This window comes from Colias croceus, chromosome Z (genome assembly GCF_905220415.1).
Source record: "Colias croceus chromosome Z, ilColCroc2.1".
Classification (NCBI taxonomy): domain Eukaryota; kingdom Metazoa; phylum Arthropoda; class Insecta; order Lepidoptera; family Pieridae; genus Colias; species Colias croceus.
Genome location: NC_059568.1, coordinates 12957052 through 13101230, shown reverse-complemented (window position 1 = coordinate 13101230; position 144179 = coordinate 12957052). Strand labels below are relative to the sequence as shown.

The 144179-nt window shown below is 33.5% G+C and overlaps 8 protein-coding genes across 10 annotated transcripts in view; 4 read left to right on the top strand and 4 right to left on the bottom strand.

Moving 5' to 3' along the window:
- LOC123704952 (dendritic arbor reduction protein 1-like) overlaps positions 1-48106 on the bottom strand; it is a 54429-nt gene extending 6323 nt beyond the window's left edge. Inside the window, exons 1-2 of the mRNA XM_045653458.1 lie at positions 47998-48106; positions 43737-43808 (exon numbers count right to left, since the gene is read on the bottom strand). Coding sequence (XP_045509414.1) covers positions 43737-43808; positions 47998-48045 — 120 coding nt within the window. The 5' untranslated portion in view covers positions 48046-48106. The remainder of the gene's footprint in view (positions 1-43736; positions 43809-47997) is intronic.
- Positions 48107-63767: 15661 nt separating this feature from the next.
- On the top strand, positions 63768-76730 carry LOC123704938 (multidrug resistance protein homolog 49-like). The gene is made up of 25 exons (XM_045653440.1): positions 63768-63931; positions 66030-66081; positions 66528-66724; positions 67051-67195; positions 68290-68390; positions 68955-69126; positions 69315-69439; positions 69900-70095; positions 70167-70578; positions 70651-70793; positions 70930-71138; positions 71217-71311; positions 71392-71568; positions 71644-71765; positions 71837-71977; positions 72084-72266; positions 72378-72581; positions 72798-72927; positions 73018-73213; positions 73435-73597; positions 73718-73912; positions 74840-75049; positions 75584-75730; positions 76110-76218; positions 76401-76730. Exons 1-25 carry the CDS (start codon positions 63909-63911, stop codon positions 76487-76489), a joined length of 3936 nt encoding a protein of 1311 aa, XP_045509396.1. The 5' UTR covers positions 63768-63908; the 3' UTR covers positions 76490-76730.
- LOC123704939 (NADH dehydrogenase [ubiquinone] 1 beta subcomplex subunit 7-like) lies at positions 73958-74829 on the top strand. Its single transcript, XM_045653442.1, has one exon. It carries the CDS (start codon positions 74117-74119, stop codon positions 74477-74479), a length of 363 nt encoding a protein of 120 aa, XP_045509398.1. The 5' UTR covers positions 73958-74116; the 3' UTR covers positions 74480-74829.
- Positions 76731-80710: 3980 nt separating the features above from the next.
- On the bottom strand, positions 80711-102555 carry LOC123704927 (circadian locomoter output cycles protein kaput). Of its 3 annotated transcripts, none has more exons than XM_045653428.1 (13): positions 102096-102555; positions 99722-99870; positions 98857-99038; positions 97830-97947; positions 95376-95471; positions 94933-94990; positions 94532-94770; positions 94199-94346; positions 93802-93982; positions 89832-90008; positions 88722-88943; positions 83194-83328; positions 80711-81636 (listed from the first exon to the last, which is right to left on the bottom strand). In XM_045653428.1, exons 2-13 carry the CDS (start codon positions 99822-99824, stop codon positions 81478-81480), a joined length of 1818 nt encoding a protein of 605 aa, XP_045509384.1. In that variant the 5' UTR covers positions 99825-99870; positions 102096-102555; the 3' UTR covers positions 80711-81477. The 3 variants fall into 3 exon arrangements, with proteins under 3 accessions (XP_045509384.1, XP_045509383.1, XP_045509385.1); XM_045653427.1 differs by having other exon boundaries at positions 102108-102555; XM_045653429.1 differs by having other exon boundaries at positions 83194-83310; positions 102108-102555.
- Positions 102556-104450: 1895 nt separating this feature from the next.
- LOC123704930 (LON peptidase N-terminal domain and RING finger protein 2) lies at positions 104451-128133 on the top strand. The gene is made up of 11 exons (XM_045653435.1): positions 104451-104507; positions 117865-117954; positions 119027-119137; positions 119294-119346; positions 122293-122354; positions 122744-122968; positions 123263-123378; positions 123497-123617; positions 123913-124016; positions 124280-124544; positions 124937-128133. The coding sequence occupies exons 1-11, from the start codon at positions 104470-104472 to the stop codon at positions 125063-125065; spliced, it is 1314 nt and encodes a 437-aa protein (XP_045509391.1). The 5' UTR covers positions 104451-104469; the 3' UTR covers positions 125066-128133.
- On the bottom strand, positions 108735-111051 carry LOC123704928 (piggyBac transposable element-derived protein 2-like). Its single transcript, XM_045653431.1, has 2 exons — positions 110793-111051; positions 108735-110625 (listed from the first exon to the last, which is right to left on the bottom strand). Exons 1-2 carry the CDS (start codon positions 110798-110800, stop codon positions 108753-108755), a joined length of 1881 nt encoding a protein of 626 aa, XP_045509387.1. The 5' UTR covers positions 110801-111051; the 3' UTR covers positions 108735-108752.
- Positions 128134-132979: 4846 nt separating the features above from the next.
- On the top strand, positions 132980-135928 carry LOC123704931 (palmitoyltransferase ZDHHC16B). Its single transcript, XM_045653436.1, has 5 exons — positions 132980-133206; positions 133412-133559; positions 133638-133829; positions 134435-134690; positions 134904-135928. The coding sequence occupies exons 1-5, from the start codon at positions 133154-133156 to the stop codon at positions 135398-135400; spliced, it is 1146 nt and encodes a 381-aa protein (XP_045509392.1). The 5' UTR covers positions 132980-133153; the 3' UTR covers positions 135401-135928.
- Positions 135929-136824: 896 nt separating this feature from the next.
- LOC123704932 (helix-loop-helix protein 13) lies at positions 136825-142897 on the bottom strand. The gene is made up of 6 exons (XM_045653437.1): positions 142845-142897; positions 142594-142769; positions 141819-141939; positions 139414-139534; positions 138864-138954; positions 136825-138715 (listed from the first exon to the last, which is right to left on the bottom strand). Exons 1-6 carry the CDS (start codon positions 142895-142897, stop codon positions 138597-138599), a joined length of 681 nt encoding a protein of 226 aa, XP_045509393.1. The 3' UTR covers positions 136825-138596.
- Positions 142898-144179: the final 1282 nt, after the last annotated feature.

Here is a 144179-nt window from a genome sequence, read left to right as displayed (position 1 = left end):
TTTGGGAGAGGTCACGGGGCTTTCCAAAAATGTTTGAAAGAAAAATGTTTATGACAAAATATTTATGAGGGTCCAATTTGTATTCTAGCTTGTTTCAGCATTATGTTTTTTTCGAAGTTTTGATATTACAATTTATCAAAAAACTCATTTCAAAATGAAAAATAGCTTATAATTTTATTTAGTAAAATTATATACCTAGGGAATTAATAATGTATTTTCAAAATAAAATAAAGATTACAAAAATTAAAAGCCTTTACTGGGCGTTAATCATTAATAGTTTTAAGATTCCACAAAAGCTCGCACTTGTGTTTCGACTCAATTGTGGTTATTAAAGTTAAATATATGTAACTGGTTTCTCAAAGGTAGAGTTAAACGAGGTCCAATGTTTATGCCAGCAATAATTAGGATAGATAATAATGAGACAGGGTGTAACTGCAGTGCCCGTAATTTTATGTTTAACAAGAAACTGAAGTAACTCTCACCAGAAAGCTTTTGAATAAATGTAGCAACAAATAGTATCGCGTAAACTTTCATTATTTTCGTTCTTTAACTGGCACTATAGCGCCTTGATATTGTGCCGGATAAGTTAATAAGTTATACGTTTTATTAGTGGATTTTGAAGATGTATCTATACCGAAACATAATTATAGATAAACATGTCTATTAAATCTTTGTTTATCAAGCAAATAATTCAAAAATAGACATATTTGGTAACAATTAAGTCGTGTATTCTTTGGCTCAATGGTTGTTCAGTTCGTTTCACTATACCCTGTTTACGAAGTCATTGAATTGGTTCACGTACACAGCAGAAAGTTATGAAATGACAAGACCTCCCGCGGCACCGACAATTGTTGAAGATACTTTCAGAGATATGTCGGCAACTTAAACAAAATTTTAATTAAATACATGTTGTGTTTACCGCATAATCTTTTATCCTCTTGTTAAGTTGTTATCTTTATTGAGAAAATGTTTGTTGTAAATTAGAATAATATTATCTACGTATACGTTATGTTTAGTAAGTATTAAATATAAAGTGGCAATGTTTATCGATAAGCATTTTTAATCCATAGAGACAAATATTAAAACAAAATTGGTCAATTAATGTATTCTCATGAAAATTATTTAGAATATATTTCATGATGTAAGGCGATGTAAATAGCGATGATGTAAATAGTAATATATAGAATAGAGACGATGTTAATAGCGAAGCCATTGTTTAGAATTCCAATAATATCAATCTAAGTAAAGGCTGCTTCCATTTAAACAGACAGCTACCGTAATTTTACAAGCTGTATTCTGATAGCGGTTTATGAAGATGTTATATTATCTCGCCAAGGCGAAGCCAGCGCGCGTATTAATTGTCGCAAGTTGTGCATTATTTTGCGCTGTAGGCTGAGAAGAGGTCAAACGGTAGCTTTATACCTGTCCGTGTCTATGTAATCTGAAACCTAGACTTAATCACTGTAAGCTCCAACCATATTGTCAAATAGCATCATATTTCAACGTCAACAAAAGCCTATAAACAGTTAAATAAACAGTAATTATAATAAATATTGTCTTGAATCTATACGATGTCAATTAAATATTAATACGAGATATGGATGTTATTCTACCGATGTTGTATTTATAAACGTGTTTGAGTGTTTGGCATTTGCATAAACCACATGAATGATAAGAGAGAAAGGGTTTCCAAATATTTTCCTTTAGGTAATATAGTCGTTAGCAAACAACATGTTAAAACTTCCTACCTGCAATATTAAAACACTTGGAGTTTAGGTAGAAAATAATGAATGACCTAAAAATGATTAAATATGCAAAATATACCTACTGAAATATTTCCTGTGATTGGTAGTTTTATAGATAGCGAGTATGACGTGGCCATTAATCCATCACAGTGCGTAACCTTTCAGACCAATAGCATTCTGCTTCGTCATCTGACTCGTGATGCAAAATTAAATCTAGTTTATCTTCATATCACTGGCATATATTACAATTCATAGATAATAGAGAAAATAATCGAAGTTGTTTTGTGAAACGCATATTATGATAACGTTTTCTTTGTTTACAAATTCATATAATGCCGCATAGCAACGCGCGTATTTTTCAAGCAACCATAGGTTTATATAAACTTTTATAACGAATGAAAAGCTTTCCACGTTTCCGATTCTATTTCCACATTTTTCTACCAATCACAGCGGGCTCGCGTGACAGCTCGCAATACATGAAAGCAATTTTCTCTTGCTTTTATGACTGCCAACTATAGCGATCCAACATCGAAATAGAGCCTAAGTAAAACGGAACAATAAACATTGTTTATACACATTTTAAGACTGCTTTTCGTTTGAAATAGCTATAAGTACCTAGAAGGTCTTATCTATGACTGAGAATTCATTTTTAAAATTGAACAGTTTTATGTCCTATGAATATTCAGTACTCATGATTAAATAAAATAATAATGGTATTTTACATTGATATATTTAGTTATGTATTTTCCAATAAGTACGTATATACCTATTGATTTGTGATTGTGTATGATATTGTTCTCATGGAATAAAATTGGTGTAGCATCCCGTTAAGGCATTGTTTGAACACTGCATTGGCCCGTGCCGACGCTCCATTTCCATAATTCAACTAAGCGCCCACGCAGGCTCATTCTTCAGAGCTAACATTATGCACAATTGTAAACATTCATTTGTCGCTTATTACCGAGTCGTACAGTTGATTTTGCAAACGTCGCTCGCTGCACAAACATCAGTTTCCTTTGATGTAGGTAAGGCCATAATTCACCACATTAAATTTATAATTTTATAATCGCTGTGTACGTATGACGTCGAAACGTACTCGCTTAAACCTATGTGAAAGCTTCATTTTGTGGAGAAAATCTGATTGTAATCGGCACGATTAATGATTGGGGCTTTTACCATGCTTCCCTTGCTTAGTATATCTTCGATTGTGAACACACGAAATGATATTTATTGTATCCACTATCTATTCACAATTCCTATGATTTAATGATTATAACGTTGATGCAAATGTTTTAACACATAAAATAGTGGTAGGGCCTATATAACTCAGCTTTCTTCTATCTGCATTCATGTAGGCATTCTCGAACCTACGACTTGTAATTTCTCACATTCCAAAAGACAACTTCTAGTCAATAAAATTAAAACACTCCAGTTTTTTCATAGTAAAGTCTGTTAATTCATTTTGTTGTATAATTACGTTGAATATTTATAAATATATATTAAACGTAAATGTACATACAATATAATATCACTACATAGTAAAGAAAAGTCGATTTTTGTGTCCCTATGTCCCTTTTTATGCTTAAATATTTAAAACTACGCAATGGATTTTGATCCAGTTTTTTTTAATAGAAGGAGTGATTCAAGAGGAAGGTTTTAGTATATAATTTATTAGGTGTTAGACAAAGCGAAGCTATTAAAAAAAACGCATAAAAATCCGTTACGTAGTTTTAAAGATAAAGCATACAAATAGGGACAGAGAAAGCGAATTTTGCAGTTCAATAAAATATTTAAAACATCGTATAACGTACTACTGTTTTAAGACTCGTGATAACCTTGATAAAATATATAAAGAGTGAAAGAGAGAGAATGAAAGAAGGTAAAAAGGTTTAAATTTAAACAAAAACTGTAATAGGTATATAATGTGTGCCCGTGCCTATGTTCTACTATTGCCGTTCCAAATAACACAACAATACTCATAATTAAAATAAACAGCCGTCCAATATAATAACGTTGGCGTAATGTCCCATGGCTGTAGCTTACAGCAATAATATTTTACAAGGCAAAGGCACACATAGCGGCGAGTCATGGAAGCCATGGGTCTTGGGCGGTAGGGCGGGAGATCGATACAGGGAGCCGCCCACCGACCGCCGTGGTACAGGCATTTGAATTTATTGTAATTGACGCAATCTTTATACATTTTTGTTACTAGTGGCCTTTCGTGATTCTTGAATTTTTGTTGTTATGTAATATACCTATTATATTGTATCTAACTATACCACGATGACCAATTTTGAGCTTTTATTATTAAAACCAGCTTACCGCCCGCGGCTACGCCCGCTTTGTCTAAAACCTAATAAATTATATATTAAAACCTTCCTCTTGAATCACTCTATCTATTAAAAAAAACGGAATCAAAATCCGTTGCGTAGTTTTAAAGATTTAAGCATACAAAGGGACATAGGGACAGAGAAAGCGACTTTGTTTTATACTATGTAGTGATCTAGTGATGTCATTTGCTGAATATTTCTACGTTGATAATTTATTAGAATTTAATATTTTCGTATTTTCTATCTATTTGTTATATATATTTACTTAAGATACAACATATATGTTATAAACTTATAAAACAGATATCTAAAAACGCAAAATATATTATTTCTTGTCCTTTTAATGCACGGTTACTACGCACTGCGTCTGACAGTCATTAAATTGTATTATGTAGTTTATTACATAAATACACTTTAACAGCATCTAAGTACTTCCGCACTTCATTCTAAAGTAATCTTAATTTTAGTGAGCTTATATAAAGCTTTATAACTCTGACTCTATACCTATAGATTTTTACGAGTACATAGTTATATCTATCTTTAGTTTAATATTTAATAATCTATAACTATAGGTAGACACGAATATTACTTGAACGTTGTTACAAAATAAAACGTCAAGAGCTTAATGAATCGAAACGCAAACAAACACGTCACATTAATAACATTAAATTAACATGGCGTCCCTCGGCGTTGGTCAGAAATAGGAGACGCAACAGTGCTAGTTTACTTTTCCCATAATTTTCGGTAAATATTCACAGGGGTTGCGAGCGTCGTTTGACACACAAAAAATAAATCTACAAACATCCCAGTCTTCTATTTCATTGGGTAAACGCACTGTAAAAACAATGGTTTTGATAAAATGGAGGTGTAATCAATAATTTCAATATAATTTATATATCATCATAATACTTGCATATTTTTTAACATTTTATGTTTATATTAAATATGGCAATGTAATAAAGCGGTATGTTTTCTGTGGTGGGGGCTCGTATTTCTTGTTTAAGAAAGTAGTAGATAGGTAATAGTGTAGTTTTTAAACGATGAAGCATTTCAAATCAAACGTATCTAAGTAGTTGTTGAACATAACCCGACTTTATGCGTGTGCGTATTGTATAAAAACTCAACGTAATCATAAAAATAATGTTTACGGGCGAATGTAATCTTTCCCTTCAGTAAGCTTAGAATGTGCAGAGGCAAAGTAATATCCACTATTACAAGTTTGAGAAGTATATGCACTGACTCAGGGTTTTATTGGAACCGTGGAATGTTTCGTTGTTTTGCCGTCAGTTAGCGTTACAGTGTAATGCATGCTGACAATTATTTTGCAATATAATTTATATTAGTTTATCCACTTTATAATTTAAACTGCATTATCCGCGTAAATGTCGTTATGTAAATGGTTTAAAATTGCGAGTTAGAGTTAAATCTCTTTTGATATTAGCGTGGAAGAGCGCTACGAGCTTTGAATGCGAATACTCATATCGAGATATATAATTATATAATTCTCATTGCAATTGACGTTAAATTCTTATATTCGGGAATATTTTAATTATATGATTTCTTATGTCTTTCTTTTGTTTCATTTTATACTTCTATTCTATACTTTAGATAATACAGGTAAAGAGTTGTATTTCAATAATATTAGAACCTGATAGTATTAGGTATGTATGTACATTGTACATCCATACTGTAAATTAACACAAGCCTTAGATAACATAAAGATTTTCCAACATTTGGGACCCAGTGTGGCTGATGCACATCCTCGATTAGTCACTTGTGCTTTCAACGATTTCACAGAGAAAACACTTGACTCATGTGATGAAAATATGTAGCACGATTTTGTGAAAGGCTTGCATGATTTATAATTTTTTTTAGTAATGTAATGAAAAAAAAAAAATTTTTTACGCATGTTAAAGGAAAAGGAGGAAAATAAGTGTTGTCATTACACAGTCTAAAGATTTATTATAAGAATAAAAACTTTTTTAAGAAATAAAGCACATCAGTTTATCATTAGTTTTACTTGATAAAATAAAAAAGGTATATCATTTAGTATCTTGATTTAGGCTGCGCCAAGAATATCATCTAAGACTAGAATGATATTATAAATTTCAAAACAATGTTACAAAAAGCGCTCAAGAAACAAGATAATGTATTCTAAAAAGCTTTTTCCTCTAGTGTTATTCGAACGATTAACGATTCATTAAAAGGAATCTTAATAAAGGCGATAGCGTTACATCATAACTCTTGTTAAAACGCTGTGAAAACAACTTTTTCTATATTTAATAGCTTTTATGAACGTATTAGATACGAGCATTTGTGCGGAACAAGGGTAAAAAACGATATTTACGATAAGAACTGTACAAACAGTAACCGCACACAGCTAAACACCATAAATAAATCAAAGCATGAATATTCATGGCTCATCCCCACGTAGGATGCGATGGACTTTAATAATAAAAACATATTAGCCGCATTGCATGTCTGTCTTTCCGTGACCGGGCAGTTTTACACCTGGTCTGGGGTGGCAGGGGATGGGGCTCAGGACAGAGGTAGTGACCGGCCGCGGGCTATTAATGAAGGTGGCTATAATGTTTATTGAGACCGCTGAGCTGTTTTAGGTAATGCACGGAGCTCGTTTTATAAATTAACTGTTATGACGCGGCTATAACTTACAATTGCGTCTATCATTTGGAAACAGTCATGTTTTATGAACAGTCCAAATGATCGTAGTTAATGATGGATTAGATTTGGATATATTTACTTCATAGCCTGGCCAGTTGAACAACAGTACAGGTTATCATAATCAGTAACACGCTTGGACGTAAATTATGATAGTAGTGAGAGATTGAGGAAAGACGCACACATAAGAACGCGCCACCAAATCTTCTTCAAGAAAGTTGTCGATGGAGTTTACTACACTTTTTAAAGAGATCACAAATATAAGGAAACTTCGGTATGATGAATTTATTCCCTCAATATTGTGTTGGATCTGATTCGATGACATAATATTGTTATCGAAGCCAAAAAGTCGAAGTTAACGTGATGATGTTTAATTAAAACATACATGGCAAGTACACATTAACCTAGCTCTGTCACGGGGATCAACCGGCACGCGCCGTAATTTACACATTTGACTCCATTTTATTATAATAATAAAATAATTTGAACGGGGTCGCGTGCCTTGCACCCCACCGCATTACTTCATTAGACAACGATGATACAACGGGGGTTAGCTGGACTTTTTAATTTGGTGGCATCGCTTTGCGGTCCGATATTTTTGAGGGTGTGATTTGGAACTGATTTGTATTTAAACACCTTTTTATGAAAATCACTCGATAATCTTTAATATAATTATTATATACTAGCGGTCCGCCCCGGCTTCGCCCGTGGTACATATTCACGTTTTCTCTACATAAGAACCATCCTCGAACTTCAAGGAATATTATAAAAAAAAGAATTAACGAAATCGGTTAAGCCGTTCTCAAGTTATGCGCTTACCAACACATTTTGGGTTTATTTATATTATAAGATTATTGAGTGATTGTGAAAATGGGTTCAGAACTTTGAGTCACAATTTTTTAAATAATATTTTTGTAATTTTTTTTTATAGGTTCGTATGCATAAGTTCTATATTTAGCGAGCCATAATATTTAAAGAGTAAAAAATTCAGTTTAATTTTACATAACTTATAGAAAAAAAATCATACATTTGGGGGAGGTTTTCACTGAAACTTAATTAAATTTATTTAAAAAAATTATTATCACAAATACCAAAACAACTTACTTAGACAAAACTGCATTACTGTATTTAGGACTTATTCAAAAACATTATGATAAAACGATCAATTAGCAAGCAAAGACGTGGCGCGTAACAATCTGAAGAAGGGGGTTGTTACTAATTAGTTAATGGATGGTCTCCCCATTTCACTCGCTGGAGTAATGGATTGAGGCACGCTTCGACCGTCTCCGATTTCAGTCTACCAATTGCTAACCTTTGCTATCGAATACGTATTGATAGCTTATGCTATCGCGTAATATTGGTAATACTATTCATTCAATTTTATTGTTCTTAAATGCGAAAGTTAGGTACTCTGTCTGTCTGTCTGTTACTCAATCACGCCTCTAAACTACTGAACCAATTTTCATGAAATTGGTTCATTGGTTTTGGTATGGAGATATTTTTATACCCGAGAAAGGACATAGGATAGGTTTTATCCCGGAAATCCCACGGGAACTGGAACTATGCGGGTTTTTCTTTGACTGCTCGGGCGATGCCGCGGGTGGAAAGCTAGTAGTATATAAAACAGAGGTTCTCTGTTCATATCCTTTTGTACACTACGCTAGAGATTTTGATGCGTTTTTTTAGAGGATTGATAGAAGAGGAATCTAGTTATGAATAAAACGTGTATTTCTGTGTGTTTGTAGCGTCGTAACTCCTAAAACGATGGTTCGAATTCGATGCCGTTGAATCAAAGGTTTTGTTTGACGAAATGGCTCTTGGCTACAGTTCGTACGTAACTGTTAGTAGGTAGCTACTAAGATCTCAACATAGAGCTTATAGCAGAAGCTTTTATTATTTATAAAATTTATAGAAACCGTAACTAGTATTTCTTTTTAATGTTCACGTTTTTTACTGTTTGAGAAATAGCAAGATCGAATGAATTCGAACTCTACATTTTTCTCAATTTATGCAGCATAATTTTCTTCTTGTGTTTATTACGAATGAGTTTTTATTCAAGTATCGGTGATTTAAGTGGGTGCCTAGAAGGCATTGAATAACATTTTAATTGAGATTTAAATAGAATATAGCATTGAGTAAATAAATTGCATTCTAGGGATTTTTTTATATATGGAATGTGATTTAATATAAAACTACTATTGCCTTACTTACTTGCTACTAATGCTTAGCTCTGTAAACTCTCTGATGCAAAAGTTGATTTTCAATTCTATTTTATCTGAAACTTTTAACAAAAACACACGCTAAAAACAAACTGTCAGTCAGATAGAGTTCTTTCGCATTTAATAATATTGGTATGGATGGTTGCTTGATGGTTGTATTAAAAACAAAATATATCGTGTCTAGAATAATAAAACATTTGCATAATATTACTTAGCGTGTTGAACATTCAATGCAAGATGCCTGCGTTATTAAATTATGATATAATAATTCTGCGAGATACATTTATTTCTGTCAATCATGGTAGTAGAAAGTCGACGACCTCGTGTACTTGTCACGCTGTTTATCAGATATCTTAGACTAAGCTGGCATAGGTTTACTGCTTTGGGGATGGAAATACTTACATAAATGCTTCGAAATTATTTGAAACTACAAATGTATATTTAGCGCAGCATATCATACATATTCTTGTCCCTGATTTCTAAGCACATACAAGACCATATATTATATATTTATAGTAATAAATTGGCATTTCAAATTTGCATGTAAGAGCCTTCACAACAATAACGCGCGCGTTATACTTACTTATGATACCGTTTCGAAATAATTTTATAAAACATTTTGGATATAAAGGACGTCGGTTTCACACTTTAACCATATTGTTCGTAATGATACTTCATAATAATCGAGGCGTCAGTTTTATAGCAGACTGCAATAAAAAACGCATAACTTGTCCGGCGTAAATTGAATGGACTCGATCGGAGGGTAGTGTTCATAATAAGAAAAGGAAATTATCTTTATGGTCCCGGAAATAAAGAACAAAATCCAGTGAGAGCGGTCGGAGATCGTAAAGCAGTATGGGGTTGAGTGTTCGACATTGGGGAAAATATATGATAGATCCACGTCATATGATCTAGATTAGATATTAACACTAGTCACTGTGCGTCCGGCTAAATTGGAGATGGTATGTAGTTCTATGTTGTTGTTTTCTTTCGAGAGCTTACCGTTCTTAATTTTTTCTCTAGTATGACATAAATAAAACATCATTGTAATAAATAACGTTACATAAATATAGATTTTTGTTAATTTTGTTGTTCCTCTGAGTTTATACTTATTAAAGTGTTTTTAAAAATGGTGGGATTGTGCGTTACTCGCATCATATTTAATTTTAACTTTTAAATATAGGAATAGGACAATTAGCACGTGCTTCATAGTCTTTATAATATTATAATATAGCATAGGTCCTTTATGTTCCATAATTTAACCAAATGGAAACTAAGTCATTATTCACAACATTCAGAGAGCTGTCCGCAGTAAACTCAAATACAGAAATGATGATAAATATTAATACGATTTGAATTAATAAGATGAGTCACGAACACACCGAGACCTATAAATTATTAGGTATATTTTTTTTATGAAAGCTTTTTTTTAACGTATATATTATTTATAAGAACTTAATAATACAATTACCTTAAAGACTGAGTAATTTTCCGAGAGTGGGAAAAAGTCATTAAGAAGAAAAGTTAATAAATCTTAATGTTCAATTAATTAATGTTTATGTTTAGATATAGATATGTAACGTAGAGCCAGATTAACGATACACTTGGTGAGACAACTTTGTTTATTCTTACTAAAATAAAGTTATATGAATAGGTATATTACTCTAAAATCTACCATTTTACCATCAGGAATGTATGAAATTTTGTAGGTATATTTCAATATTTATTATGCATCTGATAATATGTTTTAAGAATGATCAACAAAATGTGCCTTTTTAAAATACGGTATCGTTTAAGCTTATATACCTATATAACCTAGATAACTTTGCAATTTTTTATATAAAGCTTTTGTAAGATAAAGCCTTCATGCAAAGTACTTCGTACGAAGCTACAGAGTATTTTTCGTTAGATTATTTAATTCAAAGTAAAACTTAATAAATTTCGTACTACGTCAATAGTGTAAGTTTAAGATCCCCACTATTTCGAAACATATAAACCAATAATTTGTGAAAACTCATTCGAATTTATAATTTAGCAGCGCAGTTTTGAAAGTAGTTTCATGACCTAATGTAAATGTGATGTGAAAAGCGGGCACAATTCAGTTCAAGCTAGTTATATATTACGTATACACTGCTTATTACCCCTGCTTTGTCCAATCACAGCACTGGGCGGTTGAAGGCGGGGGTGGAATGACATCGACGTCTGCGCGCGCACTTTCCAAATAATTTTTATCAACTTGGTAGCATGATAATGTATCATTTGGGTTCCGAAAGGTTAAGTATATATAGCACGTATTGAGTGACCTTTTCAAAATGTTACATAGTGGAATACATTTGATCGTATTGCAGCTCATTGCTTTGTATTGGTATTTTGTCAAAATAATGTTCTTATGTAAAGGACGGGTGGAATATTTTCACCTATTTGGTTGACCATAGAATAAGGGAACCTAATCTATACTAAATATGCTATAGATTCATTGTGGTCTACTGTCTAAACTAGCGGTATTTCGATTAGGTTCTTTAATTTTTTAGGTTCAATAAGATGAGGTATACACGTTACTTATTTTCCATAGATGCTATCAGTAATTTCCTCATTATTTTTGTTTATTATTCTTATATTATATAAATATCTTCTATTAGCTACATATAATAAAAGTCCTCCTTTCAAAGATTAGGAGACACGTCTACTTTCGTAAAACGATCTCTTATGGTGGCCCACATTTTGTTAATTAATAATTTGGTTTGGTTTGGAAAAGTTAGAGCGCTATGCGACTTACTAAAGAAAAAAACACGTGCGGTTGTATTATGTATATTTATAATATTGGTAAATTAATCATATTGATAAATTAATGTACTCATCATTTCTTCTCATAGCTTAGTTAGACTTGAAATTTTTTGAGTATAAATATGAATGACTACGCAAAGGAATGCGGCGCACGCGACTCTCACGCACACATGTATACAATGTCGTTAACACGGCCAAATACATTGGCACGTGAAACTAGTTATTTGGTACACACATACAAATTTGAGCGTCTGCTTACACACACTCATTTGCATGAACATATTTGGTATATTCGTACACAAAAGCTTTAAAATTAATTACTTAAATAGTTGTGTGCTGCAATTACTTTTTTTTAGATTTCATTGATAGAAAATAAGCGAAGATTATGGAGAAAAAAGTATCCAAATTAAAAGAAATAATTAACTTCACATTTCAGTAGCTTACTTTTCAAAAAGTGAATATATGAATGAAATCATTGTGCATTAATAATTAAATTCTAATGTATTAATTAAGATACAAATGAATAAATGCACATCTCTATCCGACTGTACCCACTCTTTTGAATGGCGTCGCGCGTCGAGATTACTATTTGCCCGTTATTTGTCTCAATGAATGGTGTCTGGAACGTTTACCGTCACACGATATCTTAGAAAAATATATACAAGATGAAGATTATAGAGTTCAAAATCATGTGCGCATCGGCCGCGTAAAGTTTAATTTGAAAGCCTCAGAGCCTTCGCGCATGAGCCGTGGTATCGTGCGCAAAACGTAAGTTGATTGATGTTGTGTGTCTCGCGAGTCGCGAGGTTATTGTTCAAATTCACACAAGAAAAGTGTTTTGGTACTTGGTAATTAATAGCTTTAATAAGTACAAAATATACACTACAAAAATATCGCAATCCAACAAAAATATATCTAACTTGAAAAATCTTTCTTCAGTAAAATCGACATATCCGAAGTCGGTCGAAGGTTTAAAATAAAACAATTTCTTTGTCACCATCACAACATTTAGTACCTATTATAATAATTTTTGTTTACCTACTTAAGAATTATCATTAATCTTCTCTCATTTCCCTGTAGTTTTCAAATAAAATTCCCAGTGTAGCTGAAAATCCACAACTCTAGATAGATCTGCCTTATCGCAAATCGCAAGGTGCTCTTGACCCCGCGAGAGGAAGCTCTGCGCGTGCGAAGCGTTTTCCATTTTTCGGGTTAGGAAACTGAGCCGCCCACGCAGCGCCGGAAACAATCTCAAGATCATATCACCCGCAGTAAGTACGAATGCCACTCACGACTTCGTCATTAGAAGGAATTGTGCATTTTTTACTCCACTAAAAAGGAAGTTGGAACACGATAAGGTCTCTCAAAATATGTTATCTAATAATTAGTATAATGAATTGAATGTAACGTTGTAGAGCTACTGGCTCAGTGTTCCACGAAAATGTTACTGTTCCATATTTTTACACTTGACAGTTATTTATGACTCTGTGGAGTTTCTGTGAATTTAAACTCGTAGGTGCTGGAATAAAAAGTTTCAAGAAAATTACCTTTGATTTTCCTGGCTATGATGAACCGACTCAAACTAGAGCCATAGCAGGATATTTAAATTATATAAATAGGACTATAATGTTATTCATATTTAAAAGCCTATAATCTGCAGCTATTACAATAATTTATAAATTTCGTCTTATCTAGGAACGACCTGTAATTTTCAAACATCGCGGGATGACAAACTACTACTGAAGAAAATTTCTTAACAATTTTTGCGCAACGAGAACAAAGCCATTCGCTACCAGATGCCAGAAGCTCAGTATAGAACCTATTTCGAGTGTAACATACGAGAATTAAAAGGGCCGGACGAGATCCAGCCTCGGTTAAGCTAACAATGAAACACTGGTCACGACTTCTGTTCAATTTGTATTATACATATCGTGTGACCTATGACGATTCCGATTCTAATGTACCTGACATAATTCTAATACAGGTACAGTGCAATGTCTGACCGAAGCATGAATAAATGCCCATTTAATATATGGTTGTATTCAATAGAGAAAATAGATAAAATAACTCTACATTCTGTATAGCGGTCAACAAAAGTTACATATTGTAATAAATAAAGAAATAAAATGAAACTTATCTAGAAAAAATATTTTAATTTAAACGTAATCTAGAATAGAAAATAATAGTAATAATTAATTCAATCATAACATAGTTCAAACTTTCCATTACTCAAGATCGAATAGCAATGCTAAAATGAAAGTCAACAAGTACCAAACAAAGCGTGTGCAGGCGTAGATGCACAAAATCATAATTAGCGTAATTTTAATTTATCTCATTTATATGGCTCATAACTTAATGTATCTCCGACTTTTATGAATGAGCGCTAACGGGCCAGCTATTGATACCTAATTAGCATGCCTCGTAAATTACAGCGGACCCAGGATGACGGCAGGCTTCGCGGCTCATCTGTAGGGTAGGTATACTTCAATCTTTAAAACCAGACAACGGATTTTGATGCGGTTTTTTTTAATAGATAGAGTTATTCGAGGAAGGTTTTACTATATCATTTATTGCGTTTAGACAAAGCAGGCGAGCCAAGGGCGGTTTACTAATTATTTATAAACTGTACTAAACAATGTACTACGAAATATTAAATTTGGCGTAGACGGTTCATTAGAATATTACCGTATTTGAGTAAACGGAGCGCTTGTGCAAGCTAAGGTTGAAATGTCTATGATTAGGTGAGTTTATGATAAATTGGTTAAATGGCTAATTGTTTGAACGTAATATCTCGTTTATCACGTTTCATTCTTGGTGACAGTACTAAATACGTCGTCTTTAAATTTTTAATTGGCACTGGAAATCGCAAAAAGCTTTGAAATTAAGTAACATCAGTACTTTAGATGGTGTAACACTACCTATCTAAGGTAGTTGGTAAGGAATATAATTTTAAAATTGTTAACGATAAGCGTTAGCCGAAAAAACTTCCATTGATATCTCAAAATCAAAAATCTAGAAGTTGTTTATAGAAAAATAAATGTAAACGCATAAACTCAGTCAGAATTTAGTATTAACGTGTTTGTGTGATGATGTCATCACTTGAAGTAACGGACAGTGTCTCCGCTCTGAGACTATTATGTAAATTACAACGAATACAACAAAATACTTTAATTTAATCAAACGGTTACACCGTTCTAATATTGTAATTAATTATTGGAAATGTTAGTACGTTCCACTTTAAGTTTTAAATCGGATTGTTCGTAGCTGCCAGATGGTCTGGTGGGGACTTGAGTCTTTTTTGCGGCCAAATTTCATTCACTAATTTATTTGTCACATACATAAAAAGTACTCATGATAAGGCAGGCATACTGTGAAGAATTAAGTAAACAAATAACATAAAACAAATACAAATAACATAAAAATTGTTACTGACATGTTACATAATATAAGTAAGCTTATTGTAACTTCAAATGGCTATCTTTAAGAATAACGACGAATACGAGCGGTAGAAAATAATTAGATACCTACTAACGTATGTAAATTATGTTTGAAATTTATTGAACATCCAAAAACAATAAGCAAATGTTAATAAAAATTAAAGACCGAGAACACAGTATGTCGCTATGTGACGGTGCTTTGCCAACAACACATAAAATTTAATTGCTCGTAATATTCTACTGTCAGGGGACCACCGAGACTTCGCCTACTATGGGACCTCATACCAACACGACTGTTTACATCTTAAAATTATGGTTTTTCGTACGTAATTTACGTAGTAAGCTTTCCACATTTCTATGTGTATGCATACTTCGTTATTGTTTGTTTTACACGTAAAATTATAAGATTATGGATTATTGAACAATAAATATAAAGAAGACCTTATTAAATATGTTCTAGAGTATATATAGAGTTTTATTAATTTAAAAAAAGGACACCGAACGTTATATATACTGTTTGAATGCTTCTTACCATGTGTTCGAAAGTAGGATTAAATAGTAAGTATAATTAATAAATTAATATCTTTTATATGATTTGTAAAGTCTGTAATTTATTGAGACTTTCTAATTTTGCCTTGCATATTATTATTTTCATATAGGTCCACCGAAAAACATGGTAACATTGTTACAAAATATAAATGTCTATTGTATATGTTGTATAACAAAATGTAAGCCTTCATATAGAAATTACCGTATTATTATAGCCGTAATATGTAGATAAACGAGTATAACATTAATTCTAGAGTCGTCAGTCTTCATATATTGGTATAACTGTCGGAGTGGCGGGAAAACTCAACGCCCACGCGTGCGCATGAGGTATAATCGCGCGCTAATGTCACCACATTTATAAACATACTTATTAGGTTTTTTTATAATTCATTTTGTGGATAGACATTAGATAAATTGGATTGCTTAGATGAACGTTTTTTTGGCGCTTACGTGAATGAATATGGAATTATGATTAATAAATGGGGTGACTATAAATACATTTTTGTTGCCCTATTTATATATACGCAACTACAAATAGTTACATAAAATTACGTTCTTTTTATTACAATGATACAATGATAAATTATATTTTATACATTAATAAAAAATACCGCTGATAATTTGACATCAGAGAAACTTTTTCTTATTGAGGACCGTATTTTTATATTTTTTCTTGATTGTATCTGAATGACATCATCCGGGCTAGAACGAAAATTAATATTCTAATTTCTCGTTTCGTTATTTTTTATGTGTGTTTGTTTATTTATAGATACATATCAAGTATACACACACGTAACACTATCTATGATTATATTAATTATTACATTTTATTGAGTTGTTTTACATAAAATTTACTATTTTTATATTAAAGAAAATATTTGCGAATTTAAATCGTTCTATTTTGTGAAATTAATCGTTATAAACTGACATTAAATATTTATCACATTAAGTTAGCGTTAAGTTACAGTTGCATGAATCGATTTATTGTATTCATTAATTACTTAAGTTACGCATCGCGATTACACGTTGGCCACTGATTAGAAACGGGAATATATTATCAGGGCTGAGTTAATTACGCAACTGAAAATCATGTGTTTCTTATATTCGTGTAGCACGCACGTCACAAAGCCATGTACCATCTAGTTACACTTTTACCAGAGTTAAAACATTCCATATTGGGACAGAACTAAATCCTTTTCGGTCACATTTAATGACGTTTATAGTCTACCTTGCAACCAGTTTGATGGATAGCAACTAGATCGTATCGGTAGACGATATCTAGAGAGCACACTCGAAGGAGAAAATACGAAATAAACGTATTTAATTAAACGTATTTTCAATTTACTCAATTGTATTCGATTAAGATCTTTATAGGTTTTTATTACAGTCCATATCTCGTATTAGCAATTAATAGAAACTTATAATTAGATTTACGGCCGCCGGCTACAGAAAACTGTGTTAGGACGAGTCTATATTAATTTTTATTGCCGCTGATGACGTGTTGTATTGGGGAACATTTTTGATATATTTTTTTATGGAATAGGATTATACGGAAATACCAAATTCTATATTTGTTTCAGGAAATAAATTTATAACGTTTGTATATGAAACGTAATGCCGAATATAAATTTAGAGTACAAAAGAACCTATAGCATACAATAAAAATGTAAAATATTAACATTTTAAAAGTATATTTGAGATCAGGCATTAATTCAATGAAAATACATATGTATGTATTATAAGTGTGGAAGGTATAAATATTTTCGAGAGACCGTATTTTCTATTTAACAAAAAATGTTTTTGTATAACAACGGATATCCTACTATGAAGTATAGGTACCAATCTGTATCCCTATAGACACAATCTATACATATAATAAATCTGTAGAAGGGTCAATTCTGTACATTGAAAATATTGAAAAAATAAATAGCAGGGGGTGTTACTGGATCCATACCAAACCCAAATATGTGATTAAAATTTTTTTTGTCTGTCTGTCTGTCTGTCTGTCTGTATGTGAAGGCATCACGTGAAAACTAACGGTTCGATTTCGATGAAACTTGGTATAATTATACCTTATTATCCTGGGCATAAAATAGGATACTTTTTAGCCCGTAAAAATATGCAGAAAAAAATAAATAATTTTTCTTAATTTTTCCGCGCGGACGGAGTCGCGGGCGGAAGCTAGTAATTAATATTTTGACAAATTAGTAAGTAGGTACCTAATAAAGAACAACTCTTACCACAACATGTAATATCATTGTAGAATGTAGACAAACGATGATTCACAATTTAAGATTTGATAAAGCGCTTATTGTGAATATAATATTATGCATACAATAAAAATATCATAAAATATATTCATTCGATTGTTTATGACATTTCGATACCCATTAACAATCAGAGGCGACAGAGTTGAGGCCGTGAATGACCGCCTAACAGTAAATTGGAAAAAAACGGTAATAATGAAGATTTACTGCCGAATGTGCAGGTGGGGAGATTGATTGGGAGATAATGTGCTTCTATTTATCGCTACTCACGCCGATTTTTAGGCACAGAATAAACTCAAGTGTAGACTCATCATTTGCATGAATAAATACGTTTACATATCCGAAACGACAAAACTGTAACGATATTAAACCAATAGATTAATTGTACAAACGTTTTGTTAAAAAGATAATTTATGAACTAAAACTGGATCATGATAAAAAATAAACCATTACAAACATAACTTTATTCGCATCGTATTTATTTGTCAATCTTTTAAATTGAAATCATGTTTAATGATTAAGTATAAAGATTTTTTATCGTCAAACCAGATTCCGGCATTAAACAAACCGAATTAAAGGATGCCAAAAAAGATGCGATCTTAAGAGAATGGTGAGGTTAAAACAGTAAGATAATAAACACCGTTGACCGCGATTACCCTAGGCCAGTCCCGAGCGAGTGCGCCTCAGGCGAGGTTGCTTCCACTTTCTATACGACCACCACAATCGGTCTGGTATAATTTCACTCATTACACGTGCAAAATGTATACGTCTTTGCTTTTTGACTCTAATTGTAACATTGGAAACCGTATTCTTGTAAGAGTTTGTCAAAATAGAGGATTTGTAACAAAATGTTTGAGTACTATTTTTTGCAAAATGTACCTTCGTTGTTAGGATTTTGCAATAAATTTTGTCAAAATATGACTTCGTAACTTTGTTTTAGAAAACAGAGTAATTACTTACAGAACATATTTTTTTATTTGTTGGCTAACTCGGAAATTGCAAGTTGATAATAAAGGAAAGTTGATTGTATACAAGGTTTGTGAAGAACAGGTGAATCTGAGTTAGGCGTGATTCTGCGAGCGAAAAGTCACTTTTTTCATAGATGTCTTTCTTCCAACTGAATACATTTAGAGATAAAGCTCGATATTAAACAATACACGAAAAAGCTCTAGTCTCTCCATCCCTTACGGGGGGCCCGTGCCTACGCATTGGGAACAGAATGGGCTGATGATGAAGATGAACAATAAAATATATAAATTTCAGAAGAACTGAAATACCTATATAATAAATTAAGAAATCAATACACGAAAAAGCTCTACCTTATGGTAAAATTATGACATATAAAAAAGACGTAAGAATTTTAATTGCTTAAATTGATCCTATCATTTCCAATAGGATTTTATTTTAGGTGACATTTACGCAAATCTCAAGATTTGAGGCTATTCTGAAAGCACATGTAGAAGTTTTGAGCATTGCTTATTTTTTTAACGCAAAAGGTACCCGAATGAAAAACAATGAAATGGAAGTTTTCCTAATGAATTAAAAGCTAAATAATAAATCTATGTTGACTGTGTATCGTGCATTACTATTAATTCATACAACATTTACTGCATCGAGTTTACTTCTTATTATCTGGCACAAGTTTTTATACCATAAGCTAGTTTAAAGTTTCCCTATTAGTCATACATCAATCCGACGTTTCAGATTTGAATTTATTTCTTTGTATACGTGAACACATAACTTTATTTGAATTTGCATCACGCGCGTTCCTCTTTCTATCGGCTCGATCTAAATCGGCTTAACCCTGCATTTAAAGATGTTACCATCTTCGAGTAGCGCGAATCGCTATGACACAATACAATGCTGTGATACATCGAGAGCTACTGCTTCAGATCGTAATAAATGTAGCGATGGATACCTTGTCACGGCAAGTTTGCGAGTGAAGACCCGGTACTAAACGTCATTCAAGCCGCTCAGAGATTTAAGTCCATTTGTCATCAGAAAGATAACAGTCAATGTTCGTTGAATCGACAATGGGTCATATACACTTATTGTTTTGTTGTTTGGTTAAATTTTGTATGATATTTATTTTTGAGTTAGTGATGGAAGGACGATAGGTGAATTTATCATTAAAATGATTTTTACCTTCAAAATTTTTGATTTTATAATCCATTAGGTTTTCATAGTTTGCGAATGCAAGAATTTGAATAAGTACGTGATGATGTGATCAGATACATATCTGTGCATTAGTTTGAAGAAAATATAGGTTTTTAACAAAATTTGGCTGTTGATTTTTTAAACACGGCCTTTAATTAATCCCTCAACTAATCTTGTAGCTAGCATAATTTAGGTCTAGTGGAATGACTTAGCTTCCAGATTATTCGCTAGAAAATTTTCTCTTCATCAAATAATAATTGGACATTTCCAATAGTAAATCCAAACGTTTATGTTATTTAATTTTCATGAATTAAATCATAAAACACCTGAACGTAGAGCTGAATTATGTCGTCCAATTTGCACTAAACTCGAGAAATATGTGTAATTTGCTTTTTATAGGCTGTTTAAACTTGCAATATAATTGCTTCCACATAAATTTATGGAAGGCAATCGATTTAAACCGCTCAGTTTCAACGATACGCAATAACCGTATGTCATTGTTATGGTGCGTAAAAAGTTCACTACCGGTGTTTATCCAGGCTATAAAATAAAACTTCAGAATTTGAATGTATTACATTTAAAACGAGATAACATTTTATTTGAATTGAAAGAACTACGTCTACGTACCTACGTCAGCTAAAATTATTGTGGTAGAAGAAAGCAAACTTTTAACCTCACCGTGTAGGTCCACATAGAGCCAACTGCCAAATAATCAAAATTCGATCCCCGGATCGTTCGAAGTTGTAATAAAGATAAGTACAAACAATTTATTGATAGCTATATGGCAAAGGTTTTCAATATAATATTCAACGCGTCTGATGTAAGTAAACGATAGAACATTCCAAACCATTTAGTCATTTTCAGATATAATACAATAAAATTTGCACATTACAATAAAAATAAAATTTACATCATCGGAAAATCATAAGTAGCACAAGTTGGTCAGCAACGACTCGTGCCATTATTGGCCATTAAGATCTCGCTACTCCACATAATTAATAGATTCACGAAACAAGCTGGTCACATTCACTAAAATCGATCCATTAGGTCAAGGGTCGCTAAAATGATAGACCGAGACGGCTATACTTTACGCTGTTACGCTGCGCAATTCTGTTTGAAATGGCGAATCACGCCTCCAGCGCTAGAGAAGGACAGCGAAATGTTAGCCATTCCTGAAGGTTTAATATAAATTAAACTATAATGACAAGACTCAAAGCTTATTCTCCGCGAGCCACATTATGGTCACGATTTCGATATTCTATTTGGACTATAGTTATTTCAGTTCACAGTTGCTATTCATTAATATTAGCTACTTAATACTACCATCTAATAGATAAATAAAATATTAGCGTATGCGATTATCATTCTTATCTAAATAACTAATTAAGGCATCAACTAAGACGTCATAAGTATCCGTAGCGGTCACGAGAGACTCTACGACGCCGTATTTAGTAGTCATTATGTTTTTAGATATGAAAAAAATATTACAATTTGCATACAATTGCTTAATATTTAGTTTATAAATATTTTTATCAAAGAATCCCAGTCACAAATTCAACAATGATAAAAATACCTGTTCACTCGGAGTTTATGATAATCGTGATATTGGCTGACGTTTTAAAGCTTTGGACTTTAGGTCAAGCATTGTATCAGATTGTCTCAAATAGATTGTGTTAATGATTGTAATATACAAATATAGCGAATTATTGTACTGAAATTACTATCAATTGCTTTGAAATACTTTGCATAACAACCAGTTAGTTGATACGGTCTAATGTTTGTTTCTATACCTATGCGAAATAATGGACAGAACACAAAAAATGTTGTGTGGTTTTATGAAACCACGGTAAAATGAAACTTTTTTCACACTATAGACATTTAACTAAAAATTATCGATTTTGTACGATAATTATCGTACGTATCGTGCGTCACGCGACATGCGCTACACAGACCAAAAAGTAGTATCTAATAACAGGCATAAAAGTTTCACTTTAAAAGTAGATATTAGTGATAGAAGAGGCATCATTTCGCTATTTGAACAATGAACATTTTATTCTACGTATTTCTTTGTAAGTTTTCAATTATTTATGACAAAGTATACACAAGGAAGTACTTACCTACTTTGATAAAATTTCATACTTAGAACACAATGAAGTCGCTGCTTTAATTTACAGTTTAAGGGCTGATTTTTCAATCCTTGGATAAAACTTATTCGTCGAATAATGTATAAAACTACCATTTTAAAAACGTATTCTAATTGTCTGTATTTGACAGTTTACGTGACATTTTAATATTATCGTGTAATACTTTATTGGACAGATCTAGACACGCGGCAGCGTGTCAAGCCGAGTTCAAGCGAAGAGAACTGGCGAGCAGCAGCCGTGTGTATATTTACACGAACCATTTCGAGCCACTTTTCACCCCCGTATAACTCGAAAACTATTTAAGTTATATAAACCAAATTTGGTACATATCAAGAGGACCTCAAGATAAACAAGAACCTTAAATTTCATAAATACAGATTAAACAGTTGCGTAGATATTAATATCCAAATATCGCAATTTTTAAGACTGACTGACTTATAGACATATACAAAACCTAACCCACTTCCAGATGACCTAGAAAGTTCAAATTTTGTAATCAACTAGGTAATAGTGAGTGTACAAAGGAAAAAATCAGAAAATACTGAATTTATTTGTATTTAATTTTTTTTTCAATGACATAAATTTTGTTTGTATGGAAAAATGGAAAAGTTTAAAAAAAAAGAAAAATGTATATTCACCTTACTAGTCTTAAAAAATAGATCAAAACTAATCAGTGGCCGAAAAAAATTTTGAAATCCATCAATAAATGACTGAGATATAGATTATTGAAGTTTACATATTTTAGGACGAAACATCTGTAGATTCGAAGCGCCTCACTCGCGCTAGTATCGCTAGGGCGGATTACTTCGATTGCATGATTTCTTTATTCAAAACTGTTATTAAACGTAAAATAAAAGAAAATTGTAATAAAAATATTGCCTTTATTGCTCATACAGTTAAAAATAATATATAATTTTACATATTCACATTTATTTATTCTTTATTTATGAGTGTTTAGTTTAGTTTTAATTTCAGTGTAAATAAATAAATAAAATCTTTATTTTGCTTTAAACATGGTATTCAATGGTGATACAATTATATTAATAAAGCACAAACATGTTTAGCCAATACAAGCATGCAAAAATAATTACCATAAATGGTGTAATGGAAGAAGGCTTCGTCGAAGGTCGAAATGATTTAATTTGCGTAATATTAATATGAGTGAAACATCTTTAGGCGCGTTTAGAGTAAAATTTCAAGATCGCGTCATGGCAATACCGTAACGTCATGGAGTAAGGCGACGATTCTTCTACAACGATCTTTGCATCTTGGTAATAGTGTGTGTACAAATTCACGCTGGATGTTTAGAAAATCATGTAATCTTATAAACAGAAAACGAGTTTAAGAAATTGCAGATAATGACGGGGCAATGTGCGCTGACATTCATAACATACAAGAAAATATAGAAAATAATACTAAACAAACCATACAGAGAAACCGCAAGAAAAAAAAATCGTATATAAAAAGTATTATATTTATAAAGTAAATCAAATTTGCAGAGTAATTTTCTGTACAAAAAGTAATGATATCCCACCAAAAACATAAATGTAAAAATTGGAGCCGAGTTCAATCGTTGACTTAATTTGCCAAAAAAAGAAATGAGATCTAAATGTGTGCCAAGTTCTGCAGACAGTCCAGAAATTTATTTACAAAGATGTATTAAGTTCTTAGGTTGACAGAAAACTCAATTGTTTTATTTTCCCTTAGAGAACAATGTTTATTCCAAAATATAACTTTTTTAATTTGAATAATATAATTATTTTCACAAAGCAAACAACTAATGACCTATTGAACCCCATAATTTGATGAGGCTAGTTTTACATACTGTTTATATTTTGTGAGGTTCTAAAAACTAGCCTCATCAAATTATGGGGTTCAATAGGTCATTAGTTGTTTGCTTTGTGAAAATAATTATATTATTCAACTTAAAAAAGTTATATTTTGGAATAAACATTGTTCTCTAAGGGAAAATAAAACAATTGAGTTTTCAGTCAACCTAAGAACTTAATACATCTTTGTAAATAAATTTCTGGACTGTCTGCAGAACTTGGCACACATTTAGATCTCAACGATTGAACTCGGCTCCAATTTTTACATTTATGTTTTTGGTGGGATAAGTTTTATCCAAGCATTGAAAAATCGACCCTAAGATATACTAAGGGCCGATTTTTCAATGCTTGGATAAAATTTATTCGTCGAATAACATAATAATAAATAAATATATTAATAAATAACATAAAACTACCATTTTGAAAACGTATTCTAATTGCCCGTATTTGACAGTTTACGTGACATTTTAATATTATCGTGTAGTACTTTATTCGATGGATAAGTTTTATCCAAGCATTGAAAAATCGGCCCTTAAATAACTATTACTTCAGATAAGACAGGTATTTCCGTAGATGAGTACAATATACTTTTAGAAGATAACATAATTTATTCCCTAAATTCTTCGCAATGAATGAATAGGTATATAATATGATGATAATGATTATATTATGGTGATGCATTTATGAACCAACACGACGCAATAATAATTTATTTATTTATTTTCCTCAAAAAACTTACAACTACCAGTTACAAAGTATTACATAGTATAAATTGGAGAGGACTGGTGTCTGCGATAGGCAAAAGCCTGTAATGCAGATCGCCAGGCACTCACCCAGTCGAACCGCTTAATATTTGCTAAGTAACATAATATTAACAACATAAAATAAACCGTTTAGAGGTACAAAACATCTAGAACAAAAGAGAAACAAAAGGGGAAATAAAATATCTTAAATGTTACATAATATTTAACATTTTACAAAAGATAAAAAAAAAGAACAACTTATACAAGAATAGATTTAGTATTTAATATTGTAGAGTATATAAGTGTGTGTGTGTGAAAGTATGTGCGTGTATATGTGTGTGTGTGTGTATGCAATGCCTCTACTGTCTACATGTCAATTGTAAATCAATACTAGACTATTCTAGAACACAGTCAAAAGCGGTTCGATATCCAATGGTACCAAATTTCACTCACGGCTCGTCTGCCCTTGAATGGTCAAGAAAAATGGACTGATTAAATAACGGGCACTCGTGTAATCAGTCAAAATCAATAGCTCGGTTAAGTCTGCGTTGTGTTTGTTCGAGATACTCTGATAACGAAGCGACTCAACTCACATATAAGGAGACTACGACAAATATTGGCTCACCATGGAAATTATTTGAGACTGTTTCATACGATACATTCGTTTTTGTATCTGCAAAATGCAAATATGTAACAATGAACTAAACATTCTAAAGAATATTTGTACTTTTTATTTAGAAAAGTGTTGGAAATGAAGCTTATATTGTTAATAATTAGTATATATTCTACGGTTAAGGTGGTCTGATAAAGAAGATGGTGGTTATAACGCGTTATCAGTTACACGCAGAGGTAGAAATTTTAATACCGTTAAATAACGAAGCGGCCATAAATTAAAGTATAATGGCTTTTATAAAAGTAGATTACAGACAATGTAGTGCTAGTTGAGACTTGAGTGCCTTAATTTGAGATTAGTTTTGTTATTAGTACTAACATTATGATTACAAGGTAGTTTGACAAAAGAATTTCTAAAAAATTCAAATGTTCTCTGTGAATTCAAAGTATAAAACATCGATTCTTAAGATTTTGTAGAAACTTTTATTTTCCAACAATTTTATTGTACTAAAATATAAGCGGAACGACCACCTGGTTAATTAATAATTACTTTAAAATTTTATTCTTATTTTATACTTTTCTCCCAGACTTTACTAATTTGTACACTTTCACCCAAAATGTCTCCAACTACAATTACACCCAAATACATACAAATTCGCACACTCACAAATACACATTAAATACATACACATTACACACTTGCAACATTACACACACACACATTATATACATTCACACTTCATACATACACATTACATACATACACTTAAGGATCAAATCGTGATCAAATCACATGAGTTGATTTGCTTTCATTGTATTTTTATTTTATTTTATAAGGTATAACTTTTCTTACTTCTGTTAATTAACTTTAGTATAGCAGTAGGCTATACAATACATAGTGTAATTTTAGTTATTTAGTCTTTTATCACTAAGATACATCATTTATGATCGTTTGCACCGTCACCTAATAATTGTTCTTGTAGTTTGTTATTGGTACGCGGGGGGGGCTGGTGACTTGTACTCCAGGTTCTTCGAAACCTATTTCAGGCACCAGTCTCTCACAACACTAGTTGATAAGCTCTCTAACTATGTATTTGCAAGCAATGTATCTATTTACTAATGTTGTGATGAGACAAATAAAGTTATATTTTATTTATTTATTTATTTATTTATTCTCCCACTGCCCACACACAATAAATCTAAATTATAGGTACTCCACTGAGAGCTTTTACGATATTTTTTCGTGTCCAAAGCTTTAGGTAATTGGAACGTTCATATAATTTATAATTCATTAGATTTCTGTTGTTATTATATAACATCATTGGTTAGATTAAAGCCCAAAGACTCCGATAGCTCGGCCATGTGGAAAGAATGGGGGAAGATCGAGCAGCGAAACGAGCGTACCTGGGACAGCCATCTGGACGCCGTCTGGTTGGACGTCCCAGGGTACCGTTGGAAAGACGAAATCACCAAAGACCTGCGCACCCTCCAGATTAAAAACTGGCAAGAGATGGCGCAGGATAGAGTCAAATGGAGGCTCTTATTGTCGGAGGCCAAGACTCACTTTGGGTCCCTGCGCCACTCTAGTAAGTAAGTAAGATTTCTGTTGTTAAACGAGGATGAAGTGACCTTGATAAAATGTTAGTAAATTACTAATCATTAGTACAAGAGGAGATCTCTCACCAACGTTTCCTATCTTCCATATAATTTCTGTCTTCTTCATGTTTCAAACCATGCAGATTAACAAAAGTTAAACCATGCATGTCAATGACGTTTGAAATCTACACAATACTGATATAAAAGCGCAAATTCGCAATAACGAATACCTCTTTAAAGATACAGCAGAATACGGAATAAATGTCATGTATGTAGAACACGCAATATCGGTTGTAAACGTATCGTTTCACACAGCAAAGATAAACTGATAAGCACTGCATTCACAAAAAGGCGATGACATCACAGTTACGCTTCTAGCCATTTATACTAAATTCCTTACATAGTACTTGTATTGAAACACTTTCCACGGGTTGCGGTTTCATAATTGAAGTAATGGAAATCAGTTGTTTGTGTCATTTTCTTAATTTGTAAGTCGTTCAATGGCCACATACTATCTCAATAAAATGCTCAATTTACATCGGTTGCCTCACATTACAAATGTCTTAGGAATCACCCTTACATTTTTCCTAAGATCAGTTACATATGCCACTGCTTCATTATCTCATAAAATATACCATATTTTTAACACCCGATATCTATCATTTACATACATTACAATTGATACCGTCATATTACTCATATTTATGAGTGATATAATTTTGATATCTTAATCACGTTTTTAGACTAAATGAAAAATTGTTATTTGATTCTCTCGTAATAAATAGATCAGGTTAAACAAACCTAGTTGGAGTACTTAAAAATAATTACAAAATGTAAAATGGGTTAGCAAATAAAGGCGAGGTTTGCAAAATACCTAGTATATTTTTCAGACTTATCTATAGGTACGTTGCAGAAACATTGATTAGATAATACGTACAGATAAAAAATATTAAAGTAAATAAGAAATGCATATTTTCGTCGATATCGTTACCGTGTACCTTATGGAGCACTTTTTACTGTCTTTACTGGTTATTGGGTTAATCCCTTTTTCTATAATATGGATAGAACTGTCGCATTAAAACTACATTATCTGTGAATTAATATACCTATTTTAAATCTTTTGTATACAAAAAATCCCAAATCGGGATGGCTTCTAGTGTCCAAAACAGTGTTACATCAAAATTATATACGTGCGATTGACTCATCAATTATGATGAACAAAAACACCAGTAACAAGAAACCTGGGCTATTTAATGTAATAATTTTGCTTTGCCAATGCATTGGCATCACAAACATAAGCACTATTCCTAATGTGGCATTTTCAGAGGGTGTAACGGGTTGTATGATATTCTTCTCATTAATCTATATTTTCCTTGGCATTCCCCTTCTCTATATGGAAACTGTAGTCAGTCAATTCACGAGTCGCAATTGCATCGACGTCTGGAAAATCAGACCCTGCTTCTCTCATATCGGATACATGCTCATCTTATGGCAAATTCTGCTTCTTATATATAACCATACTGTGACATCGTTCCTCATGCACTATTTATTAATCAGTTTTGAAAGTCCTTTACCATATTATACCTGTGGACCTTGGAGTAACCGACAATGCAACATTATAAATTTCAATTTTACCGTAAATAAAAATTGTGCAAAGCGAGAAAAGGTATCTTCGTATTGTGAAGGGCTTTACACTTCTTTCCCTGAATATCAATACTGGCGGCAACACCTACTGAAATTGGACAAGAAGGTTTACATAACTTGGAAAGTTTGCCTAGCGTCAGCCGCTCTGTGTACAATTATATATCTGAGTTGTTTCAGAAGAGAAAGATCCATCAAATGGGCTGGATATTTTCTAGTAACATATCCCATAGCTGCATACGTGGTGTTGTTAACTGGATCTTTGGTACAAAAAGGCGTATTATCTAAATACACAGATGCCCTAGACTTTAATTTCAAGGATTTTTTAAAGAAATTCAGAATAACTAACATTATACAACGAGTCGTATTTAACTTAGGAGTGGGATCGGGAGTAACGTTTAATTTGTCCGCAAATTCTTCATTCCGAACGCCTTGCCTCTCTAATACAGTCATTTGTGTATTAGTTTGTATGCTTTATACGATATTAACAATAAGCACCACAGCATTGATGACTTGTCCGTATGCTTATCATTTTCAAATTTATCCAGATATACTAATGAAAGCACGAATCACATTCCTCTATGAAAAAGTACCAAGAATGTTGTACCACTACGAAAATAAATCGTTTTACTTAATTTTGACATATAGTTGTTACACTGTCTTGGGTTTATGCACCAATGTGGTGATATTTTATAATTTATTAGACCTGGCGATATCGAAGAGCAAAAAGATTGAAAAATATCCGGGCCTAACAAGCTTTTGTGCAGCTTTAGTACTCTTTTTCGTCACTATTCCATTTTTAAGTTATTTTGGAGTAAATATTCTAACGGTGAGCTTCAGGCGACATGTCATAATATTCATGACATTTATCAGTATGCTCGAGTGCATTGCATTTTTGACTTGTTATGGGGTCCACCGTTTTTCCGAAGACGTACACTTTATGTTGGGTGTGCAGCCAAAGATTTACATTAAAGTTGCTTGGTTTTTATCAAGTATTGCGTTGGCGTATGCTTTCAACGTTGAGTTGATGCATGATTTGAAGACTACCACTCAGTTTATATACGGCTCATACGGCATGTTAGCTATGGTAGGAATATTGATACTGATCTTCGTGATAAAGGTTATCGTGGCGTTGTGTAACAACCAAGTATCAGATGTGTTCAGACTGGATCCCACTTGGGGTCCTAAGAGTGAGCTCCTGCAAAGGAGCAGAGCGATGTTTTCAGCACAGGCCATGACTAAAGAGTATATGTATCGGCAGTATCATTTGCAAGCTGGGATATTGGCCCGACAGAGGCAATCAAATGTGAGAAATAGTGTCAATATGATTTAATGCTCTACAAGGTTTTAGGACAAATAAGAGTATTCTACGCGTTAGTGATTTTTTATTTATGTCATTATCCAGTATGAGAAAATGAGTTTTAACTAAATTAAACTACAAATTAAGAGTTATTGTTATGTTATATAAATGGTAAAAAAATCTTGAGTGAAGTTTATTATTTACGACACCAGTGTTTACATCGCATAAGTACCTAGTTATAATTCTTGGCTTTATGTTATACTTATGACTCATTCACAATGTATCTAATAGCTTATGTTATTAAATTAAACATGTATTAGTTATTACGTAATTGACAAAACCATATATGAGTCATCACCAAAAATATTAAGTCTGCTTTTGTCCTTTTTAAATATGCAAAGTTATGTTATAGGTATGTTTCTCAATATATATACTTATTTTACTTTTGTACCATTACATTTATTATATTAGTCGTAAATTAACGTAAAATATTTTTATATTATGAGCGTTAATATTTTTTTTTTTTTTTTGTATGGTGTTTCTCAATGTTAGCCAGAAGGGCTACTACATTTTAACGCGGACGCGGGGGTGAACTGAAGGTTCACCCTGGTAGCGACATGCACAAGGGCGTTCCCCCTTGACGGGGACCACGAACCTCGGCTTGAGCTGTCGCTTGAGTGGAGGAGGCCAGAAGGGCCCTAATCGGACGGGCGCTCACCCGGGTGGGCGCGGGAACGCGGAACAAGGGACCTCGTCTTCGCCGGCGAAGACGGTGTACGCTTTCTGCTGTGGTGTGTGCGGTGTCGCGGTTTGTTCGACGTTGGGCTTCAATCGCCGAGTCTAGCCGTGCGTTAGCTTTGGTAATATCATCGTCGGAGTCGTCCAAGACATGTCTCGGCCGCCTACGACGATGAGTGGGATCGGGTTTCGCGACGTATGCGATGGCCTTTGTCACCAATGGGTTAGGGTGGTTTTTAGCCTTGTCGAAGTAGCGCTTAGACGCTTGCTTCATCCATTGGGCTATGGTGGGGAGTTCTAAGTCCCTATGTAGGTCCACGTTACGCACGAACCAGGGCGCTCCAGTCGCTGTTCTCATGAACCGCGACTGAATCGTCTGGAGCTTGTGTATGGAGCTGGGAGCGCAATGCGCGAAAACTACACTACTATAAGTGAGGATTGGACGGACCACCGTTTTGTAAAGTGTCACCTTATTTCTAAGGGACATTTTACTGCGTCTGTTAATAAGGTAATAGAGCCGGCTCAGAACATAGCTGGCTTTCTTACGGACTGCCTTAATGTGGGCGCTAAATGACATGTGTGCGTCTAGAGTGACGCCTAAGAATTTAGTGTGCTTTTGCCATGGAATGGCTTGGCCATAGAGTTTGACACTATCTATGGCCTCGGGGCCGCCGCGCCTGAAGAGCACGGCGCGGCGGCGCTCTTGTCGGGGTTCACAGTGATGCCCCATTTGCGAAACCATTTGCCTAATGCATCGGTCGCGGATTGTAGGAGTGGAGCTATTCTTTTGCGGTATGGACTCGACACGTAGAGTGCCGTGTCGTCCGCGAAGAGGGATATGAGCGTTAATAATTGATCATGTTATATAAAGACAATTTTCAAATCCGCTGCTTATAACGCTGCTTATGCTTATAACGAAATATTAAATTATATTAGTAGGTAATTAATCACATTCAGAGAAAATAATTCATTATAGATGTAAAAAATAAAACAAAAATAATTCTCTTGCCTTTTAGCGAAATAACACTTAAAAATTTTGAAACATAATATCAGCAACGGGCTTAAACATAAATTCTTAACTTTTAGAAGTCTGACACGTACTCTCATCAAATTTATTACATTTTGAGAGGCCATAAAAAAGAAAGTCAACAGTTTCCGCCTTAGCATGCGCCCACGCATTCATTCGCGTTTTGTGAACAAAAAAATAGGTTTAGGTGAAAAAGTGACGCGCCAAGCAGTCTGCCAACCTTGATGTCGCAACGTAGCCGTTAACACGTTGATATACGAGCGCTTTTCGCGTAGCATCTTTGTAATAAGGATGCAAGATGTGTAGCGCTGCGAAACGTTTTCAATAACGAACTTTGAAGCGATCGTTTATATAATATTAATAACACACTTATAAAGAAAAATGTAAAGTCTATAAAGTCTGTTTTTATTATGGGTCATCATGTAATGTAAATTAGTAAACTCAATCTATCCTGACTCTACATTATAATATATGTCACTGTTTCCATTAATCATTCTATTATACTTACTTTAATTTTTAATCATCTTCAGACACTAATTAATTTCAAAATCAAATATATACGCTATCACTTAGCATGAATATTAATAAATGCAGACGAATGTATATTTTGTCCGTCTGTTTTTTTAAGCTTTCACGCCTGCGTAGAGTAATTTTAGAATTCGTACATAGATTATATTATAATTAAGTATGTGCTTGATTTTAATGTTTTTGAATGCGCTAATATTTTAAACAAACTCTATCTTGCAGGTAACACAAAAGCATATGAAATTTTTTCTTCCATCGGGAATTATTTTAAAGAATTGTTCATGCGATATACCAAGAACTTTTCGCAAAAGGTACAACGAAGCTTTTGAACCTGTAGTTATTCAACGCAAATAACTATACGACTGCTCGTTTATATTAACTAGGTCAGGCTAGCATTGAACTTTAGTATTTATAAACTTTCTGAACATATCTCCTGTAATTATTTTGAGAAACAATATTTAAATATAACGCCACTTGATAACAAACGTAACAATCACAAAAATAGGTACTCTACGAATAAAAAAGTAGCACAGACATTATGAATAGAAATCTTGATAAAAAATGAGTAATGCACTCAACAATATGTAACATGTCCATTCATATTTTTATGGCTGAAAGGCAGCCAAAGAGTGAATTGTCAAAAGTCGATTAACATAAGTCAGTAAGACGAGTGCAAATCCAGCTGGTTGGGCATTGCGTCATACATTAGAATGTTTGACCCGGCACGGCGCAGTCCGCTCTGCCACCGAACTCTGCGTGAATTCCTACTATTGTCACGACTGTCGCCCCACTAATTCCTATGAGACTCAGTAGCGGTGTAATGGGAGGTCGCTTTAACGTGGGTCCCCAGAACAGAGCCTCTGCTTGCCTCTGCTCTACAACACAACGCCTATTGAAATGTATGTTAGGATTTTTTACGGTTGTATTAGAAAAATGAATTTAAATTTATTAACAAGCCATTATGGAAATTTTGATGACATATAGTTAAACTTCTCATTGAAGACCTTTGATAACAGAATCCTTTAGAATGCTTTAGACGCACAAATTATAAATTAAACCTATCAAAAATTAAAGTAGTTTCCATGTGTACAACTGAGCGTTCAAACGACAAAGGCCGGGCCTCCGTTAGTGTCAGTCCGTCACTGAATAACTTCAGAAGTAAAAGCAAAGCACTTGTTTGACACTATCTAGATATTACGAAGCGTTGCAACAGAACGACTTCGTTTTACGCAGAGCACTTCGATTTCATATTTCGGACCCTTAATGACCCCGGTTATACAATGCGCTATCACCACGTATACGGTATCATTATACACAGCGTAACTGGTAATTTACTTGTATTTTATGCTAATATTATCTTGACTCGATTGCTTAAATAACTTTGTTAAATTGATCCAATACAGAAACTTCTCCGTAAATTAGTACTTAGATTGGCCAACAAAATGTTGCCGATCGAAGGAATGCGTAAAGCATCGGTGTACATTTACTGCGCTATTTGAAACTCGCATGTTAACTGAGTGTGAGTCTTTTTTAATTTATTGTGAAAAGTATTAGGTGTAAAGTGATTACGCGCGAAGGGACTGCGGCTGGGGCTTTTAAATTCCATCAACGTGCATTTGCTGTTATCTCGTCCGATACTTAGTGGAAACAATTGCACAATGTTTAGGCTTTTGGAAAAAGTGTCCATATCGGTCGGTGGTTTAAGTTATTGGGCAGCGGTGTCTAATAAGGCTTTAAGGCTTGAATGGCATTACGATCGAGTGTTTATCGAGCGCGTTAAGTTGTTCTTTGCGGTCTGCGGTCCGCTTGACCAACATCTGATCGCTCTATAGATGTAGGTACGCGCAGATGTGATACTGGGTTTATTTATACAATTTGTAATTCTGTACTCCGTTCTAAATTAAATTAATATCTCATTAATTAAAACAGATATGAATCAATTAAATTTGACTTTTCCCATATTTGCTTCATTAATTTTATTTCAATTACATCAAAAACGATAATCCCTATCCCTATTAGACTCTATAAAATGTGATGATGAATGAATACTTAACAGTATTCAAGATAATAACTTAATTTTCTATTATTTATTTAACTTGATAAGACCTTTCTAGCGTCTTTTCCTCTAATTCACACATAAACAGCTTATATCCTTACATAACAGACACAAAAGAGAGTAATGTCATTTCTGTGAATTGCACAGTCTACACAAATCACTTTCGTCGAGGCGCGCGCAGGTGACCGCCTCCCGCGCCGTCCTACGCCGCTACCTAACGGTGTGTTTTGTTATACAGAACTGCCTATAGGCTAAAGGTAACTGTGTTAAACGTGTTAAAATCAACCAATTTATATCTGTAAGACATGCATACTTAATAGCGCTCGATCGAATGTCTTGTTATACGACGTAGTCTAAGCTTTCTTAAAACACAAAATAAGTATATCATATTTATGCATGCTGCCTGCATGATTATCATGCTATTAATACCGTAATCACATTTTAAAGGTAATTTATATAGGATTTATAAGTAAGGTGTGAGGACCATACGTAATTGAAATTATATACAATTATTATGAAGTCATTATAGTTTCGAAAAATTGCTAGTGGAAACTGAAAATCCAAAATTTCTAGTGTGTTTTTTTAATTATAGATTTTATACCTATTATAATTTTCTACAATAATAATTCTTTGTTGCGAATAAGTAAGAATTTATGACACAATGACGAGGGTTTCTAGAAATTTCATAATAATAATCATTATTGGGTTGAAGTTATGGCAATAGCCCATGGTGTTCAAGTCTTGTGACCGATAAGTCGTTTGAATGTGTCAATAAGATAAGAAACGCAAATAATAGGAAAAGTATTTGTAGAACGTTTAAGTGGGATAAGGAAGATTTGGTATACAAGTTTTTAAAGTCATTTTAAATGTTGGTAACTCAATAAATTATACCTACGTTGATTTAAAACTTCTTCCATTTAACAAAAAAAATTATACACGAGATAATCATAATTACTAACTTAAAGAGTTTGTATATTATTTCTGTTTATAAAGTTGTAAGTTTTGGATCATCAAAACCATATCATACGGTTTAAAATTGAAATACATGATAACCATATGCGAATAGTAACACAAAAGTTTCTTAATAAATATATCCGTAATTTACCTAACTGAAAAGTACACACTGTTACGCATTAACCAAATTTTCAAGGAAATAAACGGCAAAGCCATAAATCGATCACACACGACGGATGCCCGTCTACCCTCACGTTTTGATGTGTTCCCGTCGACTGTCAGCGACTGAATGTCACTGTTGTTCAATCAGCAAGCGTGGCTTTCAAAATTATTGTTCTCGCAACATGTCGTGTTCAACATATTCTGACAGTTCTACACGTAGTATATACACAGTGGTTCTACAGACAAGCAAACATGAAAGTATATAGGAAAATAAGACATGATAATATAGCGAATAACAAATTATATGAGCAGTAAATAACCATTGAAACAAGCCAATTTGGATGCACTAAGTATATACTAATTATATAATTAAGTATATGACATGAATGATGAATCCTTGTTAATGCGTACTCAGGTAAAAAATTATTAGTTCATTATTAAATAAAAAGGAATTTCTTCTATTTTTATCGAAGTAGACAAACAAGAATATGTCAATTGATGGTGAACATAACAGACGCACTTTGCCACCCACATTAGCAAGGCTTGCCGAAGGCTAACGTCGCATATTAATTATTGTAAGTTAGAGTATTAATAAATACACTGTTAGTTAAACGTAACTAAACATATTTCTGCCTATATAAACATCAGTATTAATTGCTATAATATTAACTGAAAACAGGGACTCAGGTAAAAAATTATTAGTTCATTATTAAATAAAAAGGAATTTCTTCTATTTTTATCGAAGTAGACAAACAAGAATATGTCAATTGATGGTGAACATAACAGACGCACTTTGCCACCCACATTAGCAAGGCTTGCCGAAGGCTAACGTCGCATATTAATTATTGTAAGTTAGAGTATTAATAAATACACTGTTAGTTAAACGTAACTAAACATATTTCTGCCTATATAAACATCAGTATTAATTGCTATAATATTAACTGAAAACAGGGACTTACAATACGAGTACCTAAATTATTTTAAAATGCGGAATGCATATATGCGATTTACAAGTACATATAGCTGAATAAAAATAACATCGTTTACCTACATAAGCGAAAAGTAAGAATAAATGAATTCAATAAAAGGAACATCGGTTGTCGAACCAAATATATTGGACACAGTTTTTTAGCAGATGTATTTATGACTCCATTTTCCTCTCATTTCAGCGGATAGTGCTTTATATGGCGAATAATTTGATGGGCCGCGACTTCGAGATGTCAGTAGCTGGCGAAGGAATGCACTGCGTGGACAGCGCCGCGGGGTAGAAAGCAGCTTGAGTTAATGCGCCTCACATTGCGTAAATGGGAGAGCCCTTTGATTTGAACATAATTGAATTGAGACGCATCCACGGAAGAATAATGGTTTGTAAGTGAGAAGTGACGCGGGTTTTTTTTATGCGAAATTATCTGCTATTTGCCGATTGGATAGGTTAGCTTATTAAAGAAATGATTAGGTATGGCCTAAGTTTTAGGGTGTGTTAGGAATAATTGAGTCGTCACGGATAAAATATATTGGAAATTTATAATTTATATTTATTCCATATTATTTTCATTGTTACAAACACTACTTTTGGAATATATACATCTCTATATATGTACAATTTTATTTGATTTTAAATATCTCTTTTTTACATTTGTTCTCAATCCCTACATTGGTGATGGTCTGACACCACGAAAAAAGTGAACACGTGTGACATGGGACGAATACGAACGAAAAATCAGCGGTTCCCAAAAAAATCTCGGCGAACGGTTCGCAATGTAAAGGCAGAGCTTTCCATTGAATGGAAAAATGCAGCGTGGAGCCGGTTTGCTTGTACCTTCCGGATTCCCAACCTGTTACTCTAGGTCATTCGCGCCGTCTCACTCGCACCGGCGTTCTGCGAGATTTGGGGTCGCGTCGCCCTAACCTACATTCTGAGCTTGAACATTTTATGGTGAACGAATTAATTACAACTACATAGGCATATTATATTGCATGCTCGTTGTATCATAGACTTATATGCGGAGGCGCGGTTGTCGACTTTTGAACGTGTGTTTAGGGAATATTTAGTACAGTACTAAATATTGTATTGCAATGTGCTAGTGGAAAAAATGTATCAAAGGTGCTCCTATATTATTTTGAAAATATATTGCCATATTATTTTGAAAAGCCAATTCAAATGAAAATCCGAAAGCGCCTCAATTGGATATCTGAATTTTCTCAAAATTGTCTTTAAATGATTCTCAAATACTTTCATGAAACATTTTTAATAAATGGAAAGTGTAAAAAATGTTGATTGAAATATTTCATTTAGGTTCTCAGATAATTGAATAAATTAATTAGTTACGCAGCGATTAAATATAATGAGCGATTTTCAATGTTTAAATACTGAATTTCTAGGAAGAGCATAAAAAGTAAGAATAAAATTAATTTAAAAAGGTAATTTTAGATTTTGTACTCTTTATTAAAGATTCGATCATGCTTGCGTACCCGGCCCTTATAAAATTCATAAACAGTCGTAAAAATGAAATATCGCACGTGTAGCTTGTCTTTAGGAAACATTAGTAGTTTTTTAAATGCAACTTGGGTCAATGATGTTTAAAACACTAATAAAGAAACAAAATGAGCCCTCGTTAGTAGGCCATTAAGCGTATGTCTACAAACTATTTTTTACTTCTATTAGAAATGTTTTTTTTCGACTTTATTGGAATTATAAATTAATGGTGAATGCCGGAATTCATATGTACGATTTAATAATTACATGTACCGCTTCGAATAGGCTAGATCATTAGATGTCTAATATTGTCCCATATTTGGATCAAAACTTGCACACAGAAGGGTTAAGAGGTGAAAGGGTAATAGGTGAATGGTAATAGGCCATACTCTGTTAAAGCTGATGTCAGTCTTAAAGCTGTAACCAGACCTTTTTAGTTTGCGTGTTCTGAAGCACGTATCATATAAATTACATGGAGACAAATGTCACTTTCGCCGTGCAAGTTTCGTGCCTAACGATAAAAGATAATCTGACTAACTGAAAAGAAATAAAATGCACCATAGAAATACCCATAACTCAGATATTTGTCCGCTCAGTCAGATTTATTTAAAAAGGAATTACGGTAATCAGAATTAATTATGAATTCGAATTGATAACGATTATGGCATAATCGGTCACAATTAAATCAATCTACTTCTATTAAATTTCATTATGAATATACCTAATTCCAATAACATTGTAACACTAGTTGTAAGTTAGATAAAACTGTACTAGTTATTCATAGAGTAACAATTTTTTCTATGAATTCTTACTCATGTTTCTAAAAACATTTACGTAATTGGTTTATCGTTGCTTAAAATCACACACATTTCAGTTTACACAACGATATAATATTACCTATATATTCTAAATAACGAGGTTATATTTACTTATGATAAATGCGTCGATATTGGCAAGTGCTTACAACTCGTAAATCCTTTAAACACGCCAACTGATGTCTGATATTGTATGTTCGCGGTTTTTATTTATTATTATCAACTGACACTAATGTATTATTACTTTTTAAACTACTTACTGCAATGTACCAATTGATTCATAGAACTAGATTTTATAGACGCTATGAGCTATATACTATGTTTCCTAATATATAACGAAATGCGAGTGCCGAGATGATCCGATAAGTGATCGATTTTTTAGTGACATTAGTTTTATATCCTGTTCAAATGTGAGAATTATACTTATTGCGCTTCAACTTATAATCATATAATTAAATAAAGGGGACAATAAATAATACAGAACTAAAGTTTACTCAGACAAATTACTGGTTGGATAATGTAATAAACATTATATAGTTATTTCAATGTATATCTTGTTTTTATTTTGATCTAGTTTTCGAGATGGAGGCATTTTCTACGCCTTAATAATTGTTGAAATACTTGCATTTTTCTTGTTCTTCATCTGATGACTTACATTTTTAACAAAAAGCACATAATATGTAATTCATTAGATAATATTATATGTATAAGAATAAACGTATTTTATCATTTTAGTATTTCGAAACCCTATGATTTATAAGTATGCGTATCTAGTTACTATTAATGTTTGAGGAAAGCAGCTTGAGTAAACGAACAAATTAAACACAAATAATTTTTAGTAACTGCGGCTGGTCCATCTTTTTTTTTTAAATTTATTTATCAATAAAAGAAAAATACATTATAATTGAACATGCCAAAAACCACGAAGATTTGTCCATTTGTCTAATTGTACGCATCATTTCATGACAGTTTCTGTAATAGATACGGCTATTAAAAATAATGTATATGTACAGTAATCCAATATAATTATATCCGTTACGGTTATCGAGAATACAAAGCGGAATTTTTACGATTTTGTTCCATCGTTTGCCGGTACATTATACCACATGACCGTATACATTGCTATAAAGGAATAATCGATCAAGTATTGAGCGCGATCATTGTATTCACCAGGTGAACCGTGAATCCTGTCACTATTGCCATCCCCCCCCTCCCCCTTCCCCATTTATATGAATCCCATTTACGTCGGCGCTTACGCAACTTAGTAAATCCATTCGAGTGTGAAAAGTTAATTGATACGAACAGTAGTTTTAGCTTTTCAACTGCGATTACTGATTAGGTAAATGATAGGGTAATCATGTTTTTCTGATAAGCGAATAATAGCGCTTGATTTACTAAAACTGTTTCATCCGAGGTTAATGATCTTCAATAAAAAGTTAATACAGTTAATAAAGAGACACTGCATGTAGTATTAATGAGAAAAATGAAGCAATAATAATTATTCCTTCATTTTTCTCATTAATACTTAATACTTATATATTTGACCACCTATTGTAATTATTACAATAGGTGGTTACCTTTATTACCTTTAGAGATAATGAATCAATTAGTGCTTTTTAATTGGTACAAGTGGTTGTTAACAAGTGATTACTGCTTCATAGTCTATAGGTAGGCACTAGGCATATCGTATACTTGTTTTTTAAAAATAAAAATAGCTTTTGGCGCAGTCCTACGAAAAACCGTACCTACGATAGGTACAATTTTTTTTTCTCTATATGTCATATCAAAATAGTTTTATCAATTTAACATATTATAACACTTTTTTAAGCTTCTTCTTCTTCTTTTTTGTTTATGGCCTTCCCGATTTTTTTAAGCTTAAACTTACCGAAATGATACCAAATAAACTGATAATCTATATTTTTTTTAAATAAAATAAAATAAAGAACGTATCTAGAAATAAGAACAATGGCCGATGTTACAGTGCGCGAAGCTCTAATGGGGCGTTTAATGTCATTTTAAACGAGGCCTTCTAATATTACGGCACAATTACGTGATCTAGTATGTTTACTAGACGTTGACTATTAGGTTTAAGAGCTTTAAAGGATATTAGCTTAAAAATAAATATTTTTTCAAATGAAAGGGCAGTAAACATTCTCAAAACAGATAGTATTTTACAAACGAATAAACTTTTCGAAAAACCATAATATTATGTTTTTTCGAGTAAGCGTCCTTTGTTACTTTATTCTGATAAACTTTCTAATTAATTTATTATATAAGTACCTATTTAAGTATTTCGAATAAAATTCTTACATTTACACAATATACCTACTAGAGTGTGAATATCAAATTATTCTAATACGTGTAAAGTGTAGTATACATACTAAGTATTCCAATTACTCATTTATGGAGAATATGAAATATTCATTCATATTTTGCATAAATTGAAATATTACACCTTTCAATCAACTATACTTTTTTCCTTACAAAAAAACGCTCGAAGCTTTTCAATGCAATATTTTCTTGCGTATAAAAACGTAGGTACAGCCCACACAGGCGCATTAATTAACAACCGTTCGAATAATGTTATACTTTTACATAGTATAATGTTTTACATAGTATTATATTGTGATATTCTGCCGCGTGTATTGTACGGGGGCCGCACATGAATGAACACTGCCCATAATAAATACAGAACTTGTGACTTCCTTTACGTGCTTCAATGGTTATGCGCATTAACTGTTCGACTGATCAACGTATCGGTATTTCAAATCTTGTGAAATCATTTTTGGTGCTTTTATGTGTGAATCACGTGGGAGCTTTAAATTTTTATGATTAGGGGTTAAATTTTTTGGCGTATGGTGTCTATAGATATGTCATGATTGTAAATTCAAATGGTACCTATAATAATAGATGGTACCTAATAATGTCATTAATTTATTTTCTTGTTTTTAGTGAAAATAATTATCTTATAAAATCCAGACAATGATTTACTGTAGGTATGTCGTAGATGTAGCATCTTTATTATACACTTGCCTTCAGGATTGATATTTTGTTACATTTTCCCGATCCAGAAGTGTTGATAACAGCTCGTTATACAATTATAATTATTTAAATTAATGAATCATTACACGGGTTAGACGGAGAGCAGCGATGCGTGTACGCACCCCTCGCGTGTCTGCTGATAGCAAAAAGCATTTTTTCAACTCACACAAGGTCTTCTTGCTTTATCAAATTATTCCTCGGAAATTATGCATTTTGTTACGAAAATGATTCATTTATCAATATTCATGTTGAAATAGCATTTAATTTTCGGAAATCAAAAATTAAACGCGTACTGTGTAAACGTTTTGTTGACGTGTGTTATAATTAAATGAATTATACCATCATTGTGCGCGAAACTTGATTAACACTACATTTTAATGAGGCAAAATTAGTTTTAGAGGCTAGACGTTGATATAAAAACTATTAGATAAGGTAATAAGGCGATAATTTGAGATGAAACAACACGTATAAAACGTAGGCGGAAAATTATTTCGTGTGAATTTTTTCGGACCACTCATCAATATTTGATGGAAAGGATATAAAAGAAAGTTTGGGTTTTACATTTAGGATGTTCTGGGTGATTATAGGCAATTCCCATGCGCGACACGGTGCATGGTCACCGTCAGTCGCACTTACCAACCGTGTAAATTGTGCCCACACAATTTGTTCCATATTTATCTACTAATGCCCTCATGGATAGCATTCCAACTGGAAAATTAATCAATTAGCAATGATTACTTAATATCCTTTGTAAAATAAAAGGGTTTTATCTATATTTACACAATAGTGAAGTTTTGGACTCACTAATGAAATGTTTAAGAATGTTTAACAATAAAAATTATTATGTTTATTCGTATAGAATTTATATTCTGAGATCTAAAGTGTACGTGTTAAAATTTAAATTTTAACCCATCTTAAATAATGAGATCAATTGCTTGTGGATATTCAATTTGTACCTACGTAAACTTCCTCGCGCTACGTTGTTTATTAAATCGGTATTTAATTAACATACCAACCGCCTTTTTGCCGTTTGCTGATTGTTAACATAAAACATTAATTGTAATATTAAAATATCACTTTTTGCCGCGATTTGCGAAGGCAGGACGTAACTATTCTTAGGTTGTATCCTGGTAATAGTTTAAAATCATTAATTATATTTTGTAACCGCTAAGTTATTCGAATTGTTGAGAAGTTCAGAATTATTCGCGTTAAATTAATTTCTAATTGTGTAAATAATTAATACTCGTCTATTTTTATAAATACAAGTATATAGCGATAGAATTAACTTATTTTTCTATTAATAATATCCGCCGCCCAGGTTGTTCACTATAAATAATTTAGCAATTAAATATATTTATCTAATAATATTGTATTTATATATTGATATGTGTGGTATTATAATACAAAAAGCTTTTTATTTATGGAAAGCACCTGAAACAAATCTGGTAAACTTATTAATTCTGGCATTTCTGGTAAACATGGCACTAGAATCAAATACCTATACACACATAGAAAATCGACTACCTAACAAAGGATATGTGAAATGCATTTAATTGATAATTATTATTTATAATATTTACTTATTAGGTAGTTTATAAGTCACTTAATAACATTAATAGATGTCATCTTATTGTGTAAACAAATAAGTTCCCAAACGAGTACAATATGGGGGTCATCAAATGCAGAGGGAAGCGCGTACCATTTAAGCTTTACATCAGGCGAGATTGTGGTCAAGCGCTTCCCTAATACAATAAAAAAATTAGCCCCTTCCTTCATTTACTGGAAGAAATTGCTATTTAGCGATAAGGCCGCCGTTTGTTACAATGTATCCTAGGTTTATTCTCAATTTGTCCTGAGCAATAAAGCATAAATAAATAAATACCCCAAAGAGACAAGGGAATCCACAAACCTGCATCTGAAACCAGGAGTCGAGTAGACCGGTGGCGTGAGGAGCGCCCCAGCGGCCGCCGCCAGGGACAATCTGTAATATTTAATATTTTTCATGATCCGCTGTTTATAGACTATATTAGTAGGACTAGTACTACTTACTGCACACTTCTTCGCCCGCGTTTTCAAAGAAAATCCCACACATAAAACCTATCCTATGTGTTAATCCAAGTTACCCTCTATATATTGTGTGCTTTTCATTGTAATCGGTTCAGTAGTATAATAAATAATTGCATGAAAGGTAATAAAGTTATATAGAAAGATATTTAGATGACAATTAAAATGTAGAGTTTTGTAAATGTTTATATTTCAGTTTAAAATAAAAGATAAATATCACCCATATAATAATTGTTTAAGTAATTTTGTACAATTGTTCAATATTTAATGACTTATAATTTATTTTTAAATTATGAAAATTTGTAGCACAAAATTGTAGAAATAAAATATTTTAAGATTATAAGACAACAATACAAGGATTAAATTCCAAAGCGGTCAATAATGTTATTTTGTCTAAAAAAGTAGGTACTTAGTACTAAATAATTTACATGAAATTCACATTATAATACATTCAAAATGAACAAGAAACATAAATGGTTGCTTATAATGTTTGGCTTAGAAATATTGAATATTATGGATTGGTTTCTTTAAGGCCGCGTTTTTAGATAGTATAAAAATATCAATAATTAAACAATTTACGTGTAACAAATACAAGAATACATTAAAAGTGTATAATGAAAATAAATATGCAACGCCATCGGTAATAAACTTATTTTCGATTTCTTCTGTAGTATTTATCTTCAATATCATAAAAAAACACTTATTTCAACTTAAACTTTAAGAGTTTATAAAGAAATAGTATATAACTAGCTTACCGCCCGCGGCTTCGCCCGCTTTGTCTAAAACCTAATAAATTATAGATATACTAAAACCTTCCTCTTGAATCACTCTATCTATTAAAAAAAACCGCATCAAAATGCGTTGCGTAGTAAAGATTTAAGCATACAAAGGGACACAGGGACAGAGAAAGCGACTTTGTTTATACTATGTAGTGATATATCAGTTGCAAGAAACTTTTTTATATCAATAACTCCTATTATATTAAAATTTATGATCATGTTAACAACTACACAGATGAAAATTGTTAAAATTATTGGAATAAACTTGGCGCATATAATTACAATGTTTTAATAGTGGATAAGGTCGCGTCTGTTTTAGAAAGACAGGAAAGTGGAGAAGGATAATGTTTATTTCTACAATATTTAACTAACAACAAAAGAAAGTCCACAGTTCATCTTTTCTCGAGGGTTTTCAGCTAATAAAATTTATTCAAATTCAAATTCAATTATATTTATTTGCAAGAATGTAGTTACAAATTATAGATGTTTTAATTACAATATTATGTGGCTAATACATTCTACCCATTTATTGGGTGTGTATTTTTATTATATTGCTACTACAGAGCTTTCCTTTGTACGCTTTGTTTTTCGCAGATATTTGTTGATGTTACAACTTAATATACGTAGGTATAGTTTCTTGTTTAACATATAGGTATTTTATGAAATGACATTTTAATTAAACATCAAGACAGATTTTCTTCTAATACATATATCACAGAATATATCACATTATGTGTCAAAACATTGAATTCCAAGTTAAAGTAAAAAAAAAGTAAAAAATATTTATTCAAACATCAAGCATACAATCTCGTTGAACTCATTACAATAAGGCTGTTAACACAGTAAATATGTAGTATACTCTATACATCATTTGAACCAAGATGCCCACACTAGACTCGTGGCCTGTATTGTGAGCATCAATACAAAATATAAAGAAACAAACAAAACTAGACATGGATGTAAATGAAATGTCGATTTATTAATGTTTTAGGAATAAATTGCAATTCATATTATATTATTCTTTATGCTTTATTATATTACCTACTTTGATAAAACTTAAATGAACAAAAAATAAATATCAAAATAAAAATATAAATAAAAAGATACTTTTATATGTGTGTGTGCTGAATAAGAAATGCTTGGGGGTAAAACTTGTGAGTAAGAGCGTTAGATTAAAGACCTAATCAAATTTTCCGTTTGTTGAAAAGACAAAGAGACTAGTTAATTCTTAAATATTTATAACTCACAACGACAATTATTTATGAATATAATATTTAAAAAATAAATGTTAAAAGAATAAAGCTTCCATTAATTATAAACGTTTACAGTTATTCCATTCTCAATTAATAACACAGCGATAAACCTAACATAATTATAAATCATCCCATAATGGCTTTATATTGTAAAACGAAACTGAATAACGTATGCTTATTAGGCTGTATTGCCAAAGCATCCTACAACAATACTCAAAGTCAATCAATATAGAAAATATGCCGACAACAATCGAATTTATAATCAACTAATTTACATCTCTCCGACATCAACAGTCACTCGCTGAGAGCGACATCCAACACATTCTCAAGTTGTATGCTAATTTGGGGAATTGGACATTATTGTAGACACGATTACCGAACTTTCTTGTACTCTTTATTTGTTATTGACGCTCATTATATTTGTGTAAAGCTTGTTGTTTGTTAAATACTTATTAGTTTTGCCTATGACGATATATCCACCATTACATGATTCTTAATTAATAATAATTATCATAAAAGCATTTAAATGTATAACATTATAATTTATTTATACTTTGTCGATATAAATATTTATTCCTCCATAATGCGCATTATAATCGCCAACAACATAAAAAAGTTTTTAACCAAAAAGCGCCAATGACAAAAGAATAAATTAAAACGGTGAACAGCAAATCTTACCAAACTATGATAACTATTAACAATAAATCAAATACTAATCGAATATTAAAATTATTTTATTGTCTCTGAAAAAAGCTTGATTTTGTAACGGAACGTGGTTTACAATTATTATTAATAACTTTTGTTTTGTAGAACCTATACTATTGTGTCTATTAAAGTTTTACGAATTACAGCCTTGTGTCACTACATCGAATATTATTTATAGCAAAGGTCAATGAATATTCATTAATATTTAATCATTTAGTTTCCTGGCTTAAACGAGTAAATATCTATTATTTGTCTTACTTAAAATATTTATAAAAATTGTCACGTGTGGTTTGTTGAATTTATTATTGGATACGCTTCACTTCGAGGAAGATGTTTAATTGATATCGATACAAAAATATTTTGCATATAATTGAAAGATAATATGATTAGTTTGAAAAGTGTTAAATATTAATTAATTGCAAACACGAAGGCACACCATTATAATATAGTTCCTGGGAAATGCGTGAGCTGCCGTCGGTCGGTGGGCGTTGATGTCTTTTTTACGCGCACACTTCATTCGCTTTAATTGATCTTAAATACACAATTTAATGTAAAGCATAAATTGTAATAGAAATGCGCAAGTATTCCTAGAAAATCCTACAAGAATTAGATTATACAGACGTGGCTGTAAACAAAAAGTTCGCGTTGATAAAATTACAGCGTTTTTATTCAGACCACGCTGTTAATATATTTTAATCAATAACAATATTTATCATGATACGGAGACATTTTCTCGCGCCGTTTTTTACTATTTTAATTGAATATTTATCAATCGGCCGTGAGGACGAAAATAATTAAGACGCGTTGAATTAATATTCAGAAAAAAGGTCTCTATGACTCTATCGATATAAGTAGTTTGTTTAAATTCTGTTTGCATTTGGACTATGAATGTTAGTTGCATATGATAACAAAGTAACTGCGTCTTTAAATTGTTTAAACGGCGTGTGTTTTCCCTATTTCATCTACAATCGAGCAGGAATGAGGCTCGGCGAAAACTGTGCCGGCGGAAAGCAGTTCCAATAATACTGTTATATTAAATGATAAAATTATCATTTTATATTTAACAATTTTGGAAAATTTAGAGGAAAATTTATTTCTTAAATTTTCTTTAAAGCGTACTCAACTCTTTCTTATCACGCTTCAGCAAAAGCAAAAATAACGACGCAACACTAAAGAAAGCAATACACATGTAAAGCAAAAAGTTCATGTGGAAATGGGTTTCCATCGAAAGTTTACCTTTAACTTTTACAAGTTTTGTTTACGATACCAATACATGCAGGCCGCCGCTTAAATTTCGTAGAGACGCACTGAGAGTGCGCGAACGGTCACGTCGTGCAAACTACAACACTGTCACGGGTGTCACTCATACCTGGTCGCCCACAAGGTCCTCGGCAGCTGTAATCGTGCAGGCCTCCATTCCCGGCTGCGGCCGGGACACGAACACGCTTCGAGCGCTCAACGTGCGCGGAGTCAGCGCACGCCTGCGCGCACCCACTGCGCGAGACGGACTGCGTGCGCCCGCCGCCGGCCGCAAGAGCGTGCGTGATAGCGAGCGACCTCCTTCGCGGGGTTGCAATGAAAGTGATTAGCCTCTTGCACGACTGATAACGACGCTGCCGCACTATCATATTGTCCCCGTGTACCTTAATTGAAAATTGTCCAGGAAACGCTCGCCCCGCCGCGGCCGACACCGCTCACGGTGTTTATTACGTACCCAGATTTATATGTAAACTGCTGAATTACGTCTTTATCGGTTACAATTTAATAAATCGCAATTAAATCCAGAATCAATATTTACTGAAATCGAGCTCAGAATCTATAATGCAGGAATAACTCGAAGCTCGACTTATCACTGTTCCTTAAAGGTTTTGAAAAAACTTACATTACTGGTCTACCGCCCGTCGGTCTATAAAACATAAGGAATGTATTTATTAACACATAATTGTCGTGTTTTGCATACATTTATCATTTTCATTCTTTGACATTTGAACACAATGATTTCGAACACAAGTGAGTTAATTGCAATATAAACAGTGTTCGGTTAGCGTAATTATTTTTAAATTCGCTGTAGAATTGAGATCCTGAATACAATCATTTGTGTTGGTCGAAACGTGCAAAGCGAAACTAGATGCATTTTCTCGTGCAATCTGTTAAGCGACGATAGTTTCTTATCAGAGGACCCGTTTGAGGTACCTACTGCGGTACCTACGTGCCTACGTACCTACACAGCACTCGTCCATAGTACAAGCAGTCAGCTTTCACTGATCGCCGATGTCTTGGCTAGTGCAGTTTTTCTGGGCCCATGTTTGCATCACTCGAATGTTGCGGATATTACTTATCAATATTTAAACATTTCGTGTTAAACTAGATCGTTGGCTATCTAGTTTACTTTTCAGTTTTATAGTGGTTTACTTCTATGAGAAAAATGTTGAGAAAATATTTTAACTATTCGCAGCAGGTGACTGATTAATTAGTGCTCTATTTTTCTATTTAATATAACTTGTACCTTCCGATAGCAATAATGCATACATATAACTTACCAGCCTCTTTATTCTCACTGTATGTTCTTATCGTCCTCGTTTCATTGCCCTTCCTAGAAAAAAAAGACACGACAAATTTTGATTAAGTGTTCATTATACTTTTGTGAATAAGAGTTCCTCAATTGTACATATTAAATTATAATGAATAGTTACTTCTTTTAAAATTTAAAGAAATCTATAATTTTATTTACATTGCTGAGTACATATGGCATGTCAAACAACACGCACTAGGACTTTCTAATTGATGGTACAATGTACGTGGCTCGTGTATTTGTATTTTAAATTAGATTTTAATGTACCTGAAAGCTACTGTAGGTGAAACTAATAATCTACAGATGCTTAACTATTCAACCTACTTATTTATATATAGCAAATTTCAGGTTTGCAGAGCCGGTGTTTTAGGCTGCGACTAGATAATTGAGAAGCCATTTTATAAGTATATATAAATACTCATAAACGATCAAATGAACTCAACCAAGACCAAGAGGGAGAAATCCCTTTTGGTTTTGTGCTTATTATAATCTGACGGTTTAATTCATGTTATTCTACGATACTTAAAGCGTTCAGATCATCATAACATAATAATATGATAACTGATATGATAACTGCACCAACTGCAGTATCTATTGGATAGAATTTTCTTTATAAGCGCATAGTTAAGCGATCCTGAAGAGTAATCTTTACATGCACAACAGAAATCTGGAACAAACTTCCTCATGTGGGGTTCCAGAATGGTTACGATGTAGGTCTCTCTGGAAAGAGCATATACTTATCTCATAGGTAGATGGACGGGCCACATACTGTGTGTAGGTATGTAAGTTGTGTTTAAAGAATCTATTTTTTTTTTCAAATACATATAATACTAGTGGAAAAATTAATGATAAATGAGATCAAATCATGTTTTTGAATTTTAAAAGCTCAGAAAGCTTCGTAAAAGTGTCGCGTGTTGAATTCATTATTTTTTTATCATACTTGTATGCAAAATTCAGTAGTTGTTGTACCTATATTTAAAATTAATTAACTGCATTGGATTCTATAAACCATTTTTAAATATATAATGTAAATGTAAAATTTTACTTATGTTATACCAATATTTTCGGTAACAATTGAATTGTGATAATTACGAAATAATATATTATGTACTAACAGCTTGCTTAAACTAGCCAATAATTTCATTACATTTCAATCATTAATAAAATACTCAGTGACTAGTCATGCTAATAAAATGGACTAAAATAATAAATATTGCAAATAAACCAATTATTATTTAATTAATAATAATTGAAAGTAATAAATAGTCATTTTGAAGTTCTAATATTTAGGTGATACTAAAGTATACATGTATAATGTAAACAAATAAACAAAAAACCTATTTTATATTAATAAATAATAAGTATATAATTGGCTGCCATCTTTACATCATTATACACATAGTATAAAGTCGCTTCCCGCGTGTGTCTGTATGAAAGTATGCTGATTTTTTAATTAGATAGAATGATTCAAGAGGTTTTAATATTATATATAATTTATTAAGTTTTAGACAAAGCGGGCGAAGCTTCGGGTGGAAATCTTTCTAATTTGAGGTAAGTACTCAGTACTCACCGATTATGCTGGCTGCAAGATGACCCTGGACTAGCTGTGCCACGCGGTTTGCCTTGTGGACGAACCCGCGGCAAAAACAAGTGGTAGGTGTGTATCTCTATAGTTTTGTTATGCTACATAGATACTTTCTAGTATCATCAAAATCTGTTCAGTGGTTTTCGCATGTGTTTCATGACAAAACTAAATCCACACATAGTTATAAACAACATTTATCATATTAGTGGGAATAGTAGGATGTTTCTCAGTTAACGGTGCATTTACATCAAACAAACATAGAGATAGAGATAGAGCAATCAGCATTTTCACGTGATATTTTAGTGTAAACGATAACTCGTAGGTATTCAGTGTTTTTCAGTAGGTATTAGATGCATAGAATCTTTTGGAACGCACTAAGAATAACGAAAGAATGCTCTACGCTTGTTTACACTAAAATAATTTGTTATAGTGGGTTTAGAATGAGCATTCGCTCGTTTGATGTAAATGCACCGTAAGTTATAGCTTTCTACTGGTGAATTTAACTAAATTTATATCGGTTTAGTAGATTTTAAGAAACATCAATAAAGTTAAAAAATTAATGTTTCATTTTTTTTAGATATATTCTAACGATTTCATCCGCTATCAAACCATGGTAAAAAGTAAAAATATTTATGCCATATTTCGTAAGAGTTTACGAAATTCAATTATTTGTATATTTTAAAGTATAACAGATAATTACAAATATTAATTATACGTAGTATGCTTGTAGTATTTATGCATTTAATAATATTATGTATAAATGTATTTTGATATCATTGAAGTTTTCAATAACAATCATAGCTTAAAACTTTATTGTGCACTGTACTAAGTATAGGTATATTAGTAAAAATTTGCCTTGAAAAGTAATTAGTAGTAGATATGTATGTCTTATTCTTCTTCTCTTTGTTAAAAGCAACAATGTCATCATTGATTTATCGTTACCAGCTAAACAGTCGGTTGTCCATTCAAATTCATTGGTATGATAAGGTACAAGTAGGTACATTTTAGAACATTTTAATAATTTACTTATGGCTTACTATGCTTACTATATTATAATATATATTCTAGTTTCTAAAACAGACCTTTCTTAGCGATTCGTATGTAGAAATGATACCTCTAAAGGAACTATGGAAATTTTACTAATCTGATTCTCTAAGTTACTTCGTTTGATTAGACTTTTAATATCGATTTTTCTGTTGATGTTATAATTGCGATGGTACCTAATTATGAACGTGTTTTAATTGTTATCCCATTTATATTTGTCATTTCGGTAATAATAATCCGAAAGCATTCATTTAAAAAATTATAGCGCCTGCCAATGTAAAGACGGCAGTTTGTACGTTATGTGAAATTAATAAAAACACTTATTGTAGGCGAAACAATATATATATATCTTAACACATTGTTTATTTCTCTGTATCATTAATGTAGTTAACTACTAACAAAAAATTACGCATTTATAGATATTACAATAAGATGACTTAGGTATGAAGAATTCTAACCAATACCCGCGGCCCCATCATTAAAGCAGCGGAACACAGTGGGGTTTTAGTCAGTAAGAATCCGACATATTATCACATACCTAACCCAGGGCTCCTTCCCCGGGGGCCGTGGGTATCTTTGGAAGATTTCCCCACTATAAAAAAAGGTATATTTTAGTAAAAATTTTATCCAACATATTGACTCATCGGCTAACTTGTCTGGGCAATTATCATTTTTATTCTTAGTACTCTTTCGTCTTACTTACATTTTGAATTCATTTTCATAAAAATAGTTGCTGAATATACCAATACCAATTTTGTACATATACTTAGTTACTTCCCATATAGAAATATAAATTTCTAAAATAAAATATGCAGAAGATATTTAGATATTTTAGTGGTAGGTAATAAGCCACCTATAAGTGTTATTTATAAGATGCATGAATTTTTCATCAGATGTATCTATAACTAGCTGCTCCGCGCGGTTTCACCCCCGTGGCCCCACTCCTGTTGGTCGTAGCGCGATGATATATAGCCTATAACCTTCCTCGATAAATGGGCTATCTAACACCGAAAGAATTTTTGAAATCGGACCAGTAGTTCCCGAGATTAGCGCGTTCAAACAAACAAACAAACAAACAAACAAACTCTTCAGCTTTATAATATTAGTATAGATTAAACAATGTGTATTATGTAATATGATATAATATGTAATATGATATTACCGTCAAATTGGCCATCATTGCCCACAAGGGTATCTTTGCCAGAAGATCAATGCATAAGAAAATTTTTAAATTCAAAAATACCTATTTACTTTGGCAACATTAATAGTATTTGGTGTAAAATAGGTTATATGTATGACAACACAGCCTATTGTGTGTGTCGCTAACTTAAATCAGCAACTTGTTGTAACTCGTCGAATATCATTTGTGATTTCACGGGCAAAAAATGGTGAAAATTCAAGTGATAGTTTGTGCGTGATGGCGAAAACACAGCGTATTTTTACTCATAATCCATACTAATATTATAAATGCGAAAGTACCGAAATAATAATAAAATAATAAAACCTTTATTTGTCTCTCTCACAAGGGTTAAAAATTTGACAATCAATGAAAAATACACATAATAAGGTAGAAGAGGTAATTAACGCCCGCCTAACAAAAATCTAATTTTTTATTTATTATAACTACTTTAAAGCACATCAACAGACGACGAGTAGGTTTGATATTTCTTTCTAAACCGAAAAATACCAATTAATACGTGAAACTATTTATGTTTCATGACATAAAGACATCTTTTTAAAAACCTTTTCTTGGGCGTTTATAGAAATACTGTGTTAAATAGCGCCCGTTGATGAAAGAAAATTGTGTATGCCTAAAATACGTTCTTATAGAATTTCTGCTAAGTAAAATATAAAAAGCACGTTATAAAATTTCTTAATTAAAAATAAAAGAAGCTCAAGAAAGAAAATTTAGTATTAAAACTATAAAATTCATAACTCACATAAAGTGACTTGTTTCTTCAAGTTGTAACGATTTTATACTTTTTTATTTTAGTTTAACTAATCAACGTTAATATTAGTAATCTTCTACCATACTTTAAACAAAAAAAAAACTAATTTAACGCCCCAAGGTCCGTTTACTGGGCGTTATTACGCGACTGGACGTTATTGACATTTTTTTTAAATTTTGAAGTAATTAAGTAAATCATTTTGAAAATATTTACAGAATAAGAAGTGTGGTTATGTATATTACTGCCAAAGTATAAAATAATCCAAGAAATAACTCAAAAACAACTGAAAACTTATAGTTTCGTTAGAAGAAATTTTTATAACAGCCAGTGCACGTCTAACGCTCTTGAAACGAAAGCTGCTACTGGCAAAGATGGCGACTCCAGACTTACGCAACCGCGCTAGGCGCGTTCCTATTGGTGCAATTCATTTGTGCGTGAGGTACGATGCGGGTCTATTGAATATAAGTGGGTTTTTTGAAGTTCGGGCGTTATTTAACAGAGGGCGTTAATTGACACACCTACCTTACATTAGGCAACTTTATGAGAGCTGGTGCCCGAAGTGGGTTCTGTAGAACCTGTGGTACGGGTCACCAGGCCTCACTTAGTATATCCAAAATACAATGCAGCAGTCGTATGGATCGAATTTGCAGCAAGCTTGTGAATAAGACAAAAGAAACAGTAAATAGTATAAAAATAAAATAACTAAAAACAAGAGAAAAAAAATAGATGGTTGTTGTGTGTGTGTATGTGCGTATGTGGGATGTGTATATGGGAGTGTGCGTGTATGAGTGAGTGTATAGTGAGGTCTGTAATGAGTGAGAAGTATGAATGATAAGATGTTAAAGGTAAATAAAGTCAAAGAAATGAAAAGTTGAACAATATCGAAGTCTTTGCTGAAGTCTAAAGAAACGGGGATTAATTAAAGCGGAAGCAAATAGGTTTTTTTTTTAATTTTTTTTTTTACAAAATCTAGGCTAGAGGTCATATTTACGTCAAAAATCGACGTGGGCAATGTTGGAAACAAGTGCAGATAACTTCCCGCCCTCAAAAACAGACAAAAAATGAATAAAATTTTGAAGAATAATGAAATTTTCTACGGCAATATATGCACACGATCTAAGAAAAACATATGCTAACAGAAAATACTAACGTAGCCATAGAATTTTTTTGCGGAAATTGAAATTATTCATAAAAAGTGGGCAATGTTGGCGAATTTGACGGTATCATCGTCCTTAATCATCATATAAATGATAAAGACGTGCAAATCTAAGATAAACTTATTTCATAATTATTCCATAAAGGGGTTGTAAAAGTTTTACCTCATATCTGGTCTAAACTAACAAGGAAATACCGATAATTACAATTTGTTAGATGGTAATGTGTATTTGTAATTTCGGCACGCGTTTTAGTTAATAATTCATATATTTATTAACATTATTACGTAAATTAAGAACATTAATTTACTTAAATAAACCATTTTATTTGCTCAATCAATTAGATATAAATTTTAAAACGATTCATAAAATATAAGTAGATACGTCGCATCGTTATAATATTGTTCAACGGAAAACCACAACCAATTGAAAATTTCATTACTTTTATAACCCTTGACTAAAAGGCTTGAATTACAGTTTTATCCTCTCATACTTTGAAAATTATTTCACATTTTGTTTATCATACCTTTTTATTTTACGCTGAAATCTTAAGACGATTACGTACCTATTAATAAGTCATACCTCATTTTGCCGTGGTATCATAATCACAGGTTTTCCATTTGCTCTCTGGGTATGTCGTAAGTATTACTAGCTGCTCAGCCCGTTACGTCCGGGTTGATCCGGGATAAAACCATCATAAAATATAGTCTTGCCTCAGCCCCCGGAATCACAGACACAATAGAAAATCTATTGTGTCTATTCCCGATCGGGCCGCTTCAAGGATAGTGCAGGATTCTAACAGTAGAAGATTTGTTGAAATAAGCTTCGAAAATACTGGTTATTTCAGAGCCCATTCTGCAGTTCAAACAAACAATCAAATCAACCTTGATAATCATACAACTATATATTTTGTCATATTATAATCACATGGCACGGCACAGCTTCATTTCGATTAGGAAATAAACAAGACCTCATTGGCGCTATTGCTTATAATAAAGTATTCAAGGTTCTTATCGTTTGTGTGACATTGATAATAATAATTTTATTCGAACAGCCGTAGCATATCCATTTCATCGTGTCATTTTGTGGACCATTTCTTTTCTTGACTAGTTTCCGACAATTATACCTATATTTTGTAGAAAAGATAATCTTACATTATAACGCATTTCAAAATCAGTGTTGTTCCCAGGTAGGTAATTGAATAATCCACCATATCTACAAAGATTTGATATGTCTTTAAATTGAGATTGTTTATGGAAAAATAAATAAAATAAACGTTTTCCAAAATATGTGTTAACTCGTCAAGTATCTTTGAGATATTAATCAATTAAATGACATTTGAAACTATTTTAAAAATTTATTCTAATTAGTGCCCATTATTAAACATTTTCAGATTCATGTGAAAAGCAAACTCTGAGATAACTATGAAGATATAACTTTTATTGACACTTGTTGATCTATGTACATTAATGATGTTACGTCATCCTGAAACCGTAAATCGATGCACAATTGTGTAGATCTAAGGGCGGCCGTACACGGACCACTTCAAGCAGTTGAGACCGACCGCTTGAAGCCGCGACCGCGCGGTGAACTATAGGCATTCATTCACCGCCGTACACGTGACGGCTCGAGCCGTCGCGACCGCTTCAAGCCGTCAACTGCATGACGAAATTCCACCGTGCCGTTGACGGCTCGCGAGCGGTCGTGAGGCATACACTGACTGCTCGAGCCGTTGACTGCGCTAGAGCCGATGACGGCTCCCTTCCCCCCTGAAAATCAATGATTTGACTAGTCAAAAAAATCAACCGCTCGAGCGGTTGGTAGCGACGGCTCGAGCGGTCAACAACCGACGGCTCGAGCAGTTGACGCCGACCGCTCGAGCCGTCCGTGTACGTCGCTCAGCCGTTAACTGCTCGAGCGGTCCGTGTACGGCCGCCCTAAGGCCTAAGCAAGTAAGCATAATCTACTAGGTATTTATTCTATTAACAATAATTATAACTAGGTACCTAGGTAATTGTTAGAAAACTAAGGATAGATACTTTGATTATATCATAATATTAACCATTGGCATTGCTGGTTATTGCGATCATAATTTGAATTTGCCAGTCAGTTCAATTCACGGCGTAAACTGTCTGGAAATAAGAGGTCATACCTAATACGGCCCCAGTTAGAGTATAGTAGTAAATATTTGCTAAAAGCATATTTTGATATACATAATAATGTGTTACTTCAAATTTGGAACAGAGATAGCTTGAGACATGAGGAAGGTTATAGGGTTCGTTGTAACCCGGAAATTCCATGGAAACGGGAACTATGCGTATGTTTCTTTGACTATGCGGGCGAAGCCGCTGGTAAAATCATATAATTCTGAATAAAAAGTAGTTAGTTACGTCAATAGATTTTTCTTTCCCCGTCTGAGTCAAGTCAATATACTGCAATAATTGTATGCCTACAAATTACCTAACATACATATAGGTACCATTCATAATACATCTTGTCATTGAAATGAGTGGCAAGTAAATATAAACTGTTTCTATATTTTTTATTATTGCTGAAGACTCAATCAATCGGTTTCAATCATCATCAATATCAATGAACACAATAATAAAAACATAATATATTCATATTCTAGCATTCCTAAAAGCTACACAAACGATATCGTAGAGATATTTTAAAGAATATTTGGTAAGTAAGTTGGTAAGTATTTCATGAAAATTAAATTTGAAATATAGCAAAATTGAATATGAGTTTTATAGATTACCAACATAACATATTAAAAATAACATAACACAGGAAAATATATATTCATTCATAAACATTTGTGTTAGTGTGTTAGGTATATATTTTATCCCTACTTAACCCAGATAAAGCAGACGCAAAAGCAAGCGATTATTTAATATTATGTACCTATATGTATAAATGTGTTTATATGTTTATGATATATCTACATAATTATCACTGTAAAATATTCTGCCAGATTTTTGTAATGAACTAAATCGAAATCTTCTCTTTAAAAATTGCGATTTATTAAAGTGTATCCGTTGCCCGTAGATTCTTCCTCGTGAACATTATAAAATCTATATACGTTTTGGGGGGTAAAATTTATCAAAATCATTCCAACAATGTAGACTGTACCATACTTATATTATTATGTTGCATATATAACATGAATAGCCTTCATATTGTTTCAAATAAGTACCTGCCTATTTTAAAAACAATTAGTTGGATGCTTGTTTTAACATCAAATAAGTATATTTGCTGATAAAATTGTATATAACTAACTAGATACAAAATAATAAAATTGTACAAAACTTTTTTAAATTCAACTCGATTTAACTTAATTTATTTATTGTGTTGTTTAATACTTATTATTGTAAGTGTTATGTAGGTACCAAAGTTTATTAAAACACTACACGTCCTATAACTACGCTTTACGTTGTAAATTATTTTGTGATCGATCCTCTCATGATATCAATATAAAGAACTGTACATTATAATATATGTACAAGTTCTACAAAAAATGTGACAGAACAAACTACCTAAGTATAAGTATATTAATCACAAACTGATTCGTCTACAATATATAGTATTGGAAAAAAAAGGTTTTAGCGCGATTCAGAATGCTCATAGCACATCATAGTGTCATCTGTTATTGCTTCATGTCAATTATTTCCAATCCTTCGTGATATCACACTCAAACATTTATTTATTCAATTTACTTCTTCAGTCTTCTAATAGCACTTTTGATTCGTTATAACATAGTTTGATAATTAACCACCGGTTCGTTAAGCAGTTTCGACTAAGAGAAGAAATATCTTAATCAGTAGTCAGTACCTAGTAGGTACCTGCCACCATTATCTGGAACCCGAACATATTATGTACATTGTACAAGTTTCCCAGAAATTGAGTCGATACATATCAAACTCCGGTAAGTCCACTCCCCGCCAAAATTGAGATAACAATGGCGCCAATTTTGAATTGTAAAACTAAACCAGTCAGTACTTTTCAAAGTTAGGTAAGTCAATCGTATCTTTATTAAAATAAGGTTTAAAGTTAATATTTTTTTTCAAACTCCGGTATGTCCATCGACAGTGGTTTATCAAACTCAGGTAAGTCCATTTCGACCAATCACAGCGCAGTATGGCACTAAAATGGCTGCCATTTCTCTCAATTTTGTTGAAGCTAACATGTGTGACCAATGCTTAGAAATCGTTTTAATTGATAAATGATGGAAGAAAACAGTTTTACTATAGAGGTGGTGGTTCTAGACAAATCAAGGAAAAAAACAATACCAAAAGCTAAAACAGACAAGGCTCAGAAAACAGCTAAAAGATAAATGAAACTGACGCACAGCACACGCACAGTAGTTATTTCCAGCCATGAAGCCCAGGGCCGTACTGAGATTTTTTCAACCGTTTTGATTTATTGACCCCTCTCTTTGCCCAGCAGTGGGATGATAAAGGTTAATAATAATAATAATTTGTATCTTTTAATTTACATATTTTATTTTAATGTCCTATACTTACAACGCGACAAACTATCTACCCATTTCCACCACCTCAGTACGTCCCAAAACTGAGTTCTATCAAATCCCTGTAAGTCCATTAGAGATTTTTCAAATTCCTGTAAGTCCAAGACGATGTTTTTCAAAACCCGGTAAGTTTTGCTGGTATTTATCAAACGCCTGTATGTCCAGATTTAAATCTAATTTTGTGGCATAATCATCAAGTAATACATTTCTTTTTCTTCGTAAAAATAATTCTAATGTATTATATTATATCCGTCATAAATTATAAAGCTCCAAACATATTGTTTTTTTAAGTTATTAAAAATACCTCGATTCCCACATTTCTGTTAGAATGGACTTACCGGAGTTTGATATGTATCGACTCAATTAAGAAAAGGATCCGTTCCTTTAATTAGGTATACTACTAGGTAATACCTACTGTAGAATTAATATGCTGTGTCAAGGACGGGGCTTTATTTATTTATTGCTTAGAATTAATAATTTCTATAGACTATAGGGTCAGAGCCCAGAGGTACAGTCGGCGCCATCTGTGTTTTCTAAGTGGAAATTTTAGTCTTCTGTCATACCAATGTCTGGAAACCAAGCTGGAAACGTGTAATTCTGTACATACAAGTCACAAGTGTTTCCCACGCGGTTTATTTGAGGAATGAGCGCCATCTATATTTGCCATACCTATGTAAACATTTTTAAGTTTCGAGGGCCTTAGACAAAGTAACAATTAAAAAACGATAACGAAGTTAGAAAAGGCAAAAATGTATGGGATTGACATACGCCCCGTTAGATCACGTGGTCTATCTAATGTCAATTCCATACATTTTTGCGATTTCTAACTTCGTTATCGTTTTGTAATTGTTACTTTGTCTAAGGCCCCTGCGGGGAAGGTAACACATTTTATGCATTCTTTTGATATGGATATTTTTTCTTTATTGTTTATAATAAGATTGGATATGTGTGTACTGCAGAGTATGTCATGCTAGCTGTTGCCCGTACTATACCCTAGGTCTACTATATGGTCAATAGGTATAAGTTTTCATGGGTAGGAAACGCTTACATAAAAAACAGCTTATTTAAAACATATTTATTAGAATTTTTCACACCAACATTTAACTAACTCATTGTCAAATTGCAAGTTTTAAAGCTCTTGACGTCCTAAATGCAGCCCTATTGCAAAATGCTTCCTTCGCGCGTGTCTGGTACTAGTAGAAACAAACTATCTTCCAAGTAAATGTTACCTTTAAATAAAATAAATTAAAACCTGACATATAATAAAAGTTAACTAACTATTTGTATCGAATTGTATAACGACTTGGTGATTAGAGAAATTGAGCCTGCTATGTCACACTTTTTTTGTATACACATTTTTATACGTTAGGGTAGGTATTTATTTTTGTTGCATTTTTTATTTATTTAAATTATAAGTGGTTTAAAAATCAGTATGGGCAGAACGATCCAAATTGTAATTAATTTTATAAATCTAATATTAGTAGTTAGTTAAATCAACTTAAAAATTACAAAATTTAGAAAACATGAATGGACAAATTACGTGATCGTTGCGTAGATTAAGGCTTAGTTAATTACAATACCTACTGTTTGCTCGGTAAAGAGAATGTGAATTTTACAACGTTGTTTTCATGCTACAAGTTTATTGAAGTATCTTTACTATTTATTAAACCAAATGTTTCTAGGTACCGTTCGATTAATACTATTTAGTAGTTTAGTACCTACTACCTAGTACCTATTCACTATAATAGTCCTTATAATATAGGAGAAATACAAGGCGTTACTGCGTCACAGAACTAATTTTACGTCATATAGAAGCAATTTTAATTTACCCATTTAAACAAGGGATTTTAATTTCATGCTTTTGGTTGAACTTATATTTAACATTGTTGTTGGATACTAGACAGTTACTATAATACTATACGTACGTACATACCTACCAATATGTACCTATGTATTTTAAAGCAGCCTGCCCGTGCGGCCGTGCCGTCATTCACTGTAAACTACTCACGTACCTGCAGCAGGGGCAATATTGGAATTGGACCCCCTTAATTCAAAATCAAAATTGTTTATTTGGAACACAACAACACATTACAAAAACTTTATGCACGATGGCACCCATAAAAGCTTAAATAAGCTGCGGCACAATTGTGATGTTTAAGCAAGCGGGGGCAATTTAGAGATCAAATTATGAAATTGCTCCGACTGCCCACCAAACGAGATTGTATCAATATTGCCTGCGGATGGGGTATAATTATACTAAAAATTTATATTGCCTATTTCAACTCCTTTAAAAAAGTCTTTATACTTTAAACTTATAGAGAGAAATTAGTAGTAACACAGATTAGATAATAGGTACTGTAGTAGACAAGTTAGTTTAGTACACAAGTTACCTAGTTACCATATACAAAATCAAATTGAGTTGGGATGTAGGAAAACCTGTTTATGTTTTAATCACAGTTTTAATTATTATTGTTGTCATTGTCAATCGTTAATCTTAAAGTATGTGAGATAATAATTCTGAGGAATACCCAATTTTTTTTTACAATGTTGACATAAGATTTCTACTTATGAATTACACAAAGATGGATTTTACTTAAACAAAATAAAATACGCAAATCCTTAATAAATACAAAAGGTTTTCAGTTATACCTAAATAATTAAATATGTACCATAAATTGTCCTAATTCGCTTAAAAATAAATATTTATATTTATTGCATAATTTGCGTCGTATCGATCTACATCTGCATGTATTCATTTCGCTATAACTTTAAAGTTTATCAGTAAAATCATAGATATAATAGATAGTATGTATTCAACTGAATAAATTGCACTAGATTGCGTAATCAATTAATTAGCTCACTAGAACAAAGATTTGACGTAAAACTATCTCTATAACATTTTGCAATATTGTTTCATAACTATCCTTTTTTAAGACTAACCACACTTTAATAGCTAAAAAATAATATTTTGTCTTGAATGTGTACGCATACCCAAAGCCCTTGAGGAAACCGTCTCACTGAAAACGGACATGCGCAGAAGCCTACAGAACCGATGGCCGTTGGGGCAGAAAGGTTCTCGAATGGAGATCACGTACTGGGCGACGAAGTGACGAACCGACAAGTGGCAGCGAGCCGCTGAATGCAGGCCGCCGGTGACCGGTCGTGGTGGAAAACCCTGAGGGAGGCTGCATCCAATGCTGGATAATGATCCGATGCATTGGATACAGCGTGGACGTCCCACGGCTGAAACGATGAAAACAAAAAGACTATCGACAAACTCCACTGTGTTCCGTCAACCCATTTTTAGTGACCGCGTCGAATTTTTTACAATTCATGCATGACAGACAATGGTAGGTATATGAATTGGTATATCTGTCAGTATTATAGATTGAGTTTACTGACCGCTTTTTTTTACAAAAGGAATTATACCTTAGATGTAGATTCGCAACCGTCGTGAAAATTCATCACTGCGAATTCATTCATCTAAGAAATTGATATCAAACTTCAAAGCTTAATAATAATAAGTTTTAATTTGACAAGGAAACGGATTATTTAAAGGTGCCATAATTTTAATAACAATTTTCTATCCTATTAAATATTGTAAACTATAAACAAGTTGTTTCGAGTTTCTTTAGTTATGACTTATGATATTTTTGGAAAACATATAAATAGTATGATCTTTATGTTAGAGAAAAATATTCAACACGCAAAAAAAATTGTATTGACAAACAATTTTGCAAGCAAATGATTACAATATTGCACCTGACACCACACAACGTGTAGGATCAATGAATCAAATATTCCTACTCTACATTTTTGTAGGTATATTATTGATATAAGCTTCAAATAACAGAAACAAACATGAATTCCAACTAATACAATGACGTTACGTGACGCTACCCACCGTCTCATTGTGCTAAATTTGTTTTTTGTTTCGATTATTTAAACTGATCATGTTATAATTAATTCTTATTGAATGTAAAACCTGTGGCAAAACTTTGAAAAAACAACTAATATTTCGCACACTTTCAACGACAGTTATTTGAGAAATAGATAGGTAGAAACTGAAATAAACTGAAAACTGAAACTGAATTTAAAATTACATTTCTCACATATTTAATTGTTGAATTAAGTCATTCGTATGTAAATGTAATCACCCTTAAAACAATCTAAACTCGGAAATATAAAATAGTGCAAACAAACCGAGTAAGGAATAATTACGCATGTGTGGGTACGAGATGATTATTTATTAGCGCATACATAGCGACACATGGCCTGGCTGTAGTATTATATAGAAAAGACGAATCGCAAAGGCAGATAGTGTATGCGTTCGCCGCCGAAGCGCAACACCGATGCCTTCAATTCAACCTCATTATAGAGCAGCCTCATTCATGAGAAGGACTTCGGAAATATTAGTTTCATCCCGGGAACGTTAATATACTAAAATGGTATATACGAAGAAGTCTGAGTGAGTGTTGAGTTTCAATTTCTTTTGTTTATGTTATTTTTCTCGTGAGCTATGCGATTTAATTGTGGCTTTGCAAATTTTAGATTTGTTTATTATAATCAATTCACATTAATACATTTTAACGAAATAATAGTATTTTGTTTATTAAATATTTGCTAATAAACCTAGATATCTGTAACTAATTGTGTAAACTGAATTAGATAAAATAATATTTTTATGCTTCGAATTTATTTACGCGAATAATATCTACCTGTATGATTGCATGTATTTTTAGAATGCAATTTCTTTTACAATTCAACTCGTTATGAAATAACTTCTATGGTTTAATCATTGTCCAATTGTCCATTGCTTATTATTTGTGCAATAAGGTACCTTATGAACTTGCTTCTCTGATAATGTAAACATTTTTAAAAAATATTTACTCTAAACTATTTTTAATAATTCAATGAAAGTAATACAAATTATCATAATTTATTAAAGTACCTAATAATGAAGAACCTAACTTTATGTAAGCTAATTAGCTTTTAAAGCATGTTTTGACATAATATTAACAATTCGAAGCACGTTGAAAGCACATTTTCAATCGCTTCCTCTACTGTTTTTCAAAAATGATTAACGGCCAGTTTTCGCCTTACAATTTGTAATCATAACATAGATTATACGATACATAATACAAATATCAACCTTACAGACTTTCACCCATTATTTTAAGATAATATTATATTTATTTCCATTGTGATTTCCATACTGAGATAGAATTGAAAAAATGCAAAATTAAAAAACCCTCCGAGAAAAAATTATTTTCTACAAAAACAATCAAAATGAAATACTTCTTCAGGGTAATTTTACCATACTCATGAATATGATACAATGAAAACAATTCATACAATGAGTCACTTCATAAAGCAAACAAATGTAACTTGTGTAATACTCGTATAATCATAGGCAATTAACTAGATAATTTCAACGAGTGCAATCTGGAATTAATACTTTATATATCCCATATAAATACTTGGCATTCTATGGCGCAAAACCTTTTCTAGAAATACTTTTATAAGAAGGAAACAATATTACTGAAAGGAGATATTCAGATGTATTATTATTTTATTTATTAATATCGCAAATATTCACTTGCATTAAAAAGTTTGTGAATTAAACATGCACCGTGTATGTTTAAATTCATATACATACCTATTTGTTTTCTATTGTTTGTAGGGATGCTTATAATGTATAAAAAATGCTGTGCCACGTATTGTGTAACGAAACTCTTAGTATAATAACAGTTTTGTATATTTCATCGATTTTTTGTAAAATTGCCCAGAAATCAAAACATATTACAAACGTTTTGCTTTTCAATTTGTCCGATTAATTATTATCTATACATATAATAAATCTGTAGAAGGGTCAATTCTGTACATTGAAAATATTGAAAAAATAAATAGCAGGGGGTGTTACTGGATCGATACCAAACCCAAATATGTGATTAAAAAAATTTTTGTCTGTCTGTCTGTCTGTCTGTCTGTCTGTCTGTCTGTCTGTCTGTCTGTATGTATGTGAAGGCATCACGTGAAAACTAGCGGTTCGATTTCGATGAAACTTGGTATAATTATACCTTATTATCCTGGGCGTAAAATAGGATACTTTTTATCCTGGAAAAATACGTAGAAAAAAAATAATCTTAATTTTTCAGTTTTATCCATAGACGTTGTTCCGTAGAACCGCGAACACACGTTGCGTATTATTATAGGCCTAGCCGTATTTGGGAATTGGGTCCAATAGATATTTATAAGATGTTATTGTCAGAGGTACTCAAAATGGAGAAATAAACCATCCACGCGAAGACCGACATCCGCGCGGACGGAGTCGCGGGCGGAAGCTAGTTAATACTATTTGCTTATAGATCATAAATATTATACATATTTATAGGTTAAGGTGTACGATATTATGTTCACACATCTAAGTATTTATTAATAGCTTTTATGTAAACCGTTTCCATTTATGTAAAAGATGAAGAAAGTATAAAAAGCAAAAATTATAATGTTCATTTCCGTACACAAACATACTATTATTCTATTATTTATTGAATATTTACTTTCAGCAAAAAGAAAAAGGCGGTTGAGAAGGAGCCTACGGTGTCATTTTTACAAATCGTAAGTAAAGTAATAATTAGTAATAATCTGAAACGTTTGCTATTGCTCGCTATCAAGTTTATCTCTATTTGCAATGTTTTCCTGATTATGTGATAAACGATCGTTGAGACTTGCATTGACGCCAACTTGTTGTCTGAAATAAAGCCAAACTAAGACAAAACTATAGATAAGAAAGTTAAAAAAATCAAGATTTTGCGCAGAATTATTTTTTGATATTTAATTGAATTAACTAAAACTGTGTTATCAAATAAGACATTGTTTCCGGTTGTATGAAATGATAGTAGTATAATAATCATAGTCATACATCCAAATATTAGTATTTTAATTTGAATGATTTGCGAATACGTAACTAGGTAGGTATGCATAAACATACAGTCTAAAGTGTCGACACTTTTTCTAATCCTCTGAGAATCCTAGCATGCCCATTAACGTCTAACATTTTTCAGTTCCGATATGCAAAATGGTACGAACTTATAGCCTCATTGTTTGGAGTGCTTGCTGGTCTGCTCAGTGGTGGTGGTGTATGCTACAGTCTTGCACACTTTGGGGAGCTCAGCACGTCGTTTGTGGAGAGGACATCTCAACAGGAACAGCTTTCGAGCTATCTACCCCTTATGAGGCTATTTGGCGGCGGCAGGAGATTGTAAGTATAAATGTATTAGACAATTATGTACATTAAATTATTTCAACCTGAAAATAAAATAGGTATTATTTAGATTTCTAGTACATATTATAATTTGCTTTTAAGATTTCTTTATATTGTTGTAAAGTTTGAGAACGAGAAAGAAGACAGTGCAAGAATAGCGTAAAATTTCACCTATAATTGTTTTAATAATTGTTTAATTTGTTTATTATAAAACAATATCCAAGCGCTAAGTACATACAACGTGCGCGGTACATCCATTATGGTTGTTTACTCAGCGCTCAATAAATTGAAGGCGTCACATTTATTAATGTTCATCAATTCAGACAAAACGCGTCCAATGAAGAGAACATGAAAGCTTTGATTGAGGACGGCAAGTCAATGGCAATCGGTGGGTTCACATTCGTGATATTGTCGATCATACTGTGTATGATATCAACGTCGCTTCTCAGTTGGAGCGCTTTGAGACAGGTACTTACTTGTATAATTATACAATGTTATTAGTTCAGTAGGTACTTGTGAAAATTATATGTATAAAACTAGAAATGTAGTAAAATCATTGGCTCAAAACGTTGTTGAGTTGAGTTGAACTGTTCACTGTACAATGTTAAATTATTTTTAGGACATGTAGTTTATCTTTAGTTACCTACTATATATTTCAAGGTAGATTTAAAGAAGGTATAATTATATTATGATCTTTCAAAATAAATACATAATTTTACTTATTCAAAACTGTTGAAGACTGTGGTAAAACCCTAGTATTTTCAATGCCTTAAATGTAAATACTGAATTAAAGAGTAAAGACTCAGTTAATCTCCCTGTGTAATCTCCGGATTTAGTACTTACTTGGTACCTACAGTTGAATGACAGTTATCTTGCGGTGATATAGTAGCACAATCACGCACAATGCTATATGCATGTAATCGAATTATACGTAATTTATATACAATACTTACACAATGAAATATTTTACTAATAAACGAGTCATTTTTACTTCTGAGACAAGACAAATTCATATTCCTCTATATCTATAATGTCAAAAATATTGCCATATGGCAATTTTTTACAGTAGTTGCCTCTTTATATTGATTTGCGTCTCGATTCCATTACATAACCAATTTTAATACGTTATATTGGTACTTAGAGACAGATTTTGCGCAACAGTCAACAAAAGCAATTGATTTAATTGACGACCTTGTCTCTTATTCGAGCTTTATGCTATAAACGAAAACAAATATATTTTATTGGAAGAATTGCATGATTGTAATAGTTTATTGTAAATATATACCGAGATTTTAATACCATGATGCTGTTTTGAAGTTTTGAGCGCTACAGTAGATATCTACTAGGAGATAATGTTTTATGTGCACGAATAGCAATTCGCTCAGTTACAGAAACTTTCGATTTTCAGTTTTTATACCATATTTGACTAGGTATATATTTAAAAATCTCTATTGTTTAAGCTTTAATTTCAGTATAGATTTTATATTTTAAAGAAAACGAAAGACAAGCACCATTATCCAGCCTCATTTCTACCCTTTCTATTGTTAAAAAAATGTTTTTAGATTACAAGAATTCGTCTTATGTTCCTCGAATGCGTCTTGCGGCAGGATATGACATGGTTCGACACAGATACTGAGTTCAATTTGGCTTCCAAGATGTCAGAGTGAGTTTAGAAATAGTCCATTTCACTATTTAAAAATATATTTATATATTACTAGGTTTCCGCCCGCGGCTTCGCCCCCGCAGTCAAAGAAAAACCCACATAGTTCCCATTCCCGTGGGATTTCCGGGATTGCGTCATTCTCCCGAAATAAAAAGTAGCCTACGTCCTTTCTCGGGTATCAAAATATCTCCATACAAAGTTTCATGGAAATTGGGTCAGTAGTTTAGGCGTGATTGAGTAACAGACAGACAGAGTTACTTTCGCATTTATAGTATTAGTATGGATATACATATAATGATTTTTCATATTTTTGTAGTCTTATGATATCGTTATTTTGACGAATTATGTGTGCTTTGTTATTTGAGCCGCAAGTCATCTGTACTACTGGTCCTCACTGAAAACCAGTGTTGCAGAAACACTCTGTAACTTTTGCTGTTTTATTTTAATTTTAATTTTATTTTGTATTTCTTCTTTTTTTTCGTTGTTTTTATTTATTTACATTATTTATGTCAAAATTGGTGCCAAATAAATGAGTATGAGTTTGAGCTTCAATTATATTTTCAGAAACATGATGAAGCTAAAAGAGGGTATGGGAGAGAAGATTGGAGTTGTAGCTAATCTTGTTGGTACGGCTATAATCTGTCTGTGCCAGGCTTTTCCGCAAGGCTGGGAGCTTACTCTGGCTTGTATCACTGTTGTGCCCTTTTCGTTGGCAGCGTCTATCTTATTATCAAACGTTAGTACCTAATTCTTAAAGATTAGTTAAGTGCTTCATTATTTTAATTTTAAATTGATCTTGAATAACTAGGTACGAATGTAAACTTGCTCACGTGCACTGAGATAGTAAAGTGGATCCAATATTTCTAGTAGCATATATATAAGTATATATATATAAGGAATTAAAACATGTATTTCATATTTTAGTATCAAACGAGGTCGTCAACGAGGGAAATGGGATGTTACAGCCAGGCTGGTAAACAAGCAGAAGAAGTTTTAAAGTCAATTAGAACAATAGTCGCTTTTGGTGGAGAAGATGCAGAAGTAGAAAGGTACCTAATTAATGAATAAATTAAATACCAAAGCGTTCCCTTAATTCTCTAACAAAAATTGCTTGTTCCATATATTTTCGTATTAAAAGGTTGTTGGTTTCTTCAAACTTTATCTTATAATTGGTAAATATTACCTATGTATATTGCAAATGTTAGCAGATTAATTCCACGCCTGTCTCATCTAAAGCCATAACTTCTTTTATCTTACTAAATACATAAAATACACATGGCTTTCCTTATCACTATTTACTGAGATCATGTTATACAACCTTTCTGTGAAACAATTACGATAAACGTAGTTAATTAAATATTGTTTCGTCATTTTATTAATAACATCACGTTTTTATTTTATTGTGTGTCAATTGTTTCCCCTTTTAATTTACGATAGATAATAATAGATATGTTTTAGGTTTATAATTGTCCAGCTACCTCTTTATAAGAATTTACTTCTGTATTGCAGATATCGTAAACTATTGGAGCCAGCTGAAAAATATGGACGTAAGCGTGGTTTTTACACGGGACTCGGGACCGGCTTTAACTGGGTCTTAACGTACTCTCTGAACGCTATCGGTCTGACTTACGGCACTAGGCTTATCCTCCGAGATATCAACAAACCCACTGATGAAAAGGAATATCTCGTTGGTGACGTTTTCAATGTGAGAATACATTTTAACATGTGATAAGTATTTCTTTGTCCCTACTATATCTACTTACCCGATATTTTTAGATCCTTTTCACGGTTTACATGGCCACTCAGTGCATTACTCTCTGCGTCCCTCACGTAGAGGTATTCGCAAACGCACGAGGAGCTGCTGCCAGTGTCTTCAAACTTTTAGACAGAGAACCACTTATTGACGGAATGGCAGAAGAAGGAATATCACCAAGAAGAGTTATAGGAGATATTTCTTTAGAAGATATCCACTTCAGCTATCCATCTCGACCTAACGTTAAAGTTCTGCAAGGATTCTCTCTCCGAATTAAGGCTGGAGAGTGTGTGGCGCTTGTTGGATCATCAGGATGTGGAAAATCTACAATCTTGCAGTTACTACAAAGGCTATATGATCCCCATCTTGGTGTCGTTAAAATTGATGGCAAAAACGTAAAAAATCTTAATCTGGGATGGCTAAGGTCTTCTTTAGGTAGGAAAATATAAAAATAAATTTTATTAAAGCCTTTAAGATGTAAATCACGACCGAGGTTTATATTTTTAGGTGTGGTGGGTCAAGAGCCAGTTTTGTTCCGTGGTTCAGTTTTCGATAACATTGCTATAGGCTGTCCAGGTGCGACCCGGGAAGAAGTTCAAAGAGTTGCAGAAATTGCATTTGCACACGATTTTATATCAAACCTATCTAACGTAAGTTATTACCTACACAACGTATGTACTTACATATTAAATAAATGTACTTACATATTAAATAAATGTATCGAGTAATCTATACTGTTTTATTTAAACAGCAATTTAATATTAAAATTTAAGGGTTAAATTTTAGGGTTATGACACAGTAATAGGCGAACGTGGAGCGTCTCTTTCTGGCGGTCAGAAACAACGTATAGCTATAGCTCGATCATTATTAAGAGAGCCAGCTATTTTACTTTTAGACGAGGCAACATCAGCTCTAGACCCTAATTCAGAAAGACAAGTGCAAGCTGCTCTTGATCGGGCAAGTGAAGGTCGCACCACCGTCACAGTATCTCACAGGTTCGTTTCAATATCCAAAAAACTTTGATACTGATAAATAGTCAAAAGTAGTTTTTTTTTACTTATTTTTGTTTTCAGGCTATCAACGATAGTCAATGCTGATAGAATCGTTTGCATGGACCAAGGAGTAATCGTAGAACAAGGAAAACACGATGAACTGATGAAGGCTAAAGGTTAACATTATAAAGGAAATATAAATAGTGTTATTGTCGTATTTTGTGAATTTTATTATAATACTTGGTTATATTTATAGGTTTCTACTATAAACTTGTTACTACCGGCAAGGAAAATAAGGAACCTGATGTAATTGAGACTTTAAGAGAAGAAGCAGATGGAGAAGGTGAAGACGGTGAAATTGCCCTTGCCCCACGCCTCGATGTTAAGAGGAAATCTAACAGAAGAATTATAAGACATCATTCCGTTAAAAGAGGTAAAATTTATTATAAAATCTGAAAGCACTTTCAAACAGGATAAGTAGTATGTTCTAATACGGTTGAATTTCCAGATTCTCACGAATGGATGACTCCACGTGGTTCTATATCGTCAGTAGTATCAGCCGGTCTACAAAACTTTGTTTACAATTCTGAATATCAAGCTGAAGAAGAAAAGTATGAGGATGATGATGAAGTAAGTTCTGTTACAAATGAAATGCTTGAAATAAAATGATTCAATAACTAATATTATTTTTAATATCTTAGGAAATCAAACCTATCAGTGATTGGGAGATTTTGAAACTGAATGCTCCAGAATGGTTATACTTGGTGATTGGTGCCATTGCTGCCTTTACACAAGGAACGTGTTTCCCAGTTTTTGCTCTATTATTCGGTTACACTGCAGGGGTATGTAAAAGTAGAAAATAATTGATTTAAGTGAAACAATTTTGATCTGTCTAACTATTTGTTTTCAATAAAAGGATTCATATTGTAAACGCTATTTTATTTGTAGATTTTCATATTACCGGATGCTGATGAAATTCTATACCTCGCGGATTTATATTCTGGAATGTTTATTGTCGTGGCGGCTGTCGCTGGTCTCTCTATGTGCCTGCAAAGTACTACCTTTACAAGTGCTGGACTCAAAATGACTACACGACTTAGATATCAATATTTCGGTGCTTTACTTAAACAAGTAAGTTCCTGGCAATATATACCTACATTGTGTTAATTAGCAATACAAGCATCATAAGAAAAATATCAATATTGAGACAAGAATAAAATCAATACATTTGCTATGTTCTAGGAAATAGGGTACTACGATAGAGAGAAGAACACAGTAGGTGCTCTTTGCGCGAGGCTCAGTGGAGATACAGCAGAAGTGCAGGGTGCGACAGGTCTCAGGATAGGTCTCATTATTCAGGGAACAAGTTCAGTCTTAGTAGGATTTATCATGGCTATGGCGTATGACTGGAAATTGACTTTAGTAGGAACTGCATTCTTACCTTTGGTAAGTTTCTTCACAAGCGATGACTTTTTTATAATATCCAAAATACTAGGTATGTGACTAATTTTAAACTTTAAATTCAATTGAGGATAATATCTTTATCTTACTTTATTTAGTTTGTTAGATCTGATGATAAAAGTGCAAGATACTAGTTGCTGAGAAAAAAAAATACTTTTTTTATTCAGTAAGTATCTAATATGGCTTCGTTTTCATTCACAGATGGTAGGAAGTATCTGGCTAGAAGGTATTGTGTCCCAGAAATCTCAATCAGACGAACGTGATGCAATGGAATCTGCAACAGCCATTGCCACTGAAGCTGTCGTCAGTATCAAAACTGTTCAAAGTTTAGGTAAGTACTTCGATCTGTGTAGCTACAAGCACATACATAATATAAAATTCGTTCGATTTCAAAATGGATATAACCTTTAATAAATTCCAGGTGTAGAGAAAGTGTTCCTGTCGAAATTCCAAGATGCGTTGATTGATTCCTGTGCTGCTGTAGCAACAAAGACAAGATGGAGGGGCTTGGTTCTTGGTTTGGGGGTTTACGTGCCCTTCATGTCATACACCGCGGCCACAGTATATGGTACCGTACTGGTAGCTACTGAGGGACTTCCCTATAATATAGTATTATTGTAAGTTGACTGCTTTATCATTCGTGAGGTATTCCTTGTATAGGTAAAATTAATAGTTTTAAAATACTTCTTACTATTGTATCGACTATTTAAATCAATTAGTAGTTATCAATCAGCATAGTTAACCCAATCCATATACTTTGAAGATGGACTACTACTTTTTAAAGTACCTATATACCTACCTACAAAAGTTATAAAGTAATTGAAAAAATCTCTTTTAGGGTGAATGAAGCAGTTATGTACGGCGCTTACATGTTAGGGCAGTCTCTAGTGTATGCACCGAGTTTCAACTCAGCCAGAGCATGTGGTGCAAGAATTCTATCAGTCATCAACAGAGAACCTAAAGTTCAAACCAAACCCGGCTTGAAAGATAGAAACGATTGGGTAATTGTCCACGTTTTTTTACTAGCTCCATAATGTGTTTAACCGATCTTATTTAAATTTTGTAAAGTTTTCTCCATAAATCTTTTTTAATCTAATATATCTATTTATCTATAATTTCAGTCAGCAACCGGTGCCTTCTCTATCAAAGAGGTGGAATTCAGTTATCCGACGCGTCCGCACCAACGTATATTGAAAGGAATCGATCTCAAAGTGGAGGCCGGCAAGACAGTCGCCTTGGTGGGCTCGTCTGGATGCGGCAAATCTACCATATTGCAGCTCTTGCAGAGATTTTACGATCCCGATACTGGAACTATTGTAAGTGATTACAATATTATTAGGTAATAGCATGTGGGTTATTGATAATAATGGGTAATAGAAACTTAAATCGATGCCATGTTAAAACTCCTTAAATCTTGAAACACTAATGACGTAAAAATGAAAATATTTGACTTACGTTACAAACTTCCCGTAACGTCATAATATAGGTCCTATTTTTATATTTCATCGAACTTATTAATAATGGGACAAATATTAGGCACCTGGTTCACAAGGAACATAGATCTGAAAATGAACGACAAACCAACCTTCAATGAAAAGGCTGGTTTTAAATATAGCAGAGCTAAACGTGAAGTTTGCGCCCAAGAAGATCATCTTATATCGGCTAAAATTCCGCCCAAGTTCAGGGATTATTGTGCCCATTGCCTTTTAGAATACCAAGTTTGCAGATATAAACACATGCCGCTGTTATATAAATGCCATCACGAGAGACATGCTTATCTAAATTGTGAAAAGGAAGACTATGTTCTTCGAATGAAAGAATTCGAAAGGGAGAGGAGGTTGAGGGAGCGTGAGATCAGAATAAAAGCGGCTAAAGAGAAATGATTGTTCGTATGCATCTCTTAAAGCCAGCGAGTGATAACGTATAGATTAAAATAAATTATTTTAATGTTAACAGTATGTATTTCATTTAACATACATAGGTAGGAGAGGTAGGTACTTAGTTCCAGGAACATCGTTTCATTAATCCTTAACTTGAGTATTTGGAGCGAACTTTGTTTAACGTGTTAAAAACGATTTTTTTATAATTTTACTCATTAGATTTTATCAAGATTTTAGGTGAATCTACTTGTGTGCATAATTTATGTACACTACAGCCTACAGGTGCCTATATTTAAAAATATTTTGTTTTTATATTAGTAGGATATTACCTACGAGCCATTTATATAAACTAAAACTTCATAGGATTTAGATGGCCGCGACATCCACTCTGGGTTAACCCTACCACGCCTGCGTCGCCAACTAGGCGTGGTGCAACAGGAGCCAGTACTATTCGACCGGACTATTGCCGAGAACATCGCGTATGGAGACAACAATAGGAAAGTCTCCATGCAGGAGATTATGGCGGCCGCTAAAGCAGCGAATATACACAACTTCATCATTTCTTTGCCGAAGGTAATCTAAGGCCAAAGATATATTTTGAGCATTAATGATGATCTGCCAAATTGTTTTGATATAAGCATCTTGCTCTAAAAACCTTTGAATTTTGAAAAAAGCATTGATTAAATTCTTCTGCACAAGGTATTTGTTACCGATCCAATAAAAATCTATATTTACAATTGGTTAAACCCAATAAATACAATAAAGTTGAAGGTTTAATATCGGTGCTTAATATTATAAAGCTGAAGAGTTTGATTGTTTTTTGTTTGGACGCGCTAATCTCGGGATCTTAGATAGCCCATTTATCGACGAAGGTTATAGGCTATATATCATCACGCTACGACCAACAGGAGTAGATCCACGGGGGTGAAACCGCGCGGAGCAGCTAGTTTCATTTAAATCGGTTTAACCATCGTGACGGACCGGAAAACAGACAAGACTTTCAAAATATTCACACTTCTTTACCATGTCTTAATTACCAGATTTAATTAATTAATATCCTTTACATAACGTACATAGGATAACTTCATTGGTTCTTTCAAACTCCAGGGTTACGACACAAATCTGGGTTCGAGCGGTGCCCAGTTGTCCGGCGGACAGAAGCAGAGGGTTTGTATCGCTAGAGCCCTTATTCGATCGCCACGACTGCTACTGCTGGACGAGGCTACTTCAGCCCTTGATGCTAATAGTGAACGGGTACGTTTTTTATTTTTTTGTATGCGATCCAACTGAGAATAGGAGTTTTGTATGTTTTTAAAGTATCCAAATGAGAATAGGATTGAGCGCCATTTTTTGACGTCATAAGATGTAATACAAATGAATTGAATGGAAGTTAAGCAATTTAAATGCAAACTAAAAGAGTCATTTATCTGAAAGGTATTTCGTCATTTATCATTATTTTGCTTGCATTTAATGAATTTATGTAACTGATAAAGCAAGAGATAGTATAGAGTATTGATCAAGTTTAAAGTTCTGGATAAAGACAACATTTTTCTTATAATTAAATTTTATTTGTCTATTCACTTATCAATTTAACAACTTTAACAATAGGTATTATGAATAAATGTGTTTCCAGGCGGTGTCTGAAGCTTTGGAAAAAGCAGCCAAGGGACGAACGTGTATCACTATTGCACATCGTCTCACAACTATTAAAGATGCTGACATGATTTGCGTTTTAGATAAAGGTATTATCTACTTTTCTATATTATGGTACATGGTGGTCCACATTCATTAGTAAATTTTGATGAAAATTAAACCTTCAAAAACATATTCAATTGACGAGTGTCTTTATAAATCGATCAAGTGACCCACATGCATGCTGTTTTATAATCATTGTCAAAATATAATAGATTTAATATATTTTCAGGAAAAATTATCGAGCGTGGCACCCATACAGAACTAATGAACCAGAAAGGCTTCTATTGGAGAATGAGCAAAGGCCAACACGTGGCGTAAGAGTACCCCGTGTAAACCAATCAAAATAAAACTGTAAACTACTAGTATTAATTACAATGAATTTCATATTAGATCTTTTATAGTATTATTATTATAATAAAGTTTATATGTAGTTTTATTTAGATTGGCTTGGCACAACATCCGATATGTAAGCCAAATAAATGTAACGTAACCAAAAATTATAATAAGTGCTCGTTAATATAGAATTTCGATTACTTTTAAATAAAACCAATCAAGTGATTTCGTTCGTTTACTTTTTCTTTCCCTTTTTCCATTCTACATCAAGATAAGAAGTTTATACGCTATATACATACTCCATTTCTGACTTTACCCTGTAACCTGGTTGAAAAGCCGTATACTGTGCACAACCAAGCCTTACTGAAATGAACTGAACTGAACTCATTGAGTGTACAGTGTATACCCAATTGTTTATGGAACGAAATCGTAACAGCAATATTTAAAATGTAATTTATTATATTACAAAAATATGAGATAGTCTTGGAAAGATAATCCCGTTTAAAATAAAACTTATTTTTACCTTTTAATTCTAATAACCATAGAATATGATAAGAAAAATGATTTTTGACAGGTGACAGACTTTTTTTTAAATAGGATTACCATAGTCAATAATTCAGATTTGATAGCTCCCGGTTTCTATATACTTTGCTCCAACTTTTCACCAAATTATTTTTCAAGGAGCTATATTTCAGGGATCTTATATATGAACCATATAGAAACCGGATCAGTAAGACTTGGCGTAGAATCAAAAATGGATGCCGTTTCCTTACATTAATGAACGATTACACTGAGAATGACATTCTAACAAATGTTGTAGACATTTAGGATCTATCTATATTAAAGAGATAAGACCACGCGTCGAGCGCATTTTATTACTAAATTCTTTAATACTAATAGACCCTAACCTGTCTCGATGATTCTATTTCTACATCTATTAAGAAACAAAAAAAATATCGCAACCTATATATACAACATAATCATAACACAAATATAATATCAATGGTCACCTATTTGGCATAACTTCACTTAACAAAATCGTAAGATTATGGCAAGTCAAACGATAGCTTATGTTATACAATTTAGTCATATAAAAGTAATTCTCATAAATCTGCACCATTATAATTAACAGTATTTAACATCAAAATAGTGATAGTATAAAAATAATCTAATTGTTTTCGAACATACTCACATATCACTAAACGAAACTATAACTAAATAATAGATACAACGGAGTCATGTTTAAAAAAACCTTTATGATAATAAAGATAATATTATCTTTATAATTGCCTTATAAAATGAACTGTACGTATGATCAAAATTATTCTCTTGGAGACCTATAAGATTGAATAAAGTCAAACAACCATCAATAATTTGTAAAAAAATAATAAAATAAATATAAATTGCAGCATTAACAAAACTCTGAACGCTTATGGCTTAAGTATCGATAGAAGTTAGTTAAACATCAAATATTTACTACAACACCGATTCCTTATTAAATAGCACGTGTATTGCACAGTGCCTTGTTTAAAAGAATACAATATCTTCTGAATTTTGTTTCATTTTTAAGTAATAATCACAAGGTTGTTGCTCTAACCTTTTTTTAGAGAAGTTACGTATTTTGAATTTAATGGCAAAAATGTAATCTATAAATCTTGTTTATCAAAATGCCGTTTTGTTGTTCGAATAAAATCAGTAAGGAGATTTCAAGAGTTCCAATGTAAAGAGAGATCCCAAGGCACTGCACAAAAACCATACAACACATTGATTACAATCGATACTGACATACACACTACAGCATTAATTAAAACTACATCTACCTTACACAAATGAAACCCTCACAACCTAGCATTCAGTCGTTTCAATTTATTCAATAAATGTTAAAATACGATGATGATCACTTCCAAAAGCCATCACCCTTAGTTTAAATAAATAGTTCATTTTATACTCGCAACCATTCAGACTTGACCGTAGTCTGAACGCGTACGCATACTTTAAATAAATCTAATTAAACATTAAATCAAGGGATAGTGACATTTCGAATTAATTTCATAATATATTCATCAAATGAGCGAATAAAGAAATATATTACATTAGTACCAAGAAGCTTATAACGAATACACTGGAGATTGTACTATGAACGTTGACTTGTCACGGGAAGGTATGACCTTGAATGACGCCTGGTTGTTCCTTCATCCCTTTCACACCAACTTGCCAAGTTAGGTGTGAAAGGGACAAAAAACAACCAGGCGTCATTCAAGGTCATACCTTCCCGTGACAAGTCAACATTCATAGTGCAATCTCCAGTGTATTAGATATAAGCTTCTTGATTAGTACCAAACAATATCGCATACATATTTTAGCATACACTTAAAAAATACGCGAACATACTTTAGTATAATTAAGTATACTCCGACAGAGATACGATATAAACATCAGGGTTTCACTTAAGTAAGAAATATATTATAATATGTTTATAACATCGACTTACATATATGGATTAATTCTACACGATCATAATATTTAATACAGACAAAAAAGACGTGCGTGATTATGAGAAAATGGTTATAATGTATACGAAGTCTTATATAGAATATAGACCTAATAGAATCTACAAATTATGCGAGATCTATTCGACGATAGATCATTCTATAGCGCCATCTCTTTCGGACACTCAAAAACCATGTCATGACCGAGTGAGACAGAATACAAGAAGACATCCATTTCGATCTTATTCATGAAAGTTTAGCTCAATATGGGGAGTCAACTACGAGCACAGTAGAATGAAGCCCCCATATTATCATGGGTATCAATAACAATTCAATTAGATCTATAATTATAAAAGAAATACGTAGTCGTGTCTTTCATTACAACGTATATCTGACTGTTACATTTCCAGAAAGAGTTATGGGCTATGGCACGTTACCATTTTCAACTCGATGCCTTTATCAAATAAAATTTAAACAAGATTTAATTAATTAATTTAATAAATAAATATAATAATTAATTTAATAAATATAAGAACATTCGTATCAATTGTGACAAAATAAATTGATAGCACTGCTTATGAATTACAAATAAATTATAATATGTAAAAAATATTAATTAAAACAAGAAGAAAAACACATCGTTAATTTTCGGGTAAAACTACACTTTGGTCTAATGTTAAAAAAATCATCTTAATGAAATTGTATAAAAATGTAACTTTAAATACGAAAACAAAATATAAAAAAATACAATCTGTATAACAATAACCAGAATAACAACATAATAAACATTAATATTATAAACAAATGCAAAATTTTGTAAAATAAACTTTATAAACATTCAACATAATTTTTTCATAAAAAAAAGATAGACGATACTGTAATCTGTTTGCACGCCATGTCATATAAGTATATATATATAAAAAAATAAGGATACATCTATATGATAACTTCAGTAAATCATTACCTACTTAATATTAAACAAAAATATTTATTTTCTGTACACAATATTAAGAAAATTATTTAAAAAATAAATCATTTATTAATTTACAATTAAAACAAACATGAACATAAGGAATATAATATAACTAATATAGTAACACATAAGTAACATTCATTTGAATGCAAAAAACAATTCGGGTTAGTTAATGTACTGTTTAATATAAATAAAATAAAACATTGCACAGCCGTAAGGGTAAGAAAAGTTAGTTGTTTTCAATATAGATCTTATAACAGAAAATATAATATAGCTCGTAACTTAACGATGATTTATTTGTCATTAATTTGTGAAAGACTACTGATGCAAAACACTCAATAATGAATATCATTAATATGTCAGTACATACTTGAATTATTCATGCATATATCTACGTACTTCGATTGTGCATTTAGAACATCGAAAATTGTTAACATAATATTATATAAATGTCATGCCCGGGAATATGTAATGGTTATGTACCATTTAATGAATTGATTAAGGTTTTGTGTTTTAAAATTCGTACCTATATATTTCTGATTCAATAAAAGTACTTGTCTAGTGTAACATAGTTGAATATTATAAGGTCAAAAATAACTACAAAAATCTAAGATCACCAATTTTTTGAGGTCATAATTAATTATATAAAATTTTTAAAACATATAAGAAAAACAACAACATATAAGAAATATTTATATGTAAAATATTTTCTCTAAAATAATATAGGTATTTTTTTATAGTTCATAAAGTTTTGCCATATTATTTTTATTTCATGAAGACGGGTAAGATATTCTCAATTATTAAATCTGGTGCAGTAAATGTGATTAAAATTATAAAAAGAAAAATATAAAATACAAAATGTATAGCGATTTTTAAGTAATTTGAACACAAAAAGTTTGTACTTATGTACCGTTTGTTTCATCCTTCTTTAGTCACCATATTACTCATAACTTTTTTCCAATATTATGCAGTAGTTATTGATTTCAATCATATTGAAAAAAATATTAAGAGACATTTCATTCTCTTAATAAATTTACCAAAACATAATCACAAAACTTAAAACATCTCACCCGTCCGACCAATGATAGTAAAAACCAATGTAAATCAATACATAACCCTCCCATGAACCTGCAGCCGCTATCGATCAACGAAAATGGGCTGAAAATGGTCGTAATAAAACTATAGTAAAAAACAATTTAAATCACATAATACACTACTTTGAAACTAAATCTGCCTAAAACGATGATGATTGTGAAGCAGCCCCTATTGACCAAAAAATGTGCTCATAATCATGATACAACCTGTATTTACCAAATAAAATAGGCTCAAAATGACGATACAACCACTATTGACAAACAAAAATGGGCTCTATATGTGATACAACCGCTATTGCCATCAAAAAATGGACTCAGATTGAAAATTGACGATACAGATTATATTAACCAATAATAATCTGCTAATAGCGATACAACCCCTATCGAAAGAAAAATGGGCTCACAATTTGATGATGATTACTCATTGTGATGCTGCTGCTGGTTGGAGTGCGTGTGTGGCAAGTGTCCCGGCGGCTGTGGGTACGTCACGCTGCGGCTCGGAGACCCCTCGTACATGATTTGTGCTGGCATGCGCTGGTTCTGTTGCCCGTCCTCTGGCCCGTACGGATTTTGGACCTGCAAGCGTTTGGTCGATCATATAGATTAGCTATTTGCAGGTGATTAGTTGCAGAAGATTCCGGAGATTATTTCTCCGAAGATCATCAACAACGCGCAAATACAAACGATCGTCGTAAATTTTCCGGAGGAAAACAAACAGCGGAGTGTTATCCTACAATCATATTTTATGGTATTTGGTAAACGAAATAAAGGATCTTTTACCGACAATATTTTTTCCTATACCTATGGTTTCCATAGACGACAACCTGCTAGTGACCGAGAGGCTCCCACACATAACTGCGCATCCGCATCGCATCGTGAATATCTACGCACTCGCAACAGCTCGCAAGAATGTTGCGAAAAAACTTTGCAATATTTGTGCGAGCACGTCACACTCGGTGACCATTGTTTCTGCTCTGAGACAGTATAGGCGAAAGTCGTCCATACATGAGACATTTTTATGGCTCAAAATATTATTTTTCTTCACTTTACATGCCACTGAAGGCTTGGTCACCTGACCGTTCCCTTGCCTCACGAAATTGTTCCTGCGATATCGCAAAGCATCGCATCGCGGTTTTGTGTGAGAGCCCAAACCTTCTCTCATATCCAGCGATTTATGAAGTGTTGCTATTTGTTTTCCCTTCATTTTGAAGGTCGTACCAATTATTCCATAATATACCTACCGCCATTAGTGTGATACTAAGGTACAGATTGTACTGTAGAACTATTAATGTTCTCAGAATAATATAAACTCTGGATAAAAGATATGCTTTTATTTTAGTCTATCGTTGTTGTTTTTCGTTTATATATAAATGCAGAATAAAAAAGAAATTGAAATTAAACCTAAAACAAAAAATCAAAATTAAATCTGAAATTAACCTAAGAAGAGAGAAGGTGAATAGTGTATCAGTAGTGTCTCCAGTTTGTAAATAAATCTTAAAGATTTTTTACCTAAAAATTGTCATCAGGATTTACAAGCAACACATTTAACTATTTGAAATGAAGTAGAGTGAAGTCAATTAGCGGGTGCTAGAACACCATCAAGGTTACTGGAGAAATATCCTAAGATTTCTAAGTGAGTAATAAGTCGGGAAATGAAACTTTGACTTAATTTTAGGACAATACTACTTATTTCAAAATACAAATAAGTAACGTATAAGTTTATCGTTGGATAACCTTATTAGTTATGAATACTTGAAGCGTGTTATAACAGCTAATAAATAACAAACGTTTGCTTCTTAACATTTAAATACAAATAAAATATAAATATCTTAAAATATTTTGTCTACACTACACTTTTTAAATCAAGTTTCATGACTTTTCTCATGATATTTAAAATATGATATCTATTCAGATATTTTATACACGACCTATCTACACAGAACTTCTTATCACAAAAAACCTCCACGTAAAACATTTCCCGACTTATTACCCAACGGGACGGCACAACACCAATCACCTGATCGCAATAGCAATGCCATCACGTCGGCTCTCGGCAATGAGCAAGACTCTCCTACGTCTCTGCTTCCTCGTCCCTACTGCGCCTGGGGTGAGGGGGGAAAAAATGTAACTTACATTGATAAGCGGTTGCAGCATCCCTAGGCGGGCGAGCAGCAGCTGCTCCTTCACTTGCCGCAGCTCCTCCTGCTGGCGCACGATCATCTGCTGCAACTCCTCGTGTTTGCGCTGCAACTGCTCCTGCCACGGCCACTAGCTCGCATCATCGTAACCAAACACTTTCACGTTACAATGGGCTTTATCGATCGCTGCACTTTGATGCCGATTTTGTGTGGCTCATATGGATGATGTTTGAATTATGTGACGCGAGGTGAGGACGCGGAGCGGAGATATAGCAAAATAATGTTAGTCCACTTCCTTGTGCGATCTATGCGTGGACTTTCTTACGAATGTCATGTGTGTTACAGTAGTCATTTGCCGCGACTTCAAGCATCTCTTTTATAAATTTATAAATTTATAAAGAATAGAAAAAATTCGATCACGAGGCGGGACTCGAACCCGCATCCTTCGCGCCATTCCGGGGCGGATGCCTAACCAACTCAGCCACTCGTGACCCGCCTGAGCAATCGAATTTATTCTATCCTTTCAGTTTTATGTGTCTTAAGGGACACACCGCGCGCCATCTATTGAGATGATTTAACAACCATCTCAACCAATATGAAGCACTTTTCAGTGAATACAATATTGTAACGATGGAACACGACCTTTTCTTGAATTTATATTTTTTGGTTTTTATGGCATTCAAATGCTTTACAAATATAAATTTATAAAGAATAGAAAAAATTCGATCACGAGGCGGGACTCGAACCCGCATCCTTCGCGCCATTCCGGGGCGGATGCCTAACCAACTCAGCCACTCGTGACCCGCCTGAGCAATCGAATTTATTCTATCCTTTCAGTTTTATGTGTCTTAAGGGACACACCGCGCGCCATCTATTGAGATGATTTAACAACCATCTCAACCAATATGAAGCACTTTTCAGTGAATACAATATTGTAACGATGGAACACGACCTTTTCTTGAATTTATATTTTTTGGTTTTTATGGCATTCAAATGCTTTACAAATATAAATTTATAAAGAATAGAAAAAATTCGATCACGAGGCGGGACTCGAACCCGCATCCTTCGCGCCATTCCGGGGCGGATGCCTAACCAACTCAGCCACTCGTGACCCGCCTGAGCAATCGAATTTATTCTATCCTTTCAGTTTTATGTGTCTTAAGGGACACACCGCGCGCCATCTATTGAGATGATTTAACAACCATCTCAACCAATATGAAGCACTTTTCAGTGAATACAATATTGTAACGATGGAACACGACCTTTTCTTGAATTTATATTTTTTGGTTTTTATGGCATTCAAATGCTTTACAAATATAAATTTATAAAGAATAGAAAAAATTCGATCACGAGGCGGGACTCGAACCCGCATCCTTCGCGCCATTCCGGGGCGGATGCCTAACCAACTCAGCCACTCGTGACCCGCCTGAGCAATCGAATTTATTCTATCCTTTCAGTTTTATGTGTCTTAAGGGACACACCGCGCGCCATCTATTGAGATGATTTAACAACCATCTCAACCAATATGAAGCACTTTTCAGTGAATACAATATTGTAACGATGGAACACGACCTTTTCTTGAATTTATATTTTTTGGTTTTTATGGCATTCAAATGCTTTACAAATATAAATTTATAAAGAATAGAAAAAATTCGATCACGAGGCGGGACTCGAACCCGCATCCTTCGCGCCATTCCGGGGCGGATGCCTAACCAACTCAGCCACTCGTGACCCGCCTGAGCAATCGAATTTATTCTATCCTTTCAGTTTTATGTGTCTTAAGGGACACACCGCGCGCCATCTATTGAGATGATTTAACAACCATCTCAACCAATATGAAGCACTTTTCAGTGAATACAATATTGTAACGATGGAACACGACCTTTTCTTGAATTTATATTTTTTGGTTTTTATGGCATTCAAATGCTTTACAAATATAAATTTATAAAGAATAGAAAAAATTCGATCACGAGGCGGGACTCGAACCCGCATCCTTCGCGCCATTCCGGGGCGGATGCCTAACCAACTCAGCCACTCGTGACCCGCCTGAGCAATCGAATTTATTCTATCCTTTCAGTTTTATGTGTCTTAAGGGACACACCGCGCGCCATCTATTGAGATGATTTAACAACCATCTCAACCAATATGAAGCACTTTTCAGTGAATACAATATTGTAACGATGGAACACGACCTTTTCTTGAATTTATATTTTTTGGTTTTTATGGCATTCAAATGCTTTACAAATATAAATTTATAAACGCGGTGTGTCCCTTAAGACACATAAAACTGAAAGGATAGAATAAATTCGATTGCTCAGGCGGGTCACGAGTGGCTGAGTTGGTTAGGCATCCGCCCCGGAATGGCGCGAAGGATGCGGGTTCGAGTCCCGCCTCGTGATCGAATTTTTTCTATTCTTTATAAATTTATATTTGTAAAGCATTTGAATGCCATAAAAACCAAAAAATATAAATTCAAGAAAAGGTCGTGTTCCATCGTTACAATATTGTATTCACTGAAAAGTGCTTCATATTGGTTGAGATGGTTGTTAAATCATCTCAATAGATGGCGCGCGGTGTGTCCCTTAAGACACATAAAACTGAAAGGATAGAATAAATTCGATTGCTCAGGCGGGTCACGAGTGGCTGAGTTGGTTAGGCATCCGCCCCGGAATGGCGCGAAGGATGCGGGTTCGAGTCCCGCCTCGTGATCGAATTTTTTCTATTCTTTATAAATTTATATTTGTAAAGCATTTGAATGCCATAAAAACCAAAAAATATAAATTCAAGAAAAGGTCGTGTTCCATCGTTACAATATTGTATTCACTGAAAAGTGCTTCATATTGGTTGAGATGGTTGTTAAATCATCTCAATAGATGGCGCGCGGTGTGTCCCTTAAGACACATAAAACTGAAAGGATAGAATAAATTCGATTGCTCAGGCGGGTCACGAGTGGCTGAGTTGGTTAGGCATCCGCCCCGGAATGGCGCGAAGGATGCGGGTTCGAGTCCCGCCTCGTGATCGAATTTTTTCTATTCTTTATAAATTTATATTTGTAAAGCATTTGAATGCCATAAAAACCAAAAAATATATTTTCAGCATCTCTTTTATCAACAAGTTTTGTCCCACAAAACAAGTGAAGAATGAAGTCGGTTATGCACTTATAACCACTTACACTTTTACAATGAAAGCATGCGATGATTGAAAAGCGTGCTATGAGAGTTGCAGCAGTTAGTATGCACAACTATCGAACAGCACATTGGATATAACCTGAATCTTAATAATCTTTTGATTGAGAATATTGAACTAAAAGGGTGCAAAGGTCTTTTATGTACTTTAAGTTTCAACCATATGTATGCAATTAAAAGTGTGCCTTCTACGATGTGTCAAATAAAAATGTCAATAAAACCCATTGTAATAAATTGAAACTAAAGAAAACAAAAATGACATAATAAATTAAATTAGATTGCCAATATGAAATGTAATTATATCGGTCATATTGCCAGTTTACATGCTGCTGTCACAACTTCTAAAGATTAGTTAGATTATTCTACTTATAAAAAATATGAAATAAAATTAGATATTAAAGAAGAAGAAAAAACTTAACTTAAATATTATGAAATGTTATTTAATTGCAGCTAATCATTTCTTATGTGATATTAGTAACTGTTCGAAATATTAAAAATTAAAATTAATATTCAAAACAATTATTTGGAATTTAATAACATCGCTGTGCTTATCCTAATACATTATATTTTATTTATTAATGAAACTTTAACAGAAATGGATGTTTGGGTCATATTATATATAAATAATGATTTAACGGTAGTTTTCCAGCCCGTCCAGTTATGTTAAAGGTGTCCCAATTACCAATATTTTGTAGGGTGAATAATATGAAAAAGTGACAATAGGAGAATAGCTCACCAAAGTGTTAAGTATGAGGTAAATTATGAAGATAATACCTCCAATCTTTATGTTATAACCAAACTGCTCATTTATGTGATTTGCATGAGCCTGTAATCTTAATGTGCATGGGTGTTTTGGGTGTTTTAAAACAGATGAACGATTGTGCTGGAATGATTGAGTATAAAATGTGTTGACTTCTTTTTAACCGACTTAAAAAAAAGGAGGAGGTATCAATTCGGCCGGTATGTTTTTTTTATGTATGTACACCGATTACTCCGAGGTTTCTGAACCGATTTACGTGATTCTTTTTTTGTTCGTTGCGGGATGGTGTCAAATTGGTCTCATAAAAATTTTATTCGGATAGGCCCAGTAGTTTTTATTTTATGAGAATTTTTGTCGGTATTTGTAAATGTTGCAAGTGCAAGTTTGAAGTCGGTTGTTTTTAACGCCGTTGTTATTATTAAAACATGTCTTGGTGATTAGTATATAGATCTGTTAATCTTAAGATTCATTATTATTAGAATCAGTCATTTCAAGTCAATATCCGTCAACTCTGTGGGTGTTGCATATAAAATAAATGATGACAGATTTAAAATGTTTTGTGTAAATATTTCCCAGACTGTGTACGAAGTAGGTTAATAAATATGTGTTGACTTCATGGAATATTATTGGCTATTTACACTGATGAAACTCGAGTTGCTTACTAATCTGTAGAGACTATAAATGATGTGTTAATTAAAATCCATCTAAAAATTAATGATCAGATTTTTTGATGTTTCTAAAGACCACAGTAGAGATACACTAAACGCATAATTTCACCTTCACCATTAAGGCCATTATCCAAAATGAAGCCAATACAATGACCCTGAATATATGTATACTGCTGCATACCCAAACTCCAACCATCACTTAAGCACTTTTTGGATACAGCAGATTTAGTGGATAAAATTATCTCCACTCTTTTTTTCTAACTGCAAATATCCGATATAGATCTGTGTAAATCCTTTCTTATTATTTTTAACCATAACCCATGAACTGCAAGCCTTGTGTGCACCAATGTCATTTTACTAGAATCCAATGTAAAACTATGGACATGCGGCCTTGTCAGCAGCTTGCCCGCGACAAGACAACGTAAACCATCGCACACACGAACACACAAATTTTAGTACAATTAATAAGATCCCATAACCATTGATAAGCGCGCTCGCACCAGCTCGTCCGCAACCGCTTTGACGTACTAAAAACAACATGCCTCTCAATTATCTTTAAAAACATCATCAACGTAAAATATCCACTCAAATTTACACTTTATTTCAAGGCAGCAAAGTACAAATCAAAGCTACGCTTAACGCTTATAAAAATATGACGCGTAATCAATTTGGCTGGGATATTTTTTTTTTTTGAGTTAAACTTCTTTAAGCGCGTCGAGAGTAAAATTTCAAGGTCGCGTCATGGCAATATCGTCACGTCATGGAGTAGGCGACGTTGGTATTTTTTAATCTTGCCAAGGAAGTTTCACTTCTGACACGTGTTCTGGGCGCACACGCTTTAATTTGGTTATATTGTTTGTAGTACGTCCATACTCCATACCCCTCGATCGCTGTCCAGTATCCCACCCACCTGTATCTGCGCCTGGTCGGAGGACACGATGACCGGCAGCGGGGGCAGTATCGGCAGCACGCCGGGCACCGTGACCCCAACGTACGGGGCCGGCTCCAGGTACTGGGCACCGATCCCGTGCTGCGGCACCACTGCCGGCTCCACCGCCTTGTGCGGCGCGAACATCGTGCGGTTGTGGAAGTCCGTCTCGCGGGCCTCCATGCGGCTCGGCACTTCTTTGCTCTGTTGGACAGTTAGATGATTCGCTACTAGATCTAGAACAATTCTGCGCAGAAATATGTTTCGGGATATATTCATTGGTCTGTTGGATAATTAGATTACTCCTTACATTTCTTTAGCGCTAGCCCGAACCTGCGCAGAAGTAATAAATAAGGTATTTGAGTGATACCAATTTTGGAGTAATAATTATTGTATTACGGGCGCAACAGTAACCATGGGCAGTAATCGCTTCCACGTTTCATTATTTATTTATTATTTATTTATTAAAACAGCCCCACAGAACATCGGCCTGTAATAGTAGCATGTACAATGTTTCGTACAATGAGTGGAGGAGATAGAGGCTCGATTTCTTATACACTGATCCTTTCTTAGTAAGGGACAATCCTTATCTTCTGCCAATGTTCATGAGCTGTATGCGATCCACCAACTTTATCAACCCAAAAAAAAAATACCATCGAATTGAGAACCTCCTCCTTTTTTTGAAGTCGGTTAAAAAAAATGTCCATCATAAACATACGTTACGTCCCGCCAATTAGTGATTTTTTGCTTGTTTACCTTTTACCGTGGTTGCCTGGAAGAGATCACTATTAAGTGATAAGGCCGCCAAAATAGTTGTACTCTGTTCTATGTGTAAGTAGTTATAAGGTTTCTTAACTGTGTGCCTAGTGCGAGTTTTCATCGAGTACGAAACGTTACTATCGCGTCTGCGTCACAGCGAAATTTGTATGGGGAATCAAAGCTTCCCCATACGTCCGCTAGGGGCGCTGTTCGATTTCCCATACTAATTCGGCTGTGACGCAAACGCGATAGTAACGTTTCGTACTCGATGAAAACTCGCACTAGGCACGCTGTACAACTATTAAAGGGTTAAATAAATAAATAAATAAATACGTCTCTCGAGCTGGAGCGCTGCGAGGAGCGCGAGTCGGCCGACAGCATGCTGTTCTCGTAGCCGGCCGAATAGCGCGTGTGCGACGCGCGCGACCACGACGTGCTCGCCGTGTGCGCGCCCACGTGCGCGTGCGTGCCGCTCGTGCTGCCGGCTGACGCGGACTTCACGGACGGCGGCTGTAGATAATAACAATCACTACATAGTATACAAGTGATAACTGCGTTAAAAACAACCGACTTCAAACTTGCACTTGCAATATTTACAAATACAGACAAAAATGCTCATAAAATAAAAACTACTGGGCCTATCCGAATAAAATTTTTATGGGACCAACTCGACACCATCCCGCATCGAACAAAAAAAGAATCACGTAAATCGGTTCAGAAACCTCGGAGTAATCGGTGTACATACAAAAAAAAAAAACACCGGCCGAATTGATAACCTCCTCCTTTTTTTGAAGTCGGTTAAAAACAAAGTCGCTTTTAAGCTATTGCATAGCTTCTATCGCGGGCCTTGAGCGCGGGGACCGAATCCAGAAATTGCGTAACGAAGAACCTCACGCTCCCCACTCCGACAGGCACGGAGGTGTGGCTTGAAGACATGCTGTGCTTTACCGCGGCAGTCCCCAAGTGCTACACGTATTTTTTTATGTCCCTATGTTCTTATGTCCCTTTGTATGCTTAAATCTTTAAAACTACGCAACGGATTTTGATGCGGTTTTTTTAATAGATAGAGTGATTCAAGAGGAAGGTTTTAGTATATAATTTATTAGGTTTTAGACAAAGCGGGCGTTAAACTAATTATATTATAAAAAAAGACGTGTGGCACTCGGGGATTGCCGCGGTAAAGGCTATTGCATGCTATGCCTTCATGCCACACCTCCGTCCCGGTCGGAGTTGGAAGCGTGAGGTTTTTTCGTTACGGAATTTCTCGATTCGGTCCCCGCGCTCAAAGCCCGCGATAGAAGCTATGCAATAGCTTAAAAAATATCTCGTTTATTTAGTACTAATACATAACACAATACAATTTAAACTCGACGATCGCCTCAACTAGGTATATAAACCTCACAGAACAGTAAAAACTAATAGAAGTGTGATGTGGGCGTGGCCCACGTGTCACTAGTAAGGTAAGATCACCTAACTTGCTCTCAGTTGTGCGCAGAAAAATATTCGAGTCGGTTGTCAGCTGTCAAACCTTTTTTCCATATTTATTCATTAATAAGGACGTGTTGTTTTGTATTAGAGACCAAAAATGATAGCAGACACAATAATATCAGCAATGGAGGCATTTCATACCATCGGTAAGTCTTATTTTAATTTATTTGAAATATATTTTATGTTATAACTTCGCTTGTCGTAATTTGTCAAAAATTTATAAAAATATTAAGTCAAAATGAACCTTAATCCATAAGAAATTAGTACTAATATAGATTGAACAGTAAACAAGACTTTCTGGAATATTATTGCAATAAACAAACGAATGTCGGATTAGTGATGCATGTGGCGCATATCGACAGTATCGATACTTTAGAAAAGACAATCACTATAAAATATTAAATTTTATTTTATTTTTCCTTAGCTTTCATTAGTCCTGTTTATTTATAGATTTTCCAAAGAGGCTAATTTAAAAGAGAAATGGATAAATGCAACGTGACGAGTTAACTGGATGCCGCGGCCGTACAGCACTAAGCAGTCTAACAAAGGCCACCGATACATCAAACCTACGGCAGTTCCAAGATTTAAAATAATGCATAATTTATGTTTGTATTTTGTAAATATAGATTTATACTATTCTATTCCGTTTTTTATTAAAATATAATGATATGAAAAGACGTACTTAGTAGTAATAAACATACTCCAAAATGTGACACATTATACTATACTCATATAATAGAAAGCAAAAAAAATGCACAAAAAAATATTTATTTGTGAATTATCGATAACAAGGCTGACATCCCTTAGAGCATAGCATCAAGTTAATGTCATTAATGTAGAGTGATACAAATTTCAACCATATCTTTATGTGTTGAGGTTCAAAGTTATATGTATCGAAAACTAACGCCCTCTGTTGTGGAGTAGATGAATGTTTTCGAATTTGGAATTTCTGAGCAAAGAGAAACAAAACAGCTAATATGCCTAGAGATGTTATACTAAAATAAACCGTAACTTGTTGTTTTAGGGTACATATTGAAATGCTGAATTTATAACCTAAGTCAGTTTTTACTCAAATTAAGCTGTCCAATCAAAGACATAGTTTACTTGTAGTGTACTGTATAACTATCGGTTTAAATGTGTGGGTTTGGCGACACTGGTTTTCATACTAATTATGACATTATAGCACTTCTATTTTGTTCTTACTGTTCTGTGATAAACCTGTAAATTATATTAAACTAGCTATCCGACCGCGGCTTCCACCGCGTAGTTCCCGTTCCCGTGAGATTTCCGGGATGAAACCTATCTTATGTGTTAATCTAAGTTACCCTATATATGTGTGCTAAATTTCATTGTAATCGGTTCAGTAGTATTTGCGTGAAAGAGTTATAAACATACACATCCATCCTCACAAACTTTCGCATTTATAATATTATAGTGGGAAGTAGAATTAACAAAATTGGGAAAATATATGATATCAATACTTAACTTTCTACTATCCATAACATATTATGTATAAAACCAATTAGCGAAACTCAGGGTCCCAAGACACAAGTATTTCACTTAGTTTGGGACCCACTGTCATACATCTTAATATATATAAATCTCGTGTCACAATGTTTGTCCTCAATGGACTCCCAAACCACTTAACCGATTTTAATAAAATTCGCACACCATGTGCAGTTCGATCCAACTTGAGAGATAGGATAGTTTAAAAATGTAGGTACCACGGGCGAAGCCGGGGCGGACCACTAGTTTATTGTAAAACATAAAATGGACAAATAAATTTATTTTACCATCTAGTTAATAATAATGATATTATTAACTAGATGGATTTGGACTTAGTACGCAGGTAGTTCAAAAATTCATGAGAACTGCATTTTTAACCGACTTCAAAAAAAAGGAGGAGGTTATCAATTCGGCCGGTATATTTTTTTTTTTTTTTTTTTTTTTTATGTATGTACACCGATTACTCCGAGGTTTCTGAACCGATTTACGTGATTCTTTTTTTGTTCGATGCGGGATGGTGTCGAATTGGTCCCATAAAAATTTTATTCGGCTAGGCCTAGTAGTTTTTATTTTATGAGCATTTTTGTCTGTACTCGATGACTTAATTTCAATGTAGCAAGTAACTTTGATTCACTTCCCGGTAACCGATTGAGCTGAAATTTTGTATACGAATGTAAATTGGATAGCGATGAAACATTATCATGACATGGAGCTGATCTGATGATGGAATCGGAAGGTGGCCATAGGAACTCAGTAATATATTGACTCAACTTTATCGAGTTTGGGCTCGTTTGATTCGTGTTGAAAAATACACTAAAAAGTATTAAATAAAAATAACTGCGTTAAAAACAACCGACTTCAAAAACGGAAAAGTAAGAAATAAAAAAGATTTGATATTATTAATTACTACATATTATTTTTATGTGCTATTTATTAAATAGGTTTGAAGTCGGTGCCAAACACTAAGCACTTAGTATTAAGCCCATGCACCGACATCAAACCTTTTTAGTAAATAGCACATAAAAATAATATGTAGTAATTAATAATATCAAATCTTTTTTATTTCTTACTTTTCCGTTTTTGAAGTCGGTTGTTTTTAACGCAGTTATTCTTATGGGGTAAGGATTACCCAATACCCATTTATCTCTCATAAGAAAGATGCAGTTCATGCATAAAGCATGAGGGACACAATTTAAAGCAGAACAACTCTGCTTAAAGCATTGCAGTGTTAATTGTTGGTTTAGTGCAACATATTGCAAAAGTCAAATATTGAAAATCTATTAATTCAACGAAAAGCATATACATTTACCTGCGATAGTGAATGGTAGGAGTTCCCATACGCCTCGCTCGTCTCCGACATATAAGATGGTGACATAGCCACCATGGTTTCTTCCGGAGCTTCCTTCAGAACCGTTTGATTGACTTCTGGCTGATCCGCCACTTCCATGTCTGTTATTTCTTGTTTTGTGCTCTTTTGTATGTCAGCATAACTAGAATAAGGTGGAATGTTAATCAGCATGTCCATTGAAATTTTAAAGATGGCAAAATTAGAGATTACTTTGAGCAAAATTTCATTACTGTCTCCTAGTACTATATTATAACTTAAAAGTTATGCATACTCCATTGTATGTTGTAGCAGTAATTAAATAAAAAGAAGGGAGAAGTACAAAAAGACATTTCATTCAGACATTAATTCATTTACATACCTCACAACTCGATGTGTACACATAACAAACTCTGGCTTGGAGTTCCACTGATGGTATGTGATGTAGAACCGTGTCTGCAGCCAGATCCATTGTTGGCCTTTGGTTAGGAATCTGTAGTAGCACGACGTCAACTCGCCCTTTTGCATTACTGGAAAAATATAAAATATTTCATATAGATGAATAAATCTCGCATCGATCATACGATATATACGAAAAATGAATAAAAAGTAAAACTCTATTTAAGCTATGAGTCGTATATTTTCTCTCGGCTGACTAGGAACAGGAACCTCCACAACCTAACTATATAATAAACCTTTAGTAGTGAGTACTCACAGGCTTCATGGCAGGTGACGACCTTCTCCAAGTCGTCAAAGTGGTAGTAGTCATAGCCAGAAGTGCCCAAGACCTCAAACGGCAAGTATCCAATGATAGGCGGAGCGCGATGGTCCAGGAACAGGAACTTCCACTCGAGGCTGTGCCGCGAAGTGAACTCGTTGCGGCTCGTGTCAACCAGTGACACGTCTCGGATCAGTTGAGGCGTGCACAACCTTCCAGTGCATATGAATAGCAGCCTAGATCGAAGAAGTTAGTTAAAATACGTGAATTTTAAAATTAATGTATAGCTAAACTAGCCGAATCACTCAAAAAAGCAGAACTTGAAATAAAAGATGAATTGAACGAAAGGTAAAAAAATAATAAAAAAAACACCGAAGAAGATAACAGTTACATTTTACCTAGAGTCGGGATCCAGTTGGTACATATCGTCGCCATCTATTTGTTTCGTGTTGACACCTGAAAATCACATTTAATTAAAACACCGTTTCTCATTAATTACCTCAACCAACATCTAAAGAGGAGGAGAAGGAGGTTCTGAGTTCGTCCGTAATTTTTTGGGAGGTAACAACTCAACAAATTTCTAATGGCTAAACCGATTTTGAAGTCTTATTATTATGATATATATGATGTCTTATCTCTACAGACAGACTTGAAAGACAGAAAGTTATTCTGTTGTAGTCTGTAGTATAATAAATTATGTATATCACAGTGTAGATATGAATATTATCAAATGCTAAAGACAACATGGTAATTACCGCGAAAAAATTAAATACCGCGTGTGAAATATTCTAACAATACCATCTAAAATAAATGATTTTATAAGAGAACAGTAATTACTTACGAAAATGTCCATTGAACTCCACAAGCTCATATGTAATCTCATCCCGGAAATCCAATGTGCCCCGTTGTAAATGACATTGGAACTTGATTTCATTCTCTGGAATTGTATCAAATAATTCACTATTTGTGCTTCAAAAGTGGGTACATAATCTATTTTTTTTTCAAATGTGCACTGGCGGTCTCAACCAGAAATCAGCATCCATTGCATATAACAGCTTAAAACGGATGCCACACTTTTGATAATTGTTGAGTTCTTATACATTTTTAACTGACTTTAAAAGAAGTAGGATTTTTTTGGGTTAGTTTCAGAACTTTGTACTGTATGGAACTGATTTTGATATTTTTTTTTTATTTGAAAACGGTTTAAGCTCCTCTCTGGACCTATTTTGGTCTAGTTCTGATATTTAGTAGGATTAACAATGGGTTCAATAGTGCTTTTACATAGCCTTTTTAATTATACATTTGGATATTGTTTATCTGAATCTCGCTGCTCGCTTCATATCTGCCCGGAATGACCTTTTTTCCATTAAAAATAATTTGGGATCCAAGCGGGCATCAGTTCAATCGTTCTTAAGTTATAAAAGGAGAAAATAAAAGGATTTTTCAAACGACTTCATTGAATACTTAATGAAGTACTTGTATCTATAGCTATACAGCTATAGATACAAGTACTCCACTCTCCTAAATATTTTTTAAGACTCATTAAATTCAGTTATATATTTTCTAAATACCTGATAAAATAAGTAAACATGCAGTAGGTAGGCAACGATGCAGAGAATATAAGATCGAATTTTTAACGATCATTTATCAAGCCCATTAAGTTCAACACCTACAGTTTACGTTATAATAGTTAACAATGTTTGGATACAAGTTAAAATTGGTCTATTATTCAGGTAAATAACAAAATCAAGATATAACATAAAACAGAAAAAAATACATATATCTATGCATTGCTTGAAAATAAAGTAAAAATAAACCGCATTATGCAAATCCTATTACGTATGATGAATATTTTTTAAATGATCACACTTTTAGTAATAACTAGATATACCTATCTCAATTATAGTTACAAAGTACCTACATGTTTTAATACAACACTGCACTGGAAAATCCTGCTTAGTGGTTTTTTGTCTGGTATAAATTGTCCCATTAATTATCGATTATTGTTCAATTCGCTTTTGCTTTTCTTAACATTTATATGATACATAATGACAATTATTCGCAAGCAACAAATATATTTTAAGTAGCTTTCCGCTCACGGCTTCGCCCACGTGATCAATGGAAAAATACCATGGAAATGAGATGATTCACAGCGGTAAAGCGAAACCTATATCATAATATCACTCTCATATCTATCACCAGACACAACAATTAAAATCGCTCCATTGCAACGCAATACAAAGAAAGTAACACACTTTCGCATTTATAATATTACTAGCTTCCACCCGCGGCTTCACAAAATTCGCACATTTCCAGTTCCCCAGATAAAATTATACTATATCCTTTCTTGTGTCTCGAAGTATCTCTGTACCAAAATTTCAAAAATATCGGTTCAGTGGTCGAGGCGTGTAGAAGAGAGAGAGACAAAGTCAGAAAGACAGTGTTACTTTCGCATTTATAATAATATTAAAGAGTAATATATTCCACCCGTGGCTTCGCTCTCGTGGTAAAAGGAAGTTCCCATGAGTATGAGATGTTTCCATGTCAGCTTAAATAACTCGCCAGATAGGGAGGTGCTATCCCCAGACACAAAAACCATACTAATACTTACTACGAATTACTAAGGTACAACGTAAAGAATTACAAACAAACATACTTTCGCATTTAAAATATTTATTATCTAGTATCCAGTATGGATAAATATGCAAATACAATAGACAACGTCACTCCGCTTTTTTAAATTTTAAGTAACTCAAAGCTTTATAAAATGTAAACAAAAAACTTTATAAAATATGAAACATTTATTTCACAAGCATCATATACATAATGAAACCGTATAAAAATTTGCCCCGCATTGTTTTATTTTAATATTATTCCAAGTTTGTTTGTGTACAAAAGGCAAGTATTACACACAAATATTTGTAAAGCTACACAATAGGAAAACCTCAAGATTTTTAGGTACAATGTTTTAAAGCTTTATGTAATTTCGCATCAACACTAAACACACAGTTCAAGTAGCAACATAAAAGTCAATCGCATTGCGGTATTGCAAATAAATTAATCATAAATAGCATTTATTAACTAGTTAAGAAAGATCTAATAATAATAGTAGCTCATAATCTCTTTGCAGACACGAGAAAATACCGTCGCTACGCGGCAGCTATAATCCTGTGATAATAGACCAATTTATATTTTATATACAAATAAATACAATTAATACTTCTTCATTGTACTTTACACATTAAAAACAAATTCAATTAAATATTTAATATAATAATTATGAATTGATACTGACCTTCTGTTATTGGCTGATTTGGATCTACAGTCGGCCCTGAATTCTGTAGAAGATTGAACAAATTCGGTCGGTCATCTTCATACGTAAGATCAAATATTGTAGTATTCAGAATATCGCTCTGGAATAAATTTACATAAAATATTAAAATTGAAGGTTAACATGAAATATTAAAAAAGATGTATCATGTTTTATAACAATTTTGTTTATTATTTTATACATTAGTGTATACAGGGTGGAAGGTTAAGATGGGGCATGAAAGGTTTCGCGATTTCTGACTTTTCTAGTACTCATACCTCAGTTGGTCTTTTAGAGTGTTTTGATCCCCATGAGAAACTGGATCGATTGGCATCAAAAAAATTTTTTTTTAAAACTGCCGATTTCCTTGCTGACCGTACATTTTTTCAAAAATCTGTGAATGCAGATTAAAATTTCTCAAGAATTTAAGGATAGTCTCCTAAGAACGTTTTCATGTAGCTACAACGGTTAAGGTACCTGCCCTTCATGCCCCATCTTAACCTTCCACCCTGTATATGTCGTGGCAATATCGTAAATTTGCTCATTTCATGAAATGGCCAACATAGTTTGATCAGATGGTTAAATCGTCAACGTTTCACGATTTGGTCATCGACATTTGGCCAGATCGTATAAAATATCTTAGAGAGTCCATAAAACATTAAAAAATTCAGAATATTTTAAGAACTTGTTTATTGTCATTTAAGTTAGTGCCGCGGTAGCGCCGGCGAATACCAGAAGCGAATGGTTTTTTCAATAGCAAACAGTTAGGTTAGGTTAGGTTATACTTTAATAAACAACGCCGGCGAGTGCCAGAAGCGAATCGCTTTTTAAAAAAGAAACAAAAATGGTCGCATTTCGTGAAATGGCCATCCACGTTTGGCCAGATCGACGATCTGGCCAAATATGGATGACCAAATCGTGAATCGTTGACGATTTAACGATCTGGCCAAACTAAATTGGCCATTTCATGAAATGAGCAAATCTACGATATGGCCACGACTTCTATATTTACCGGATTGTGTCCAAGTAATGAGGTTATTCCCTCGGATACGTAGTAAATTCGTCCAGTTGCCGAGAAAACCATAACAAAACCCTCCAAGGCCTCCAAAACAAGATAAGTGAATTCCTCATTTGATAGAAAAGCAGGTTTCCAATCCTCTTGTACATCATGAGCGCGAGACCTCACGGTTATTTCTGGAGAACATAAAAATTTGTTGTGTAATTATTATCATGAAACATTAAAACCAATAATATAAATATATATTTAACTAGCTGTTCCCCGCGGTTTCACTCGCATTCTTCCGCAGTCCGCTCCTGTTAAATTCCTTCCTCGATAAATGGGCTATCTAACACCGAAAGAATTTTTCAAATCGGACCATGTAGTTCCTTAGATAAGCGCGTTCAAACAAACAAACTCTTGAGCTTTATAATATTAGTATAGATTCTCTTTGCCAATAAATATAATACTTAGCAATTCAAATGAATAAAAGATAAACTCATGACTTGACAAAAATAATTAATATTACAATTTTTTTTTTCGAGAACAGGCAAGTACTGATTATTATTATTGTAATTACATTGAGGGCTAGGCACTGAGGTTGCCATCTTGAAATCTTTGAAGTACTCATTTCCAGTATAACAAAACAAGATTTGAATGAATTGGAAAAATGTAATAAACAACAAGATGGCACCCTTATAAACAAATTTTGAGGATATTAATTTTATATTTTATAATAGTTAAATAAAGAATAGAAAAAATTCGATCACGACGCGGGACTCGAACCCGTATCCTTTCGCGCCATTCCGGGGCGGATGCCTGACCAACTCGGCCACTTGTTAATCATCTCAATCTAATCTAAAAACATAAAAAACTGTACCATTATGGTTCTTCAAAAATGAAATAGTTGATTTCAGAACAGTTGACTTGTCCATTTTTCTGTTGTTTGTGGACACCATTGCACCCAACTCATTCACAAGCATGTTGAACTGGTCTCGACGTTTCTTTTCACTTAAGTTGCGAGTCCTCCTAAAAAATTTCAAGATTAATTATTGATGTTTGCCTCATACTAAACATATCATAGTTTTTTATCAACCAATTCAATTTAACTAATTTAGGAGCACTCAATGAGGGTTTTCAGATGATTAATTTTGATTCTGTTGAATATTATCTTGTATCTCACATAAACTTTCCTTAAATTAATTCTCAATGCTACATGACTTTTAAAACACTGCTAGTTTTAAATAATAGTGTGTATCAATTTTAGCTCACTCTTCTATAACAAGTTAATCCTCAATATTTGCTAGTATTGCTATGCTGCTATGCTATTAATTTATCTAATATATAAAATTCTCATGTTACAATGTTAGTAACCATTGTCCTTCAGAACAAAGTTTGCCAGGTCAGCTGTTTTTAATATAATATAATTATCCAACTGTACCCTGGGGCATCACTTGCATGATGCCAAAGTAAAAGGTAGCTTAATTATGTATCAATCCAGACTATAATAATAATAAAGGCGTAGGGATGTGACGACCCCATCGCCCCTGGATGACATATCTGCAATAGATATCCTAACTGCGCAGTCAGTCACCCCGTAAGGCACCTTGTGGCGAGGTGTCAGGGAGTAGCGACCCCGCGGGAACCGAGCTCCTGAGGGAGGCCCTCACCTCTGGACTGTCCTGGTGGTAGTTCGGAGTGAACAATGACGAGGTCCAGGATCCCCCACCTCTCGCTTGCCTTTGTTAGCCGTCCAGAGTGGAGCCACAAGAGCTATATGCTTGGGGGTGGAAGTATCTAATGGCGTAACAGCGGGGAAACTCGGTCCGGGCCTGCGAACTCGCGATGGTGAAACGACACGTCGTGGTGCCGCACGCCTATCCGTTCAGCTGATGTTGCTTGTTGCCATTATCGGTAACCTTTTTGGGAGCCCATCAACCGAACTGGTGAGTCAACATCTGCCATAATTTTCAATTTTTAATATTGAAAAAGCAGATGTCCATAGTCCCCATAGACCCAATTTACCAGTCCATCTAACAGCCGCTTCCATAACCCAGTTTTATTAATTTCCATTTTTTCTGCAATAGTCCTATATTAACCGCGGACTGCCCAGTGCTGTATGTACAGTCATGGGCAGGCTGCAGCTGGTGTCCCATAACACATTAAATTCTCTAAAGGGCCTCTGCGTGTTGGACCTGTGTCCCCACGTAAACCTTCCAAAGGACTGGGTATGTTCGTTCTTGTGGTACACATGTATTATGGAGAGAGACATAATAATAATCCAGACTATAATGTTTTTATTAGGATCACACAAGCATTTAATCTTACAATAATGAATCCCTGTTTACATTTTATTAATAAATCCAGATTATAGTTTCTGGCAAAAACAGAAGCTGAAAGATTGTGTCCTTACTGGTATGAATAAGGAAGGAAGAAGCGAAATGCTTAGTGTGTATAGATGGAACGTCGATGATATAAGGGAGGCAACCAGCCTAGCTGTCTTTATTAGCTGTTTACAATATATTGACAAGAAAGGATTATCAAAAGAAATGGGACTTCTAACATTTTCATTCCAAATGGTGTTGTGGTTTAGCCATGAAAATATAACACCTTCCATGTGTGTATGATTTTGAATTTGAAAACAACATTCAAGAAATGTAGTTAAAAACATTAGAAAAATAAAAATTGTTAAAGCATCGAGAGTACAACAATTGTACTATTGTGAACAATTGTTGACAACCAGTTTCAAATGATAAATGGATAAAAGAAAATTTGTATTGTGGCTTTAGCATAAAGGTTAGAGAAGTGATTTCTATAGATCTGAAATACTGATAAACAATATTCTTATACATAGCATTTCTATACCGACATTTATTTATATATGTATTTAAGTTATATAACTGATTACTCAAGCTACATACCAGATACTTAACATTTTGATTTCCACTCCTATTACAAATAGTATTAGATCAACAATATTATGTACAGATTTCAAAAATTTTATATTAATATATTACACACTCAAAATTAGAATTGCGAATTGCAAAAGTAATGCATCTACATACTATATTATGTTAAAAGAGTTTCTGCATAGCCACTTGTTACCCTACTACATCAATATGTCATAAAAACTATATTTTAATATGAACTGGGTATTAGCAAAGGTAATATCGATCAATAATAATCAATATTTACTACAAAATCAATAACATTGGTTATAAACGCTTCCGTTTTATTTCTGTTCTATAGAGTACCTTGTTGCTCACCTTTTGGTATCGTCTTTATCGTCCCCGTCGTCGTCCATGGTGATGATTTTTTTATGAACTACTTTATACTATAAAACCAGGTTTAGCACATTGCACAAAAACACTATTCTAATAAGCCATTGTAACCGGTTTTCAAAAGATGAATTTGCTCCACAAATTATTAAGTATTCAGGAAGATTTGACGCGAATTTGTAAACAACATATTATAATATTTGCACAGATTAGCCATTTCACTGTATATTGAAAAAGATTTATGTCCAAGGTTTGGTGAGATATAAAGTTCTGCAAAATATTTGTAATATAATCCGAATAAGACTGCACTTCACGTCTACGGAAAATTTCAGATTTTTTTAACTCGATTTTGAGCTGTACACAGAGCTGTATTCCGATCAGATACACGCAATCAATAATCACAAGCAAGTAAGCAACACAGCTAGGTAGGTACAAAAAAAAGTAATTTGCGAATCCTTGGATCCTCTGAGCTTGGATCATTGGCTTGGATCCAATCAGAAACGCAGCATTAAAACAGATTATAAATATTATTAGTTCAAAAACTCCAAAAAGTTCAATGTGTTTTGGTCTTTTGGTAAATATTTATTTAGTGTAATAATATATATAATAGAAAATTATATATAATATGTTTTAATAAATTATTAAACTCATTGTAAATATAAAATGACAATAATTTAGACAAATTTTTACAATAAAAAAAATGTAGACGTGTACTAGTGTACACACTACACACGCAAGAAGTGAAACTGCTTTATAACCTTATTTTTCAAAAAATAATCCATACTAATATTATAAATGCGAAAGTATATGTAAACCAGAATCTGATGGCAATTAGGGAAATCAAAATTTTGAGTATGCAACCCTAGGGAAAATGGACTGAACGATCTTGATACTGCTTATTTTTTATTTTGTCCTCAATATCATTCGTCACATTACAGTGAACAATACTGTAGTTAATAATAAGATATCCACTAAATATTATGTAGGTACATACTTACATGTATAATATACAATATATTACTTTTCCCATTGACCACCGAGCGCCCCGATCGGGGCACGACAACAATAGATTTCTATTGTGTCTGAGATTCTAGGGATTGATGGAATAATATAACATGTATTACATATTATTATTTACACGTACCTATATTTGTATATTTATATTCATTATGCCATGTAAAAATATGGATGTAATGATAATGCAGATCAAAACTAGATTGCTTATAATTTTTTATAAAATAAAATAAAACTATGTTTATTGTCGTAAGTATTAACAGATACACACATTATAAAATTTACTTGGACAGCTTGGACTTGACGTATAGCCGTATTAGAAACTCCTGTAATAAGTTTTCATAAAATTATATTGTAAATAAAACAACAAACAATATTATAGTTACCTACATAATATAATATTTTTAATTTAACGTATCAAAACGGGTAAATCCAATTTACCAATAGAATATTCAAAATGAAAATTGTGATGTGTTTGACCCTTCTTCATCGAATGTTTTTATATACACATTATAAACAACACCTCTTGCTTGTGATCGCAGCGGCTTTTTCGGCATTTTCGAAGATTTTTTAGACGTAATCCTAAAAATTATTCATCAATTGCATCAAAATTGCATAGAAGACAAATAATTTGACAACTAATTTGATAGTTGTCAAATAAAGTTGCCACATGAAAATCTTTTATTTCTTTAATATAAATATGTCATCAGATTCTATTAGACCTATAACTGGGTCTGTCTGTCTGTTACTCAATCACGCTCTGACTACTGAACCACTTTTCATGAAATTTGGTATAGAGATATTTTGATACCCGAGAAAGGACATAGGATAGGTCTTATCCCGGAAATCTCAGGGGAACGGGAACTATGCGGGTTTTTCTTTGACTGCGCGGGCGATACCGCGGGTGGAAAGCTAGTTTACTATATACAGAAATACGGAAATCACGCGTGGTAGGGATAAGAAAAAGATGGCGCTTAACGGAAAAATGTCATACTAAATTTTTTTTACAACCCCGATAAAGAAGTTTCACTTCTAAAATTGAAATGAAAAAAGAGCAAGCTTTCTTTTAATATTTATATTAATATTATTTTTTTTCCGACTTTTTTTATAAAAACTTACTACATTTATTATTTAATTATTTTTAAAACTATAAATCCCTTGAAGTAAAATATTCTAAGACGTTTTATTTATTTTCGTGTGTCTGTGGCCTTATATTTTTTTAGTATAGCAATTGTCAATTATTATTTATCAACGCTGGTATAGTTTTATCGTCATTTCTCTTTGGTTTTCTTTCAGTTTTCTACGTTCGCGGTTCGCGCCGACGCCAACTATCAACATGGATACTCCTCTAGTGATTCGCAGTAGACTATTGAAGTAAGTAAATTTAAAGTTATTTTCTTTACTAGGATGTAAACTTTACTTAAGAGGCAAAACAATGATAATTTATTTAGTGGTATTACATAACGTGACGTATGTAGGTATTTTATATAATATTTAATAAAGTAAAAAAAAATTGTTATTTTTTATCACATGGCGCATGGTAATGTTTTGATTGAAATAAATAGCTGTACAATCCATATTTAATACAAAAATTCATTATTATCATATTTATAAAACTAAATAAATCTTAAACTGAGCGGGATGTCGGAATTTAGGTATTTTTTTTACATTTAAATTCAGAATGCAAACTTACATTCTAGAATTCTTTATATGAAATTAAGAAAATTATCGTTGATTTGTGTAGGTTCCTACTTTTTAATAACATGCTTTAATTATGTGGTATTTTGGTACACGGTTTTACTATAAATATCGCAGCTTATGTCGGTTTTTTAATTCTGCATAGCTAAATAATAAAGTGGTAATTTTAAAGAATAATCTTAAAACTTATTTACAATTTTGTAACACCACTAACACGTGGCTAACACCCTATACCTACCTAGACCAACTTGTTGCGCGACATGACAAATTTATACCTACCTACGTATACTTTCAATAAATATTATGCGTCTTACGTCTACCTACATTGCACTTGCGATATTTTAAAAGTAGGTCATCAATTGAGCCTTTATGAACCTATGCACTCAAATACATGATGTACTGTATTAATAGGTATCTAATAAGAACTTGTTGCGTGTTGTTAACTTGTGAAATTTTGTAATACTAGTACCTACTCTATAGGTAGGTACTACGAAACGCTTTAGCGCTTCTTCGCTTATAAAATATGAAGATCCATCTCAAATGTAAAATAATGCGCGAGCGCACTGCAGTATGCGATTTATCTAAAAATCAATTAGATTCTTATTAGGTACCTCTATAATATATCATAACACGTACCTATATTAGGTATTATTCGATGTGTATTTTTTTCTTACAGTTATTTTTTGTAATCTCTGCAAAATATCGCGAATCTTATTTTAAACTGCATTGTTCATTTTCTTAGATCATGGCCATCGCGTATTACTTTTGTCTATGTTCGCTTGTTTACTTTGGAATCATTAATTAGTATTATCATAATGCAAATTCGTGCAAACATTAGGTATACCTACCAGTGTTACTTAATCATTCCTACAACTGTTTAAAGTCAAAATCATAATCTATTATAAACGTGTGTCTATGTTAATATAATGCGTTATTGAATAGATGTTAAATTGTTATATATATATTTAATTTTTTATAAAAATACACATATGTGAAACTTTGTAAACGAATTGCATTAACAATTAAGTATTATAAAGTCAATGTGCCAGTAGGTCGTGTTATATAAGTTTGACGCTTGCCTCACTTTGCGTAAGAACGTATTTGTAAGCAATACTCGAGCTTGACGCTGACGTAACATGGCTTTACTGGCGTTTGTCTTTAATTGCAGTGGTCCAAAATTAAACCGTGACATAAATAGGATTTTTGCTGATTAAACATAGTTTCAAGGTCACAATATACCTCGTCTGTATAATTTTATTAAGATCACAGCCAATTAATAAATTATACTTTATTACGAGTGTTATATAAGCTTTAATTGTATTGCGTTCTGGTTATAGTCAGTCGCAAAAAAATATAGGTAGCCATTTGTTTACAGTAATAGCAAATGAAAATAAACAAAATTGGATTAAAAAAGCGCGTAAAGACTATTCGCTATAGGATTGAATTACAATACACCTTCTAATCCGCACTTATCTTAATTCTTGAATTACTACGTAATCCATATTACCAAACCTACAAACTTGCTAAACTTGGCCAGCGTCATGGATTATGGCCTGTGCTCCACATAGGAGGCCCGTGTCCCACCAGTACCGTAGGAACGTAGGGTCATTGCGCCTGTTCGCGTCCATGTTGCGGATATCTTTTAGAAAATTCACGAAAATAAGTATAATTTATGTAAAATTGTAATAAGAAAAATTACCGATAATACCTCAATGTATAAGAGATATGCACACATATTCAAAATATGCCTGTGTACCGCCTATCCTATTTAAAAAAAATATTTAATATTGGCTATAAAACAAGAGAGCTAAAACGCGCGGGATTTTGAGAAAAAAATAGTGCGCAGCGTTGCGTTTGACGGTAAGTAACTTATTGTAAAATGTGAATTTTTGAATATGTAACTGTTTCTTTACTTTTTTAATAAAACATGGAATAGTATGGATTATAATTAAGCTTATTTATTTTACAATTAATAGCTAAAATAAGGTGGACGCGAATTACTACACCGAATTTGTACAACTTCCATTTTGCGTCCACGGTGGTCGCAAACTAGACCTATAGGGCATAACAATAGAACATATTGGGTCCACATTGTTTTTCATTATGTAGCAATGAATTGTTTGTTAAAATATTTAATTTAAAATAGATTGTAAATTTTTGATGAAGAGTTCATGTTGATAATTTGAATTTTCATTCAAATTAGTAAAATTTTATGCTATTTTTTCATTTTAAAATGGGTATTCTAAGAATGAGACTAGTATCTTTGAGAATGAGAGTCTTTGTTTTTTGTTAATTTTTAGTTCTATTAATGATGAGAAGATAAATATAAAAAAGTTTTTCCAGTTTCCTTACAGTGAATTACTAGCTTACCGCCCGCGGCTTCGCCCGCTTGCTCTAAAACGATTTGAGATTTAACCCTCTATAACTCAATAACATGTTTTTTATTTTTTTAAGTTGTTATTGGGTAATTAAACCAAAATAAAAATACACGTGTTTCATAGTTTTTATTTATTGTAATTATTTTCCGAAAAAAATTGAAAAATAGGGAGCGTTGCCTAGGGGCAACACTGAGTTGTAATCTTAAAAACACAGAACAGTAAGAACATAATAGAAGTGCGATGTGGGCGTGGCCCACGTGTCACTAGTAAGGTAAGATCACCTAACTCGCTCTCAGTTGTGCGCAGAAAAATATTCGAGTCGGTTGTCAACTGTCAAACCTTATTTCCATATTTATTCATTATTTAGAGCGTGTTGTTCGGTATTAGAGTGGAAAAATGATAGCAGACGAAATAATATCAGCAATCGAGGCATTTCATACCATCGGTAAGTCTTATTTTAATTTATTTTAAATATATTTTATGTTACAACTTCGCTTGTCGTAATTTGTCAAAAATTTATAAAAATATTAAGTCAAAATGAACCTTAATCCATAAGAAATAAGTACTAATATAGATTGAACAGCAAACAAGACTTTCTGGAATATTATTGAAATAAACAAACGAATGTCGGATTAGTGATGCATGTGGCGCATATCGACAGTATCGATACTTTAGAAAAGACAAACATTTTAAATATTAAATTTTATTCTATTTTTCCTTAGCTTTCATTTGTCCTATTTATTTATAGATTTTCGAAAGAGCATAATTTAAAAGAGAAATGGATAATAAATGCAACGTGACGAGTTAACTGGATGCCGAACAGCAATAAGCAGTCTAACAAAGGCCACCGATACATCAAACCTACGGCAGTTCCAAGATTTAAAATAATGCATATTTTCTGTTTGTTTTGTAAATATAGATTTATACTATTCTATTCCGTTTTTTATTTAAATATAATAATATGAAAAGACGTACTTAGTAGTAATAAACATACTCCAAAATGTGACACATTATCCTATACTCATATAATAGAAAGAAAAAAAAATGCACAAAAATATATTTATTTGTGAATTATCGATAACAAGGCTGACATCCCTTAGAGCATAGCATCAGGTTAATGTCAAGTTAATGTCATTAATTTAGAGTGACACAAATTTCAACCTTATCTTTATGTGTAGAGGTTCAAAGTTATATGTATTGAAAACCAACGCCATCTGTTGTGGAATAGCTGAATGTTTTCGAATTTGGAATTTCTGAGCAAAGAGAAACAAAACAGCTAATATACCTAGGGATGTTATACTAAAATAAACCGTAACTTGGTTCGTTAGGGTACATATTGAAATGCTGAATTTATAACCTAAGTCAGTTTTTACTCAAATTAAGCTGTCCAATCAAAGGCATAGTTTACTTGTAGTGTACTGTATAACTATCGGTTTAAATGTGTGGGTTTGGCGACACTGGTTTTCATACTAATGATGACATTATAGCACTTCTATTATGTTCTTACTGTTCTGTGCTTAAAAACTATACATATAAAAGGAAGTTATGAGAGATGGAAGTTCCTGAAGCAGTTCTTGGTTTTGGTATAGCATAGAGCAACCCCGCATTTTTCGCATGTATTATGAGTAAACCCAGTACACTTTGGAAACTTGCACCTAATTTTTTTGTCAGACCATTGGGGCCAGTGCCCAATCTGGTCTTGCCGTACTGCCATAGGAGGTGCATGCTGTGCAGGTCCTTTATGTTTTTTGGCTTGTATCTCGTTTTCCAGCGAACGGCGACTAGACATACTAGGCTTTGTACCCAATTTACAAAGAGTAACTGCAACATCTAGACGAAAATCTGCTGATGATAAACGACACGAAAGGCCGTTGTCTTTACAGACTCTTTTATAAAGCAACCATGCGTTTGCCATTGTGAGATCCAAGTAATGATAAAATAGACGAATTTGCCATCGTTTGCTACGCAACTGTATCTTGTATATCGCCATGATGCTGTCAATGAGGTCAACACCACCCATGTGGCGATTGTACTCTCCTACAACGTTCGGACGTTTTATGCTCACGTACCTAGAGTTCTGTTTGTCCCATCTGCGAACATCAGTTTCAGGCTGTATTCCAGCAAAAGTAGAAACCAGAGTGACAATTTTGTTATCTTTCCATGCCACATTAGAAATGTCGGTGCCATTGACGTCAGCTACATATTCTTCTGAATGTCCTCTGGGTTTTTTCAATAGTATCTTTTCTGGTTGCAACTTACAGTCTGGGATTCTATTTCTTCTAATCGTACCAAGACTGTGAATGCCTTCTTTGGCCAAATATTCCAAAAGACGAAGAGAGGTAAAGTAATTGTCAAAATACAATTGGTAATTTTGATGCCTTGGAATTAAACGCGCTAACCTCATGACGACGTTGGATGCTGCGCCCAAATCTGGCTCTTCTGGAAGAGTAATGTTTTCCTTACCAGTTTCAATTTCTGTTTTATAGGCATAACCAGAAACGCCACTCAACACATAAATTTTATAACCCCATTTATGTGGCTTTTGAGGGTTGTATCGCTTCAACACATTCCGTGCCTTAGTGGAACACATTTGCTCGTCAACACAGAGGTGTTCTTCCAAAGGAACCTTTTTGTAAGCTGCATTTAGAGATTCAACCACTGGTCTTATTTTGAAAATTCTATCATAACCAGGATCGTTTCTAGGTAGATTTTTACTATTGTCATTGAAGTGTAAAGTTTGGCGCACTTTCTCAAATTTATTCAATGGCATAGTATCCTGTATTATTGGGGTACCAAGTATTGGGTTCCAGTGGTTCGTAACTCTGGGTAATCGGATAAGAGACATTAGATAAACCACGCCCATAAATTGCCTGATATCCATTTCTGTCACACGAAAAGTGCTATTAGGATCATTCTGAACTTGGTAAAGATTGGTCTCTTCTGATATCATCTTGATAAGCTCTTGTGGAAAGAGGTAAAAGAAAAACTGGATAGGGGTTTCTAGTTCTAAAAGTTCAGTGCCTAAGTTCATGTTACCCTTGAATCTAAGCTGCTCAGAATTTACCTGTAGGCTCTTCTTCTTCCAGCGTAAATTCAATTTAGTAGGTTTCGTTGCAGTTTTATTTGATTGATTGCTTTGAGCTGATGAAGGAAGAGGACCGTGTGATGCAGTTTCAGCGCTTGGAGGTGATGGAACTGAGCTTTCGTGGTTACTTTCTAAGGTTTCTATTATAGAATCAACGTCGATATCTAAGGTGGAAGTATTGTCTTCAAAAGTTTCTAATTCGGGGGAAAAATCTGGGTCGGCGAGGCTGTCATCGTCCAAATCCAAACCGTCCTCACTGTCATCATCATCCTGCAGCATCGAGGTAATATCCTCATCTAAAAGGACTCGATGAGGACGCTTACGAGCTGCCCTGAAACATGATATCGAGTGATCATGATATAATCTATACACACACAAAATAATACCCCTATCCGTCAATGTAGCTTACGGGCAACAAACACAAATTCAAAAAAAAGATCAATATAATGAAAATAAATGTTATTGATAACGTCAAATATTAAATATTCAAACACTTACCTGTTCATGTTATTGAAAATAAAGCCTTAAAACTCGAAATAACTATATTTAAATAATTTTCAATTCGGAGCACGCGCGCACTTGTTCAAACCACTAACGACTTTGTAAAAAAACTTCAATTGGTGACAAGTAACGCCATCTAGTGATTAGTTTTTAAACTTGTTCGTTACTTCTGTTTGTAGACTACAGTACACAGTGCAATGTATTGTCAGAAAACGAATTGTATGCATGTAGTGATAGATCGGACGGTATGTTGCTTACAGTCTACATCATGATATAGAGGGTTAAACTATCCTATCTCTCAAGTTGGGTCGAACTGCACATGGTGTGCGAATTTTATTATAATCGGTTAAGTGGTTTAGGCGTCCGTTGAGGACAAACATTGTGACACGAGATTTATATATATTAAGAAGATATTAATAATTATGTTGATTTTAGTTCCGAACCTCAAAGAAAAAACCGGAATCCTTGTAGGATCACTTTGATATCCGTCCGTATATGTATGTCCGTCTGCCGGTCTGTCTTTCTGTCAAGACCCTTTTTCTCAGTAACGCGTGGAGGTATAAAGCTGAAATTTATATTGAATACTCAAGTCTACGGTCCCTTGAAGCAGTCAAAAAATCAAACTTATAAGCCAAATGATGATGATACCTACAAATAATCAAGCTATTTCTCTCTGTTTTTTAGGTTTCGGGTCAGCCCTTGGCAATATTTGAATTAATTTTCTTACTTTTCCGTTTTTTTCATAGTGAAAAATCATAATTGAAGGGTGAAGTATTGGACATAATTTTATATGATGAATAGCCTGTGTGGGTAGGCAATACCGCAAGCGGAAAGCTATTGTGACAGTATACCTATGTAGGTTGTTTTTTAAATGTTCTTACTGTTCTGTGTTTTTTAACATGTCCTTTTGATTATGTAAATACTAAATAGTATTACTAAGTTACACCCACACGTATTCAATCACACGGTATAAAATGTATATAGGAATATGTACCTACTACGATATAATTAAGTACTTTGATATTGTTAGGGGTAACGAAGGTCAAATGTCAATAACCGGATTATAAGTATAGATTGATTCTATCTTTATATTGAATGTAATTTGGAAAGAGCCAAGTACAACGTATTGTTTTGTTGTATTTAAGTTATTATGCACTAGCTTTCCACCCGCAGCTTCGCTCGCGTAGACAAAGAAAAACCCGCATAGTTTCCGTGGGATTTCCGGGATAAAACCTCTTCTATTTCCCGGGGTAAAAAGTAGTCCTTTCTCGGATATCAAAATATCTCTATACCAAATTTCATGCAAATTGGTTCAGTACTTAAGGCATGATTGAGTAACAGACAGACAGACAGAGTTACTTTCGCATTTACAATATTAGTATGGATATCTATAATAATAAATGTACGCTATTTATCAAATGACTATCTCTTACAGCTGAAAAATATCTTCCTTCGATTATAATTGACCAGAGCACTCATAAAGGGCCAGAATCAGTAGCATATAAAATCACCGATAGTTTCATACATTCTTTTTCGATTTAACTAACAGTTAAGCATATACAGAAATACCAGGAATCGTTGTGAGCCCGGCCATAAATCGTTAACTGTGCATATAGGGCGACTGGATTCCTGCATAGAAACAGAACGACAGACTTTAATAAATATTCGTACCTTTGTTAGTATATTCCTATACAATTAGGTACTAGCGTTTTCGTTTATCTATTAAAAAAACCGTATCAAAATCCGTTACGTAGTTTTAAAGATTTAAGCATAGGTACATAGGGACGGATAAGTAGCGACGACGACTTTGTTTTATATCATGTAGTATTAGTCACTACATACAATGATATTATATATAGAAACAAGAGGACTACATAGTATAAAATAAAGTCGCTTTTTCTGTCCCTATGTCCCTTTGTATGCTTAAATCTTTAAAACTACGCAACGGATTTTGATGCGGTTTTTTTTAATAGATAAGACTTAAGAGTGATTCAAGAGGAAGGTTTTAGTATATAATTTATTAGATTTTAGATAAAGCGGGCGAAGCCGCGGGTGGTTAGCTAGTAATATATAAAACACTTGAATAAGCAGTTATTTTGAAATGGCAAACATAGATAGTTGTGTTTAGATAGATACACGATATGGCCTAGAATCTAGATGATACTGCAGGCCAGACGCGGCTATGTAGTTAACCGTTTTTTTGATTTCGTATTATGTACTATTTGGTCTGTATAAAAATAGGGTTTTAATATTACTGCTACTTATTAGTTATTACTTATTAGAGCTGAAACGTAATTGCGTGACGACGGTCTTGATGGCCATCAAAGACGACTATCGACTGGAGCCATTTACTTAGATCTCAATGTCTCTTATATAATTTTGCTGGTTATGCTGTCTACCTACCCACCTAGTTATTATTCTGTTATTCAATTCATCAATGTCGTAAAGCAATTGTTGCGGTTGTTTTACATTGTAAACATTATTGATCATGAATTGTGTATATACAGGTGTCCCAAGAAGTAGTGATTAAACTATTTTAATAATTATCACTACATAGTATAAAAAAGTCGCTTCCTCTGTCCCTATTTCCCTATGTCTCTTTGTATGCCTATGTATGTCTCTTTGTATGTATATCTTTAAAACTACGCAACGAATTTTGATGCGGTTTTTTTAATAGATAGAGTGATTCAAGAGGAAGATTTTAGTATATAATTTATTAGGTTTTAGACAAAGCGGGCGAAGCCGCGGTCGGTATGCTAGTTAAAATATAAAAATAATTAGTTAAATAGAAAAAAAATCCGACCCCTAAATTGAATAAGAACTAATAGATTTCTGCATATCTCATTTTACCACATAATCAAGTAGGTTCAGGAATCTGTGTTCAAAAATATTGGGAAAATTGGAAAAATATTTTGATCAGGTATGCCCGCCATATTCTATTCGTGTTTATGCAATACGCAAGTCGCAAATGATTGATTTCTGTGAGATATGCAGATGTACATTGAATTATATTTTCAGTGAATAGAATAAGGTCGGAATTTTAATATGTATTACCTTTTATGATATATTTTACCTTCAAACAGGCAGACTTCAAAGTAATTTGATATAGGTGTAAAGCATCTGCTAAGTATCTACCTAAATAGTTTTAATGTTATAGGGATTGTTTTTGGGATAGTCGTTTCTCACGTAACTTGTTTAGTTGGTACATTCGATACGCAAGCGAAGACGCGGGTTCGAATCCCGCCTCGTGATTGATTTTTCTATTCTTTAAAAAAAGTCTCATATGCGTAGTACATAATATTTATATTGGAATAGCTCTTTTGTCACATATATATAAAGCATGGGAAAATTCAAAGAATGCTTTAGGGATATTCTGTGACCTTTCTAAGGCTTTTGACTGTGTAGAACATACCACTCTATTACGGAAACTAAATTTTTATGGTATTAAAGGTTTATCTCAGGACCTCATAGCTTCATATCTTCAGAACAGGGTACAAACCGTTGTTGTTAATGGAGAGAAATCTCGCGGTGCGCCGATTAACATAGGTGTTCCGCAGGGATCTATCTTAGGACCGTTTTTGTTCTTAGTATATATTAATGACCTACCTTATTATTTGCAGGATATGTGTGAAATAGTACTGTTTGCAGATGATACCTCATTAATATTTAATGTGGATAGACATGACTCAAACGTTGACGAAGTAAACTCTGCTCTTTTACGCATATCCAATTGGTTCACTGCTAATAATTTATTATTAAATGCAAAAAAAACAAATTGTGTAGAATTTATCCTTCCAAATGTAAAAAAGGTAAAAAGGGATATTATTTTAAACGGGGAGGTATTATACCCTGTGGATTCTACTGTTTTTCTTGGATTGACACTAGATGAGAAGTTACAATGGGGGGCCCATGTTGCCGCCACCGCTGCTAAGCTTAGTTCAGCTGCATATGCAGTTCGAAGAATAAGGCATCTCACCGATGTAGACACGGCTAGATTGGTTTATTTTAGCTACTTTCATAGCATTATGTCCTATGGAATTCTTCTATGGGGCAGGGCTGCAGATATTGAAACTATATTTATATTACAGAAAAGAGCCATACGCTCTATATATAATTTACGAGCTAGGGACTCACTAAGAGATCTCTTTAAGAATACTGGGGCCTTAGCCAAACGGCAAAACGCCAAGGAATAGAATACGCTATCGATAGAAATTGACATAAGCGTATGATGTTTTGCATAAGGATTCGGTCACCCTACCAACGACAACGACGACCACGGACAAAATTTTCATCCAGTCGCAATTAAATAAAATTGTGTAAAACACAATTAAAAATGAAATTTAAGAATTTCTGTCGTATTGGTGTTTGGAAAAAAAATTTTTGAGATCAATGGATAAACAAACAGGTTTTTCATAGAAACGGTGGCTCCTAGAAAAAAATGTATTTAACCTTTTTTATAGATAATTAGATTATATACAATTTTGGTTCAGGTGATTGTATGATAAACTTACCGTCTCGGCGAAAATCGCAAAAAACCCTATTTCTCTTTATTAATTGACCTCGAATTTTTTTATTCCTGAGTACCAGAATGACGGGAGATTTTAATATTGATTTTGAACAAATTTCGGCAAGATTGGAACTTTGGTCGTGGTCGTCTGCGTCGTTGGTAGTGTGATCGAACCATTACCAAAATGTCATGAGCTTATGTCAATAATTAGCGTTAGCAGTTTCTATTCCATGGCGTTACGTACGTTTGTCTAAGGCCCAAGGTATCCTCACTGTACCATCACAGTATATATTTAATAATATTTTATATGTACACAAAAACGCAGACTTACACACAAGAGTAGGAGATAGACACTGTTATGGCACAAGGAAAAGAAATAAAATTGAAATGCCATTTTACCGGTTAGCTAAAGTTAAAAATTCATTTATGGGTCAAGGTATACTTTTTTACAACAAAATTCCTCATAGTATTAAAGAGTTTAGTAGTGCTAAATTTAAGAATTATGTAAAAAACGTCTTAGTTCAGAGAGCCTATTACAGCATTAAGGAATATATGGAAGATAAAAACCCATGGAGGGTTGTCGCGTGAGAACCGCAGGACAGTTCTTTGGCATATTATGATTATATATACGTACGGTTACTTACATATTTTGTAAAATTAAATTGTAATACTGAAATGATTTAAAAGAGCAACTATGGAGTTTCTTGCCGATTCTTCTCCATAGATACTGCTTTCCGAATCGGTGGTAAATGATAAAAATATGTATTGACGTTTCAAAAGTGCTTCTCGAAGAAGTCTAATTGAATAAATAAATGTTTGAGTTTGAGTTTATTTGTCTAGAGGCAAATAAGGATTCCTTGTCGATGTTATATGACCCTTGAGTTGGCAAGCGCAATCAATCGTTTGATGGAATAGTAAATTGCATGCATCTGAATGTTGAGTGTGTTTGCAATGACACTATTTCGCTGATTAGAGAATAAAGTGTTGTTATGTTGAATATTATGGGGTTATGTCACAAGATGTGCCAATGCGTTTTTCCAAACTATACAAGGCCAGCACACAACGGTGTGAAACTAATCACTATTTTTGTGTAGGTAGATAAAAAAAAAACACGAACCTAAACTAGCCCTTCCCCATAACTGTTATTTGTTTACCTAAGCTTACCTAATAATATTTATATTCCATATTTTACTGAAACAATAATAATTTAAAAAAATTAAAATAGATAGATATAGCTATACAAGTCTCTGATTACCTATACATATATTTCGTTCAAGAGTAAGTGGTGGTTTAGTTATATTTTGTGTACTGATCGTGTATACTTTGGATCGAAGACGCAAGCATCCGCGTTACAAAGTATACACGATCAAATTCAAATTCTTTATTTGTCAGAATTGTGGTAATACAAAAGGTCACATGAGTCAGTCAGTCAGTCAGTACGCAAAATTCGTGTATATGTATATTGTAATTACAATATAATATACAAGAGCAGTTTCCTATGGATGCGTTCTGGCTATGTATAGATTGGAAAGATGCTGCGCCCCATAGCAAATAGCAAAAAACTCGGTGTTATTAATCTCTATATAAAGTGTACAGTTTTACGTAGTATAGGTAGTTGACAAATTGATTATTGGGTAAACTTTGTGTAGAGGCCTCTTTAATATAAAATTAATATGATCTATGTAATTTTTAGGGTTCCGAACCTGAAAATAAATAACGGAACCTTCATAGGATCACTTTGTTGTCCGTCGGTCTGTCTTTCAAAACTCTTTTTTTTTCTGGAGCGCGTGGAGGTATTAAGCTGAAATTTAAATCAAATATTCCTGTCTACAGAATAATTGCGAAAAACATGAATTTTTAAATATTTTTATAAAAAAATAAAATAAAAAATTAACTTACAACCCCTCTACTCATGAACGCATGTATTAAATTAAAACAAACATGTTACATTCAATTAATACCTTTAAATTTGGTTAAAAGCAATGTCTTATAGCACAGGTAAAGGAAAAAAATTTCTAAAAACAAATGTTATAGTAAGGGCGGCCGTACACGGACCGCTCGAGCAGTTAACGGCTGAGCGCCTTACACGGACGGCTCGAGCGGTCGGTCGTTGACGGCTCGAGCCGTCGGTTGTTGACTGCTCGAGCCGTCGCTACCAACCGCTCGAGCCGTTGATTTTTTGACTAGTCAAGTCATTGATTTTCAGGGGAGGAGCGAGCCGACGACGGCTCTAGCGCAGTTAACGGCTCGAGCAGTCAGTGTATGCCTCACGACCGCTCGCAAGCCGTCAACGGCACGGTGGAATTTCGTCATGCAGTTGACGGCTTGAAGCGGTCGCGACGGCTCGAGCCGTCACGTGTACGGCGGTGAATGAATGCCTATAGTTCACCGCGCGGTCGCGGCTTCAAGCGGTCGGTCTCAACTGCTTGAAGCGGTCCGTGTACGGCCGCTCTAATTATAACACAAACAAAAATCGGTTTGTTCGGAGACCTCGGTGCGCGAGTCCGACTCGCACTTGGCCTGTTTATTATAAGGTACTACATTAATACCTTTTTTTTGCAGAAAATATCCCGAATTAATGTTTTGCCCGACGTGCATGAATGTTCTCAAACAACCGACCACCAATTTTTGTGGACACACACGATGCGCTAGGTAAGCTTATTAATTATTATAATACCATTTGTTTGTTAAATAACAACAAGCATATATGTAATACTAGCGGTCCGCCCCGGCTTCGCCCGTGGTACATATTAACGTTTTCTCTACATAAGAACCATCCTCGTACTTCAAGGAATATAATAAAAAAAGAATTATCGAAATCGGTTCAGCCGTTCTCGAGTTATGGAATTACAACGAAAAGTGGCATTGATTTTTATATATTAGATGTATGTATGTATATGTTACCGGAAATGTATGTAATCCGTCATTGTATAAAATTCCTAGGAAATGTATGTAATTCCTAAAATCGCACGGAAATGTGTGAAATAAGTTATTTTATGCACATTGCCTAGGAAGTCTATACATTTCCTAAATAGCAATCGGAAATGTAAAACATCTAAGATATTGGAAGGTACGCGGGTCGATGGGGGGAGGGCCGAAAATTCGTAATCAGAATTTTTGGTTTGGATAAGGGGGTGGGTTAGGTAAGGTTAGATTCATGTTTTTTAAAACTAGATAGAAATAGAGAAATAGATCCGTCGACTCACGACCTCTTTTTGTAGAATTTTGGAAAAAGACGAATTTCGGCATATTACAAAATGCCGGCCGTTTGTAATACGGTGGATTATACAATCCGACTGGGACGTGTACAAGGGGACAGCGGGACGAGGGGACTGATTACTTACCAAATGAAAATTTGATTTGATTGAATATAAGTTAATTTAAGAAATGTTAATTAGTAAGATAATATTCGAACATATTATTATTACTTTACGGTAAGACTGTTACCCGATACAGTGCTTTATTACAGAAATCATTTATTTTATACATTTCCTAATACGATATTGGAATTGTATACAATTCCTAGGAAGATTATACATTTCCTAGGATATCTATTCATTAAATAGTTTATTAAACAATATTTTATACATTTCCTAAATGGTATCGGAATTGTACACATTTCCTAGGATTTGTATATAATTCCTTGATTTCATACATTTCCGGTAACATTGTATATACAATATACATATATTAATTTCGAATGAACAATTTAAAATAATTACAGGTGCACAAGATCGGAACCATGCATTTGCGGTTTTATGGCCAATTGTCGTTTAGAAGTCAATAAAGTAATTGAAAACATCATTCAAGATATACTATATTACAGAGAAAAATGGTAAGTAAACGAATTGGTCAGAAATAGTGCAGACTTGCCACCAATTAAAGAATGACATCTTAATAATTATCACCGTCGATCCTATAAAAAATGCATTTTTAAGAAGGTGAATTTAGTATTTCCAATCAGTATCTAATGTTTTCCTTTTATTTTTAGGATTTACAAAATGATTATATCGAAACCAAGAAAGGTCGGAATCTACCGTGCAGGTATTTTTTTTATATTATAAATTAGGTAACATCAAACTCTAGCTGTAAATTTATGTATCTACATTTTTTTTTCTATCTATTATTTTAATGTAACTTAATTTTGAGTTGAGTTTCAACACAATTATTCTGAAATACAGAAATAGCATCTGTTTCATACTTCGCCGTCGTTGATCGTCTTCTTCGTAAGTATTGCTTGCTTCTCTGACGTCGTCAAAAATAACTTTGAAATATTAAGTATGAAGTTGAAGTTGAATACTCAAAATTAAAGTTATTTATATAATTAACTAGCTTCCGCCCGCGACTCCGTCCGCGCGGATGTCGGTCTTCGCGTGGATGGTTTATTTCTCCATTTTGAGACCTCTGACAATAACATCTTATTTAAATATCTATTGGACCCAATTCCCAAATACGGTTAGGCCTATAATAATACGCAACGTGTGTTCGCGGTTCTACGGAACAACGTCTATGGATAAAACTGAAAAATTAAGATTATTTTTTTTCTACGTATTTTTCCAGGATAAAAAGTATCCTATTTTACGCCCAGGATAATAAGGTATAATTATACCAAGTTTCATCGAAATCGAACCGCTAGTTTTCACGTGATGCCTTCACATACAGACAGACAGACGGACGGACAGACAAAAATTTTTTTAATCACATATTTGGGTTTGGTGTCGATCCAGTAACACCCCCTGGTATTTATTTTTTCAATATTTTCAATGTACAGAATTGACCCTTCTACAGATTTATTATATGTATAGATTCTTATTGTTATTTAGGTTGCTACTCGTATTTTAGTATGTAAATACGGTAACAAGGTTTTTTTATGAGTCTATATTATCAAGAAAAGGTTGTAGGTATTTGGATCAACATATTATTTTGAACTTGCATATTAATATTGGGTGCTGGGAAAATAATTTCTGTGTTGGTTGGTTGGTACCAGAGGTGTGCAGAGTTCGACCAGCATTCGGCCATGACATCGTAAAAATTAAGTTATGTTATATAATGTTAAGATTACTAGATTATGAATGTCACAGTTGAACGCTGGCATAGCGTGGGTGTAGCGTTGTGTACAACTGGCTATTATGCAATTCGATCACTTTATTGTTTTATAAGTCTGGTTTGACAGATATCTATATACCTACTAGTGGTCCGCCCCGGCTTCGCCCGTGGTACCTACATGTTTAAACTATCCTATCCCTCAAGTTGGATCGAACTACACATGGTGTGCGAATTTTATTATAATCGGTTAAGTGGTTTAGGAGTCCATTGAGGACAAACATTGTGACATGAGATTTATATACATATATTAAGAGATACTAGCTATTATTAGTTTAAAAAAAAATTGAAATATTATGGGCAATATACCCATTTCCCGTAATAACACAAGATGTATTAGGGTCGAGCGTCTCAAGGCAATTTTGTAAAACCGAGACATTAATATAAAGCCTAACAGATGCCGATTGTTACCTAATGAGCAGAATGACATAAGTTACTTTTTAAATTTAACGTTTTAAATACTCTTGCTCGTTGGGTAACGCAGTTTGAACATTCAAGTTTGTTACTGTGGTTCATATATTTTCTGAGGAGTAGGTACTTTTTACGATATGATAATATAGTATATTATGTTGTGTTGCTGAAGTAAACTTTGAAAATGACTAACTATAATGGTTGTAAATACTAAAAATAGTACGGACACTCTAATTTTATTAAAATGTCCGATTGTACCTAGTTGTTTGATTGCAATACAGTTACATAAGTATTGTTATATCATGGAGAGCGCTAAGCCGAAGGTCAAATTTTCTGTTTTACTGTTGCAAATGCTAGGGCTTCTTAGTTTTTAAATAATTTATTAATTGGAGTTGTTAATATTTAAACGTTTTCAACATTGCCGAAATTAATAAGATAATGATATTTTTAATTTGAATACTTTATTGTAATTATTAAGTATTAAATATTATTGTAATTGAGGAATATTTCATACATGCTATTCCCCGCGGTTTCACCTGCATTGCGCCGCTCCTGTTGGTCTTAGCGTGATGGTATATAGCTTATAGCCTTCCTCAATAAATGGGCTAACTAACACCTAAATAATTTTTCAAATCAGACCAGTAGTTCCCGAGATTAGCGCGTTCAAACAAACAAACAAACTCTTCAGCTTTATAATCTATACTGTATATATAATAAATCTGTAGAAGGGTCAATTCTGTACATTGAAAATATTGAAAAAATAAATAGCAGGGGGTGTTACTGGATCGATACGAAACCCAAATATGTGATTAAAAAATTTTTTGTCTGTCTGTCTGTCTGTCCGTCTGTCTGTCTGTCTGTCTGTATGTGAAGACATCACGTGAAAACTACCGGTTCGATTTCGATGAAACTTGGTATGATTATACCTTATTATCCTGGGCGTAAAATAGGATACTTTTTATTCTGGAAAAATACGTAGAAAAAAAATTAATCTTAATTTTTCAGTTTTATCCATAGAAGTTGTTCTGTAGAAACGCGAACACACGTTGCGTATTATTATAGGCCTAGCCGTATTTGGGTCCAATAGATATTTTTAAGATGTCATTGTCAGAGTTACTCAAAATGGAGAAATAAACCATCCACGCGAAGACCGACATCCACGCGGACGGAGTCGCGGGCGGAAGCTAGTCTTAAATATAAAAATGAATCGCAAAATGTGTTGGTAAGCGCATAACTTGAGAACGGCTGAACCGATTTCGATAATTCTTTTTTTATTATATTTCTTGAAGTACGAGGATGGTTCTTATGGAGAGAAAACGTAAAAATGTACCACGGGCGAAGCCGGGGCGGACCGCTAGTATTAGTATATATTCATAGATTAAGTACCAATTATTTATGATGATAACGACGGTATATGGGATAATAATTAATTGATAAGTTAACTGTTAATTTTATTAAATAAAGTTTTTTTTCTAGTTCATTCCCATGGAAGAATTACGAAAAGGTCAAAATACGTCGTAAGAATTAGAGTAAATCCAGTAAGTATTAGCTATTCTTTTATTGCTATAAATATTTTTTTAATTCCATTAATTATGTCTCGTAGAGCAAAGCGTAGGAATTATTTGCCTGATTATGACATACGGTTCCAACTTGAAGTACTATTTTTTATCAGACTGCAATATAAATACACATTTTAACAATTTGATGTTTAGTTGTACTATTCAAATTCTTTATAAATGAGAAATTTTCCAAATCGAAAGATCAGTTAATCAGTTGAATAAAATATGTAGACTGCTCAGGCTGAATCACGGGTGGTAGAGAGGCTAGGCGTCGCAGCGGCAAGCGAAACACGCGGATTCCAATCTCACTGCAAGTTCCTATTAAAACTTTTTTTTTTCTAAATCGAGTCAATAATTGTTATTTCCAGATCAAAGTGCGCATTGTGACGACAAAAGATCCGGAACTGTCAAATATCCAAGACTTCATACACCGAGCTGACATGGAGTGCTCGATATGCAAGGACACGTTCACCACGCCGATCACCACGCCGTGCGGGCACATGTTCTGCAAACTGTGCATTGAGTGCCATATGTTCTATAGCGCCACCTGTCCCCTGTGCAATGCGCCGCTGAATAAGTTTAATGCTGCTGAGGTGAGCTTTATTCTTCTGCTAGGCACTAGCTGCCCCAGACTTTCTGCCCTTTTCGTGTTTTCTCTCGATTAGAACTTGTTGTGAAAAATATAGCCCACTTGATCGATCTGCTGTACATTTGGTGATTTAATATTTGTTATTATCTCAGCAACTTTTCACTGTTTTTTTCAAGTGATTTAAAGTGATTTCTGGTGTTAAGTTTAGGGTGTAGGGAGATGAATTTCACATAATAATGATAATATGTTTATTATAATCGGAGATTAATTCTCTACCTTCCTCGACTTCTGTTTCCAGTCATCCCAGACCAGGTATATGGCGATAATACTTTCGCGATTGGGCTGCTACAACGAACCACCTGTGGAAAAGGAATATTTATTGCCACTTGTTAAAGTTGGCTCTGGATACCCAGAGTAAGTTTATCCAATTTTGTTTTTTTATGCTTATAAGGCAAGACAAATATTTTATTCAAAGACTAGAGAATATAATATTATATTATATTATGTTATTAATACATGTTATTATTTTCAGAGTACTGTGTGCTATTATGTTTTCCCCAAATACCAGAAAATTTTTGGAAAACTTAATGAATTCTTCGAAACCCGTATTTGGTATAATCGGCGATTTTGAAGACGATGAAGATTTTGGCACAGTAAGCATTATGTACACTTATAATATTATAATACCTTTGGTAATAATTAAAGTGAACCTTTTTCACTTTGCTGGTATTTTGGTTATAAAATTAGGTTTGTAATTAATTTTGCAAGTTTTCACCTCTTTTGTGAAGAACAGTGGTTAGGAATAACTGTTGTTGTTATGATGTTTTTTCATAACCCATACTTAGTGACTATAAATTTTTTCTTCGCTTTACATTCTACTTTTTGCATTTTGCGAGATATTTCTCTCAAATTTCCATAAAAAATAATGAATGTAAATAATTTTTTCAGGTGATCGAAATAAGAGATTGCGTACAACTGCCAAATGGCTCGTTCTACGTGACGGGAATAGGTGTGCGCCGCTTCAAAATTTTGGGAAAATACAGAAACACTAGGTGAGTATGAGATAATTTTTAATTATTGTTAATTTTGTATAATTAACCATTAACTTACATTATATAGATACTTGTTAAAGAAATTTCATTTCTAGTAACTGTAATGTTAAAAAACAATTTGCGTTTGTTTTTCGTGGTTTTTCGCCTCTTTTAGCTCGATCTCATCCTAGTTTAATCAAATTATCATGTGATCACAGCCTTTTAAAAATCGCATTTTACAGAAATTAATTTCTTTGATAAAAATGCATAATTTTATATTCCAGATTTGCCCTTGCTCGGGTTGTAAATATTTATGATGTAGAGGAAAAAGGGGCCAGATTCGAAGAATTGGTAAAATCAGCCAAGTCCATTATATCCATGGCTAAGGATTGGCTCTCGGTCATGAATCCCGAGATGCGTCGTCAAGTGGAACTGATCTTTGGGAGACCGACGTTGGACCAGATTGATATACGAAACAGTTTCAACAAGAACGGCCCTACCTGGCTATGGAGGCTAATCAATATTTTGCCCATTAAGAAATGCTTGCTGGTGAGTTCTTTATATTTGGTGCTCTAATTTTTTTTTTGATGTTATACTTTTGGCGCGATGGAGAAAAATGATGAGAGTGAATTTTTACGATGCGCGCGCACACCGACACCTAAATTTAACAGCATGAAGTTAGTTCTATGTTAAATTGATTTGGTAGATATTATGTTGCATTATATCTATATATATATATAAATAATTGCATATTCAACATTGGTTCATTGTATGCATATGGAGCTTTTTATGCTAGTTGTATTAGATCGAATCCCAGTTTGATATTAATTATACTAAATCTACCACTTCAAACCTTGCAAATAAAGAAAATAAAAATTAGGGTATATAATCGCCCAACACTCGAGGAATTTCGCATTATTCAAATGTGTTTATTCTTTCAGTACCTGCTGCTTGGCCAAACGAGTGTCGCAGTTCGCATGGCAGTGGTTAAGCGTTTGACCAAAAGGGCCATCATGATCGAGCTGCAGAAATACAGAGCGACTCGGTCGCACAGGACTTTGAGTATATGAGATAATGAGAGTGAAATGAATTTCACTATAATGATGTACATTTACTTAGGATTTGTTTTTTTGTTGATATGGAGGAAGTTTTATAGTTATCTTTTTGCTACAATAATTGCATACCTTTTCTATATATTCATTCATTAATGTCTTGTATTTTTGATGCTGGTGTTTTTAGCGCGCCGTACCATCCTTGAATTAGATTGTATTCTGTATAGTATGGGATCCCTGGTACACTTTTCGTCAGTTATTACTAACAAGCTGATTTTTTGTTAGTAGCTTCCTTTAATATAGACGCCCATTAATTACCCTTGCTATCCCTGTTAGGCTGCCATTTACCAACATTACTGTAAGGAAAAAAGTTAGGTGCCTAGTCAAAAGGAAGATACTAACAAAAAATCTGCGTATATAGATATAACTGATGAAATAGTAACCAGGTATCCCATACTAATATATTAGATTGTATTGTGATTACTGATTCTAGACGTCGATTGTATTCTATATCAGTACACCCGTCATGGTACTGTTGCTGGCAACATTTTGTGCAGCTTAGAACTCCAGTTACTTACGTTTTTTTGTTTTTTTTTTTTATAAATTTTTTACTCTATTTTTTTATTTAAATACATAGAAGAGAATTATTACCTCTAATAATACGATCATTATGATTGCGTCGTCTATTAGTATCAAATTGTGTTGATCATATTTGATATTTGATTAGTATTAGGATTAATGATTATTGTGATCTCAATGTTAGTTCGCTAGATAAGTGTAAATAAATTCGCACTAAAGATACATTTGCGTAAATGTGATTCACTTGCCATGTTTAACGTGCATAAGTTAATATTTCATAAGTCTAAGGCCGTGTTTCCACCTGCAAGTAAACTCGCGGAAGTCTTGCATGAGTTACTTGCAATATCGTTTACATATCCTGCAATTTATTGCTGCAATAAATGTCATGAGAGAAGCTCGCGGGTCGTCTCAACTTATCGCGGAGGTGTTGACACACCAGATCTTGCGAGTGTCGGGATAGGAATCTGTCACAATTTTTCTATTCTATTTTGTGAAATAATGTCGTCAAGATGCGCACGTGTAGTAGCCACATTAACAATTTTACTGTCGAAAAAGAAAAAAAGATCAATTTGGGTTCGAGCAAGGTTCGAGACTGGATTTCTAGGAAACATGAAGCTGGTACTTACCATGATTTATTGCGCGAAATACAACTGGAAGATGGTCAATAATAAAAAAAATTATTTACATTAGTTCATTAGATCATTTTACATTGATATAGTACACATTATAAATTATAGTACCTATAAGCAATATTACAATTTTATTTATTACAAGTTGATTATTTTTATTGACCATCTTCCAGTTGTATTTCGCGCAATAAATCATAGTAAGTACCAGCTTCATGTTTCCTAGAAATCCAGTCTCGAACCTTGCTCGAACCCAAATTGATCTTTTTTTCTTTTTCGACAGTAAAATTGTTAATGTGGCTACTACACGTGCGCATCTTGACGACATTATTTCACAAAATAGAATAGAAAAATTGTGACAGTAATTCCTATTCCGACACTCGCTAGATCTGGTGTGTCAACACCTCCGCGATAAGTTGCGACGACCCGCGAGCTTCTCTCATGACATTTATTGCAGCAATAAATTGCAGGATATGTAAACGATATTGCAAGTAACTCATGCAAGACTTCCGCGAGTTTACTTGCAGGTGGAAACACGGCCTATCTAAACTTTACTTTAATATGCCATAGAGTATATTTTAGAATAAAACACGCACAGAATATTTCAAATTGTAGTGAATATTTTTTACTTAAATTTTAACTACATAACTAAATATATTCGTAATATTTTCTCTTTTTATTAAAAAGCATTTATATAAGCAACTTTTGATCAAAAAAATGAGAGAGGAGAAAAGAATAAAGAGACTTAAAACATAAAGAATACAATAATCTCGATTGCTAAAGCGTGGCTATAGCGGATTTCTGAGAGGCCTTAAAGTACTCCAAAGTATACCTTCGAACTTTTTTCTTTTTTCATTATTTTACTATAGATACAGACACACAATATTTCTTACTGTAGTACCTACTTACTTCCTATTACGTTTTTATAATGACTGATTAATTTCAATTTTAGAAGGGAGACAAAGAACCAATGATTTAATCAAATAACACTTTCGAGGACTTAAATAAATGGTCCTACTAAATATTATAATATGTGTAGAAGGTAAATGAGATCTCGTTAGAGATTGTAGTAACTTTTGCGATTTTCTATGTGTCACTAATTTTTGTATTCTAAGTGCAGAACATTTCTACCAATTAAAGACTTATAATGTGTGTTCCAAATTTTATAATAGCGATATTGTTTAGTGCGAATATAAAATAAGAAAACACTATTGTGGTATTAGTTAAGTTTATAAGATAAGTAAATGTTTTTTTTTCGTTATTTTTGTAATAGAAATTTAAGATTCAATAAGCTCCATGAAATTAATGTAAAAACGGGATTGTGTTTTTAAAAAATAATTTTGTGGAGCTTATTTCTCAAGCCGTAGACGGCCCTTGTCGCAGTGCGATACCAACAGTTCGGCATCGCACGGTATTTATTAATTATTATTTATGTCAACTGCAAGTTTATCCGTTGTTCATGGATGTAAAAGAAAATTTTTCAAATTTCTATTTAACTAAGTGAGTAGAGGCAGATAGGTAATTGTCATTGTTTTCTAGTTATTAAGAATTATCGGATAAGCTATGTCTGTAATAGATTCCGGTGTAAAAACAAGACTACGTTTACTAATGGAAAGCATTTAGAAACATGCTATTTGTATTGTCTAAGGTCTCAGCTAAAAATTATTATCTTTTCCTTAGATAAATTATACGTGTGTAGTTGATTGTACTTCCACTATTTGATTAAAATGTTTGTGTGATCAGAATGTATAATTCTACTACTTAAAAAATTAAACAACTTAAATTTACTGTTAGAAAGAAGTTTTTTGTTTGTTGATTGTGAAAATAAAATAAGCAGTATTATTTACATTCTGTGTGTAAAAAATAAAAAATGAAACGTGATTTAAAATAAAACATTTCAAACTTAAAATAAACTTTAATTTATTTCCCTATTCAGATATTTAATAATAATATTTTTAACCGACTTCAAATAAAAGGAGGAGGTTATCAATTCGGCTGGTATGTTTTTTTTTTATGTATGTATACCGATTACTCCGAGGTTTCTGAACCGATTTACGTGATTCTTTTTTGTTCGATGCGGGATGGTGTCGAATTGGTCCCATAAAAATTTTATACGGATAGGCCCAGTAGTTTTTATTTTATGAGCATTTTTGTCTGTATTTGTAAATGTTGCAAGTGCAAGTTTGAAGCCGGTTGTTTTTAACGCAGTTATCACTTGTGTAAGAACGATTGCTACCATAGTTAAAGAGAATAAGAAAGTTATTTTAGAACGCGGAGCGCTTGGCCACACTCCCCCGTTCATGTTCGTACGCAAGCTCGACGCACGCATACAACGCCGCGCCGCTCGATTCCTTCTCCGTTAGAACAAAGCTACACACTATCGAATCCTCAATAGAGAAAACCATAGAAATCTATATAACAAGAAACAAGACACTAGAGAAAACTTTCATTATTATCAAACTACAAAGGAGTTGGTGAAGTTCAGTAATGTTACACGCCTATGAAATAAGTTTTTAAATTGTGGACTTATCTCTAGATCGTATTAACTCATTTAAGTGTTAAAATCTATTCAGTATGTTGGTTAAAACCTATAGGTATTGACTGAATGTCTGCTCTTAATAAGGTTCTGGTTCAGGGTTTTGACTGTAACATATGTATAAATATATTTTAAACAGAAAACTACAAAATATAATAAGATCCAAATATAGGTAGACCTTCACCGGCGTGATAAATGATAATAGAATGAGACCAATTTTATAATAAACTAGCTTCCGCCCGCGCATCCGGCCGCGCGGATGTCGGTCTTCGCGTGGATGGTTTATTTCTCCATTTTGAGTACTTAACTCTAACAATGACATCTTATAAATATCTATTGGACCCAAATTGGACCCAAATAGGTACGGCTAGGCCTATAAAAATACGCAACGTGTGTTCGCGGTTCTACAGAACAACGTCTATGGATAATACTGAAAAATTAAGATTAATTTTTTTCTACGTATTTTTCCAGGCAGGGCCGGACCGTGAACTTGTGGGGCCCTGGGCTGAAACTACCCAGGGGCCTTTTTTTGGAAATTTTTCTTAATACTTACTTTCGCAATTTTGTTATTTTAACATAATCAAATTTGATTTTAAATCGTTTCATTAGTTCAGGAGTCTATTGTTAGATCAACACATCACATTGCAAGTCTTTTGTTAGATCACAATTTATGGAAAGAAGTGATAAATTATTTAGCCGATCATTCGCCATTGTTGTCCTATATTTATTTTCTACGTATGACATCTTGGAGAAGGAGCGTTCTGCTTCACAGCTAGTGATTGGCAAAGTTAAAAAATCTTTATAATGGTATAGCAGTTAGGGAACGCGTCAATAAGTTTATTTTCGTACATATTACAATAATATTCACTGCTTTTTCCCAGGTTGATTTGACTTTTATACACGTTTTAATTTTTATACCTCTAATATTTTAATGAAATTGCGAATGAAAAACGACGACGTTACGTTAAGCAGCACGGCGAAAAGTCCCTTCTATGATAAGTAGATTAAAATACACCGACCAAAAACAACCTGTCGTTTGTTTTCTCCGTTCCGTTCAGAGAGTCTTTATAAAAACTGATCAGTGATCACTTATAATTACTAGCGTGACCTAGTTGATAGTCTTTTACTAACCTTCATCGGCCGCTGCGTCCCAGTAGAAGAGAGACAGCGTAATAATCCAGTCATTATAGTAAGTTCACCTCGGAATTCGAGATACCCAGCTGTAAGTCTGTAAATACTTATATATTGACACCCTAAAAGTTGTCTCAAAACCTACATATGGTAGGGTGTAAGCAACTACATATTAAATTTCAAGGTCAAAGGTCACAAAAATCGGTTGTATGCGCTTTCTTTGGAAATATCTCATTTCCTGTGGGTTTTTAGCTATTTGTATTTATTATCAATATTGTAGAATACAAAATTCTCTACAAATTTTTTTATACGGTGAATCGTTTTCGACATAGAAGGCGGAGAGCGCGCGGTCACAGCATCACTTCAGGTCAACCGGCGCCTCCGGTCGAAAACGCGCCATAATATATAGTTGATGAACTATCGATAAATCAATGATGTAAATATTTGTCAATTTTTATTAACTATTATATTATATTTAATCATTTTTTCCTCTTATCCACTTTTTATTCAGTATTACTTTATTTAACAACACTTAACTGCCCATGTAATTGTAGAATTGTTAATGAAAATATAGGAATTAAGTATATTTGAATTTTAACCTAATTAATTTGAATTTTAAACTTCTTATATTATGATGAAAAAAAAGCAAATAAATTATGAATTAATATTTTTATTAAAGAATATCATTGCACACATTTATTTTTATTGAAAGTAAAAAAATGGAATAAAGGGTACAAAAACTACAATTTATAATTTTATTCCTAATTCCTCTTCATCGTCGTCTTCTGGCTGCTGGTAAATTTCAAACTGGTCTTCATCATCGTCTTCAACGACATTCGTCTCAAGTTCTTCCATGATTTTGGGGTCAAAGGTTCCATCTTCGTTAATGTCGCTCTGATATGGTAGAGCATTGAGACAAGCTTGCCCATTACATTGGCCACAAGCTAAAGAGCACTGCAAGCCCGCTTTCCTGCATCCGCATCGCGAACCACAACCACTCTTGGCTCTTGCAGTTGCAGAAAATTGTATTTAGCAAATCTTCTGGAGCAGGTAATAAAAATTTCATGATAAACTCCAGAAAATCGTGTTGCATTGCCCAACCCGGGGTTCCAAATCATGTCCTAACCAAGTTTGAACTTATAATATACACGGTTGAAATGTCGATGAAGTGATGCTGTGACCGCGCGCTCTCCACCCTCTATCTCGAAAACGGTTCACCGTGTACAAAATTTTTTTAGAAAAAAATTGTAGAGAATTTTATATTCTACAATATTGATAATAAATACAAATAGCAAAAACCCATAAGAAATGAGATATTTCCAAAGAAAGCGCGTACAACCGACTTTTGTGACCTTTGACCTTGAAATTTAATAGTTGCTTACACCCTACCATATATAGATTTTGAGACAACTTTTAGGGTGTCAATATACAAGTATTTACAGACTTACAGCTGGGTATCTCGAATTCCGGGATTCTTACCTAATTTAACCTTACATGACTGGGCCATAACTCGGTCGGGCTCGTACATAAGAGTTAAAACACTTCTTATTAACCGAATAACGCATTTCGTTAAAAATCACAAATGTCTTTACTTATAATTATATAAATTTTTAATAGTACGTTGATAGTTATAATAAATCTGTATTAATAAAAAAAAAGTATTTGAATAAACGAGTACAAGTGTGTAGTGTGAAGTCCCATGTCCCCGTAGTGGGGTAAGGGGCAGATGCATTATGCATACATCTGTTTCACTGATCGATTTTTCTTTAGGGACAAGTAGGTGATCAGCCTTCTGTGTCCTACCAGACCGAGCCTTTTTTTTTTTTTCTTCGTCTCCACCGGGAATCGAACCCAGGACCCCTCGGTTCTACGCTCACGCGTCAACCACTGTACCAAGGAGGCGGTCGACGAAACGAGTACAAATAAATATTAATTTATCGAAAAAAAAATGTCATTATCAATAAAAATTATTTCGGTGTTAGATAGCCCATTTAAAGTGGAAGGCTATTATATCATCAGGCTAAGACCAACAGGATCTGAGCCACGTGGGTGAAATCGCTAGTTATTGTTATGTATACCTACCTATATAAAATAGGTAACCAAATAGTTTCAATAAATGAGATTTATTTTCTATAAGTTGAAAATCAACATGCAAACATCCTTTTACATGTTAGCAAAAGTGATTGAAGTAGGTATGCGATTTTCATCAATTTTTTTTCGAAAACCGACTACAGATTTTTTTTTTAATTATCGCCCATTGTTTTTATCGGGGTATGGGGGCCCTTTTAACCTCGGGGCCCTGGGCTGCAGCCCATAAAGCCCATGGGTAGATCCGGCCCTGTTTCCAGGATAAAAAGTATCCTATTTTACGCCCAGGATAATAAGGTATAATTATACCAAGTTTCATCGAAATCGAACCGTTAGTTTTCACGTGATGCCTTCACATACAGACAGACAGACAAACATTTTTTTAATCACATAATATTTGGGTTTGGTATCGATCCAGTAACACCCCCTGGTATTGACCCTTCTACAGATTTATTATATTATGTATAGATTTAGTACCTATATTAATTTTTTTTTAATATTTATAAAATTGGTCTCATTCGAGGTCTCATTCTATTATCACGCTGGTGAACGGTGAAGGTCGACTTATGTTCGGATCTTCTACCATAACTAGAAGTCTTATGCCGGCACTACACATAGGCCAACGCGTTGGCAAGCGCTTTGGCACATGCACTTGTCTATGTGTAGAACGGGCGTTTGCGCGTTGGTGGTAGGTATTTGAACGTTGGCCAGCGCGCTTGCGAGCTTGCCGCGCGTACCATACTGAACGACCTCCCAATGTGTGGATCACTCACAAGCGCGTTTGTAAGCGCACCGCCCGCGCCAGCGCGTTGGCGAATGCGCTGCCCTATGTGTAGAGGCGACATTATACAGATGATATCATAATAATTATCTGTGGTGAACGATTGATAAAAACTAGTTACTAATCTGTGGATTGGCATTTGGCGTATTGACTTTGTACTGACAAGTGACAAGTGAGTAGTGACACAGCAATGACACAGCGACCACAGCGTAGGTACCTACAATTTTGAATTTTGCTATGAAGTATGAAGCGCCGTAGATAAACAAATATGTGTAACCTAAAATTAGGACATTGAATCTAAATAAATAGGATAATTTGAATGAAATTTAGCGTTTTAATAAAACGATCATAAAATTATATTCAAAATGGTTACCATACGTTGTCGTGTCAAATGGCGAGAGATATATCAGAGAGTCAGGTAAATAGTGTTTATAAATCAATAACAATAAGGATTTCTCTTACTTTTTAATATGGCAGGCATTCAATTTCAAAGTTATTCAATACTAACTGTATATGAAAATGCTTTGATTATTTTAGCTATATAAAATATATTTTTTTTCCTAAGCCATTGCAAAATGGAACGAAAACATTCAAAAACAAAAAAAAATGTAAAAACATTTCAGAGACTATATCGTTTGGAAGTATCAGCAGATTTTATTAACGTTTCATTCGCTCTCCTACAATGCACACATGAGCCGTAGTTATGCAGTAGATTGTCTCCTTGAACCTATATTTTGGTTTGTGGATAATTTTTCTGGAAGTTTGGGAAAGGTATTTATTTGAATTATTATGGTAAACCTTGAATGTAATTATTATGATGCATATATTGAATAATTCAATAATTTTCAGGTCTTTGTATTCTGTGTGACAGTACTCACAAGTGCTGTAGTAGCGATTGCTTACTGGATTGGTTTACCGTACTGGTGGCATCGGAATCCTTACTTAACGGTGTTTCTTGTGATTTTCGGTAACTGGCTTCTATTAAATATAGTCTTCCATTACTATATGGCTGTGACAACCTCACCTGGACAACCACCTCATGTATGTGGTTTTGTATATGTTTGGTTTAAGGTATTATTGTTAAATATGTAAAAAATCAATCAAGCAAAGCTGCTGATGTTAATAAGTTTACAAGTCTCCCTTTTCAGTATATATCTTAATACATGAATATATAAAAATATATATATGTCGTGGTCATATCGTAGATTTGCTCATTTCATGAAATGGCCAATTTAGTTTGGCCAGATGAGAAATCGTCAACGTTTCACGAAATTCGACCATTTTTGTTTCTTTTTTAAAAAGCGATTCGCTTCTGGCACTCGCCGGCCGCTGCCGCGGCACGCTCGCTTTGCTCGCTCGGCTCGTGCGTTGTTTATTAAAGTCTAACCTAACCTAACCTAACCTATATTTTATACGATCTGGCCAAATGTCGATGACCAAATCGTAAAACGTTGACGATTTTACGATCTGACCAAACTATGTTGGCCATTTCATGAAATGAGCAAATCTACGATATGACCACGACATATATAATCTTAATATACGAATATAAATATTATAAATTCACTGCATAAACCTAATCCAACATAATTTATGAAGACCTACCTAGAACTGTACACCAAAGTTGATCGTTATGTTTATTTCAGGGTGCAATGTTAGTAGAAGCAGCTGGTATATGCAAGAAGTGTATATCCCCAAAGCCTCCACGGACACACCACTGTTCTGTCTGCGATAAGTGCATACTGGCTATGGACCATCACTGCCCGTGGCTGAACAATTGTGTGGGCTACTTCAATGCTAGATACTTCTACCTGTACATGGCATATATGGTCGCAGGTGTGACATTTGTTATAGTGTTTGGGCTGGATATTGGATATGTGGTTATTTGGATTAACGATCCAGGTGGGTGTTTAGAAGTGTGTTGTAATGAAGATGTGTATTTTTTTTTAATATTGTTTAGCACTACACTGTACATCACAATGTAGCGAAACAGCAGTTAAAAATTAACTCCTGTTTTCCAGTTTGTTGTGTATTCTCGATTTATTAATGTGGATTTAATTGATGTGTGAGACATTGAGTAGCAAATATCCTATTAATTTTTTTATTCATTTACAGATGCAGTGACATTAAAAGATGAGCCAGAACTAATTGGCCACCCGCTACGGCTGAACCAAAGCGGGGTTCTCGTCCCGGTTAAGGATATCCTGGAATACGACTCTGAAAACTCCCCACGAGAACACATCCTACCAACACCACTAATAACAGAAGCTCAACTCATATCAGCGGACCCGTGGAAACGAAAAGCCGTAATTTTCGTGGCTGTGGCTTGTATCGCAGTCTTCATAGCTCTGGGAGCACTTGTCGTAATGCACACGAAAAACATAGGCAAAGGAGAAACCAGTATCGAGGCGCACATCAACGCTGCCATGCGGAAACAAAATCCAAACTTCAGGAACCCATACAATTTGGGAAAGAAAAAGAATTGGAGGATATTCCTGGGCTTGACTCAAGGAAGGACTTTTATAAAGCACGTCTTGTTCCCATCAAGGCACACTCCAGTTGGCTCAGGATTGACATGGCATGCTAAAAGCGATTTAGAAGACTGGCCGTAAATTATTGTTATAGTATTTACTTTTTGGGTATTTGTATTATTTTGTCTCTACTCTCTTATTTAATGTACAGTGTCTACACGTGTTTATCTCAGTCATAGTTATATTTAGGTATAAGACTGACAATCTATATTATTATTTATTATATTAAGGTGTTAGCCTTGTTAATGCAACCTGGAAGTTAATTTGAAGGGTTTGTAAACCAGGAGTTATGTACCAATTAAGTACCAGGTATATGTAACCATTATTCTTCGAATAATGCTTAGTTTTAAAATATTTGCCTCGTGTCATTTAATATACAATTGATATAAATTAAGGTTAGGTACTTGGTATTTGTACTGATAGTATAGACTTAGGTCAACTTTTATAATTATTTTATTAATAATTTTTTAATAAGTAATATTGTACATAGAAAACGACAACAAAGACATAAAATAAGCAATAAAACATAGAGAATTGTATAAATCTTCCGAGCCTGTTGATCTCTTCCTTAAAATATAATATATAAGCGAAATAAAACAATAGACGATTTTTAAGGTATTTTATTTATAACAAAACATCACAAGTCACAATTCAGAGGAGCTAAAAATTAAACTTATCTAATTATACATGGAATTTATAAATACTTATACTTAAAGTAGATTATTGCACCATATTGACTAGATAGTCTTCAATTATTCAAGTACAAGATATTATTTGGCAATATAAGATTATACAAGGTTACATAATCAAAAGATTTTGATTGATAATTAGTATCCGTATAAATAAAGGTATACACATTCATGGTATTACATGCATGAAAAGTAAGTATACCTACAAACTAACATAAGATAACGATTTGTAATACACCGTAGAGGATTTATTAAAACTTATTAATACTGAGTACCTACTTACAAATGTCAGGGAGCGTTCAAGTATTACGTAACGCAATTTTTGTATATTTTTGACCCCCCCTCCTCCTCTTGTAACGCACCTTAACGTTTTACTATACCCCCCCCAGTCTCAAAACGTTACGTAACACTCAAGTGACCATTTTACCCTAAAGTTGCAAAAAAGTATATTACAGATTTTATCCTTTTTTAATCCGCAACACCTGCGTATTATGTTTATAATCATCATCACTAACAAGTACTGACAAAGAGAACAACAATAAATGATGTTTAATACAATCTAGGGATTCCCAGTGAAATATAAACAAAAAGGTTTGCCAACTTACGAGAGCAAATCAAAAATGACGACCAGACTAATACAATTAAGGGATTCCCCGTAAAACGTAAATGAAAGTGGTTGCCAATTTTGGAGTTTTAATTCACTAATTTTTTATAAAAAAAAACAATGTTACGTAACGTGTTGTTAGAAAGACCCCCTCCGCCCCTGTAACGCATCGTAACGTTTTACGAGACCCCCCCTCCCCCCAAATTGCGTTACGTATTACTTGAACGCTCCCTGATAACTTTGACTCATATCGTCCAGTATATGAGAAATTACTTTATTAAGTATAGAGAAATTAAGAACGTCACTAAATACTAACATGCAGAGTATCTATACAACTACTAGATGGCAGTAAAAGGGCTACTTTGTAGACTTTGTGTAATCCCAGAAATATTATCCTATTTTTATTATATTTAGGCACACTTATCTTAAAAGTCGTGAGTATCCAATGTTCTATGAACACCATATTATTATGAATAAAGTAAAAAAAAAGAATGTTCGACATTACTGGTTCTAAATTGAGACTGAGGTAGAATTAAAACGGTTGATCACTTCTATCATTAGTCACTACCAGTGAGCCTAGCAATATACCAGCTATGCAGTAAAAAATATTAGGGTACTGTGTACGTTATACGACTAAATGGCAAACTATATAGAATATTCGAGTAGATACCACCCTTGCACCATAGGTACCCATATAGTATTTTTCTACGGAGACGACAGTAAATATGTAGGCTACATAATAGCGATTGAAAATGCTAGATAGTAATAAATACATAGTTGATAGTTCAATTTCTAATGTACCTAAATAGGCTAAATAAACATAATAAGAGTTGTCCAATCACTTTAAGTAGATGTAGGAATAAGAAAAAATATACTTACCTATGAAAAGACGAGAAGATATCAGTTCCCAGGTAGCGAGCAAGTGATATTATCATCGCGGTATGAATTTATATTCCTTAGTTATTTTACTTTCGGCTAATTGCACTTAAAATAAAGTCTGAGGTAACTGGGAAGCCCTGGTTGTAAATATTATGGTAGGAAGTTTTGGTATGTAATTATTAATATTACTATTAAAAACGCATAAAATACCTACTGAATAATAATTTAATTATTCGGATCGATTAGGTTCAATTATTGGTTTTTAGTTTATAACTGGATTAGTTTTAAAATACATAGTTATATATTAGTGTTTAATAATATTATAAAATAAACCTACTTAATATTCATGGCTCCATGTGATTAATTATTATTTGATTAACTAGGTGTATTATGGTAAAAAAGTTCCATTATTTAAATTATTTTTTCTAATAATTATTTGGTGTTGTTGTATCTGCCTGTATGGTAGGAATACCTATATTTTAAATTTAACATGGTCTATTGCACTTATAAAATATGCATTCAACTTAATTGCAGCCACTATAAAAATACTATGAATTAACCCTGCTACTATGCTTAGTCTAGTAATTGTAATTGAATAGATATATTATTTTAGATATTTTATTATGATACATTTTAACATTTATATGGATTTCGATAATATAGATTGTAGAAGATAGCTTAGAGAAGGTGCGTGAATTAAAAGATATGCCATAATAAATAAGAAATAAAATCGATTACAGTAAGTAAGTAGGTAACTATGTTTAAGAAAGAGTGGATGCCGTATACTTAATTCATAAAAGTAGTGGAAGACAATAGAGATTCCTAGTCCCTAGATACACGGCTACCAAATGCTTCGAAGAAATTTCGTATATTTATAAAAAAAAAAGAAATCTACTAATGCCTATAATCATGCTATAATGCAGCCCTCCCAACTGGGACGTTGACCATTTGGAAATCACAATCACGAGAAAACCAGAAAATCTGTCGACAGAGTTACAAAGAAATGTCTTCCTACTTAGTTTGTAAAGATATGAGATATATTAGATTTTGATACTATACACAAATATTAACCGAGACGAAAGGAAATGGGGTCTACTAATTCTGATCAGTTATGGGGATATTGAAGGTTTTCGGAGCTCAGTGCTAAAGAAGTCAGGACACTCCGGCGTTGCGGATTTACTCCGAGGTTCTCCCAATTGATCCATGACAATCTAGCCGTTAAATCTGAAACAATATCATACTGTATGAGGAAAGAGGGACTATCGATGGACAATATTCTGTAGAATTCAAAAAAAGGAAAATAATATTTTTATTTCTAATGATGTACCTAACTAGTTAGTTAAGTACTAAATTCTCTAATAAAATAATTTACCGCTCGTATTCCAATGAGCACGGTCTGCTTTGATCTCGCCTCGGAGACATTTCTCTACGTAAGTCAATGGATCGTAGTCTGCATCTAAAACCTGTAAAAAAGAAATTATTGAATAGAAGAAGGAAAGACGTAAATAGTTACCCACGCCTTTCCTTCTTTGCCTATAACTAATTAATGAATATTTTTTAATTTTTTAATTAGGGTATTGGATCTCTGTAAAACTTGAGTTCTTAATTGCGTAAAAGTGAAAGAATATAAAAGGCACAGGTAGGTGGACTACCAGTTTTTCATAGTTACGTTATTTATTTTTCATACCTTATTATTGGATCATAATTAATCATTGGATCGTATTCTAAAAACACTTCATAAATTTCGCCATGTTACAACCCTATATTAGTCTACCTTATAAATCCATCTAATAAGTATGTCGGTACCTATATCCATGTTTATCTATTTATTTAACACAAAACATCGAGACCATCATTGAGCTTAAAAAGCAAGCCAATTAACCGATCTATTGAGGGAATCCAATAAAACAAAGCAAACCTACCTCTCGCAACAAAGCGATGTAAGCGATAGCGAGGCGAAGCGTGTCGATCTTGCTGAGCCGCTTCTCATAGGGGAAGGTAGGCACGTGCACCCGCAGTTCGTCGAACGCCGAGTTTATACTGCTAAAGACACAACGCCACAAATACGTTTTAGTAGTTCCTCAGTTTGGGATTTTTAATTTATCTCATAATAGAAATATTGAGCTTAATAGTCCATAACTACATAGATTGTTAGATAGAAAGAAAATTTATTACATTTCAGTTAGTTAAATCAAAACAAAATAAATAGATATCTAGTATGTACCTATCTACATAAACCTAGGTACTTATAACTAAAGAAGAACGTGTGTGCCGAGCACATGTGTCAGAAGTGAAACTTTGGCAATATTAAATGTCGCCTTAATGACGTGACGGTACCTATTGCCTTGACGCGACCTTAAAATTTTACTTTCAACGCGCAAAAAAAGTTTCACTTCAATTAGAAAAGTAGAAATACCTACAAAAAATACAGTAAAAATGAAACTTATTCCTAACCAGTGTGGTGCTAAAAAAGCTGTTACTGTTATAATAATTGTAGTCCATCGATACTACAATCTAGACTAACAAAATAGTCTAAGTATAGAAAATATTATTTGATGGTAATAGGACTCATTGTGACACAATTTCATCAATACTAAACAAGTTTCACTTTTCAGTAAGTCGAGTTTACGAAATAGATATAGTTTATAGAAACAATTAATCAATGAAAATACAATCTATTCGTAACACAATTCGGAATAGTAACTACGTATTTTCATTGTATAGGTATTGATTGAACAGTTAATAGACAGACGATCGAAACTCGATTTACACAATTCGCAACAGCACTAATATTCAGTCCGTTGGTTAAAGAATGGGAAGTTTAAAAAACAAAGAGTCAAAATACGAGATATTTTTACACAACACAATTCGGAAAAGCTCTAATTTTCAGAACGTCAGTTTACGAAATTTATTGAAGGAAGAATGAAAGGATGGAAATGCGATGCATTGCCGATATGATAGATTTCGTCCATTTAATTTTATGAACAGTAGTACTGGGTTAATATAGACTAATCACTAGATAAATTGAAATAATGTTCTTAAAAGTAAATAAGCGTAACTTTAAGTGCTTCTCCCCATTAAATATTTATATAATTCATCAAAGAAGGTAGAAATAGAGATCATTTAAAGATGGAACATCTTCAAAATCTGGACTCTTTTAAAATCATCTCTACTAGGTACTAATTAGCAGGTAATTAGTATCTAAATAGGTACTAATTACTTATTGATATAAATAGTTATAGGTATATATTCTCGATGAAACTTACCAACATTCCAATAAGGCAAACTATAAAAACCTAGGTACTATCCTTAAGCATTTTTATAGAAGAAGAATGTAAGAAATAATTAAAACCATGCATAATATCACCTGATCTACTACATAAATAATTTAAACTGGTTTAATTATTACTCTCAATGTCACCTGAACATTTGCTATTATCGTATCTGACTGAACCCATGTTTCGATCAGAGTTAATTAAATTCCGCCAATAGTTATCTCGACGACAATGGTGGTTTCATCAACGTTCAAAGGGGATCATCCACAGAACTATATCGAGTTCTGTGGGATCATCCCTAGATACCGAAACCAGCTTCGTGGAGACAATAGATCAGCCAGACAAGTCTAATTTGTACCTAATGGCTTTGGCCAATATTTTGTCAACAGAAGCATACCTATAGGAAGCCTATAGGAACTATGGAATAATGGAACATAACAAATACCTACAATCTAAATGGTTTTACTGAGAATATTGTGGTGTATTTCGTAAGTAGGTAAGTACCTATTTATTTCTGAATGCTTGTTTCCGTTTTACTTTTACGGTAAATCTGATTTATTGGAAACTTTTCAGCCAAATAACTGATGGTTGTATGGCAGATAAAATAAGTAGCTATAACAATTATTAAAAATAATACTTTTATTTTGGAAACATAAGTATTTAATTTAAGTGGAATGTCAAACTTATTAATGTTTATTTGGTAGCATAGCTGAATAGGTATAACCAAAATACATATTATGTTATCAGTTTTGTTCTGTTTCTCATGTGTTTTGTGTTCCCGAAAAAAAAAGTAAATTTCTATAACTCCTTTAATATTTAAACGACTCCTACGGTTACTCGATCGAAGTTAATAGATTGACTCAAACTTCTCAACTGTTAAAAATCATATTCAAATATTGTTTTATCTCTCTCCATGCATGTAATAAGCGAAAGGGAAGCATTGGTGCGCCACCATGTACCACTATTATGTATCAAAATGCAAGCAGTCCACTTCAACAGCTAGCTACAACCTACAACAAACGACTATATTAGTTAATCAAGCTAAAAGATACCCATTGGGTCCGGACCTCAGCATTCTCCGTCGTTCCCTCACATTGGCTGCGGCCCTCTGCACGCGGTATGGAGATCCACCGCACTGGTATTCTGAGTCCATTGATGTGTCCAAGAGCCCATCTATATGGAAAAAACATACCTCATAGTTTTACAGCACTATATGGAAAGGAACTAGGTAGTAGGTGGTGTATCCCATAACCCATTCATTGACTTAAAATAATTATAATGAAATTTAAACGTGAATGAAATAGTTACTTTACTACCTATTACACAATTAAACTATTTTTAAGGAGTTAAGACTTTGCAAAGACAATTTTTAATTTGCTATACATATAATTTCTTCAGTTTATTGTAAAAGTCAAACGATTCAAATAACGCTGAATGTAGATAACAACATTATTTCAATTATAGAATTAATTAATTGCCCTCAAATATATACTTATACGTGGCACTTTGCGGCTGCTATCATATTATTATTATGATAATATCCTCATTAGTTAATATTCTAAATTAGATAACTAGGAAACTAACATTCGCATAGGTACTACATAAAATTATAAAAAAAATTATTATTACACATTGGAATAAAATTAAAAATGGTTTTAATATAATTATATTGACAAGAAATTTGATTGTATTTTGTAAAATTCTTAGGTTTTCTGTTTGAATATTTTTCTCATAACATTGTTTGCACTGAAATATACACATTTTCGCGATGAGCTAAAAATAAATAAAATAATTATATGACTTTGCATAATAGAAAATAATATGTACCTGTATGTAACTGTCTGGTGTGCTGATGGACGTAGGCCGCTAGCGGCAACTGCAGGCGGCTCCGAGCGGCAGCATACACACACGACGGTAGCTCCGAGGTGATGGACGGCCCCTCGTCATCTGAACCATCCACGTACGTGAACTTCAGCCCCGAATAGTCCAGCCGACGATTCTCACTACAACACGATTGCATACTTTACATATAAAATCAGTGAAAATTCAATACAATACATAAACCCTCGAACACCCACTTCAGCGGCGGCGACGTCGACGAGTCTGCAACTTGCGTTCGAGTTCCCGACATTTCTATGCACGAGCCGACACTCGTCACTTTCGATGCGAAAAGAGACTGACACGGAACAAAGTTTGAAAATTAATTTTATACCGCAGAGGGTGGCCATTTTGCGTGAGTTGCGTCCCCAATGTGTGGGGCGACACGGCCACCCTGCGGCCGGAGCCTGTGTCTTACCGGCTTGGTATAAAGTTTAATTTGAGATGTAAATGCGTTTGTGTGTGTGCTGTGTGGATATCAACCCCGAGCGGAGGCGGGGCTTCTGACAATAGGGGTGGTTAGGGGGATGGGCCTGATCGATTTTCTCGACAAATTGGATAAGTATTTCGCTTTTCTTTTCCCGGTAAGTACTGGATTTTCTTTTAGATTTTTCTACGACTATCAACTGTATTTTTATGGAGTCGCATCGAAATGTTTTTAATTTTTTCATTTAGTAAGTATACCTACATTTGATTTTATTATATTATTGGTAATTACTAATTAGTAATCAATTAGTAATAAATTATACATTACAATTCAAAAAATATTTTATTTTTATGCATCATTGTATGGATTGTTAGAATTATTAAATAAAATGACTTAAAAATAAAGATATCAATGGTAATTTTTTTTCTATCCTGCGTCGTAGGCAACATCTTATTAATAGTCGCACGATTCCACATAATTGAAAATGAAAATCAGGTTAAAACTACCAAATTGATTGGTAGTACCAGATTGACATTGTGATTAATGAATTTTGAAACCACTAATCCAAGTAAAACTTGAATGAAAATAATAATGCTTCAATAATCTACCTATTTATAAAGGATTTTCCTCCAGTTTACGCACCACTTGACGCGAGAGGAGGCTGTGGATCGATGTGCCGAGTCCCGCCTATAACTGCGGCTGACAGCCATAAAACGCAGGCCTCGCTTTCAAGGGCCCCTGGAAAATTTTCGGGAATTGTAGAACAAATATTGTGCAAGCTTTTGGCAAGCTAAATAAAGGTACGAGTGTGTTCATATAATTATTACCTACGTAAACCTAATTATTACCCTCTGTCATGATTTTATGTTTTTTATCTTGTGTTTGGTTGCCTGGAAGAGATGGCTACTAAAGCCATAAGGCCGCCATTTGTGCATGTCTCTCTTCTGTATATGTATGTCTTTTCCTGTTTGTAATGGTGTACAATAAAGCGTTTTCATTTTCATTATTATTTGTGCATTGTGTATATGTGAGTACTTTTTTTATTTCATGTATTCTGCTGTAATAATAATGTTTATTATTTTTTCTATTACATATACATTTTATTTAT

What these genes read in the sequence shown, in the direction of transcription:
- LOC123704938 (XM_045653440.1), top strand. Translation starts at nt 63,909, where the DNA reads ATGGTATATACGAAGAAGTCTGA. An exon ending in AGTATGAGGATGATGATGAA is followed by an intron (nt 71,766 to 71,836) that starts GTAAGTTCTGTT and finishes TTAATATCTTAG; the next exon opens with GAAATCAAACCTATCAGTGA. An exon ending in GAACTGCATTCTTACCTTTG is followed by an intron (nt 72,582 to 72,797) that starts GTAAGTTTCTTC and finishes TTTCATTCACAG; the next exon opens with ATGGTAGGAAGTATCTGGCT.
- LOC123704939 (XM_045653442.1), top strand. Translation starts at nt 74,117, where the DNA reads ATGGGACAAATATTAGGCACCTGGTTCACAAGGAACATAGATCTGAAA.
- LOC123704927 (XM_045653427.1), bottom strand. Translation starts at nt 102,145, where the DNA reads ATGGACGACGACGGGGACGATAAAGACGATACCAAAAG. An exon ending in CATTACTTGGACACAATCCG is followed by an intron (nt 97,948 to 98,856) that starts GTAAATATAGAA and finishes AATTTATTCCAG; the next exon opens with AGCGATATTCTGAATACTAC. An exon ending in TGCTGCAACCGCTTATCAAT is followed by an intron (nt 81,637 to 83,193) that starts GTAAGTTACATT and finishes AAACGCTTGCAG; the next exon opens with GTCCAAAATCCGTACGGGCC.
- LOC123704930 (XM_045653435.1), top strand. Translation starts at nt 104,470, where the DNA reads ATGGATACTCCTCTAGTGATTCGCAGTAGACTATTGAA. An exon ending in GGACACACACGATGCGCTAG is followed by an intron (nt 117,955 to 119,026) that starts GTAAGCTTATTA and finishes AAATAATTACAG; the next exon opens with GTGCACAAGATCGGAACCAT. An exon ending in CTATATTACAGAGAAAAATG is followed by an intron (nt 119,138 to 119,293) that starts GTAAGTAAACGA and finishes TTTTATTTTTAG; the next exon opens with GATTTACAAAATGATTATAT.
- LOC123704931 (XM_045653436.1), top strand. Translation starts at nt 133,154, where the DNA reads ATGGTTACCATACGTTGTCGTGTCAAATGGCGAGAGATATATCAGAGA. An exon ending in CACCTGGACAACCACCTCAT is followed by an intron (nt 133,830 to 134,434) that starts GTATGTGGTTTT and finishes TGTTTATTTCAG; the next exon opens with GGTGCAATGTTAGTAGAAGC. An exon ending in TATTTGGATTAACGATCCAG is followed by an intron (nt 134,691 to 134,903) that starts GTGGGTGTTTAG and finishes ATTCATTTACAG; the next exon opens with ATGCAGTGACATTAAAAGAT.
- LOC123704932 (XM_045653437.1), bottom strand. Translation starts at nt 142,897, where the DNA reads ATGTCGGGAACTCGAACGCAAGTTGCAGACTCGTCGACGTCGCCGCCG. An exon ending in CACCAGACAGTTACATACAG is followed by an intron (nt 141,940 to 142,593) that starts GTACATATTATT and finishes TTTTCCATATAG; the next exon opens with ATGGGCTCTTGGACACATCA. An exon ending in CTGAGGTCCGGACCCAATGG is followed by an intron (nt 139,535 to 141,818) that starts GTATCTTTTAGC and finishes TTGTGTCTTTAG; the next exon opens with CAGTATAAACTCGGCGTTCG.